General features: G+C 39.3%; 2 protein-coding genes across 9 annotated transcripts; both read right to left on the bottom strand.

The window, feature by feature from the left end:
* Positions 1-15,084: 15,084 nt before the first annotated feature.
* On the bottom strand, positions 15,085-86,103 carry SPTAN1 (spectrin alpha, non-erythrocytic 1). Of its 6 annotated transcripts, none has more exons than XM_072431812.1 (57): positions 85,975-86,103; positions 68,478-68,717; positions 68,166-68,291; positions 65,167-65,307; positions 63,757-63,903; positions 63,521-63,654; positions 62,991-63,135; positions 62,743-62,897; positions 61,571-61,706; positions 60,796-60,897; positions 50,720-50,857; positions 50,534-50,644; positions 50,025-50,102; positions 49,726-49,881; positions 48,838-49,042; positions 48,570-48,751; positions 48,021-48,264; positions 47,802-47,924; positions 46,340-46,557; positions 46,165-46,257; positions 45,748-45,882; positions 45,308-45,456; positions 42,894-42,953; positions 40,453-40,651; positions 39,432-39,536; positions 39,326-39,349; positions 37,999-38,034; positions 37,282-37,329; positions 37,050-37,141; positions 36,465-36,609; positions 36,028-36,209; positions 33,937-34,036; positions 33,651-33,848; positions 33,412-33,558; positions 31,967-32,070; positions 31,558-31,720; positions 29,885-29,899; positions 28,720-28,851; positions 28,158-28,295; positions 27,969-28,073; positions 27,630-27,838; positions 27,103-27,223; positions 26,878-26,999; positions 22,358-22,490; positions 22,126-22,224; positions 21,876-22,035; positions 21,560-21,636; positions 21,263-21,472; positions 20,836-21,132; positions 20,547-20,659; positions 19,872-19,889; positions 17,583-17,637; positions 17,035-17,231; positions 16,762-16,815; positions 16,525-16,671; positions 16,281-16,428; positions 15,085-15,375 (listed from the first exon to the last, which is right to left on the bottom strand). In XM_072431812.1, exons 2-57 carry the CDS (start codon positions 68,712-68,714, stop codon positions 15,250-15,252), a joined length of 7,434 nt encoding a protein of 2,477 aa, XP_072287913.1. In that variant the 5' UTR covers positions 68,715-68,717; positions 85,975-86,103; the 3' UTR covers positions 15,085-15,249. The 6 variants fall into 6 exon arrangements, with proteins under 6 accessions (XP_072287913.1, XP_072287914.1, XP_072287916.1 ...); XM_072431813.1 differs by having other exon boundaries at positions 85,920-86,048; XM_072431815.1 differs by lacking the exon at positions 19,872-19,889.
* A 6,322-nt stretch (positions 86,104-92,425) lies between these two features.
* Positions 92,426-112,747, bottom strand: GLE1 (GLE1 RNA export mediator). 3 transcript variants are annotated; one of them, XM_072431226.1, is made up of 16 exons: positions 112,573-112,745; positions 109,366-109,563; positions 109,161-109,286; positions 108,669-108,817; positions 108,527-108,587; positions 108,005-108,253; positions 107,198-107,423; positions 106,018-106,130; positions 105,484-105,553; positions 104,619-104,758; positions 104,303-104,493; positions 103,852-103,981; positions 95,317-95,421; positions 94,104-94,186; positions 92,809-92,872; positions 92,426-92,692 (listed from the first exon to the last, which is right to left on the bottom strand). In XM_072431226.1, exons 1-16 carry the CDS (start codon positions 112,669-112,671, stop codon positions 92,633-92,635), a joined length of 2,064 nt encoding a protein of 687 aa, XP_072287327.1. In that variant the 5' UTR covers positions 112,672-112,745; the 3' UTR covers positions 92,426-92,632. The 3 variants fall into 3 exon arrangements, with proteins under 3 accessions (XP_072287327.1, XP_072287328.1, XP_072287329.1); XM_072431227.1 differs by lacking the exon at positions 95,317-95,421 and having other exon boundaries at positions 112,573-112,746; XM_072431228.1 differs by lacking the exons at positions 92,426-92,692; positions 92,809-92,872; positions 94,104-94,186 and having other exon boundaries at positions 95,322-98,935; positions 112,573-112,747.
* Positions 112,748-115,019: the final 2,272 nt, after the last annotated feature.

Here is a 115,019-nt window from a genome sequence, read left to right as displayed (position 1 = left end):
CGCAGCTGAAATCTAATGAAGCATTAAAGATTCTAATTGACCTGTAAAGGACTGTAAATAAGCACAGAACAGGAGAGCAGGTGTGCGGTAATTAATTGCTATGATCTCACGATTGAGCTTAACAGATCCTCCTTAATCGCGCAGCTGAAATCTAATCGCCTTAATTGGCAGATTCGCGCCCCCTATTGCTCATTATTATGAAGGCAGGAATCCGGCTGGCAGTGAGGAGGCGAGTGTACGAGTACACTCGAGTCCGGACCGCGGTAAACCGAGCTCGCTGGTCGCGCGTACTTTCGTGCTTCCAGCGAGCGCGGATTTTATTGATGAATCAGGGGCAATGCCACATCTAATGGAATAGTATCAACTAGAACATACTGCATGCAACATGTTTTTTAAACATCTGCCAAGCCATTAGGCTGGGGGACTCCTTGGCTGAATGCAACTCACTTCTGCAGCATTTATTTTTGCAGCAAGTATTTTTGTTATATCTAACTTTTTGATACTGCATTGTTTTTTATATCTGTCTTTATTATTAAATAGTTTAATCTTTACATTGTACTTCCAAATCTCTGTGTTATCTCTCTTTGTACACTTCAAATTTAACCAATCCTGTGTTATCTTCACTGCGTGCTTTGGATCATTGTCATGTTGAAAGGTAAACCTTCAGGCCCAGTCTGAGGTCCCAATCAGGTCCAGGTTTTTAAGGAAGATCTCTCTGTAATTTGGTCAGGGTTGAGGGAAAGCTGAAGCACAGCACAGTCTCCCATTCCCTGCTGCAGAAAAACAAGCCCACTTTGTGCCAATCTGTGCCAATCTCCTTCTATTTGAGAAATATGAAGACCACTGAGCTCTTAGGAACCTTCGGTGCAGCAGAATGTTTTCTTGTAGCCTTCCCCAGATTTGTGCTTGACAACAATCTTGTCTCTGAGCTCTGCAGGCAGTTCCTTTGACCTCATGGCTTTGTTTTTGCTTTCATATTCATTGTCAACTATGAGGTCTTCTAAAGAGAGGTCTGTGCCTTTCCAAATTATGTCCTATCAATTTAATTTACCACAGGTGGACTCCAACAAAGGTGCAGAAACATCTCAGCAATGATCAAGAGAAATGGGAGGCACCTGAGCTAAATTTTGAGTGCAAAAGTTCTAAATACTTACGTGATATTTCAGTTTCTTTTTTTTTTTTGATACATTTACTTAATTGTCTAAAATTCTGTTTTCACTATGTCATTACAAGTGCATTATTATTGCAGATTAACAAGAAAAAAAAAAAACGATTGCAGCATCAGAATGCAACATAACAAAATTGAAAAAAGTAAAAGGGGTCTGAATACTTTCTGAAACCATGCAAGTAGGTTGCTTAGCCTAAGTGAGGGAACAGGAAGTTTGTGGATATAAAACTGTAAAGATAGTGAAGGAGACGAAATAAATAGGTTTACGGCTCAAAGGTATGGTTTAAATAATAATTATGTATTGATACATTCTTGTTTCGTACATAATGACACAATTTACATAGTATCTAAAAAATATCTCTAGTCAAGTTGCATATTCACAGGACTGTGATATTTAGTACTAGACAAAGGTTTATCCAATCATTTAAGTAATATGTTTTTAGTCGAAAAATGACCTGACGCATTTTGCCTGAATCGGCTTCCTCAGGGGTTTGGTAATAGATTGACTATACAGTCTATTAATAAGTACAAAAAATACAAGATAATATGAGTACAGAATATTAGTATTGTTACAAGGCTAATGTATTGTAACAACATGGAATATTTCTTATGATGCTGTATGATGATATTAATCCTAGGAGATTTCATATAGATATATAGAAAAAAATATGTTGACAAACTTGATTAGTAAAAGTAGATGCTATCAAGTATCAAAGTAATATGTCAAAGGTAATAAATAACATAAAACAAATATCCTCTTACATTCACTTAACATGAATTTATAATAATGGTACAAAGTTGCACATATAAATTTAAAGTAGGTAGTGATATACTCTAATTATGCAGAAAAATTTGAATTGTTAAACTTACATTTGGATGGTTAGTAGTGATGATCACGTAAATAGCATTGATATTAGCAGGTGTGAAAGGGAATCGGCAGTACTATACACTAATCCGGGATAAAGCAGAATTCAAATGATATGAATCCAATTGAAGTGATACATATGTAGGTATATTTCGGTTGTTGGGTAAATACATACCGCCTGGTAAAGACAATGAGAATTTGGTTGCTATTATAGATGGCTCACATGATGGGTAGAGATGTTAGGAACTCAAAGTGGCAGTAAGGTGGTATGCAACTAATCTGTCCAGGATATTCAGAGTAGGGCTGTAGATAAACAGCAGTATTCCAAAGAGTCTAGTGATGTGAGTAATAAAGGGTAATTATATAGTGTGGTAAAATATTTTTTTGAGAATCATACAGTATTCTATAATATTAGTTATTAAATCGTATGGTAAAGTGTTCGTTATGGAATAGTATAGAATTGTTTTGCATATTAATGTATGCTTACCCGGATTGGATGCAATTGGGTTTTTTTCTGTGTGGTAGTAGACTGGAGATGGGACAAATAAAATGATGACCACCAGGTATAACCAAAATCAAAATTTTTTTTTCAAACTCTTGCCCAACACTAGTATATTCATCAGTCGGACCTCAAAATTAGTAAATTTATTGGACAAAAACCCATGATAACCTACCATAAATCCTGCTCATTAAAAGATCATCTTGTATCCAGCCATTTTCATCCAAACCCTACTAATGAACAATTACCTCAAACCCACAGCACTTTTAGATGCAGCCACCGAAATCAATGTCAGTGGATAAACAAAGCCCTATCACATTACCTAATGGTAACAACCACAGACCACACTATCACATAAACTGTAGGGAGTTATATATGTCATTTTATGTATATGTGGTGCTTTTTATGTGGGGAAAACAAAACAACCTTTTAAAAAACATATCTATGAGAATATCCACTCTATCACCATAGGGATAATTAGTGAAACAATATGATTACAATCTTATATTTATCTCATCCTAATATATCTGCTAAATATATATATCATAGTATCTGTATTGTGATTGTAATTTTATGTATCTACCTTCAGGTGCATTTATATATTCATTACTGATATGTATTTATTGTAACAATTCCCAGGTATCCCAGGAGAGTTTAACTGAGAAGGAAAAGACTAATATATCATATCATAAGACTTATAATGGACTCCATTTTGTAAAAGAACTATCCATGGGAAAAATAACAAGTAATCTGCTTTATTTGGGGGGGGGGGTGTGAACTTCCTTTAGGACCAATGGAGTTTCTCTTCTTTGTTAATAAGAACAAGGGGTGTATGGTCACCTGGGGAGGTGTGAAGAGATTTCCAGAATATAAGGGCCATATATTCTTTAGGAACATCAATCACTCAAGATTCCTGAATAGGGATGAACGAGCGAATTTATTACATTCGGTCCCGTCGTGAATTGAGCCGTTCTCGCTTATCAAACATGTAGGCGAGAACAGCCTTTGTAAATTCAGCCGGTGAGACCGAATTTTTGGGACCTGCAAGTCCAATCAGGGGAGCGGAGCTATCAGCTTCGCTCCCCTGATTGCTCTTGCAGCCCTTTATTAGTTGTATGTGTTCTTGGATAGAGTTTCTCTATCCAAGAAAACAGGCATCCTATGTTCCTGGATAGAGAAATCCTATCCAGGAACACATACTACAGGGTAGCAACAGCAATAAGGGGAGCGGAACAGCTCCGCTCCCCTGATTGCTGTTGCAGCCCTGTACTATGTGTTGCTGAATAGAGTTTCTCTATCCAGGAACACAGTGTGAGTCTCACAGCTGGCTGCTCATGAATGAATGCAGCATGGAAAAAATCCTCTGATTTTTCCCACGGCCGCGTTCATTCATAAACGCAAGTCGCATGACTCACTCTGAGAGGAGGATTATCGCGGCTACATTTATGAATGGAGTTGTGAGAATCCTCCTCTCAGTGAGAGATCCCCGAGCACTACAGGAAAGACAGGAAATCCTTCCAATAAAACCAGGTACACTCAAATTTCTCGGGGGTATTTATCTTTTCAAAAAAGGATCTGGGTATCCAAATCGGTAAGGTCTGGAAAAGGTAAAGAAACCTAGGCAGTACATTCATTTTGAGCACTTGTATTCTTCCAAACCAGGATACAGGCAGTCCTCTTTATTTCACCAAGTCTGACATCACTCGCTAAAGGAGGGGGGAGAAATTCAAGTTGAAAATTTCAGATAAACTTCTGTCTAGAAAGACTCCCAAATATTGGAGGCTTACCGATGCCCATTTAAACGAGTAGTTCCTCTTCATCAGATCCCTCTGTCTTTGGGGTAGAAAAATGTTTAGCGCCCCTTTTTTATTATAAAAATAATTTTAAATTTTGAGAGGGTACCATAGGTAGCCAGTTCCCTCATACGGTTTGGGAACGTGACAACTGGGTTGGAGAGCAAATAATAAATCATCTCCAAACGCTGCAATTTTGCACATTTTCTCCCCAGGAACAATCTTGTGATATCATTATTTGCCTTTACAGACCGAAGCAGAGGTTCTAAAGTCAGTATCAATATGAGTGGGGAAAGGGGGCAACCCTGGCGAGTACCAATTGTTATTAAAAAATATTCTGAGTGGGCACCATTAACCCTACCTGCTGCTGAGGAACAGGAGTAGATAGATCTAATCCATGCCAACATTTTCGGTCCTAATCCAATATGTAAGAGGGTTTGATCAATAAACCTCCAATCTACTCTGTCAAAAACTTTCTCTGCATCTGTTGATAGCAAGAAAACAGGTGAAGAGTACGTGGAGGCCAGATGGATCCAGTTAAGGGCCTTAATTGTAATGTCCTTAGCTTCTCTCAGCGAAACAAAGCCCACTTGATCAGTGTGGATCAGTTTTCTGATGACCTTTTGCAACCTGATAGCTAGAATTTTAGTAAACAATTTCAGGTCCTGGTTGAGAAGAGAAATAGTTCTGTAACTGGCACACTTAGCCAGGTCCTTACCTTCTTTTGGAATGACTGTGATGTGTGCCCTCAAAAAATCTGGAAACATGGCCGTCCCATCTAAGATAGCCTTAAAAGTATTCACCATTTGGGGTACCAGTATCTCCCCAAACCGCTTGCAGTAAGGTAAAGAGAAACCATCTGGTCCTGGAGTCTTACCCGAAGGAATACATGCAATTGCTCGCAAGACTTTCTCACCACTGATTATGGTTTCCAGAGCTTCAATTTCGCTAGCAGAGAGCTTGGGCATCTTAACTCTGGTCAAGTACTCCTGCACTGCCTTCATTATAGAAGGCGATTGAGAAGCAGGGACCATGGCATTGATATTGTATAGGGACGTACAGAAATTCTGAAACTCATTTGCAATATCCCGAACCTGATGTCTCTTAACTAGTGTTGAGCGAACCCAAAATGTAAAGTTCGGGTCCGTACCGAACTTTTACGATTTTGGGTACTCGGACTCGAACCCGAACTGTGCTGGAAAAGTTCGGGTTCGAGTTCGGTGTTTGGGCATTTAGTAAAGCTTGTTGATAGGCTGCAGGGCAGCCAATCAACAAGCTTTTAAGCTGTGGGTGACAGGGAAATTAATATAGGTAATCCGTCTGTTAGATTGGTGGGTGACATATTCCCTTTCTTGTTGTGAGGTACACCTGCACTGCATACCTGACAGGGAAATAAATATAGGTAATCCGTCTGTTAGTTCGGTGGGTGACATATACCCAATTTTTGTGTGAGGTACACCTGCACTGCATACGTGACAGGGAAATTAATATAGTAAATCCATCTGTTAGATTGGTGGGTGACATATTCCCATTCTTGTTGTGAGGTACACCTGCACTGCATACCTGACAGGGAAATAAATATAGTTAATCCATCTGTTAGTTCGGTGGGTGACATATACCCAATTTTTGTGCGAGGTACACCTCCACTGCATACGTGACAGGGAAATTATTATAGTTAATCCGTCTGTTAGTTCGGTGGGTGACCTCAAAGAATGAGGAGAGCATCAAATAAGGGACCTGGCCCTGGTCGTGGTGCTGCTGGTGTTCGTGGAGCTCCTGTTGCAGAGAGAGGACGTGGTCAATCTGTGCCAGCTACACGCCCAAATGAAACATCTTCCTCAGGTACACGTAGGCAACGAAATGTTCAGCATTATGTTGTAGGCCCGAATACCGGTGTACGAATGGTGAGGCCAGAACAAGTAGAGGCGGTAGTAGATTGGGTGGCTGACAGTGCCTCCAGTTCCTTCACATTGTCTCACACCCAGTCCCCTGCTGAAAATGCAGAGTTGGCACCTGCAGCCCATGGGCATCTGTTTTTCACCTCACCCCCTTGCAAATCAGCCAAGCAGTCTGAGCCCCAAGTCATGCAGCAGTCTCTTATGCTTTTTGATGACTCTGCTGGCAGGGTTTCCGTGGGCCGTCCACATAGCCCTGCCCCAGAAGTGGAAGAGATTGAGTGCACCGATGCCCAACCACTTATGTTTCAGGATGTGGACGTAGGAGGACCACCTTTCTTCAGTGTGCAGACCAGCAAGGAGGGCAGGGGTGAAGAGTGGGTGGAAGATGATGTGGAGGATGATGAGGTCCTAGACCCCCACATGGAATCAAGGTCATGCGAGTGACGTGTACAGTTCGGAGGAAGAGGTGGTGGTCACACAGCGCCAGCCGCACAGTAAAAGAGGAAGCCGGGTGCAAAAGCAGATTGGCCGTCCCCTAGCCAGTACGCCTGCTACTGCCCACCGCACCCAGGGACTGAGCACAACAAAGCCAGCTCCAAGGAGTTCCCTGGCGTAGCAGTTTTTCAAACATCAGGCTGACGACAAGGCACAAGTGGTTTGCACGCTGTGCAATCAGAGCCTGAAATAAGGCATAAATGTTCTAAACCTGAGCACCACCTGCATGACCAGGCTGGTTGAGTACACACCTCAAAAACCATGAAAGATCTCCTGCTCCCTCTTCTGCTGCAGTCTTGCGGACAAAATTCGGTGTGCACTGCGCAACGCCATCTGTGGCAAGGTCCACATAACCACCGATATGTGGACCACTAAGCACGGGCAGAGATGTTATATCTCCCTAACTGCACATTGGGTAAATGCAGTGGCGCCTGGGTCTGAGAGGGATAGCAGTTTGGCGCATGTCCTTCCGCCACCGAGGATTGCAGGACGTTTCTCTTTGCCTCCTGTTGCCTCCTCCTCCTACTCCGCTTCCTCCTCTACCACCTCCTCATCCAGTCAGCGTAACACCTTCACCAACAACTTCAGCACAGCCAGGGGGAAACAACAGCAGGCTGTTTTGAAACTCATCTGATTGGGGGAAAAACCCCACACCACGCAGGAGCTGTGGACAGGCATGGAACAACAGACCAGTGAGTGGTTGGTGCCACTGAGCCTCAAGCCCAGCCTGGTGGTGTGCAATAACGGGCAAAATCACGTAGCAGCTCTGGGCCTAGCTGGTTTGACGCACATCCCTTGCCTGGAGCATGTGCTGAATTTCGCGTTGCAGCGTAACTTCGGCCTTCCCATTCACTGCCTCATATGCGACGTACCCACAAGGTGGAATTCCACCTTGCACATGCTGGAGAGACTGTGCAAGCAGCAGCAGGTAATAGTGGAGTTTCAGCTGCAGCACAAACGGGTGAGCCGCTCTGCAGAACAGCACCACTTCACCACCAATGAGTGGGCCTCCATGCAAGACGTGTGTGCTGTGTTGCGCTGTTTCGAGTACTCCACCAACATGGCCAGTGCCGATGACGCCGTCCTCAGCGTTACTGTCCCACTTTTATGTCTCCTTGAAAAAACACTTCAGGTGATGATGGAAGAGGATGTGGCACAGGAGGTAAAGGAGGAGGAAGAGGGATAATTTCCACGGTTTTTAGACCAGTCATTCACAAGTGTCTCAGAGGGTGGGGGTTCCTGCACCAACAGAGGCCAGGTACACAACTGTCCAGCCAGGGCACAGTTCTGGAGGATGAGGAGGATGATGAGGAGGAGGAACCCTGTTCACAGCAGGGTGGCACCCAAAGCAACTCATGGGCATCACTGGAGCGTAGCTGGGGGATACAGAGGACACAGACGATACACCTCCTACAGAGGACAAGCTTGTTGTTGCCTCTGGGCAGCCTGGCACACATGAGCGACTACAAGCTGCAGAGCCTGCGCAACAACCGCCGAGTCTAACCTTACATTCTAACCAGTGCTGATTACTGGGTCGCCACCCTGCTGGATCCCTGCTACAAGGACAACGTGCCAATCTTAATTCCGTCACTGGAGCGTGATCGGAAGATGCGCGAGTACAAGCGCACGCTGGTAGACGGGCTGCTGATGGCATTCCCACCTGACAGCGGGGGCACAGTAGAAGCACAAGGCGAAGGAAGAGGAGGAGGAAGAAGTCGCCAACGCACCTGGAGCACCGCCAGCACCTCAGAAGGGAGGATTAGCATGGCCGAAATGTGGAAAAGCTTTGTCAGCACGCCACAACAACCAGCACCACCAGCTGATACGGAACGTCTTACCAGGAGGCAGCATTTCAGCAACATGGTGGAACAGTACGTGTGCACATGCCTACACGTACTGACTGATGGGTCTGCCCCATTCAACTTCTGGGTCTCCAAATTGGGCACATGGCGTGAGCTTGCCCTTTACGCCTTGTCTTACAGGACTTGTCTGTACCTTGTGCTGTAGACAAGTATACCGGCCGCACCCAGCCATTGGTATACTCCAGCGCACTTTCTCTTTGCATTCTCTTTTCTATTTCCCAATGTTTTGGGGTCTTCCCAAATTTATAAAAAAAAAAAATTAAAAAAAATAAAAATTAAAAAACAACAAAAACAGTGTTGGCTACCTCCTCCTCCTCCACCACCCCTTCTACCTACACCGCCACATCCACCGCCTCCTCAACCTCCTACTTTGACCTCCGCCTCCTAGTTCAAGATTATTATTTTTTATTTTTTTCTATTCTATGGTATTTTCTATCATTTCCCTATCCACATTTGTTTGCAGGGCAATTACCCCCAAAATGCTTCCTTTTGCAGCCCTCTAGCCCTTACTATGACTATTTTACAGGCATGACATATTTTAGTGACCCAAAGTTCAGGTCCCCATAGACTTCAATGGGGTTCGGGGTCAAGTTCGGGTCAAGTTCAGGTCCTGAACCCAAACTGTGAGCCAAAGTTCGGCCGAACCCAGCGAACCCAAACTTCCAGGTGTTGGCATACAATGTATGACAATCGGATTGCAATATAACATTTGTTTACATTTAACCACCTGGTGAGAAAAACTCGGAGTTAACCATAATTGCAAAAGTTTTTAGCCCGAGCATGCTCGGGCTTAACGGCCAGGTGGTTAAGAGACATATCATACAAAGCAACAAGGCAATAAAGTGTCAAAAACAGACCCATCTGCATATGGACAAAAAACATATGGTAGGCCAGTGGGTGAGAAAATAAAAAAAAACACCCAACAAGTAAAAATGCCAAAAATATTTGCTGAGGTAGCAAACAGTAACAGTTGGTAAGGTCTCACTCATCCTGATGCAGTCAGCGGCGAGCATGCTTATTTGGGGAGCCCCCTCAACATCAAGTTCTTTTCTGGGATGAGAGTTGCCATTAGGCACTAAGATTAGGCCCTTTAGGAAGCAGGAATGGCCAATCCGGAATATCAATCTCTGATATTAAAGATATCCAAAATATCAGGAAGGTCATCCAAAGATCTTAACATAGTTGAGCGACCGTCCTTAAATGCAACCAGTTTAAAGGGGAACCCCCACCTACAGCGGATATTTTGAGCTCGCAGTACTTACAGTAGAGGCCTCAGGGATCTGCACTTTGGGTGTCTTTGAAAAGGATGTCATCCTGGTCCTGGGCACGTCTCATGATCTCGTCTTTGACTTTGTAGGCATGTAGGCAGCAGGTCACATCTTTCGGGCGTCTTGGGTCTGGCGATTTTCGGCCAATGGCTCTGTGTATGTGATCTATTTCCAGAGGCGAGTTCTTAGGCTTATCCAATATAGCATTAAATATAGCCAAAGCAGCTCCATAAAGAACCTTAGTTTCAACCGACTCTGGCAGGCTCCTGATCCGTATATTATTATGTCTACTTCTATTTTCCAGATCATCCTGGTGAACAAAGAGCTGTTCCAATAGAGCGGAGTGGTCCTTTAGAATAGAGGCATAGTTGGATACATGGGACCTAAGGTCATCGGTGGCCTTTTCTGCTTCCTCAATACGCTGTGTCATATCACACTTAGGAGTGGCAATTTCTGAGCAGAAAGTGTCCACCAGACTTTTCTTAAAGTTCTCAAAGTAATCAATAGTTGGTATATTGTGCAGGTTGGGGCCATTATTCCACCCTGGGCCTTGTTGAGCTGGGGAGGGGCTTTGAGAGAGCTGGGGCCAGCCACCTCTCTTCCAAAAGCTTTGAGTAACTCAGGGAACTCTTCCTCTGGGTTATGTTCCACCTCTGCTCTGTGTCCTTATGTGCAGGGGAGAGGGAGTGACCACGTGCCGGGTCGGGCACCATCTTGCCCCCCTTCCTCCAGCGGTGTGGCCGGAAAATACTGGACAATCTTCCGTGCTCGGGACCTGCCGGGTGTAGCAGCAGTGTCCCGCTGGTATTTCCTGCCCATTGATGCAGATTTGCAGAGTTATAAAGTATCCGATGCGGGAGCAGTGTCTCCGTGCTGCCTACCCACGCATCGGCTTAGCCACACCCTCCCAGAACAGCAACTCTATCGGATTCTATTCCAGATCCAAATGCAATCTCTGGATCCCACAAGCTCAAACCAGGAGATTGGGTGGTGATAAAAACCAGGCAAACCTTGGAACCCAGGTTTGATGGTCCCTACCAAATTCAACACTGACATCTGATAAACAGCAGCAGACACGCCTGGATATACATCCTTCACTGTAAGAAAGTGATTTGGAAAATCAAGCATGAAACGTGTATATTATGTATATGTGTTGTTTACTAGTGGTGTGGGGCTGGGATGAGATGGGTCCAGGGTACTCCTTTTTAGACAATTAGGGATATAAACACATGGTCCAGGTAACCAAACAGTGTGATTGGGATGTATCATGGTTATCCTGGTTAAATCCTGGTAACTGGTTTGGGGGAATATAGATTTTTAGGATTAGAGAGGGACTCGAATTATGTATATAAGAACAAGATACCCACCTATTTCTCTGACCTCCAGATGCTGAATGGTTTTGCCCTGGGCAGGGCGTCCACGACAAGCTCTATGCCTAAAGTAGGTGTCTGTATGGTCAGTAGAATGACCAAAAGGGGGGGATGAGAAGGAAAAGACTATTATATCATATCATAAAACTTATAATGGACTCCATTTTGTAGAAGAACTATCCATGGGTAGTTTAACAAGTAATCTGCTTTATGGTGGGGGGTGTAAGGACATCCTGTAGGACTAGTGGAGTTTCTCTTCTTTGTTGAAAAGAACAAAGGGTGTATGGTCACCTGGGAAAGTGTAAAGAGATTACCAGGATATCAGGGCCATAAATTGTTTAGGAACATCAATCACTCAAGATTCCTGAATAGTCACTTATCACTTCAAATCTTTTTTTGCCTATTTGTACAACCTACTTTACTTTGTATAAATAATACCATATTTTCTGAATAAACCAGAACAGCAATTCTATCGGAACTGGTGTCTGTCTGTTCTCTTACGTAATATTACCTAACAGCCGACGTTTTCTTTAATGAATAAGTTTCTTCCTTGACATTAGCAAATAATACCAATGCATACAGCATATTACTGGTAGACTTTTCTTTGCTTTCCCCCTGCAAGTCCCTGTGGCTGCAGTGGGTTGCACTCGTAGCCCCTGTGACGTCACGGGGGGTCCTCTAGTCTAATATTCTGCCGTGTCGCGCACGAGCCACGTGCAGCTTCCACAAACAGGAAGCCAAACCATATAAGCAGGATTGTGGAGTTGAGGAATCCAAAAGACAATTCGATTCCGACTCCTGATAAATTTAAATTATAATAAAAAAATACAGCAAGTTCAAATGTCCTATTTTACAAACAATAGTCATAATTAGGTTTATCTCTGATGTAAGAATAAAGCCCAGTGCATAGTTGTATTTCTACTAGTGTGAAGTTCAGCTGAGCTATTTTACAACCTGACATTTACATTATTGTAATTTGGATTAGGTACATTACAATATGTGTTTTTATTTTATTTCAGACATAATGTTTAACAAGTTCATTTGAGTGTATACAAATGTGATATAGGTGTAGGTGAGTGCTATGGCACGACATGTGTTCAGGTGTCCTGTCTGCACTCTCCATATATGCTCCCATCCAGGGCTGAACTTTAACATCATTTTGCACACCACCCAATACTAGGAAGTTGCCTATTTGTTCCCGATCCTGGAGCCTCCCACTACCCTGTCTTCAGAGGAAAAGGCAGTGGCATCTGCTCAACTTTCTCTGTCTGCTAAAAGAGCTTAGAAGAACTCGGGAGGAACAGCTTTTTGAAATCAGCTGTAAGTGTTCATGTTTATTTTAAAACGGCATGACTGCTTGAGTGTACTATGATGGAAGACTGTTCACAATGGCAAAAAGTCTGAAGGGACATTTTGTCTTCAAAAAAATGGATGCATGCAGACGTCACAGAGTCAATTATTTTGCTAATAATGTTAGATACGGTGGATTCCTGCTTTAACCAGAAGCAATATCATCCATGAATGTTGCTTGAAGCCAAGCCCATGACATCAGAAATCATAGGAACAAATAGGCAATCTTTTCAATTTGAAGCATGTGAAGCAATATGGTCCAAAAAGCCCTCTTTGCCTATTTGATGATTGTCTTCCTATAATTTCTCTTTTCTATGTATATGTACACACATCTAAATGCATACATACATCGTTTGCTTGTGCACTGTGTATATACATACACGCATGAGTGCACATGAAGCAAAAGTGCGGCACATTTTAAAACTGATAAAACACATTTCACGTGCACATAGTGGGTCCGCCCTGGCGCACAACTATGCACATCAAACCAAGTTTTACCAAGACAATTGTCAATGCATCCATCTATTGTTGAAATAGATTATTTAAAAATTTGGCAAATTGATCCTTCATTTCTGAGGCTTATTCTGCAATCTTTGGACATTACCTTGCGTAACTCCTCCTTATGGGCTTCATCCACCTTTCAATTTCTCAGACCTCTTGGTAACTCTTCCACTCTATCGGAAGATTCATAGGTCCTAATAATTTTGGGTATGGTTGTATGATTACAACCCAAAACCATTGCTATCTGGGAGGCATCACTTCCATTCAGATAACTGTCTACCACTCTTTGACTTACTTAATTCTCTGGCCATAAAGGTAGGTGCAATACGAAATATTAAGCTAATAGCTTTGAAGATAAAAAGATGAATAATATGGTTATCTTAAAACTTAGTATAAATCCCAGAAATAAAGATATTTCATTTTAAAATTATATAAAGTAAAAAAACATAAGTGACAAATCAATTTATTTTTATATATTTTTAATAATGTTTCTTGGGAAAAACTTAGGGTAAAAATGTTATTTTTAATTTTATTAAAAACTTATTGATTTATGAATAATTAGGGGGTCTAAATTTTTTTGTGAAGTTTGAATGCAAAAATGTGAAAATAGAATGAGAAACCCTGTAATACAGAGGCGTCAGGTGTACCAGAAACTGAGCAGTCGGAGTCGAAGGATTTATCTACCAACTCCACAGCCCCTGCATATAAAAGTGAGGCCCCATCACAGCTGCAGCCCTCCGGCAGGACTGCACGTGCCTTTAGCGTTTGTCCCATCTCCAGGCTACTACCACACAGAAGAAAACTCTCAAATGCATCCCATCCAGGTAAGCACACATTAATATCCAATATTTTACTATACCATTATTAACACCTTACAATTTGATCACTAATATTATAGAATACTGTATGATTCTCAATAATATATTATACCACACTTTATAATTACCCTTTTTTATTACATCATTAGACTATTTGAAATACTGCTGTTTATCTACAGCCCTACTCTGAATATCCTGCATGGATTAATTGCATACCACTTTACTGCCACTTTGAGTTCCCAACATCTCTAACCACCATGTGAGCCATTTATAATAGCAACCAAATTCTCATTGTCTCTACCAGACGGTATGTATATACCCGACAACTGAAATATACCTACATATGTATCAATTCAATTGGATTCATATTTCATCTAAACGTAAGTTTAACAATTCCAATTTTATCTGCATAGAGTACATCACTACCTACTTTATAATTATATGTGCAACTTTGTACCACTATTATGAATTAATGTTTGGTGAATGTAAGAGGATATATGCTTTACGTTATTTAACTTTGACACATTACTTTGATACTTGATAGCATCTGCTTTTACTAATCAAAAGTTTGTCAACATTTTTTTTCTATGTATCTCTATGTATCTATATGTAATCTCCCAGGTTTAATATCATAACAATTATTTCATGTTTTTAATTTGTTGAGTATATATCAAATCTTGCCCTTGTAACAATACTGATGTTCTGTACTCATTATCTTGTATTTCTTGTACTTATTAATTGACTATACGGTCTGTTACCAAACCTCTGACCTGAGGAAGCTGATTCTGGCGAAACACGTTGGGTAATTTTTTGGCTGAAAATGGTCATATCACTCAAATGGTTAGAAAACCTTTGTCTATTACTAAATATCCCAGTCCTGCAAATATGCAACTCGACTGGGGATAATATTTGGATACTATGTAAATTGTGTATGAAACTAGAATTTTTCAATACATAATATTTAAACAATACCTTTGAGACCTAAACCTATTTCTTTTGTCCCCTTCACTATTTAAACTTTTAGCAACTATAGGGGTGGCTCTCCTAAACAAACTTTGAAACATACATTGAGGTTGAACACACACTAAAATTAAAATTCTATTACCTTTGTATTTAAGAAAAAATACTTAATGTAACCATATACAATTGTTTGGAAAACCATCAATCAATACACACACACACACACAAACAGGAGACTGAATGTTTAGCATTTATTAAAGCACACTGCTTATATTGCTTCTTCAGTTGGCTAGACCAAACTCTAAAACCATGACAACACAGTGCAGGAATGGGGTAGGGGAAGAAAGAGGACATGCACAGCCATAGTCAGCGGGCACAAGCAAGGGCTTTAATGGTGCTAGGTCAGTTCACGAATAGCGAACGTGTGAATTCCACATAGTCGTATGCAGAGGGCAACTCGCGGCCTTTACTGTCCATAAATGGTTTCATGTGAGAGATGCAGTAGTCTGCCTGTTCACGTGTCAAGTTCTGAAAAACAAAACAGATAATCGCCAAATTAAAAACCGCAGAGTCTATACTGCTCATCACAAAAGGGTTATTTAGGATGTGCAAGTGTTGGGGATAGGAACAAGGGTGCATCAGATTACTGAAGACCTGGATTAAACAGTGACTATAGCTGAGGCATCTTATCACTGAGGTTTGTGTTGAACAATGGTATGGAATAGCATATAAAGTAAAAAATACACACGCCATTTATTTCCAGTGCACTCTTTGGCTCAGGGGTACTGTGGGATTGCATTTAGGACCCATTTCTAGAACCCTGTCTTTTTGTTTTTTTTTTATATTTGCTGACTTGTGGTCAGACTGGCATTTCAGACACTGGTTTGTCACAACAACAAATAAAAGCTTTAGGTCTTGACATCTCAGTGTGCTAGTACGTCACTAACTTTTCCTGTTACTATTATGTCTGAAGCAAGTAGTGCTCATTTCACACTGCATATCTGTAGAGATTTGAGCTACCTGAATATTACAGTAGTGCTACTTCTACAGCAGCACTAATTTTAGCATTGGCGGAGCTACCCATTAAAATTAACACTTTATTTGGAAAACTTTAAGACGTCGTCCAAATGTTGACCAGGGGCAAACATCTTTGCTATAGTTTTCATAATTTGACAATCATCATTAGATCAAAAACTTTGGACAATGACCACAAATAACCCTTAACTAAGGCTTAAGGTCATGATTTATTTGATTGTCATGGGATTGGACCAACATCAGACTATTTAAATGTGTTAAAGTACAGTAGGGGTCTCGAGCAGTACAATTTTATCTTGCCCTGTATAACTCCTTAAAATAAAGCCTGCTTTCTCAGGAGAAGACAATGAACATTTTGGAAAAAAAATTTGAGTATACAATGAATGAAATTAAATTACCTGATAGAGTTCTTCCTTTGTGACGTATGGTTTCTGCTCGGTGCTGAGCGCTCGGAATGCACTTTCAATTTCCTCGCTGGACTTCACATTTTCAGTTTCCCTGCTAATCATGAATGCCATGTATTCTTGCAAAGACACATGTCCATCTCTACCAAGGAACAAGACAAAGCTTGTAAAAGGAAACCTTTAAAAAAAAAATCCCGTCAAATTAGGCATTAGAACATAACTGTCCCGCAGAAAATACCTGTTGGGATCTACAATGTCAAGGATATTCTCAAATTCTGGATCAGGTTCTCCTTCCTCTACCATTGGAAGGTCATATCCAAGAGATCTTAAGCAAGACTTGAACTCCTGGTGGTTGAGGCGGCCAGACTTATCTTTATCAAAGTGCCTAAAGAAATAAGAAATTTCATCTTAGGAGATGGAACTCCCCAGAAAAGGCATAAATGTAGCTGAAACAAAGCTATAAACAGATATTTACTTAAACATCATGCTGAATTCCTTGAGGGCTTCTTCTGTGACACCCGTTGTGTTTCTGGTAAAAAAAAGAAATTATAAACCAAAAAGTTACAAATTGTGCTAACAAATGTTTTATGCTTTTGGTTGTGTTGCATGAATCTACAGAATGACAACAATCTGTGCTATCAACCTGCTGTGATAGAGGAAATCAATTTAAATAAGGTGTGACCATAAGAACAATTTATCTAGTGAAAGTTTCAGAAATAACAGCCTTCTCCAGCTTTGTCCAACATACCTGGCTTGAATTTGCTGTTCCAGGTTATGTTGCATTCTCATGCCAAGCTGATCTAATTGGTCCCACTGTTGTGCAAGTCCCACTGTACTGTGTTCTGTGTATTTATTATCCAATATCAGTGCCTCTTCCATAGCGGCTCCCAGGTCCTCTATCTTCTTCAACTGACTTCTCATCGCCCGAATCTCTTGATGCTTCCTCTATGGTGGGGGAAAAAAAAAAATTCAGTTAATAAAGAAATGCAAAAATATGATAGTGATCCAGCAAACCTGGAATGGATTAAAAAAAAATAATAATTTGCTATAAGGTGGCAAATGTCAATTCTGCATTAGATCCATTCCAGGTTTGCTGGATCACCCATGTTCTCTATGCAAGTCTATCTTTTCAAGCATTGGAGAGTTTTAATATATCAGGTCCAGTGTAAACATTCATATTTGTATTTTGTAAGTTATTTAATCACAGCAAATGACACAGACATCCTCTTGAGCCATTTGTGGTAAATTGCTGTCCTTTGCCCAGAATCCTTGATTACTATGGTACACGGTACTCACCTTAGTGGCTTCTAATTGAGACTCCAGTGTTCCAGATTCTTCAACCATGCAGGATCTGCACAAAAAATGTCAGTCATTCAGTAACAGAGGATTTTTTATGCTTGTAATAGAGCATGGCTGCTCAAACTAAATTAGCTAATCATACACCACTGTTTTGTATAAATGTGTGCAATATTGTGATTCATGTTAACTTCAAGACTGGCACAGATTCCACAAGAAAAGCCCCATGCCAAGCTTCCACTACACACCAGAGCCAAGTGTTTCAACAGAAAAGTGCTACGGGATGCCTCTCTAAGAGCAACAACCATGGTGTTAGTGCACAACCAACATACTCAGTATGAAAGGATAGGTAAATCAATTGAAGCACCAAGCATTTCCAATCCACAGCTGCTCAATTACATCACTCCAGCCAACCAAAACAAGTTACTGTCCTATGTCTAAATGATCATACAGTGCAATACAGTACTGGCACAGACACAACAGTCTGTGCCAGTACTGTAGTAAAAGTGCACTAAGTAGGTAAAGCTGGGACTTTTTAAAGGACTTCAGTGGCAAAATCTTCCCTACTCCTGGTTCATAAAATTCAGTGTTGAGAGGACCTAATGCTTAACGAGGTTTTCTGCCTTAGATCTTTTCACAATACAAAGCTCTTTAGAGAGTAATAAAAAGAAAAAAAAAATTATATAAGTCAGTGGGGTTCCTCGGTGCCTCATAGAAGACAGTAAAGCAACCTTTACTTTAGCTCCAGTTTGTAAACCTTAAAAAGGGATCTTACAGAGAATGCATACTGTTTAAAAAAAAATATATATATTTTTTAGCACTGAAATAGCATCTTAAACATCATTGAAACTATAGTGGAAACTAATAAAAAACATGTGCTAATGTAAAAAAATATGCTATGTATAAAAAGAGAATCTACTGGTACTGCAAAATGAACAGTTCGGTGTGGTGACCTCTTTCTTTACATATGACATAGACAAGGATTTATAAAAGAGCAGTTGACTAGATTAGGAAAAGGTATAAAGAAAAGCAGTACAAGGAAACCCTTTAAGTGTTTCCAGACCCAAATTTTTCTTTAACGTTTTCAAAGGGTGATGTAAAGTTAAGACGCCGTCAGGTTTTTATTACAGTCTGTTGGGGAGTTTTTGTCCTTCTCCCTTCCTGTAGTCATCAGGACAAGAATTGAGTAGAAAGTTATACTCCATCCAAAATGGGAAAAAGCCACATATTATGCCTTAATAGGGATGGATCACAGACTTTAAGAGAAAAAATTATTCAGCTTTAAAACTAAAATGAAAAGTCTACGTGGTGATTCTGAATAATGGTAGTGTTTGGCTCTACTTTGCAGCAGTGGGTTAGTATTGGGAAGCGTAACATAGTGCCACAGTAAATCAGTGGAGAAAAGAGAAGAAAAACCTTCCAGATAGATCATCCTCAACTTGATACTGATACACACGTATGACTCAAACGTATAAGATTCATAACTGTAAGAGCATTTCCCTCACTTTGAAAAGATTTTCTTACTTCTGGTTGTGTTTACAGGACACAGGTTGTGTTTAAGGAAACTCTTGACAATGAAGCACAACTGAAAGTAAAGCCCTACTTTGTTGAACAAAAAAGATAATGGCTAAACAGTGGTGGATATAGAAATCTCAGAACTGACTGGTTAATTATTTTGCCATTCCATATGGGTGCTAAAATGTTTGTGAGCTTCTTTTGGAGAGTCCAGGATGGCCTGATTCTTACTTATTCTTTCTCCAAATCTTTCTTATAAGAAGATGTTTTAACATTTAGCGCTCAGAGTAGTAACTATAAGCTCCTGCACAGTACATTTTGGTCCAGGAGAATCTTGTTGAATCATAAAGAGAAGTAGTATTTGGAAGTGTTCTATAATGGACATAGCTTTACCCAGTGATCCAGCAATTCTGCTTTAGCTTTCCTGGAGAATGCAGCCCTTAGTCAATGCCAGTCTCCTTACCAGAGTGTGGTCTCTGCAGTATGTATGGTGTGGCAAATGCCATGAGCATAGGCACTTATGTAGTAGGGCATAAAAAATATTTACAGAAGACTTCAACTTGCTTATAACAAGCAGTGCAACCAGTAATTCAACAGCAAGTAAAATGAGCTGCTGGGGGATTACTGATTGAAACAAGTACTATGCAATTAATATTTCAGAGATCCCTGAAGTATTCCATCATTATTATAGACAATGTAGGCATCTTTGCACAGTTAAAGTTGTACAAAATACGAACAAGCATCTACTGCATCACACAGTCTTAGAATACTAACCCATCCAGAAGATAGGTCCTATGGACAGAGCCAAATTGAAGGTAGCAGCAAGGGGAGGGGAAGAACATACAAAAATGAAAAAATTTAGTTGAAGCATCACAGATTTACAAATCATTACAAACTATAGATTATATATAAAATTTACAGCAGGGGTGCCCACACTTTTTTGGCTAGCAATCTACTTTTAAAATGACCAAGTCAAAATGATCTACCAACAAAAAAAATGCTAAACATATATTCATTTATATAAATACCGAGTATGACACAGAAGTGACTAAAGCTAATGAGACATTGAATGGCAGAACATTGGACAGACATTGCATAGTGACAGGAAAGCTACAGTTTACATGTCATAGGAGAATGACCTGCTGCACAAGAAAAAGAACTGATAATCTGTACAAAAAGGTATCTAGGTAATTGGACCCTGAAGAGACACACCGATATATATCCCCAGCATTCTTTTAGACGTGCAGCAGGGCTGCTGGTTAACAGCAGGGAGGGGTAAGGCAGGGCTCAGTGATCGACTCGTGTTGCCTTTGCGAACGACCAGTAGAAAGTGATCAACGTTTTGGGCACCCCTGATTTACAGGATAAAGCAAAGCTGGAAAACGCATGAAAGAACACAGAATGCAGTTCAAAACACATTAGGGCTTTGCTGAAGAGAAAAGAAGTAACCTGGTCTCCTGGATCCACTGATGGAATGCATTAGCATGCTGGGCAAACTCCTGGCGCAGCTTGTCATTCTCTTCCTGCCTTCTCTGTTCCTTCTGAAGTTCCAGTTCACGTTCCTTTTGGGTAAAATAGAAAACGTAAGTGCTATTCTAGAAGCCAAACATGTCTTACAGCTCTGTTCTTAATGGTGACACAGTATACCAAAATTGTTACCGAGTAAGTTTGCGTTAATGATATTCAAACAACTTAAAGAACTTAGAACCCTCCACCAACCAAGCCTTTCCGCAGTTACCTTTATGATTTTCTGCAGGTTGCGCCAAGTCTCCTCCAGAGCTTCCATTGTGAACCAGGTATATGGATTTGAAGCCACTCGGTAACCCTTGATCTGCCGGTCCAATTCAGCAAGCTGATTAAAGTCAGTCTGTGCGGAGCTTAGGGAGTTTCGGAATGCATCATGTGCTTCGCGCAGAGCTTTGATCTCCTCTAGGGAATTACAACGGACTGGATCAGTCAGGTCCTCTTCTGCATTTTCAAACCAGCTGTTAAAAGCAGATGCTTTCTTAGCAAATGTTAGGAATAAATCTTCAACCTAACAAAACAAAAAAAAAAAAATAAATAAAAAAATAAAATAGAAACTGTTAGTACACAGATTTATTTTAAGACATGATCATATCTCCAGTAGTTCGAGAAATGCCAATATTCTTACTAAAACAGCTTACCTTTCTGTAATGCTCTTGTGCTTCCAGAAGCTTCTTCTTTCGAGCAGCAGAATTATCCAGCAGTTGGTTCCATCGTTTCATTAGAGAGGCATGGCGGCACTCAATAGCCCTGGACTGTACATGCTTAGCTGCCAGTAACTGATTTTTAAGTGCAGTGATGTTGGTAATGCCTTCCTGTTGGAATGCTTGGAGTCCAGCATCAAAGGTTTCCTGAAATTAAAAAAACCCATGCATTGTCACAAAAGTATGATGTAGTGTGACAACCAATGGCGAAGCCTTGGCTCACGGTCCACACACCTGCTTAGTTAGAAGTGTCTGAACTGAGGACAGATCTCTGCCATAGTCATCTGTTTTCAAGCTGTTTTCCTTCTCACCTAAAGACAGAATATGTAAACTAATATTAAAAATGAAAGCAGACTAAGACATATCTAATGATTTGGACTAAGTTCCACTTTAAGGGAACAAATGCCCAATCTGCTGTAAAAATTAGACTTTTTATATATTATATATCTAATATATTATTATATGTTTTGAATATTAAAATTAAGTTAAGAAAAGTGATTACCTTCATCTCCGATCTGCAGCAGAAATTTCAGATTTAAAAAATTCTTACCTATCCAGGATTCCACAACGTCTGCCTTCCAGTTGAATTGGAGGAAAGCAGAATTTTCATCAAGTTTGGCTTTGCGTTGAGCGGCTGCCTTCTCAAGTTCTGCTACTTTGCCTCGAAGACCTTGCATTTTGGCAGTAATATTATCTACATGATGATTATTCTGTAAGGAAGATATTGAAAATGTTATGTAGCCTTTTCGGGTTGATGGTACCTTCCTGGATAACAAAAAAAAAAAAACAAAAAACCCTACCTTTCCAATAAGATCTTCTCCATTAGCACAGACATCGTGGACCCTTTCCTTGTGTACAGTAAAATCAGTCTCAAATGCTTCATGTTTCTTGAGCAATCCCTAAACACAGTAGAATAGAATAAAAACAAGGATGTCTTTAACCATCATCCTTGACTGAGCTTCTATCCTTCATCCTTAACTGAGCTTCTAATACATAACTCACAAACTCCCAAAACTCACAAAATCTTCTCACCTGGATAGCGGCCAAGGTATCACCATAATCCTCACTGGCAACCAGAGTCATCTTCTCATTGATCCAAGCTTCCTCTTCCTCAACATTGGCAACAAACTGCTGGTACTCCAGAGATTCCTCCAGCCTCTGACCCCTGCAAAAACAATCAAAAATATTATGTAGACATTTTAAATATATGGAATTTGGCTAGCTGATAGAGCCACTTCATTTTGAAAGCCAATCCTACTGTGATGAAATAAAAAAAAACAAAAAAAAACAAATCCATCAAGTTGAACCACTAGGGAAATAAACATATCCCAGATATAAAACACTATAGGTAATAGTTGGTCCGGAGGAAGGCAAAAAAAAAACCCTGGTACAATTTGCTTCAACAGGGGAAAAAAAATTCCTTTCTGATTCCATGAGGCAAACAGTTGTTTCTTGGTTTAACAGTCTGTTATCTTTAAATCCTTAATACCCAGGTAAATTCTGTGCTTTTAGAAAAGCATCCAGCTTTTTCTTAAAGCAATCTATAGTAGTTGCTGAAACTACTTCCCGAGGGTGTCGATTCAACATTTTCACAGACCTTACAGTGAAGAATCCCTTCCTTATCCAGAGCTTAAACTTCTTTTCCTCCAAACGCAAAGAGTGCCCTCTTGTTCTTTGTAATGATCTGGAAGTGAATAATTGGGAAGAGAGTTCTCTATATAGACCATTTATATATTTATACAGGGTGATCATATACCCCCTTAAAAATGTTTCCTCTCAAGGGAGAATAGGTTCAGTTCCGTTAATCTCTCCTCAAAGCTGAGCTCCTTCGTTTCTTTTATTAGTTTAGTTGCCCTTCTCAGCACTCTCCAATTTCAATGTTCTTTTTGTGAACTGGTGCCCAAAACTGGACTGGATATTTCAGCTGTGGTCTGACCAATGCTTTGGCTCCATCTCTGCAGTCTATTTCTCTTTTAATACAAGAAAGTACTTTGCTACTTTTTGATATTACAGCTTGGCATTGCATGCTGTTAATAAGTCTATGATCTACCAGAACCCCCAGATCCTTTTGCATTTCTGACTCCCCCAAACGTACTGCCCCTGCACAGTATGAAGCATGCATGTTGTTAACTCCCAAGTGCATAACCTTACATTTATCTATATTAAATGTATTTTGCCACTTGGCTGCCCAATCAAACAGTACATCCAGGTCTGCTTGAAGATTATGGACATCCCGTATGGACTTAATTCCATTACACAGTTCGGTGTCATCTGCAAACACAGAAATGGTACTTTTAATCCCAAACTCTATATCCTTTATAAAGATGTTAAATAAAGGTCCCAACACTGAACCCTGGGGTACACCACTAATAAACTTAGACCATTCAGAATATGAATCATTAATTACAACTCTCTGGATGCGGTCTTTAAGCCAGTTTTCTATCAATTTAAGGATTTACTTTTCTAAACCTAGAGAGTGTAAAATTGACAACTTCGGTCTTTCTTGAAACCACGCAAACTCACTAGGACCTTTACAAATATGGACATTAAAGCCGTTATTACCTGGTAATGACTTTGCTCCCTTTTTTAAGATAGAAACCACATTGGCCTCATGCCAATCCATCAGTACCATGCCAGTGACTAAAGGGTCTCTAAAAATTAGAAATAGCAGCTTTGAAATACCTGTGAGCTCAGCGTGAGGACACGTGGATGTAGTCTATTGGGTCCTGGTGCTATGTCAACCTTAAATTTGCCCAACTTATTTCTCAATCATATCAATTTTGAGCCATTGTGACTAATTAAGGGCAGTGACAATGCTATTATAATTTTGGACTTGAGTTCTGCCATTTTCCCTTGTGTACACCGAGGTAAAGAAAAGTGTTTAGTAAATGCGCCTTTTGTTTATCCCGTTACCAACCCAGAGACATCCATTAAGGGGCCAGGCCTACATGCTCAGATTTAATATTTTGCTATTAAAAAAAAAATGGGGGTTTGCCTTACTTTTCTTTGCATTCCATCTTTTATTTAAGTTTTGCACATTTTATCTCTTTTTTACACCTTTTGTTATATTCTTTATGGTTTTGAAACAAAGGTGATCCCTCATTTTTATATTTTTGAAATGCCCTTTTCTTGTTCTTTATGGCTTTTCAGCTGTGAGCCACAAAAGTTTAAAAGGTTAAAATTAAATCCTATTACCCATTGGAATATATTTTTACTTGTGTGCTTGTGTAGAACAGACTTGAAACATTTCCATTTATGTTCTGCGTTCTTTAAGGGCAAAATTGTCTCCCAGTCCAAGTCACAGAGAGTCGCCCTTAATAATTGGAAAATTTTGCTCTCTTAAAATTCAATGTTTTTATCTTTCCTGTTTACAACTTACATTAAAAGTAATCATAATATGGCAACTGCTACCCAGATTCTCTTTTATATGCACATTGTTATAAGTTCTACATTGTTAAAAAGAACTAGGTCCAGCAGAGTATCATTTCTAGTTGGGGCTTCTATAAACTGTACCATAAAATTATCTTGTATTAAAATTGACAAATTTCCCCCCTTTTGCTGTTCCTGTAATGCCATTACTCCAGTCAGTGTCAGGGTAGTTGAAATCTCCCATGATTAAAACACTTCCACTTTTTGCTGCTTGTTCTATCTGTGCTAGTAGTTGATTCTCTATTTCTTCTTTAGCACTGGGGGGCCTATAGCAGACTCCAATAATTGTGTATTGTGCATCCCCACATTCAACTCCACCCATAATGCCTCAAACCTCATCGTTTGTTCCACCAGCATTTTCTTTTTTCACATTCACTTTCAGATCACTTCTCACATACAGACAGTCACCACCACCCTTTTGTTTGACTCTACAAAAGTCTTTACAAAAGAGAGTATAACCCGCAATATCGACAGCCCAGTAATGTGAACAGAGCCAGGATTCAGCAATGCCAACTAAGTCATAATGCTCTTCACTCAATAAGACTTCTAACTCTCATTTTGTTTGCCAGACTTTTGGCATTGGTGAACAGGCTCTTTAAATCATTGCTGTTTGCCAAATCCTTTTGTTTTTCAGTACAAAAATAGTACTGCACAATCCAATGTTTGTTTTTAACATGGGAAGCTCCATACATTTATCCATAACCCTCCCCCAACTATCCTCCCACTTGTAGCTGACTGGACTAACCTTTCTGCCACCTTATTTAACTGTCCCATCCTCCTCTGTCCTAGTTTAAATATCCCTCAACCATTCCCCTGAATCTTTTCCCTAGCACAGCAGACTCCCTTTCATTTAGGTGCAAACCATCTCTAGCATACGGTTGTACCCCAATGAAAAGTCAGCCCAGTGCTCTATGAACCCAAACCCTTCTCTTTTGCACTAGGGCTTAAGTCATGTAATTAGCTGTCCAAGCTGCCTCGCCTTTTCTGTGTTGCACATGGCACAGGCAATATTCCAGAGAACATAACCTTGGTTTCAACATGGACCAATACAGCTGGGTCATGCCCAGCCCCTCCCAGTAATTTGTCAACTCGGTCCACCTCATGCCGAACCCTGGCACCAGGGAGACAGCAAACCATTTGGTTTAAGGGATCCGGGCGACAAACTATTCTATCAGTCCTTCTAACCATAGAATCCCCTATGATAACCAATTGTCTTTTCCTTCCTGCATTTTCTTCCCCACCCCTACTAGATGGGCTGCACTCCTGGCTGTTAGGGGTAGCCGTAACATCTAGAGTTGCCACCACTGGGTCTGCCACCTGCACATCTTCACATAACTTTGCAAATATGTTAGGGTGCTCAAACACAGGGCTGGGCTTCCTTTTCTGGGTGCCCCTACCACTCCCTTTAACTACAGTAACTCAACTCCCTACATGTTCATCCTGATTAGCCTCTCTACCCTACCCTCCACATCTAAGCCATTAACTACCTGCTCAGTGAGCAGGAGATCCCTCTCAAGGTGATTGACTGATTTCAGTGTTGCAATGCGTTTAACCAGAAGGGCGACGTGCTCACATATGTCACAGCGGTATTCACCTAGGAGCTGTTGCTCTATTTGTGCAAACATATGGCAGACTGTGCACTGAACAAAACCTTCCACCTTGCTACCACTCATTTTCACAGTTACATTGTTTGTTTACAAAGAGTTATAAAAGTTTACTTACAGTTTGTGGTTACTATAAGGATTCAACTCCTTTCGTTTGCAAACTCCTGTGTTTTCTAACTCCACTTATAACCAGCCACTTGTTTCACCACCCAAGAATGAGCCAGCTCAAGGTGAGTCTGCCCAGAGCTAAAATCACCTGTGAAACCTTGACCACTTCCCCTTAGAGGTCAGCAAGGAAAAAAAAGCTATTTAAAACAAAACTGAGTCAAGCAGACACAACCCAACCCCCAAATGCATAATATCAGAAAACGGCTTTCTAACTCCACACAGCATAGTAGTTAACATAGGGGTGATATGTGCTGAAAGGATGAGAGACAATGCCTTTTTAGTTCCCATGCTCCCTGAAGAACATGTAAATCCCATCATCTTTGAAAGGCAGCAGAATATACACATTTATACCTGGCTGAGGCTTGTTTTTTCAACTCCTTCCAGTGTTCCACAAACTGAGCCAGACGCTGCTGAATTTCATCCTTTCCAATAGTGTTGTCATCAGCCAGCTTCCTACCAGTGTCCAGCACACCCTACAGAACACAATACAGCTCAGATACAAGAAAAAAAAAAAAAAAAAAAAAAAAAAAACACCTATATCTCTATATCTCTAAAATGTTGGTCAGCTCCTTATACCTGAATAGCTGGCTCATGGGCAGCCAGTTCTGCTTCCAGTCTCTTGTGTTTCTTTCTCAGATTCTGCACTCCAGTCAGATCTCGGCCGTAATCATCAGAGCCAACCAAGAGCTTCTTCTCCCTATAAGTATTAGCACATTGATTACTAATGTAGGAACTCTTTATATAACCTAACACAACCAAATAGTACTTGAACAAAATACATTTCTATGCTGCTACTTTCTTTGCCCTACTCGGAAAGAAATATTTGATATTTTCACCCAAATGGTATTCTCCAAGCATAGTTGAACATATTCCAAAACTTTGTCAACCCTCAATGTAAACACTATCTAGTTTTAGAATTTTTGCCTTATTGTCTACAGTTTACAGTGTCCAAACTACTTCAAAAGTGCTTGAAGTGGTCACAGGCAAATCTCTTTCCGAGATCAATGTCACTGAGACATTAAACCAGTAGTTTTAACTTCAGGGGATGGGGAAGGATTTACAGAACCCTAAGTAAATTTCCTAGCTATTCTTTATGTACATACTTGATCCAAGATTCCTCATCATCCAAGTCCCTGAAGAACTGATGAAGGCGATGAGACTCGTTAAGCTTACTGCGCCGAGCAGACGCCATTCCTTTAATGCGCTGGAAGCGACCATTGATGGCATCCCGCTTCTCCTTCACTTGAGAAGTATCAAAAGCACTACTGGTCATCAAGCTGTCAGCCTGTCCATTTAAATCCTTTAGACGGTCCTAAGGTGATTTAAAAAAAAAAAAAAAAAAAAAATATGAGTTGCACGTTTGCAAATGTCAAACTCTGATATGCCTCCATTTTATTTTTATTTATTTTTTTAATGTTGCAGCTATACCATTCTTGACTTACCTCGTGGGCAGAGATATCAGCTTCAAGCAGCTGGTGTTTCTTCAGGAGGTTATTGACAGATGCCAAGTCCTTTCCATAATCTTCTGAGGCTAGCAAAGCCTCCACCTGTTGAGGAACACATGTGTAAACTTGTTGAATATATGGCCAAAGCCATTTTTTTTTCTTGACCAAACAAATACTTTTTTTTACCTCTGACAGCCAGAAGTCAAAGTCCTTGATGCCAGTGTTGAAGTTTTGCTGCTTGTTGGCCTCTTTCAATTTTTGGCTCTTCTCCGCAGATTTGTGGACCAGGAATTGCCATTGGTCTGCTAGTGCTGCCAAACGTGCCTAAAATACAGCACGGGACAATCAGTTAACTTCAAACATTATGTCGGAGTAAAAGACAAAACACTTTGGAGACTCTTCATGATTGCCTTGCCAAAATGAAGACTGCTCTTGGTTCACCGTGTGCCCCTCCCTTAACGAGTAATCTGTATTTTATTGGCATTATCCCATCCTATTGTGTGTGAAATTCCCTCACCTACTAGATTGTAAGCTCTTCGGGGCAGGGTCCTCTCCTCCTGTATCACTGTCTGTATTAGTCTGTCATTTGCAATCCCTATTTAAAAAAAAAAAAAAAAAAAAAAAAACACACACACAGAGCAAGGGAGAACAAAATGAAAAACTTTTGCACTAAACATAAAAGTGAAAAACAGTATCACAGACACATGCATACACAAAGCCCACACTACATATGCAATTGTTTACTCACCTTTACTGCATCCTCACTGCCAGCACAAGCGCCACGATCTATGAGAGAATTGCCCATGTCTATGACACCACGGATACGATCTGCATTAGCTTGCAGCTCTGCCTCAAATGCCTGGTGCTTCTGATGTTTACTCTTCAGGACAGTAAGAGAAAAAAGTTAGACACAACAAAGTTTCCATATTACATTAAATGTTATCTACAACAGATGTCTGAACAAGGGACAAGATGATTATACAGTGTTCTTGGAAACCCAAAGTATTTGGAAAAGGGAAGGCAAATGTGTTCCATGACCAGTTATCTGGGAGATGTAATAAAGACACAAACATTAAACACAAGTAATGCCACAGTCCAAGGACATTCAGACAAGACCCCCAAACGTTCTGCATGAGGTTTACAAGGTCATATTTAGTGTGTTTCCTGCTTCCAATTTAGTTTTTCCCCCTTTTCTTGCACTCCATGTTTTGTGTTGTACTACTGTATTTCACAAGGCCCAGAAGTGAAGATTTGAAACTTCTGGCATTACAGCCTGACAATTTATGATGCCCTAAAGGTTTTAATCCATCTGTCAAAGTATGTGAATACCTGATGAACCAAGGTACGACTGGCCTGAAGCCAAAAGGTGATTAAAAACAGTGCCAGAAGTTATCCTGAGAGCCCATGTTTAAACGAATAAATCGTAATGAAAGTGAAGGGGGGGAGAGTGCAGCGGGGTGCCGCTCCATCGTTCTCCCTCTTGCTTTTCCATAGAGCAAAACAGCGCTATATGTACTGTACTTGTTCATGCAATGTTCAGTCTTTTGTCGATGGAAAGGATCGTGAAAGATCCTTTCCAACAACAGTTATTGCACAAGTCTATGCAGCCTAAATGCCTCTCAGATGCTATATAAATGGACAGTGTAGTATTAGGCTTTATCAGATACCTCAATACTCACTACACACATAGTTCAGTTTTTAGACCCTAAAATCTGACTGGACCTGTGACCTGTTCAAAAACGTCATGTAGAGCGTGTCCATCAATCTAGAGCCAGCAAAAAAAAAAGGACGATATCTACTAACTACAAAAAAAATTTAAATTAAATATGAGACAAATGACCAGCATTAAAGAAAATAAAACAGGTGGTTATGAACAAAAGCGAGGGACACAAAGGCACTGCCTGACAACTTACCAGAAGTTTGGAAAGCTATAAAATAGATTGAAAAAAAGATGACATTGAGTGAAAAGATAATACATTGTGTAAAGCTTAAATGGCAACTACATTACTCTATAATAAGATACAATAGAAAATGAATTAGGTTTTAAATGAATGTGTGCTTTGTTGGATAAAACAACATTCACTTAAATGTCTGCTTTGGTTGCTTCTCATCACCAAGTCTTCACCAAGATTCACTGCTGCTTTGTTTTGAAAGGTGAATACAAACAAGAGGGGATATATTTAACCCAACTCCTGTTTAAATGTTAAAAAGTAATTAACCTGTCTCCACAGTGCTTCTTGTTTTGCAGAGGAGTTAGTTAAGGAAGATGGGGTAGCAAGATACAGGTAGTCTGAAAATAGGCCCCAAGGGACTGAGCGTTAAGGGTTCAGTTCACCTAAATATTTCACCTTTTGGTAATCTTTGGAGAGACAACATCTTCCAACAGAGTTACTAGTCTTGTTTTGCTAGCTTTGACTTTATCTGCTGTTTTCACAGATTTATTATCCTGTCATATACACACAGATTTAGAAAACAAAGCGGAATCTGCAAAGTGGTAACACATTTTGGTCCTGAATTACCATGGTCAGGGATTGTTTACCTCCCTAGCGGAAACCCTGGGTGTGACTCTGGGTAAAAAAAAGTTGCTCAAAGTGGTAACCCTCGAAAAAAAAAAAATTATATATAGGCGTAGTCCATCGCTGCAATCCCCGTTTTCTTCCTTCTTTGTCCGGCATCTTTTGCACATGATGAGTCACCAGGGGGAGTTCCTGTTGACGTTGGTGCGTGTGTACGTTGCAGGCGGGGCGGGAAATTCAAAATCCATTTGTATTGCATTCAATACAAAATAACTGTATTGAATGCAATACATTGGATTTTTGTGTGTAAAAGCAGTGCATTGTATTTCATGAACATTTATTTTACAGTATAATATGATGAGTATAATTTTTTTTAATTAAAAAAAAAAAAAATTTAAAAAAATATATATATTTAATTTATTATTTTTGCATGATTTTGGGTTTCAAACTTATTATACTCATACTAATATATTATACTGTAAATAAATTTTCATGAAAAACAATGTACCGCTTTTAGACATAAAACTGGAAAGAAATGAACAGCTAGGGAGGTAAAGCAGTAACAAACCTTCAAGGGATATTGATATTTTTAGATAGTTTAGATATCTGGAATGCAGAACTAGACTACATCGGTTGTCAGGAAACTTGAACCAGTTACATAAAATAATTTAAACACAACCCATGATAAAAATACATAAATATAGATCACCTTTATTGAAAATGGAATTTCTAACTTATTAGTAAATATATCAGCTAAAGTAGTACGCAAATCTGGACTTTTCCTGTGACAAAAAAAAAAAAAAAAAAAAACCTCAGATATAACATATCTTTAGATGCCTACATATATACAACTACTGATTGAAGGAAATGTCTGATTTTGCATTGTAATTGAAATACTTGAATTTAAAGCCTTGCATCTTTTCACTTGTTTACCAAATGAGTTGAATTTAGCAAGGATGTTGGTCAGACATGACATTATACATTACTTGTTTAGTCACATTCAGTTTTGGACTATAGTTATTTGGGTTTGTTTGTTTTAAGTGTTTAGGTTTTTTTTTACTCACACCTACCTGGATGTTTGTGGGATCCTTGTAGGATTCATCACTTGCTGTCTGAAGCTTCTCACTGATCCAGGCTTCAATCTCATCTACATCTCTGCTAAATTGTTGCAGAGTCTGAGATTCACCAAGCTTGGATCGCTTTTCAATCATCTGAGCCTTCAAACGGCGCCACCTACAAGAGAAAAGAAGCTTATTCACCTCGTTTAGGATTTTATAGAGGCCGTGCAGCAGTTCACAGATTTCCATCAGTAGCTGCTAAGCTTGCATTACAAGCCCAGGAAAAGTAATTTGATACCTTCCAGTCATTATAAACATGAAACCCTCATTAAAACCTGACAAAAAAAAAAAAAATTCCCCCAACAGAGACATTTACGAAAATTACTGAGCTCCTCATTTTGCAAGTTTTCTAAGTCCTTACCTGTCCAGTACTTCGTTACAACGAGCAGCAATATTTCCCTTGGCATAGTGGTCAGCAGTTATCAATTGGTCAGCGAAAGACTGCAAGGCTGCGATCTTCTCTTCCTGCAAGTATAGAAAATTATTGCAGATTAAAAACAGAAGAGATAGATTAAAAAAAAACTACAACTGCCAATATCAGTTCACACTGCTTCCTTCATCCATGTTCCCTGCCATATACTGAAGACAAATGTGTCCTATGGTTTCCATTGGTTATCAACACTGGGATTCCTTTTGACAGAAGAGAAGTTTGGTTGGTCAGGGCAGGTTTAGTAAACTGCCTAATTTTGTATATATAGTTTGTCAAGTTGAAAATAAGACATAAATCCATCAAATTCAACCACTAGGGAAATAAACATATCCCAGATGAACCCTAAAAATATAGTTGATTCAGAGCAAAAGGCCAAAAACCCTTATAAAAGCATGGTTCAACTGGCACCAACAAGGAAAAAATTATTTTTAAAGTGTTCACTGACATAAGATCATGTCTGTCAATCGGGGTAGGGTCCCCTCCTCCAGTGTCACTGTCTGTAGTACTCCCCCAGCCGTTCTCTCCGCTCCTCCAATGACCTACTACTGACTTCCTCACTCATAACCTCATCACACGCCACGACTTTTCTAGAGCTGCCCCAACTCTCTGAAATGGTCTTTCTCGTCCTATTTGGCTTTCTCCTTTCTGCTCATTTAAAAGAGCACTCAAAACCCATTTTTTCAAACTTGCCTACCCATCTTCTTCTGTCTTTTGAAACCATCACTACTTCCCACTATTACATATCTCCGATCCTATTGTGTGCAAATTCTCCCACCTACTAGATTGTAAGCTCTTCGGAGCAGGGTCCTCTCCTCCTGTATCACTGTCTGTATTAGTCTGTCATTTGAAACCCCTATTTATTGTTCAGCGCTGCATAATATGTTGGCGCTATATAAATCCTGTTTAATAAGAATAAAAGTAATAATAATCAGGCATTAACTAGGTCTTAAAAGCACTTTTGACTTTGCCCAATATCTCCAGGCACCAGCAACCTCAGCAGGAGATACATTTGTCCAGGTTTAGTTTATCAAGTGATGGAAAAAGTATCTGCAGTGGTTCTACCCAGATGGGCCTAAACATGAGGGCCCAAGCAGGACTTCAAAACAGAATATTGTACAATGTTTGTGGGAACTTTGATAAAATCTTTCATTTGGCATATTGCCACATTACCTTCAAACACCTTCCTTAAATAAATAAGTTTAATGCATTTACCTGCTTTTTATTCTTAAAAGCCAGTGCTGGCAGTAAATTAGAAAGCGGCTGAGCAACAGGAGAACAAAAGGAATGCTAAAAGCACAGAATGTTTGATGGGGAGCCACAGAATTTAGTTATGAATTCAGTACTATTCTCATATGCGCTCGCAGTTTCAACCTCACCTGTACATTAATAGCTTTGTCAAAGTCCTCATGTTTCTTGATGAGAGCCTCTACGCTGTCCAGGGAGTCCCCTTTGTCTTCGCTGTTAAGGAAGGCCTCACGTGCCGCCATCCAATTCTCAGCTTGCTCACAGTCTCTATTAAAGAGCTGCAGAAGAATGAAACAATGCATATTAAAAAGGACAAATAGGTGAAGATACATGCAGGTAGGTTTCTGTATGAAATTGAAAAAAAGATTACCTGGAGTTCCAAGCATTGATCTAGCATCATCCTGCGCTGAACCCAGGCCTTTTCCAAGCTTGCGCGTTCCTGGTCTAGTATGTCCAGCTTCTCCTTTATTTCAGGGCTAGCATAATGGCCACGAGCCAGCAGCTGCTGTCCAAACTGCTCAAAGGCCTGGAAGGTGCCAGCTCTGGCATCAATTTCTGTGCGGTGCTCCTACAGGGGCATAAAAAAAAAAAAATTAATCAAAACCATCAATCAGTAAGATCATTACTTTGGAAAATGCAGACCTCCCACAGCTAACCTGGTGTCTCTCTAAGAGGGCTTCAGCTCCAGTGACATCTTTAGCAAGCTCATCAGATGACACTAAGCCACGAATTCCATTAATCCAGGACATAAGATCCCTAAAGGAAAAAAAAAAATTTAAATTAATTACCGATGTTAATCACTATTGGTATCTGCACTGTGTTAACAAAATCCTCAAAGGAAACTGGTCATAAGGAAAATAGGAAGTAAGCCATTGCTGGGCTTTCAATGTTAACTGTCTGGTGGTCAATGCTGACCCTATTGCTTTAATGCCTCAAATAAGAAGCATACATAAAGAATATTACAGGAATACAAAAATATAAAAGCCAGAAACTGAGACAACTAGCATTTTCAGGAGAAGGTCAATGGTAATATAAAGCCTTTAAAGAGGGCATACTTAGAAGAACTGCAAATACTTATGACAGAGGTAGATTACAGATAGTAAGATAAATTTATTAAAAAAATGTTTGTTTCCCCACAAAATGAGGCTTGGTTAGTGTACAGTGTATGCAATTCAAATAGTGGCGGAGATTACATAGTGGCTAGCTCCATAACAGGTAGAAAAAAAACACAATAAACATGGTAGCACGGTGGCTCAGGGGTTAGCACTCTGGCCTTTGCAGCGCTAGGTCCCAGGTTCGATCCCCAGTCAGGACATTATCTGCATGGAGTTTGCAGCTTCTCCCCGTGTCTGCGTGGGTTTCCTCCCACATCCCAAAAACATGCAGTTAAGTTAATTGGCTTCTCCCTAACAATTGACCTTAGACTACATTAATCACATATGACTATGGTAGGGACATTAGATTGTGAGCTCCTATGAGAGACAGTTAGTGACACGACTATGGACTTTGTACAGCGCTGTGTAATATGATGATGCTATATAAATACTGTATAACAACAAACAACAACAACATTCTCTAGAGCAGGAGTGTGCCAACCCCAAAAAGAAATAGTCTAATCAAAGAAATTAGTCCAGACAGAGGGGTTTTTTGGCAACAAAATATTGCAACAATGATAAATGCTCAGAATACAATACATATACAAACATATCTCGAGATTAAACATCTCTCACAATATTGATTATAGCATTACTTGGGCCAGTGTAAATGGCACTAGACAGTGTTCAACTGACCATAGCATCACAATATTGGTATTTTGGTATTTAGGCCAGCATAGATGGCACTAGACAGTGTATAACTGACTAACAGAACATATAAGGGATTATAGAAAAAAATCCCAATAGTACAGTATCCGCAAAGAAAAGGTGCAAAGAAACGAAGGCATAAGACCTGCTGAAAAACACTTTAAATTGCTCTATTACGCTTTTAAAACGCTCCATTGATTTTATAAAAGCTTTATAAACTTGTAAAAGCTTCCATTGAATTCAACAGGAGGTTTCATTAATGTTTTTGAGGATTTATATATGTGGGAAAATGCCCCTTTTTTACATATATTAATGGGAATGTTTCCCTGCATTTTAATTTTTAAAACATTGAAAGAAATGCTATCTAACGCTCAAAACCATGTCTCAGGGAAACGCCCTGGTGTAGATTAGCCTATTGGAATGCATGGGAATTTTAAACATGGGCTTTTAAAGCCTCAGGTTAAATGCTGGGGAAAACAGCCATGTAGATTCAGTCTAAAGCATTATATAGGGTTGTGTGAAAGTGCTTGTGTTTTGTTAGACAAGTTTTGCACTACCACACAAGTATCTAGGAATGCAAACTCACTTAATGCAGGTTAAAAGAAATTAAATTACTGGTCAAATGCACCCATTATTAGATTCTAAATGATTTCTCAAAAGCATCGGAAACTAGTAATGACACAAGCCCACACCTGTTTCCAAGCTTTTAGTAACTTAGAGTTGGATTACAATTTAATGCACATTTTTCAAGAAGTGCATGCAAGATGTATATGTGAAGAATGTTACATATTATAATGCAAACCATTTTGCCTGTGCTTTATGGTCACCGAACATATCTTTGTGCAGTTATGCCCCACTGGTGTAAACAGGTCTATACTGTTAGATTTCAAAATATATGATCCATCACATGTATGAAAACTGTTATTAGTTATGCATAGGGTTTACCGGAAATCACTCAAGAACCGCTGTAGGTCATGAGAATCTCCCAGCTTCTCTTTGCGTTTGTCAGCTCTTTTGCCTAGGCTGTTCCAAGCTTGGTTGAGCTCTGTGCACTTCTCCTGGATGTCATCAGCAGATTCTGGGTGTGACTGGATTAGCCGCTCTGCGGTCTCTCCCAGAGAATTGACCTAAGAAAAGAAGTAGGTTGTGGTGATTTGACAAATACTTGCAACTGGTCACCAGTCAGATTCTCTTCTGAATGGGTGACCAAAGGTTTAAAGATTTTGTCTGTGGACATGTCACATAATGAGGAAACCATATTTGCTGTCCATACAAGGACCAAATATTGATCATTTAGTTCTAAACAGATTCATCCGTGTTTAGGTCTGGCTGTAGCATTTTGCTCTTTTAGGACTGCCAGAAGTCAAGAAAGTACACTATACCTTGTCACCAAGAGCAGCAAGGTCTCTCTCGAATCCCTCATGTTTTCGCTGCAGAGCCTGAACACTGGCCAAATCATGTCCATAGCTGTCAGTGTTTAGAGCCTGGTTCTTCTCTTCAATCCACTCCTTTGTCTCATCTGCATCTCTACATAGAAAGGAAAAATTGAGCAACTTTGGCAATTTGCCAAATATATGCAGTCAGTTTTGATCACTGTACCAAAACCAATTTAAATTAGGGATCAGTTAAAGGGAGGGGTCAAACAGAAGTGTTAATCAGGGTGTTTGATAGTGGAGTATCCCATACATTCTGAGGTAGCACAGTAGTATTTGTTTCAAAGTGGAGAAAAATGTTGGCAAACTAAATTGGCAAACAAACCAACCGCCAATTTTTTAAACCATGAAAACGAGGTTACATAATCAAATAATCACATTCCTGTCTGTTTGTTAGAATTATGTTGATATTTTTGGGCCAATAGAGCCCGTTCAAAAGTGTAGCTTGACATTTTGTGCACTACAATTTTATCTGGATATCAATCAGCTGCTACTACAAATCCCTGTGTTACATTATCCAGCTAGCCACTGTACCTGTGGAATCTTTGCACTTCATGAGCACTGCCCAGCAGTTGGCTTCTCTCCTCTGCCAGTTGCTGCAGAGACCTCCAGCGGTCATTCAGCTCCTGCAGAAAAAAAAGGGACAGCATAATTAAATACTGGAAGTTTAAAGGAAAATAGAAGTCAATGAATGCTGAGAAGAAGTACATTTCCTCAGAGTAAAAAAAAATTAAATAAATAAAGAAATAGTTCAATGTATTCATACCTTGATTGAATTAAAAGTAGCAACAGTGTGCACTGCTGTCCTCACAGCCTAAAAAATAAAATTTTGTTAAGTATCCTGTATGAAGATTTTAAATTGACAGTCTTTGAAAGTAGTTTATTATGTAAAGTTCCTTCTGAAAACTTTTTATAATTTGATAAACATTTTATACATGTTTGTAAATTAACATGTATTTTTAAATAGGAAAACTTATTTGGCAGCCATGATTACTCATGTTACTTATCACGACTTTAAAAATTAGTACACTCACTTTCATATATGGCTAGGACCTGCTAGGGTGAATTTCCTCCCCGATTTCCTTTACACCTTTTTAGGTTCTAAAATAGTGAGGTTTTCATGCCACAATTACCAACTCTAATCCTGCTCAGCTATAGGTGTTTGCCACCACCACATCTGTGTTTTTCAAATACTTCTGTTCTATTCTCTAGAATACAAAATTTATAAATCAGGCAGGGGGAGTGGACAATGGATATAGCAGGTGTGCAGACCCAGGAGCACATTGCAAAGTTCCCACCAATAATGATCTATTCAACATTTACAAAAAACTTACATATCAGTTTAGGATAGCGTGACCCCCTAACACAACTGTAGACATAAATGATAATTATGTAGAACAGAGCAGGCCTAATTTTTATATCCACTACCTGCCACTTTCAAAAGAAACCTTGGTTTACCACAAAAAAAAAAAAAAAAAAATACCTTCCATGGTGATGCTCCTTTGGCGTCAGCCTCATCCTACACAAATCAAAGAAGACAACAAAATGGTTACAAAAAGCATACCAAAAATATTCTGCGATTTGCCTCTCATTTACACTGATCAAAAATGTGTTAATATGTGTAATGGCATAGCACTATGTACATTCCAATTGGAGATAAAAGTGGAGGGGCAAAACCATTCTGCTTTTGTCTAGTTTTCATTCTCCTAGGAGAGATGCCAGAGGCCTGCTGTGTGTTTATTGAGTCAGAGCTCTGTTAACAGCCAGCTTCAGCTTTACTGAATGGAAAATGAGCTGTGACTCAACAGGGGGATGTCAGAGCTCGCAGAGGGAGTTAACCTCCTTGCAGTTAAGCCCGACCTTCGCTCGGGCAAAAAAAAATTGCAAGGATGGTTAAGCCCGAGATTTTTCACTTACCTGGTCCCCCTGTGCTCATCCAGCGTCGTCCTCCATCGGTCATCGTCCGCCGATCTCTCCAGCGTCGGGTGCCAGCGGGACCAGTAAGAAGCCCGCCAGCATCCTGTGATCCGCCGGGCCGGCGGAACACAAGATGCCGGCCGGCATAGCACCGATCCTGTACATACAGATAACGACACGATCGTTCGCAGATATTGTACACACGATAGATGCAATCGTTTGAACGATACAGGAAGTGACATGCACCACAGGAAGTGAGCGAACGTTCGTTCACCGCGCATGCTCAGACGATGGACGATCAATGAACGACCGTACACACGATAGATGGTCTACGATCGTCGTCCAATCCGATCAGCCGGTCCGGTCGTTCATTTCCAACGACTATCCTCGTTCGTCGGCGCCATTTGTTACTTTTTTTACGAACGATTTTTGCCCAATCGATCGTTCGTTCGTCGTTCATTTCCAACAATAAAAATTGGAAGTGTGTACGCAGCTTAAGACTTTACGTCCCAGATCATCAAAGCATAGTGTGCATTTGGACACTATAAACAGTTTGGTTGGGCTTTAAAAACAGCCTCATCAACATCTACTTGGTTAAAACAGAGGATGTCAAAAGCTTTATTAGCCTGCACATACAAATAAGGCAGGCAAGACAGAGCTGATATATGTTGGCAGACTCAAGAGGGAAAGAGGGCACCATCTATAATATGGAAAACCCATGAGAAAATGTCCAAAACCAGCACATACAGCAAAACGTAAAACTTGCTTAAAATATCTGTACACCTAATAAATTCAGCTGTCTATATATAGATTAGTAATCAAATATTAGTAAATGACCTAGATCTTTAAAATATGTATAGGCACAGTCTGAAGCATAATCCTGTACTACTTACCTTAGACATGCTGCCATACACGTCCTATAATACAGAAAATATACATTTAGCACAAAATCAATGCAAAGAAAAAAAAGGTAAAAACAAAGCAAAATCACCAAGCTACCTGATGTTGTACAGCTTGGACTTCTTCAGTCATGAGACCCTCAGATTCCAGCTCATCGGCAACCTTGTTGATATCCTTCAGACGTGATTCATTAGCCTTCAAATCCTACAACAGAACATAACCAGGTGCAATAAGCAAAAATACCCGAAAATGCAATGTATACCTTTATTTAGGGACACTGGCTGACAAATGCCATGGCTAATCTAGGACTGTTAATGCATTGCTGGCCACTATAAAAGCCTATGATTCTTGCAACTAACTAAAAACCATGCACCCCTGTGCCTTCAACAGGTATTCAGTAGGAAGACTGAATGAAACACTAAGCTTCCTTTAGTGGTTGTTGTACACAAGTAACAAAAAATATGTGCTTACTAGGAAACACAATAAACATTATGTAACACTAATGATTCTTAATGCTCTAGTTTTTTCTGTGGTTCCATTTAAGTGTGAACCAATTACACATTCTGAATTTCTGAAATAAAAATCCTAATAAATTAGGCTTGTGCATTAAAGCCTCCTTGCTACCTTAGACAGATGTTAGAGGAAGAGAAACAGTACTTAAAATGTAACATGTTCACTTTAATTTGTAATATATTTGTAACTTTGGCTGCTTCACATTCTTTATTACTTAAAAAAAAGTAAATGTTACTAAAAACTATTCACTTTAGGGGAGATTTCCCAAAATCCAATGTCTTTAAAGGACACATTTCTTTTTTCAGAGCTCTAGCCGTCACTTAGTGGAAGAGTTTACACACCATGGGCCAATAGATTTCTGCTCTCAAACAAAGCAGCGATATTTCTCCAAATCCAGTGTCGACTGGGATTGAAGTGCTCTCATAAAAAAACAGTAAGACACCATTTAAATATCTTTTTCTAATTTTATCTGGGCTTTAAACACAATATTACAATTGTTTTTAAATGTAAAAAGGTCTTTGTTGTCAGAGCTCTACAGAGTTAGAGTAATTTTTTGGTACTTTCAAGATAATAAAAATTCCTGTGTTAGAGAAAGATTGATATTCACCTTCTGGAAATCATCAAACTTCTTCTGTAACACTTCCACTTGCTCCAGGTCTGCACCAACTTCCTCATTGGTAAGCGCAGTTTCCTTCTCATTGATCCACTGCTGCAGTTCACTGGCCTCACGGAACAACATAAACTTCTTGCAGCTTTTCTCCAGCATATCTTTGCGCTTCTCCCCCATCTCTAAGATGTTATGATACCTGAAAAGCAGAAGGACAACCAACAGTCAAATCTTCGCGAGGGATGTGATGGGATACTGCAACCTACACTGAGCTAGGACTGTAAATTGAGGCTGCAAAGCTCAAACTTTCCAAAACTACCAGGTTTAAAGATAAAGCTGACATAATCCAATGAGTACATACAAACATTTAAGTGGAGGGTAAGGTTCAGTGGATAGCACATGGGTTTTGAGAGTCACCATTTCTCCTTTTTTAATCTTCATTAACTGTTACATACACTAAATTAGCCAAAACGTTTAACAGGTGAAGTGAATAATATGGGTATCTTGTTATAATGGCATCTGTTAAGGGGTGAGGTATATTAAGCAGCATGTATACAGTTCAGCACTGTAGAAAATGCCTATAATGGGCATTTAAGTATCAGAACAGGATCAATGAGTAATATAGGAAGGTGACAGGACAAAATGGAACTACATGTAAGCAGGTGGTTTAATGTTTTAGCTGATCAGAGTGTAATGAATTTGCTACAGCAAATATTAATAGGGCAACAAGTCAAAAATGCATCATTTACAAGGTCCTTTTAGAAATAATTTCAAAATGTTAAAATGGCTGCCTCAAGTTTTGATCAGCAGTTTGATTAGCCTGTCAACATCAGAGATCAATAGTCATTTCCAAAACCAAAATATAAAATGTATTATTTTTAACTTAAACTTAACTAAGCTTTTCCTTGATAAATAAAACCCAACAATATCTCTCAAATGTTATTTCTTTAGCTCTCATATTTTTGAAACACACTGCTTTTTTTTTTAGAAGAAACATTTCCTGACAGGATAGAAGTGGGACATAAAACACTAATGCTTTCATTTCTTTTTCTGGTTCATTTTAGAAACAGCTTGCCACAGATTTTTGCTAATCTTCGGTAATGAAGTGTACATTTGATCACCTAATTGAGTTACTAATCAAGACCAAGTAGAGATAAAACATTTTAATATTACTGGCTACAATTTCAGGCTCAGATACCAGGGGTAAGTAGCAGTTTCAGGAGGGATTCAAAAATGGCAGCCTCATATTTTTAGTATCCTTTTTCTTTAGGAGGTGGCTCAGTGCATGATTAATGCAGAAATAATTCAAGACAAAAGAAATGCAGCATGGTCTATGGGGAATTTCAACACTTTTTTTGTAGTTCTCAATCTCCAGTACAAGTCAGCGCTCAGAGCCTATATTGTCTATGAGCCATGCCCCAGATGGCTTTAATGCTTTAATCTTCAAGGTCTTAAAAATAGACAACTTGTTTATTTTATGTTGAAAGTACTGTTTTCAAGCAGACAGTCCTCTAATATTATTTAAAAGAATTTTTTTTTTAATAATTCTATTATGCATTTATTTCCCCTTGTTACTTGAGACTGACATACCTTATTCCATAGCTAAATCGTTTTAAGCTACCATTCTACGGTCCTAGGAAATGTGTCTCATGGCAGCTGACATGACATTATGTCAGAAGAGGAAACTAGATGAAAGACTTCCAGAAGAATTTTTAAGAAACGAAAAAGCAGATAAACTGTGGTGTTTTCTATTAGACAAAACTTAGTCTACATTTTTCTACAGAAGTTGACCAGCATTTTTTTTTTGTCACGTTTGCTAAGCACAAATTGGTTTCAAAATGCAAGCATGATGCAAAGCAGGTCAAGCAGCCTCTGACCTGCTGCATATACTGCTCAATTACAGCCAATTTGATTTTGCTGACCTACATTTAAAACTACAGGTTCATGAACTGCATGTGCAGATACCATAATATGCATTAAAGCATACTGTATATCCAGCCAAATTTTTTTAGTTTATGGTACCATAAAGCACACTGCTAGGGATTTTCCTTTCACTTCTTTTCTAAAGACACAAGTAGAAATTAGAGACAAATCTCATGGATAAAATTTGTGTTAACTTTGGAGAGATTTCTTCTAAGATGTGTTACTATTGGAAAATTTTCCCCTACCTATTGCTTTGATGACAACTCAAATGTTGGATTTTTCTCCAATTTTCTATCTTAGTGACAAGGGGCATCAGGAGAAATAAAAGGGTCAAGGTCTAAAGCTTTTTCTTTTATCCAAACCTTGAAAAATGTCTGTATATATACTGTATTTACCAGCAAGATGAGTTTACATACATTGGTGGAAGTAATTTAGTTTAAGCCCCCCCCCCCCCAAAAAAAATCATGTTAACAAAATATAACAAAATAAAATAACAAAAATGTTAACAAAATACTTACAATTCTTCAATCTGATTCATACGCAGAGATACACTGCCAGCTTCCTTAATTACCATAGCCCTGTTCAGACAAGGGAGTACAGCAAAGTAGGCATGCAGACATTAGTGTGATTAACATAAGGCAAGGAGGTGCAGCTAAGCCTGCAAGCTGTATTAAGATGGGCAGGAGAAAATGGGGTTCAGCAATTTCAGGGAGTGTCCACTTTTAGATAGGAACCAAGGCTCTTCCCAGGCTAGGCACTGATCAGAAATTCTTTCATTTCACTGAATTTACATTTGAAACAAATGCAGTTAATATCTCTAGTAATAAAATATCAATAACTGCACAAATAAGAAATCAAAATATTCCATGAAACTGTCAACTGTTATTGGCAAGGCAACATCAGTTTAGCCAATTTTGTTCCAATTAGGCGAGAAAGCTATTTACTAAATAAAGGAAAATGGCTTGGCATAAAATATGGTAGCTAAATTAGTTGGAAATATTAGACGCTTAGCTATCATGAGGGTCCTGATGAGGATTTTCTTTGCCCTAAAATAGTAAGTGTAAGGAGATCTGATTGCCCTTGTTCAGTAACATGCTAAATACTATAATAGTCAGTACTTCAGAAAACACTAAAGCAAGTCAGCCATTTATCTATTGTTACAGAAAGTCGGTAAAACTACCTCTCAGTACAGGTTTCTTTAATAAGGTTTTCCCAACTTAAAACAAATTGGAACATGAGTGAAAGGGGAGTGCACAGGCTTGCATGAACCCCAGATAGAACACGGAGCTTACACAAAACCATTTATCTTAGATCCCATAGAATGGTTGATTTGTAAAATACAAAGTGGACACCCATTTAACTGAAAGCATCACAGCAAAGATTCCTTGGGTTTATATGTTATAGAACAGTTCCCTCTCAATTTCCTTCGTTTTCGGTCTTAAGCTGTGATGCTTTAACTTGACTCTTACAGTAGTGCAGACAGAAAAATCAAACAAGATGCAAAATAAATCTGGATCAGTGATATGATTAGTGAATGTGTAATGCAGGCTTGTTACATGGGATTCACACAGCAGAAAACAGAAGTTAGGTCCCAGGGGTCAAGTGATGACATACATATCAACATATAAGCGAGAGAAGGAAGTTTTGTACAATAACCAATACAAGAACGCAAAATGTTTTCATCAAGGACCTGGCTTCTAATAAAATGCACCTTTCTTTAAAATTCAAAACTAAATGTATTCCTTTTCAGCTATAATCCTGCACAAACATAATTAACATAATTGACTTTTAAATGCCTGTTGATTTAAAAAGTTGTTCTGGATTGATAGTTCAGGCCTAACTATAAGTGAAATTTTTCCAGAGTGCGTAAGGGTTAGAAAGTCTGCCAGGTTCTGTTTCACTCCATTGGGAAGATTTTCCCAACTTTCTATTCCTGTGGCAACAGAACAAAACTTTTTTGGTATTTTCCAATGCAGACATAGTTATATAGTAGGTCAGATTGAAAAAAGGCCATCAAGTTCAACCACTAGGGAAGTAAACATATCCAGGATAAAAAACCCTATGGACATAGTTGGTCTGGGGAAGGCAAAAAAAAAAAACCCAGTACAATTTGCTTTAGCGGGGGAAAATCAGATGTTCCCTGTATCAACGGTTTATGTTATCTTTACTTTAAAGCTTTAATACCCAGTTACATTCTGTGCTTCTAGAAAAACATCCAGCATATTCTTAAACAATCTATAGTAGTTGCTGAAACTACTTCCTGAGGGAGCCTATTCCACATTTTCAGAGACCATACTTATTCGGAGCTTAAACTTCTTTTCCTCCAGAGGCAGGATTTACTATTGTGGTCTGCTACCGAGAGCTTGATACCAGGACTACACATGACAGGATGGAAAACACAGCACAGATAAGAACAGCAATAAAGAGGTTTAATTCTAAGCCACTCCACTAATTATCAAGAGGTTTCCAGAGTAAGATTTCCATTTAAATAAGCATTACAAGTGTACTAAGGAAATGACACAGGCTTCTTTAACTACTGTGTACCCATCTCACCAATACAGGGGTCCCCTTAACAAGTGTTTGTATGTACTATGTATTTCCTGTGACAAGCCTATTGCTAATAGCCCTTGTTAGGGTGTTGGGATACACACACCAACTTCCAGCAAGAATGAACTATTCTTAAATGCAGAGAACAGCTCAGTACTACAAAACCTAATATTTTCTGGATTAAACAGCTAGCATGGTAAAATTGAGCAGCAGAGATATCAAAGATCATGGGATTGTCCCAATGATATGTTGTCCCATAAATGTATTTGTGCAGCATTATGGCTCACCAAGGACAGAAAAGAATCAAAGGCCAGCTTAAATTATAACCTATGAAATGTCTTACAACATGCAGCAGACCTAGACAAACAAAAGATTGGTGTCTTACTGTCCATCAATCTGTTCTTGACGCAAAGCAATGCTTCCCTGCTCGTCTAGCAGGTTTTCACGAGAAGCAGATTGTGCAGGATCCAGCTTCTTCACATACGCAGCAGGTACAAAGCCCTGACGGTCATTCACTTCCACTTTCCACCAGTCCTAAAGACATCATGCAATTCATTAATTACACACTTACACTCACAACGGGGCAAGTGTTAACAGTTTGAAAAATGATGAAGATTAGTGCACAAAGCAAGAAAATTTTTAGAAGACAGGCGTTTAAGTTAAAAATTTCTGATACGGCAGAGAAACACCAGCATTGTCCTTTAATTACTGCAGTTGCAAGAATGTGGACCTCATAGATAATCCAGCATGCAGTGAACATGTGTATGTATGGGCATAACTTTATGCCAATTTTTAGGATAGGTAATTTATTTTTTTATTGGTTACCTTATTGGTACTATTAAGGAGTGTTAGGATGTCCCCTTTCTTCATTGTCACTTCCCTTGGGCTCTTCTCCTGATAATCATACAATGCCAAAACTAGCTCCTTTCCAGTCTCATCATCAGTTGGTGCAACTTGTTGCTAAAAAGATAAAAATGAGGAGGAGGTTGGTCAGATGCATTTATGCAGATGCAGTATACTCTCATTATAAATGCTCAGTAATTTGACAGACTGCTGAAAGGGTGCATCTGGATTTACACACGTATGGGTTTAACAGTTTGCATTCTATACTGGATATAATAATCATAGAAGAAACTACCTTATTAATGCAAGTTGGTTATACACTTGTGGAATGGAGTTTGCAGTGTTATTTACACATCTCTACGAGATACCAATTTATTTTACTATGGTCTTTGAACCTACCCGGCAAGCTTGGGCCTGCTCCTTTAGAGCTTGAATGCTACTTCCATAGGCTCGGAGATCAGACATCAGGGCTTCATGTTTTTTCAGAAGGGCCTGAAAGCAGAAAATTCATATAGGTAACAGGACTAATTAACAAGTAAGCAATTTTGTGTTGGAACCTGAAGGCTGGTCCTACCTCGGCAGAGTCCTCATCTTTGCCATAGTCTGTGCTTCCAACAATTGGTTCCTTTTCTCTCATCCAGGACTCAGCTTCGTTAGCATCGGCAAAGTACTGCTGGGCCTGGAGAGAATCTTCTAGATCCTGTCTTCGTTGTGAGGCCTTGTTCCGTAAAGAAGCCCACTTGTCATTCAGCTCCCTCAGTTTCACTTTAACCTCATCAGATGCAAAATGTCCTAATAATTACAGACCCAATTAGTGTTTCACAAAACATAGGATGTTTACTTCCAGGGCAAGAATCAAGGTAAGTAGTGCATAGCATAACGTTCATAGGTCAAAAACCAGCTATGTAGGTAGTTGTGTAGGAGCATGACAATTACATTGTTTTTTGTGTGCTTTATATCACCAATTTTTTTTTATAGTTCTGTAAATATACAGTCATATCAGTTGAAATGTAGAACTTAATACTAAAATTAAATTATAACGTAAACAAAAACTATCTTTAAGTTAAAAAACAAGTACAAAGAGCATAGTTGTGATATTCACATATCTTCAAAATGCAGGATATTTGATCTAAAGATGTGCCCAGAGAGACAAAAGACACTGCTGTCACCTATTGAGACAAGCTGTACACTGACAAAAGTAAGACACCCTTGTATAACTAGTGGTCAGACATACATCATTAATCTCTCAATATCGCTGTACTATAAAATCTTCGAAGTAGAGTGATCCAGTAGCCCAAGTCTTGAAGGACAGCAGCTAGCCAGTACACTACACAGCTCTTTGGACAATGATGGACGCTATAGACATTCACACATTTACTGTGAGACACTAAAGTCTTTTGCCGTTTACAATTTTTATTTTGCGTTTTAAAGATATTTAAATATCATTTCGACTTGGTTTATATATTTTGAAGTTTCAGAATACAGCAAACAGTTTTGTTTACTTTGTAATTTTAGTATTGACCAATTGTCACATTTCTTATTTGACTAGTAAGATATGTATAAATTTATTTTGTAGGCAGTCAATTTGTAGATTTTTTAGTGCTTGAGTACTGTAAAATTTCCAGTAGTTTACTGTAGAGAAATTTGTTATACACTTGCAAAGACAACAGAGGGGACATAACACGGAGACTGAATATGTGATTTCAGTAAATGCAGACCCCCCCCCAATCATACACTGGTAATCACCACTAAACAAACAGGTTAGTTAAAATCTTTTGCTTTTTGTACTTGAGCTAAAAAAACATTTCTAGTCCCCTCAAAAAAAAAGAAAATGTAGTTTAAACAGAAATCAAGACACTTGTCACTACAAGAGTACACAAATGGCTAGATGGCCCCTAGACACAGTGGATTACTGGAGCTTGTTCGGTAAACACAATCCTGGCTTATATTTGGAAAAATGCTGGACTCAGTTATAGTATAAAGTTTTATACAAGTGACTAAAACCATATTCTGAGAACAAAACCCTCCTATTTTACCTTCGGCGATCATATTGTTTCCCTTTTGTGTAACGGCTTTAATACGTGGCTCGTGTCCAGCTATTTCAGCTTGAAGAGCCTGGTGTTTCTTGAGCAGGTTCTGCACACCAATCAGATCCTTGCCTAGAAACAAGATCAGAGGTATTTAGAGGACAGAGTTTCCCAGGTCCCCAAATCGCAACCAAAAATGAACATTTAAAATTAAAAAAGAGTAGCTACCTCTGTTTGTGGAGGCAGCAATAGGTTCCTTCTCCCTGATCCATGTCTCCTCATCTTCAATATCCCTAAATAGCTGCTGCAGACGCAGAGAGTCAGATAGTTTCTGTTTGCGAGCAACCATGGGTTCTTTCAGAGCCTCATAGCGTCCAACCAAAGCCTCCTGCTTCTTTTTGATGTTATCTGCATCAAAATGCCCGGCCTCTTGGAACTGACGAGCCTGGATAGTGATCCCATCAATACGGTCCTGTATAAACATCAGCAAGATATAATGAAAAACCTATTCCTTCTTTCTTTGTGGAGTGAACACAGTAGATTTAAAGGGACCCTAGAACACCAATGAAGACAAAATCAAATTGAAAAAAAAAAAAAAATTGTTCTGAATACAAAAATACCAAAATCCCAACAATCCCTTCCTCACAAAACATTGACGTAAAACTAGGCTTTTATTTCAGGGAATAGACTACTAAGAGAAGCAATACAGGGTGCAGGGCTTAAACACCAGTGTTCTGCTGCATCCCTAGTGAAATTCAAAAAACAAAATTTGAGTACCTGGTGAGCTGCCACATCAGCTTCCAACAAAGCATGCTTCTTCTGAAGGTTTTGAACATTGGTCAGGTCTTTTCCATAGTCATCAGATGCCAAGTGTCCCTCGATCTCATACAACCACAGCTCAATGTCTTCCACATTCCTATTGAATTGTTGTTGCTGGTTGGCTTCGCGTAGCTTGATGCCTGGTTAGTAAAAGCCACAATTTTTAATCTTAAAAGTGACCATCTCTGTGGTCGTTGTGTTGTTCAAATCAAACTTAATGCCTCACCTTTCAGTTCAGTGGCTTCCAGCAGCCTCTTCCACAAGGTGATGACTTCACTCATACGAGCTGCCACTTCATCAGACGCATAATGGTTGACATTAATAAGTTTCTGTCCAGAATTCTCCAGAGCATCAATTCGGCTCTGGTTGGCAGAAAGTTCAGCCTCAAAAGCCTGGTGCTTTTGAACTTTACCCTGGAGATTGGAAGGATCCTGCAAGAGATAGAGCACTCCACTCGTTTAGGTTACACTGGTAAAATCTAAATATACAAACATTCTAGATATGTACTAGACAGCACTAGCAAAACCTGGACATCTGACAATTCTGCCATTGGGGCATGCTGTAAATTTTCATTCAAAGTGTAAACACTATAAATTCCTTGGAACACTGTTAGTTCTTTCAGGGGAAGGCACAAACATCCTAATAAATGTGGTCAAAAACTCTCTGGATCAACATTTTACAAAATGTGTTATTTTAAATTGCATTACTATAGTTTTTACTGTAAAGATACTTGTAAGGTGTAGACATATATGCGTTTTTGCACTAGTGGCATGATTTAAGATGTAAAATATTCTGTGTCCAAGTGCAACATATCTGAAACTTTTATCTTCCCAATACTTCTATCAGATAATTGTTGGCCTAATGTTTAATTAGAAACAAAAAACTTGTGAGATTAAACAGATTTGTGCAAAGAATAATTTGCACTTAATTAGTTTAGAATTGAGGGGTGGCAGAGAAATACCCCGCTTGATGTAAACAAAACTGAAAACACAAATTTGGCTTGTCAGACTAAAAACTTCTTAAAAACTGTTACATGTAATACTTGTAAAACTGGACTAGCCAGAGGAGGGGGGCGACCTTTTGTGTGCACAGGGTATAATCACAAAGGACTCACCTTGTAGGCCTCATCAGTGGCAGTCTTCATCTTTTCATTAATCCAGCTCTTCAGTTCATCAGAGTCCCTGAAGAACTGCTGGAGATGAAAGGAGTCCGCGAGTTGATTGTGGCGGTAAAGGGCTCGCTCATGGAGTGTATTACGACGACTTAGAAGCTAATAAGGAGAGGAGAAAAATAAACAGTAGCATTAAAAAAGAATGATTTTTTATTCGCTATTGTTAACACATGACACATCTTCCAAAAGGAGACTGTAAGAACTACAGTTTCATGAACGAAAATGATAAAGACCAGACTTACTGCGTCTCTGCGTGTGGCAACATCGTCCATTGCATAGTGTTTATTTTGAATAAGCTTTGTAGCAAATTCATCGAGGGCCTACAAAACATAGTAACGTTTAGACATTTTCTGATGCATAGCCAAAAGGACCCAACAATCAACAGGATAAATGACCTGCCATTTAGAGAATACAGACATCTCATAGTATTTTTAGAATAAAAATAAATATATTGGAATTTGCTTTGCTTACTGCCCAGTCACTGATTCGAAAACAAGTATCAGAAGTTCTGGCTATATCACAATCACTTTCTGCAGTATTATAACTGGCACAGGACAAAACATTAAAATAACCAAGCAGACTAGAAGAAGGTCATCAGAAGGTCCATTTCTTATACATAAGAAGAACTCCAGGCAGAATGAAACTTTCCAGTGAAAACCTTGTATTTCAGTTTACTACTACTTTTTTGGAAGAGCAGATATTGGACCACACTGTAGGCCACACTAAGTTGTTGCAAGAACTTGACTGTTACCGTGATTTTTTCTTCTTGAGCACTGAGGGATTTTTCAAAATCTTCATGTTTTTTCAGAAGTGCTTCCACACTATCTAGGGAATCACCCAGATCTTCATTGAGCAAGAAAGCCTAATAAAAAATTTGAAATATTAGAACCTATTTACTGCTAACCTCTTATTGAAAGTAAAGTAAAATAGAAATTACCTCTTGCTTGCTCATCCAGTTGTCCACTTGTTCAGTGTCTCTGTAAAAAAGCTGCAGGTCCATACATTGCTCATACTGCTGTCTGCGCAGCTCCCACAGCTCCAGGAGAGAAGCCCTCTCCTCTGCCAGAATAGCGAGCTAGAAGCAGAAAAAATATTTGTGTATTGTGCATTATAATACCGCTATAAGGGCTTGCGATAAAGGACAATGAAATCTAGAATGTGCCTAACCACTTTTAGCCTTTTTTTCAGTGTTCAAGGTTATGGTCTAACTCATGTAAAAAAAATCTGTTACATCTAAAAGAATATTCACACTTAGTCACATCTGCTGACCCAAAACTGATTTTACAGGGATCAAACTGACAAATCTAATAATTATGCAAGATTACGACTTTAGGTTAGTCCATTTTTTCTTGCCACACAGCCAGGTGTATTTCCAGGTTATGAATGAGATGTCTGAGGCAGACAAATATGACACCTCATGCAAACATGCACTTACTGATAAGTTTCATGAAATGGGACAGTCACTGAACATTGCATCCACATTTAAACATTTTATACACAGTGACGAGTTGGACGTATATCTGGCTGTGTGGCAGACAAGAGTCGACCAACGCAGAACAATATTTTTTCCCATCGATAAACCTCCTACGGCTTAAGCACTACCTACTACCTATCCCTTTCTACCTCAAAACTACAATTTTTTCTGGTTTTTACCAACCACAATACCAAGAACTACTGGTGGTACACTCCCAAAGACAATTCTACATATGCCTTTCCTCTCATGCTGATTAATCGCCATCAATTTTTTAAACACCAAAACAGACACTGACCAAGGTTAATGTAAGTAATACAGGTAGTTCCCAAGTTAAGGACATCTGACATACGAACAACTTCTAGATACGAACAGGGCTTCCCTGCTCGGTCCTGTACAGGACGGAAGCTTGATGGGGTTGGGCCCCAAAGTTATGCATTTGGGGGCTCTCCCTAAGCCAGGAGAGCAGCCCATCTACTAGGAGTGGGGAAGGCAATGCAGAAAGGCGCAGACAATTGGTTGCCATAGAGAATTCCATGACCAGGAGGACTGATAGAAAAGTTTGTCGTCCAGACCCCTTCAACCCAATGGTTTGCAGTTATTTTCCCTGGTGTAATAGGGAAGGGTTTGGGTTTTTGGAGCACGAGGCTGACTTTGTCATTGGGGTACAACCTGTATGCCAGAGATGGTTTGCACCTAAATGGAAGGGGGTCTGTTGTGCTAGGAGAAACATTTAGGGGAATGGTGGAGGGATATTTAAACTTTAAATATTTAAATCTTGGAGGGGGGGTTATGGATAAATGTATGGATCTTCCCATGTTATAAATAAACATTGGACTGTGCAGTACTAGTTGTACTGAAAAACAAAAGGATTTGGCAATCAATGTTGGTAAAAGCAGCAATTGTTTAAAGAGCCTGTTCACCAATGCTAGAAGTCTAGCAAACAAAATAGGGGGGTTGGAAGCCTTAATGAGTGAGGAGAATTATGACTTTGTTAGCATTGCTGGGTATACAGTCTTTCGTAAAGACAAACGAAAAAGTGGTGGTGGTGTATGTCTGCATGTGAGAAATGATCTAAAAGTGAATATGAAAGAAGAAATTGTGGCTGGAACAAGCAATGAGGTTGAGGCATTATGGGTGGAGTTGAATAACACAATGAATTATTGGAGTCTGCTATATGCTCCCCGGTGCTAAGGAAGAAATAGACAATCTACTAGCACAGATAGAAAAAGCAAGAAAAAGTAGAAGTGTTTTAATCATGGGAGATTTCAACTACCCTGACACTGACTGAAGTAATGGCACTACAGGAACGCCGAAATGTAGGAAATTTGTCAATTTAATACAAGATAATAACTAGAAATTATAGTGAGAGACGGAATCTGGGTAGCAGTGACCATAATTTGATTTAATTTAATGTAAGCTGTAAACAGAAAGCAAAAACAGGAAAGATAAAACCAATATTTTAAGAGCCAATTTTCCAATTTTTAAGGGCGGCTCTCTGACTTGAACTGGGAGACAATATTGTCCTCGGCGAACACTGAACAGAAATGGGAATGTTTCAAGTCTGTTCTACAAAAGCACACTGAAAAATATATTCCAATCGATAATAGGTTTAGGAGGCTAAAATTAAAACCCATGGGGCTCACAGCTGATGTTAAAGCCATAAGGAACAAGAAGAGGGCATTCCTAAAATATAAAAATGAAGGATCACCTTCATTTGAAAACTAGAAAGAATATACCAAAAGATGTAAAAAAAGGAGATAAAATGTACAAAACTTCAAAATGAAAGAGATTGCAAAAGTGAAAAAAGGCAAACCCCCAAATTTTTTTTTTAATATATTATTTGGAAAAAGATCAGATCGGAGCATGAAAGCCCATTAATGGATGTCATTGGGTTGGTAACTGGGGATAAAGAAAAGACAGATTTCCTAAATACTTTTTTTTTAGCTCTGTGTACTCAAAGGAAAATGGCAGAGCTCAAGCTCCAAATTCATAAAAGCAATGTCACTTCTTTAAATGAGTCACAATGGCTCAGAATTGATACGATTGAGAAACAGCGGGGAAATATTAAGGTTGACAAAGCACCAGGACCCAATGGATTACATCCACGTGTCCTCAAAGAGCTGAGCTCGGTTATTTCAAAGCCATTATTTCTAATTTTTAGAGACTCTTTAATCACTGGAATGGTACCAGTGGATTGACAGAAGGCCAATGTGGTTCCCATCTTCAAAAAGGGAGCAAAGTCATTACCAGGTAACTACAGACTGGTTAGATTAACAATCATAGTTGGAAAGGTCATAGAAAGTTTGATAAAGAAGACAGAGGCGGTTTCTGCTAGCAAATAGTATATTATAAGAAAGACCAAAGTTTTCAAACAATGTTACACTTTTTATTAAGTAGTAAGTAAAAAGGTTGGGCTTTGCTAAACAGTTTGACACAGTACCCCACAAGCCGTTAATATGCAAGTTAAGGTCAACAGGTTTAGAAAAGTCAATCTGTAAATGGATAGAGAACTGGATTAAAGACAGCATCCAGAGAGTAATGTTCAGTGTTGGGACCTTTACCGTTTAAAATCCTTATAAATGATATAGAATTTGGGATTAAAAGTACCATTTCTGTGTTTGCAGATGACACCAAACTATGTAATGGATGTAAGTCGATACAGGATTTCTATTATCTACAAGCAGACCTGGATGTAGTGTTTGAATGGGCAGCCAAGTGACAAATGATAAATGTAAAGTTATGCACTTGGGGGCTAACCACATGCGTGCTTAATACTGTCTAGGAGGAATACATTTGGGTAAGTCAGGAATAGAAAAGGATCTTGGGGTTCTGGTAGATGATAGGCCTAATACCAGAATGCAATGCCAAGCTGCAAAATCAAAAGTTACTAAACTAATAAAAGAAAAGGAGCAAGGAGGTGCATGGGGACAGCAGACCAAGATGGTGGCGTGTTGATCTGGCTCCGCGCACCTTGGGCATATTGACCTCCCTACCGTGCGGCACACGCGAGCTACTGACTTTATACTTACCTCCATATCTTCAGGATCTGCTGTGGAATCCCCCCGAGACCATGGGCCCGACAAGCATATCCCCAAAAAAGCCCCTTCAGACACCTAAGTCTCAGCGCGGCCTCTACTCCAAGACAGGGACAGAGGCTTCCGTTACAGATGACTCTGTAAGCTAGGGATTCTCTTGACGATATGCCGCCATCTGATAGTAACCAGCATCAGTTTCCATCTGATCTCTCCCTTGCGGATTCAGAACCAGGTGAGCTGTTGCTTAACAAAATCAGAGAAATTATGAGAGATAAAATCTCCCAGGCAAATAAAAAGCTTTCTTCAGCTTTGTTAAAGGAAATGAAAGAACTAGAGGATCGTTTTGACGATGTGACAACAGTTCTGGAGGGGCATGAGAAATAATTGATACCATGTGTTAGCACTGCAGGTCCTGCCTGCGCCGCTGCTCCTAATTGCAGGCACGGGTGCCGGGTCCTATCTTTCAGGTAGAGTAACCCCACTACCTGTGTTCCATGCCCGAGTTTCCTTCCTGCTGGAGACTTGCTCTAGTGTTTGAGCTGGTGTGGGTGTATCTCTCTTAATCTACAAGGGTAACACATACACGCCCTGTTTTCTACAGCCTATGGCTGGATCTCTGCAGGTATTTAAAGGCACCTCCTACTACAGGAAGTTGCCTGAGCAATCTCAAGGTTTTACTCTGTGTAACTCCTAGTGCAAAGGTGTTTACTCCGTTTGCTTTGCTGTGTACCGGACCTTGCTTATGTTTTTGGACTTTGCCTGATTGTTGCCTGACCCTGACCTTGGATCCTTGTTTCTGGACTTTTTGGCCATGCAAGCCCCTCAGTGCTTGCACCAAGTACCCTGACCCTTCTGGTCAGCTGCCACTGACCTGGGGATTGCTCTGGAGTGGCACCTGGCAGCTACCCCGCAGCCCAAGCCTATCCTCACCATCAGAGGCTCTAGTGAAGACCTGGTAGCGGCTTAGTTACGCCCCTCTGGAGCATACCCAGTCAGTGGCACAGTGGGTCCACACCCGCTTGCATAACACCATGCAATTGAAAATACAAACGCTAAAGGATCAGTTAGAAGATGCCGCAAAATGTGCCAGAAGAGATAACCTCAGAACTAGAGGTATTCCTGAAAGCATTAAGGATCTTAACAGGGTTGTTACGGCTTTGCTTGGTACTGTAGTGCCTGATATACCCTCCGAGCATCTTGAGATGGACAGGATTCATAGGGCCTTATCGCGTAAGACTACAGATGGTCCTCCTAGAGATGTCATCATAAAATTTCACCATTATCGTACAAAGGAACGGATCCTACAAGCGGCCCGTACCAAGGACTCAGCTACCAGGATTTCTTCTATCAAATATTTGCAGATTTGTTGCAATCTACCATCCAAAAATGGAGAGCCTTAAAACCATATTTGCAGATCCTTCAAGACAACAATGTGCGTTATCGTTGGGGTTTCCAGTTTAAATTATTCTTCACATATCAAAACCATCCATACTCAGTGGTCACTGCAGCCGATCTGCGAAAATGCCTCATGGACCTATCCTTATACCCTATGAATAGTGCCTTGCAAGCATCCGGAGCTTTGCATGATATATCTGTATCCTCAGTCCATCTGGATACCCCTACGAGAGGAAAGCCAACTCTCAGGAAGTATCCTGCTCCAAGGCTTTCGGATGCCTTCATTCCCAATCTTTTCGCAAAATGGCTGATGGTTGAACTTTGACTGTCATGTTTCTTTTAGTCGGTTCAGCCTTTTAATGCTGCTAGCCTGATATGGTCCATGATCTTTTTTTATTTTTTGGGCTTTTTTTTACCACTTTCCACAAGGTTTTTTTCCTATGTTCTTCTATTTTAATTTTTTGCTTTGATGAATATATACTGATATGTTATGTTTTTTTTTTTCTACTAATTTTTTTAGTTGGTAATACTTGCAAATATTTAATTCCCCACGATGGGATTGCGAGGGCCTTATTGTTTGCCCAAGGCAATACTTGTCCCCCTTATTTTTGCTGACCTTAGTTGTATTCCCCCCCCCCCTTTTTTTTTAGGGAGCAAGGGTCAGCCATGATGCACTCTGGTGCTTCCCCTCACATGGTTTTCTTGACTTTTTTTCTATGCTGCTCAGGATTTTTTTTTGTGTTTTTGAAAAAGCTTGGGTGTTTTTTTTTTGTTTTGTTGTTCTTTACATGCTTTGTGTCTTATGTTCCCCCCTACCACGTCCTGTTAATAACTCTGTGCTGTGGCAATGCAGTCTACCTGTTAAGAGTTCTAGATGTCACAAAAAATTTTACCTTTAAATATCCAAGGAATGAATTCCCCTAATAGGAGTCCAACATATTTAATTACTTAAGGTCTAATAGGATGCATATCGCATGTTTACAGGAGACTCATCTCCTGACCACTTCATCTGAATTGAGATATTTACATGCATCCCATTCTCAATTTTACCAAGCTAATGCCCCGGTTAAAAAATGTTGTGTCCTAATAGCAATACACAAAGGGACACCTTTTATCTGCCATAAGCAAATTGCTAATCCACAAGACAGCCATTTAATATTGGTGGGTTCTTTTCTTGATAATAAAAAGTGACAATATATACATATTATGCCACCAATACTAAACAATTGCCTTTCTTTTTACATTTGTCTAGCACTGTATGTGCTCATTTGCAAGGTACCATTTTTTATGTGGCAACTTAACATAGTTCTGAACCCAAAATTGGACAGAAAAAGAACCATCAGGTTTAGATCTAAGCAAGAGATATTCCCCTTTGGTTCCTTAATGTGTAATTTGGGGGTAACAGATGTTTGGAGAGAGTGCCACCCTGTGGCAAAAGACTTAACATTTTTCTCTCATCCACATGGTTCTCATTCACGTATAGACATGGAAGAGGGAATGGATGTGATCTCATTTTTAAAAGGCACCCCACGGAGCGCATTAGGAGATTATACTTTAAGGCTAAGACAAACTTAAATTTGTGCCTTGCAGATATTGCAGAACGTAGTATTGGGCGGACACAACAAAAATTGTATGCCAATAAAAAAACAAATACGATGTTGGCTAATAAACTAGAAAATATGCCTAAACACAAACCTGCAATTTCGTTGTATACTAGGAGCCATATACATACTTATAATCCCATTAATACACTGGAGGAATTTAAGACACCAAATTCCAAAAATTGTATAGTGCTCCTCAAGGTTTTCTCTTACAAAAGCACATACTTTTTTATCTACATCTTACTTAAGTACATCTTCCAATGCTGACCACTGATCAGGTGAATTGTTTAGGCACAGATATCACCGTTTTGGAAGTACTGACCACGATTAAGTCCCTTAAGATTGGTAAAAAGGGAGGCCCAGATGGATTTACGGCACTTTTTTTTAATTAAAAAAATAAAATAAAAATAATGGCAGATACTACTGCTCAACATCTGGCCACTCATATTAATCATTTTAAGTCTTCCGCTCTTCCCCGTTCTAGTTTGCTACGAGCACAAGTGGTATTGATTCCTAAGCCGGACAAAGCCCATCTTGATTGGTCGAACTATAAGCCTATATTGCTACTATATAGTTCTTAAAATTCTGGCTAAAGTACTTGCATTTAGATTGAATGGGTTTATTCCATAAGGATCAAGTAAACTTTATACTTGGGCATCAGGCCTCTGATAACATGCACCGCAATATATTACCTAATTATCTGGTCAGAAGGTCTAGTCAAAAGCTTACAATCCTCTCGACTCGATATCCTGGCAGTATTTACACTTGGCTCTACAAAAGTGGAATCTGGGAGCAGAATTTATCTCCTGGAAAAAAGCGATATATTCTAATCCCACGGCTTTTGTGAAATATTGTGGTTATGCATCCAGATTCTTTGAGATAGCTTGAAGTACTTGGCAGGGGTGCCTTTTATCCCCACATATTTTTGTATTGGCTTTGGAACCCCTTGCAGCATTTATTAGACAAAGTAATGAAATTCAGGACAGTTTCACAAGATACTCACAAATTTTCGCTTTTTGCAATAAGATATTTTGTTATATGTCACTTCTCCTCATGTTACGTTACCAAAGATTCTTACCGATTTTGAAACGATATCGGGGCCTAGTCAATCCTATGACACAATCAACGCAGGTGACTTCGATCTGTAGCGGATTTGGAAACCTTCAGGCTAATTATCCGTATAGCTGGGTTTGAGAATTGCTGTATTTAGGTATTCAAATTGTTGCAGACCATGGGGCTTTGTATCAAGCTTATTATGTACCTTTAATTAGGTCTCACTTGGTTTGGACGCATACATGCCATTAGGATGACCTTTTTGCCTAGAATTATGTATTTCATGTGAGTTCTACCGATATCTTTTGGGATTCTTAAAACCATTCAGGGAAAGGTATTGAGATTTTTTCAGAAATCTGGACTTTTTCGTATTACTAAACAAGTACTTTTTCGTCCCAAATTAGCTGGAGGCCTTGGAGTACCTCATTTATCCTATTTTAAAGCATCCTCTTAGCTTCTCTTATTTCTATTCATAATAAATACTGCCCCTTGTGGGCTCTAATCAATCGACCCTCATCAGTCCCAGTTCTGTGGCGGGTCTATTCTGGAGTCCTCCATCAATTAGACCAGTCTACGAGCCCATTCCCATTGCATATGTTACAGATTTGGGACTCTGTTAAGAATAAGGCGAAACTTATTAGCGGTCATCGCCCTTTAATGGATTTTTTTGACAATTCCCTTTTTCAACCAGGTCTCACTAAAAAATCTGATTTAGTGTGGTGGATCCAGCACAATCTCACTACTGTAGGATCTATGCTTTCCAACTAAGGGGGACATTGTTTTACCTATTTAAAGGAAAAATATGCTATACCTAATCAAGAACTTTTTGTTTTATGCAAATCTGGCTTTTTCTCCATAGTCTCATTGGTAGCCCTTGGCTCTGTGTGTGCATTTGAACGCATATGTAGAGATAACCGTTACAGCGGGAGCCTTTTTCTTTTATATGCTCCAATTGTCACTACATGGTTTAATAAATCTTTAACCCTATCTGTCTGCACGTGAAAAGGAACTATCACTAGTTTTCTCTGAAGATGATACTCTAAATTTATGGCTAGCTATATCCAAATGTTTTACAAATGTGATTTTTTTGGAAAATTCTTATAAGGTTCTAATGAGATGTTACCTTACTCCTGCGCACACATTTTCCTCACGGTCACCAAATTGTTTTAGGGGCTATAATGTGAAAAGTACTATGGGTCATATATAATGGCTTTGCCCAAGTTTCTAGACTGGATTATATGGAGTATACCATATGATTTACATTGTATTGGAAATTTACCTAAAGATCCTAGTCATGCATTGTTTCATGTTCCTTTGCCTAATGTTCATAAAAAATGTTCTACCCCCTTATTTCTCATATTTTTATGGCTACCAAGCAGACTATTGCATGTGCATAGAAGACTTGTCTTAATTTTTTTAGAAAATAAAAATCGAATGCACTGAACTATGGTTAATGAAAAAATTACATTTTTAATGATTCTCTTGATAAACTTTCTGGCAACCCTGGTTGGACTATTATTTGACTTCTCCTAGAACTCTTGCTCTACTTTTTTTATATATTTATTACACAGTGTTTATAAAGCGCCATCATGTTACGCAGCACTGTACAAAGTCCATAGTCATGTCACTATATTTAAAATGTTATTTATCCTTATCTTGTAATACAACCCAACCATGTGTGTATTTCAATTTTTCATTTACTACATTGTTTTATTTGTATATTTGTACTGATGATACATGTATGTTTATATGTAATGCTGTGAAGTAACAGCTAAATGTTTTTTTTGTGTGTAATATGTTAGATTTTTATTTTTTGTATTTCTGAATTATTGTACTCTCCCTAATGTTTTTTGTTTATATATTTTCCTCAATAAATCTTTTGTAAACGAAAAGGAATGGAGGAGCTCAGCTATGAGGAGAGGATAACGGAACTGAACCTTTTCTCCCTTTAGAGGAAACGTTTAAGTGGGGGATATGTTAACCCTGTATAAATATTTAAATGGTCTATATAGAGAACTCTCTTCTCAATTATTCACTTTGAAATCATTACAAAGAACAAGAGGGCACTCTTTACATCTGGAGGAAATGAAGTTTAAGTTTTGGATATGGAAGGGATTCTTTACTGTAAGGTCTGTGAAAATGTGGAATACCTCAGGAAGTAGTTTCAGCAAGTTCTATAGATTGCTTTAAGAATAAGCTGGATGCTTTTCTAGAAGCACAGAATATAACTGGGTAATAAGGTCTTAAAGTAAAGATAGCAGAGACTGTTTGTTGATCCAGGTAACATCTGGTTGCCTCATGAAATCAGGAAAGAATCCCCCCCCCTCTCCCCCGTTGAAGCCAATTGTATGGTCTTTTTTTTCAACCTGACCTACTATATAACCATTTTATTGTTTTAATAAGAGTCTCTGAGTAAAATGATAAAACGCTCTTCTAATTTCTCTAGTTTACACACCTTCTCTCTGACTTCATCTGAGGCATAATGTCCAGCACTGAGCAAGTCCTGCCCTGCTGAGTCTGTGGCTTTGAAACTGTCCTCATGAGCATCAATTTCACCCTGTAGGAAAAAAAAAAAAAAAAAAGCATTAAAAAACACATCTGCTTTCATCAAATTACTTCTGGAGTAACCTATAACAACAAAACATTATTATTATTAGTTTGGTATAAAAACTTTACAATAATATGACTGGTAAAATGATGGTTGGCAGTTATACAAATGTCAAAAATATCTTTATGGACCAGTCTCATTCTGCAGGAAACACCATTATTTGGCAGATGACATTTGCATATAGACTGTCCTAGGTAATGCCCATATGTGATGCAGAGTCTCTATGATGGAAAGAAGTGAAATCCAAAAAAAAGGGGGTTTGCCAGGGACAGGCAGGCTGGAAAGGAAAAGGCTAGATGTTCTCTATTAAGTAAATGACGCACCCTTTATATGACTTTTCATATCTTCCATCCAATGTGTGAGATCAGTGTGTGCAGTGAAAATAGGGTAACCAGTTTTAGGAGACCAGCCTAGTAATGCAAGATCGAAGGAAAGCTTTAATTGGAGCATTAATTACGGTTTAAGTTTTTATGCAACTGTTGATTTTTCATGTCAAAAACATATGTTGCTCCAGCTTTCAGGGTTAAATGGAGCAGACCTTTGCTACAATTGACCAAAAAAATAAAAAAGTCAAATCCCTGTTGACAAACTTATGAGCACAGCACACAAGCAGGTACTTTACCTTATGTTCCTGGTGCCTATCAAGAAGAGCCTCAGCTCCAGCCACGTCATTAGCCAACTCATCAGCATTGATGAGAGCCTTCATTTCAGTTACCCAGCTTGTCAAGTCTCTAAAGTCTGCAAGGAATCTCTGCAGCCTGGAAAAGAAACATGAACTATGCTAACAATTCAAATGGCATGTATTTTCCTAAACACACTACAAAAAGTTAAAATGTATAAACAAATGGAACCCTAAACAACTTTCTTAAAGTGACAGGGATAACATTTTGTTTAGGCTTTTCATTTATCTTTTTAAATGTATTATATAAGTGGTGCTCAACCTTTTTTCATCTGAAGGTCACTGTTGACATTGAGATAAAACTTGTGGGCCACAAACCAAACAAACCATAAAGATTTATGTTTAAAACTAGATTAGTTTCAATTTAAAATGATATTGAATTGAAAGGTTTCTAATTACCCCAACGTACAGCACCAAACAAAATAAATGACAAATCAAGAATTTCTGCACTCACCCTTTGATGCACATTTTGATAATGAAAGGTACTTAACTAAAATAGTATTGAGTGTCTCCCCCTAGGCATGAGGAAGGGGTAACCACATCGCAACCTAACCACCAACCTGAACGCAGTCTTAAGGTTTTGTGAACGAGCAAGTATATATTTGGGGTGAATTGACAGTACCCTAATGCTCATTTCCTGGGGTTCCCTAACATGCAAACTCAATTTGGGGACCATGGCCTTGAAATAGCCCCCTTAATGTGAAAATATCTGATGGCTGTTAGTATTTTATGCTTGTGACCCCATATCAGCGTAGGAGATATGCAGGTTTATATATGGGAACAATGACAGCTCCACAAACACCGATACAGCTCCTATGCTGCTGCTGGGATTATGTCACAGTACAACGTGGGCAGGGAGCAGCCACAGCTAAATACCAGGTCTATATTACACACCCACTCTCAGGGTGCCAACACTGAGCAAGCTCCGTCTCCTGATAGCACGATCACAGAGAAACACAGGAGATACATGCCCATCCCCCACAAGACAAGGCGCAGAGAGGGAACAAGCAGAGGGCCAGATCTGGCAGCTTCATGGGCCAGATGTGGCCCACGGGCAATAGGTTGGGCACCTTTGCATTATATGTTTAAGGGTTTCTTGAAAAAGTGTGACTTACTTGTAGGAGTCATAGAGGCGGGTGTGACGTTCTGCTGCCAAGGTGCGAATCTGTTCCCAGTTTGTGAGCAGTTCCTCCCCTTTTACCTGTATCTGTGGCGCATTCTGAGGGTGTGACTGCTGAAGGCGCTCCGACTCTGCACACAGGGCTTTTACCTATATAAAGAAAGTCGACTGATGAGCTGCCAAATTCCTACTTCATATCCTGACACAAGGAAGGTAGTGTAGGTATTCACACACAACTCGTACCTTCTCCTCAAGTGCTGCCAAGTCTCGCTCCAGACCTTCATGCTTACGAAGAAGAGCTTGAACGCTGGCCAAGTCTCTTCCAAAATCATCTGATGCCATTAGCTGCTCCTTCTCCCTGATCCAGCCAATAGTCTCATCCACATCTCTTTTGCCAAGAATTGAGAAGGCAACATTAGAAAAGGCTACAAAAGCCCTAAATGATGGTTCCATACCCACCCAGCAATATATGACATGCAAACTCAAATGTCTCTTATGGATTGCTCAGCACTGTGCCGAAAGATGTGCCTCCCAAAGATTCATATTCCTTGCACTAAAGTTAACGCTGTAAGTGTCAGGTGCAGACATTGACTTTATATGAGAACTGAACCTAATATCAAAGTAATGCTTAGGGACATATAAAATTCAAGTTAGGGGATGATAATATAAGACATGGAGTACCGAGTACACGATACTAAAGCAAACACCCTGCAAAAATGTGTAAAGTGTTATATTGGCTCTACAAAATACAATTGGAGATTCTTGTATTGTACCTGTTAAAACGCTGGACCTCTGCAGCTCCAAAGAGTTTGCCTTGTCTCTGCTGAGCCAGGCCCTTCAGTCTCTGCCAGCTGGTATTGACTTCATCTTGTTTGGTCTTTATTACTTCCAGTTCAGGATGCTCCTCCTGTAAAAACAAACAAAAAAAAAGCATTTGGAGGAAAGAGAACATATTAGTCAACCTAGTACTGACAGCTCAAGACACTATATCTAGTTTTAAGTTACTTACTTGGTTCAATTTTCCAGCAAGCTGGTTGACTTCATTCACTCTTTCCTCATGGGCTGCCAAGTCTGTCTGAAACTCTTCAAACTTTTTCTGCAAGACTTCCACATGTTCCAGATCTTGCCCCAGCTCCTCTGATGTCACAATGGCTTCCTAAAACAAAAAAAATTATAAATATATATATATATATAAACACCTGGGTTGGCACAGTGGCTCAAAGGCTAGCATTTTGCCTTGCAGCCCCAGGTTCAAATCTTGGCCAGGACACCATCTTCACGAAATTTGCATGTTCTCCCCTTGTTCACATGGGTTGTCTCTGAACACACCAGGTTCCTCCCCCCCCCCCCCCCCCCCCCCCCCCCCCCCCCACAACCCCTAAAATGGGAGGTTAGGTTAACTGGCTCCTCGAGTTGTGCTTGGTATGGTTGGAAAAATAAGCAGCAAAAGAGCCAAATTGCTTGGCATGATAATAAAAATGTATGCAACAAATAAATAAAAAGTGTATTAAACGTGTTATTAAATGTGATTCCAGTCTGGAAATCTGAAGACCTTACTGACTTATGTTTGCAGTTATCTGTTACACATTAGCACTTAATTTATGTGGAGTTAGGTAATGTAACTATTATGTATCTTAGTCATATTATAATATGAATTAATTAAAGTCTCTACCTCCCCTGAGGAAGCCATTCAGCAAAATGCATGGAATAATGGTAATGGAGACCACCTCACCCAAGCTGATAACCTAAAGCCGATATGTCTACCTGTTGACTTTAACTCTTGTCTAGTTCTACTGACGGTGATTAAGCTGTTACTATGTACTCTTAAATTATAGGTAACAGTGTATCACTATGTTCCTTAAAAAAGTCCTACTTTGTCTATTTTTCCTATTTGAACAAATCTTTGGTTTGTTACATGGTTTGCAGGTAGCAGTAATTGCTGTTAATGCTCCTATGGTGCAATAGCAGAGCAATGAATGGTGGAAGAAAAGAGAATGGGTACAAACATAAGACCTAGTCTTGTGTTTTGGAACCATACAACAAAATGGTGGTTAGTGTATCAGAAGATAGAAGTAAAATACAAAGCCCTTCTTACACTTCATATGCACACAGAACAGCAGCAGCTGGTAGAGAAGGCAAAGTGTATGAACACAGGGCCCCTTTTTACTATTCAGTCATTCAGCAAGGCAAAAGCTGGTTGGGCACTACAGAACTGATACAAATACAAGGCCCTTCTCACACAGGGTATCACTCTTAGATGCAAGTTACTGCTTACAATTCACTTATAAAATGCTTTTTTATAGTTTGCATTTCACCTGTATATTCAGTCAATTAACTGGAGATGTCTTTTCTTTAAACAATATATAATTGCATGAATGTATATGGAGAAAAAAAAAAATAAAACAGTGGAGGAGCCTACCTTGTCATTGATCCAGTCAAGAACATCCTCACATTCTCGAAGGTACTGGACCAGTTTTTGGGCTTGTTGCAGCTTGATTCCTTTCTCCTGCATTCTCAACAGCAACAGCTCCCATAAACGATGCAGCTCCACCAAACGAGTCTAAGACCAGAAAGCAAAGTTTCAGTTTCTCATATTGGGTATAACAATGTTCTGGCAAAATATGCTGAAAGTCTGACGTAAGTCCTAGTAAAAGCTATTGGATATTTAAAACACTGAAGAAAGAATAAAGTAGTTTTCCTCAATTACATTTCAACAGTTTACCAATCTCCTAGCAATAAAAGATGATTGGCTGATCTGAGAGCTATGTAGCAAGGCCAAGAGTTAAAAAAATTAAAAATACAATATAAATGGCAATACCTGGATAAAGTAATACTGACAAGAAAATCAAGTCAGAATACAATTAGGGGTTCCACTATTACAAATTTGTTTTTGAAGATGCATGCTCAGACAGCTAAATGGTTCTGAATTCAATGGCTTTAATATATTAGCATCACACTAGTAGCAGAGGACAGGTTTAAAGCCCTGGAGCCTTAAACTTATAAACGGGTTAGCAATGGCAGAGGCTATATGAAAACAACTGATGATTACCCTTTATTATCATAGAAAGAGCAACAATCCCTCCCATTTCACATAAAAAAAAGAAAAGAAGGCTCAAAAGCTGCAGCTATGATCAGTAATATGTGCTACAATCACACATGGTGGGGGGGGGGGGGGGGGGAGAAAATAACATGCCAGAGAAAGTTTTTTGTCTATAAATATTTGGAGACAACTCTAGACAAACCTAAACAAAACCCTTTATTCGCTTACCCATGAAAAATCCTTTTTTTGCAAGGGGATGCGCTACCACACAGTAATGCTCGCCCTTGCTCTCTACATTTCTGCACTCTCTCCACTCATCAGCACAGCCTGGATAGGTGTTAGTGTTAGTTCTGGCGGATGATATGGCTGCTGGTCTTAAACCAATTAGAGTGAAGGAGTAATACCATGGACAATATTGTCAGAGATCTAATATAGTTGTCCTATGATTCTTATCAGAACTCGCAAGAATATTGTAAGGCAAGGGAAGTAGGAGAGTTTTACTTTGTGCCAGCCCATTTCCCCGAAAATACAGTACATGTTTTCTTATGAAGAGAGGGGAAGACAATTTTGTTTCTCTTTACTGCGCCTGGAGTTGAGCTTTAAACAATAGAAACAAATAAATGTAGCACAGAAAGGAAAAAATATGCACAAGGCTAGAAAGAACATGCACCAGAAGAAAAAAGGTCATCACTGCACACCCCAACACCTCCACCTACGCGAATGTGAGCCCCAACTTGAACACAGGTCACTATAGGTCTCTGTGCTGTCCGGTATGGCGTGAAGGACTGAATCACAAGACACATGAATTAATTACCTGTTAACAGCAGCTCCATAACAATTTAAGCAAATGTAGGTAGCAATGTTCTGTAAAAATGGATATTAGATTTCCTCCGTTTACCAAAGCACAAGTATTTACAAAGATTTGTATAGGCAGGCTCCTCATTTCCTGCACGCCAGTATTAAGACAGAGAATGGAAAGGGCCAAACTGGGCCAATCAGTGCTTGCTGCATGCACATGAGCTTACAGAAACAGGATGACAGAAGGAGAGCAAAAAAAGAGGAGCGATTTATTAGAGTGTTTCTCCTACTTCACTGCTCAGCCAGTAAACAGGAAAGTGACATCACTTTAATCTTAGTCTCTGACAACAAGTCTTCTTAATGCATACAGAATGGTAACTATGAAAAACAGTTCTGTTATCTCTTGGGAGAAGAGTGATGTGAACGGAAGTGCTATGACTTCATACTCGTATTTAAAGCGTACCTATACTGAGAATTTTTAACTTTACATAAAAGGGTACAGAACCCCTTTATGTAGGGTAAAAAGGTGCAACATCCTTTTTAAAAACAAAACAAGAAGGTGCAGCACCGCCCCCTAATGCTCGGCTGCCTAGGAAGTCGAGAATGAATGGTAGCACAAAGCCTCCCAGGATACCCAAGTCAAGCATCCTGGGAGGCTCTTGGGTACTCCTCCTACACATGCCCTGAGCATCTCGGGCATGCACAGAAGGAGCCTTTTTAAGGTGAAAAATTTGAGGATCTCACACATGCGCAGAGATCGGCAAATGTTTTTTTCATCCTACGTTGCCCAATCTCGCGCCTGGGTCGGGTGACGTAGGATGAAGAACTAAAAAAAGACGAAGATGGCAGCGGCCAGAGCGCCGGTCCTGAATGTCTGGCATCTGGTCCCGTGACGTCCTGACACCCCCCCAGGGATCAGACTGCCCTGTGGGATTGAAGGTAAGTGTGTGTTTTTTTTTTTGCGCATTTTTGAGTATAGTTCCTCTTTAACAAAGAGCTGGACAGGAAATTTGAGATGTAAAAATATTGAAATCTCCTCAAAGGCTCCTCATACTACTGATCAACTAATGACAAAGAATATGGACTGAAACAACGTGTTAACATAATTGTTCAATGGCAAGAGGAGATTTGTAAAACAAGGTTTACTATATGTCATATGCATATTACTTCCAAAGGAATAGAACTTTTACACATGAAGATAAATAACTGGGGTGATTAATCAAAGCCAACTAAAACGCATTTCATTTAGTAAGGGAAAGTGATCGCCTCACATTTGATCTATCATTTAAATTCCTGCAGGTATTCTTTAACAATAGGATAACCGACAGAACTATGCTGTATTGTTACATTTAAGAATGAAGATGACCGAATTGAGGAATGAAGGTTAATTATTGCACATTTGTGCTCATTAATTTGCAGTTACAATAAATGGTTTATACAGAATTTGTAGCTAGGCATCCTCCATTGATTTATTCCCCACATGCCCTTCTATTACCTGGGAATGCATGCTTCTAGAGTTGTACAAATGTTTGTAGAGTTGGTAAAAGGTTGGCAAACAATGACATTTTTAAGATGCTTACCCGGATGCTCTCGGAGGCAAAATGAGATTCTGAGATCATCTGATTTCCAGTCTCATCCAGTTTAACAATAGCTCCAGAATTGGCCTGGACTTCAGCCTCAAATGCCTGGTGTTTCTGAAGTTTTCCCTGTAAAAAAAACCTTTTCATCAGTGCCTTGGTAAGAATTATTTACCAACATTCCATGTCTAGGTACTTCTTTATTTCCCTGTTTGTAGATAAAGCTAGACTTTTCTTACATTCAAGGTATTTCTGCACATATACTGAGAACTGGATGAGCATCCATATTACAATAGCTCCGTGTCAGTCACCTACCTGAAGGTTGGTTGGATCCTTATAGTTTTCATCAGAAGCAATCTGGAGTTTCTCCTGGATCCATTTTTCAAGCTCGTCAGCATCACGCTGAAAGAACTGGAAGCGATAGGAGTCCTCTAGTTTTTGGCGCCTGATGGTGGAGAGCTCCTTGAACCGCCTGTAACGGTCCAAAACCTGCTGTCTTCTCTCCTGGATGTCCTCCGCAGTCTCCAGCACTTTGAATCCCCCTGAATCCATTTTCTGTTTAGGACAACAGGAAAAAAAATAATGCAAGATAAATAACAGTTGACTTCATGTTAAAAAGTGAGAAAGAGCTGGAAAGGCCACCGTTTTTATTTCTGTTTATATCTATGCTGAAAAACTCAACTAATGAGGTTTCCAATGACCACAGGACAACTAAAATATTAAAGAGCAGTGAGTAAAAAAGCAAACTGATAACTAAGCTCTGGTGCACAAAAATTAGTACAGTGAAATAATGAGGAAGAAAGTTATATAGAGTCAAGAGATGTATCAAAAACTTTAACACTAAGTCAGTTTAGATGCACTAAACTATTAAAAGTGTGTTACTTGTACCAAATCTGCATACTTTTCAAACCAAAAGTTCAGCGATCTACCTAAGAACAAACAGTGTTTTGTAGTATTCCTGGAACAATGAAATTGTTGAACATCCAAACAGATCACAAAACAGCTTTCTGGTATAAACCCTGCATGCATGCAATGAAAACTAACGTTGAAAAGAGAAAACTTTATGAATGTAAATATTGGATTTACTAGATAATGAACCTGCCATTCTTTGCTATGAACAATACTCAAATTTAAATCTGAGCAAGATTTTTAGAACTTCAGAAAATTTCATTGTGAGTTATTGATCACAGGATCATCTTTTACATATCATATATGATTTTATATGATGCATGCATAAAAGCAGAGATGAAAGATTGATCACATCTACACATGATCAAAACTTTTCCTTTCAGGTCCTATTACTGGATCTTCTAAAAATAAATAAAATCAGACAATGGTTATTCAGTTTAAACTAAGCAAAGATCATTTAAATATCCATTTGAGCTACACCATTTTCAGTTAATGACCCAGCCCCACCTTGTGGAATTCCTTTCTGCGTATGTCAGACGTACCAACCTATTTTTGCTTTGCGTCCAGCAAAATCTTCAAGACAACTGCAAGCTTAAAGCTGAGAGTACAATCATTAAGACAGATGGTTCCACTCACATGCCATTGCTAGCTGGCCACACCTAGACTCCCCCCCCCCTTTCTTTACCTCAGCACAACGCCCTCAGAACGCCCTGCTGCTCTCATTTCCAGGCTGGATAGATTAACACAGCCAGCAACATTCCACTGCCCTGATCACAGGAAGATAAGGCATAGCAATCGCAAAGTTATGATGTAATGTACAGGTAGGTTTTCCATACATTTCCCCTTTCAGTCTTATTTATGTCCCTTTGGATATTCTAGCTTGAACTTTTTTGGAGCACCAAGAAAAAGCACTTGGCCCACCTCTCTACAGTAAACAATATGCACTTTGAGATCTGTCCTAGGATTATTGACATAAACTGTCCTTCATCACCAACCATAAGAGTCACTTTACATGAAGCTCTCCTAACTAAAGCTACGTACACACTTCCAATTATTATTGTTGGAAAACGAACGACGAACGTTCCTGCACGATATATATGAACGATCGTATAGCACTGATCCTGCACATAGAGGTAACGACACGATCGTTCGTAGATATTGTACACACAATAGATACGATCGTTTAAGCGAGAGGAACTATGTGCACGACAGGAAAGTGAACGGACGTTCGTTCATCACGCATGCTCTGAACATGGACGATCAACGAACGACCGTACACACGAACGATGTTCAACGATCGTCGCCCAATCCGATCCGCCGGTCTGGTCGTTCCAAACAATTTTCCTCGTTCGTCGGTGTCGTTGGTTACTTTTTTTACGAACGATTTTTTGCCCAATCGGTCGTTCGATTGGAACGATAAAAATTGGAAGTGTGTACGCACCTTTAGAAATGGAATGAAGGTAAATATCTTTTTGAAGATAAAGGATACATCCCTACTGTGGCTTGAAGAAGTGGATTAGTGCAGTAAACAGTGAATTTTTCTTGGTATGTAAACAAAGCACATCCTTGCCTTACCTTCTCCCCCATGGAGGCAGAGAAAGGAAGAACTATATAAACTCAGTCATGACTCTGATCTACATAGGGCTTGGGTCTATCCCCAACTTAATGTGAAAAAATGGATTCCTGAGCAAAAAGGAAGGGTCCGGTAATATGGGAGGAAAGGTATCAAGTGATATGCTCATCATACCTGGAAGTATTTTTTTTTCACTTCCAAGAAAAAAAAAAAAAAAAAAATTATATACACAGGCTACCCCAAAGCAGTCCATTAAAGCAGGACTTACACAGCACTTTTTGGAGGAGTACAGAATGCACACATTACCTCCAATATTCATTCTTTAAATGGAAGTTCAAAAAGAATAGGTTCATAGTAAATGTTGGGGTTTACAGACAGCCAGTCTGGCATATAGAATGAATTAAAAATGACTTTTGCTTACAGGTTACATCCCCTTGATCTGTTTCAATAGTTTTAGTGTAGGGCAAATTAGGCAGCTGCCCAGGGGCTCAGCTGACAGAATTACAAGGATGCAGGAGCAGTAATTATCTAATAATTTAAAGTCTCATCATGTCTCAAAAAGCCTCTGTTAATGGCAATTGAAAAGATTGCCTTGAGTGGACCTTAGAATTGAATACATTACAGGGAATCCATTTGACAATTGGTAATGCACAAAATCAGGGGGTCCTTCAATGGTCAAACTTTTGCAAATATGCAAAAATAATGTGCACAGCTAGCTTTTTCTTCAGGAGTAACTGTTTAAGGTTAATGTCTGCAGAAGGGGTTAATACATAGATCCTATGTGAGAGGGTTTATAAACAAGTACAGTTCTCAGGTCTCACCAAGTGAAATACACACACTTAACAGGGCCCCCATTCCTGAGCATTGTCTCACTGAATCAGGAATGCAGCAGATGGATGTACTGTAGTCCTTCACAGCATAAACACAAACCCTGGATTTGTTTTTTTTATCCTTCTCATATAGCCACATAGTTATGGATTGTGGAAAAGACGACGACATACCACAGCAAGACATGCATATGAATTAATGTCCCTAAATAATATATACATTACAAAAGAAAAGAAAACTTGTGGCAACAATGGACCATGACTATGCAATCTGTGTTGGTATGGCTTCCCATAATTTCAACCAGGACTGTGTCAGGAACAGACACTTGCCATAATCATCAGGGTGCTCATTTAAAAAAAAGCAGCATATTGAAAAGTAGTTTGAAAAGAATGTCTTAAACCACACCAATAAATAGTTAATTTTGCAATGTGTATTAGAAACATGAATTCGAGGATTCTTGGACATGGAATGCTATGGTCACCCAAGTTTGCTGATGGCCACTAATTTGTTTTTTTATACTGTATGAGTATGTTAATACTGTATGTGTTCTTGACATTTTTGACTTTTGGCAATGTATAAATACAGATGTTTTTGGATTAAACAGCAATACAGTGCAGGAAAGAAGGGCTTTGCTTTTGCAAGGAAGATTCATGAACTGGAAATGCTTGTGCAGTTCTAGAATGCCTGCTGATAATCCTGGTCTCCATGCTAGAATTAACTAGATAAAAGATTATCTGTAACAGTCAGCAGACTAGATCATTGTTCTAGAAGTGATGTGTGGCAGCACTAATAGACTGATCTTTCCTGCGTCAGATTGTCTGACTTCACCGTGTCTGTTGCCAAAAAACAAGGATCAGCAGTGGCTTTTCATACAAGCAAAGTATCCTCTGGTGTAGGGGGCCCAACAATTAGGTTAGCCTAATGATACCAAACTTGTTATGATCATGAGAGTCCTAATTTCAAGTGCTCCCTAAAGGGTGAAGCAAATAACTGTATATAGCAGACCTCCACTGCCTACGGTTTTAAATGTTTTGAAGATATCCACTGTGTGGCCCTGCCTAGAACTGTAAAAAAAAGAAAAAAACTTTGACCCTTGGCATACATTCTAAAGCCTCATTCCTATTTGTCTGTATTCATTACAGTCCTAGCAATATGTACGAATCGGAGAAGACTGTTAAATTTGCAATAGATGCAAGGCCTGTCTAAGCATTTTCTATCTAAAGGCAGTGAAACACTGAGCAGGACCACAAAGTGACCATCTCAAGAGAAAGGCTAAACACATTAAACGTCTATGGTTTTAAACTGCTTGTTAATTACAATACAATGTAGGGAAACATTCATGCATTAGAAAAAATGTATATTGTTCTAACTGTGCTTACTGAAACAGTGTTCTCCCCAGCCCCTTTTACCCGGGCACACCACCCGGCACTTTACAGTAACCACCCAGCTGTTTTTGGGTAGTAACTGATGAGTTGGGTCACAATACAGGGGCTGCCACCTGCCTAAAATTTACTCCCACCCAGCTTAAAAAAAAATTTCTGGGTTGAGCACTGCTGAAATGTACTGATAGCTGTTGTGGTATAAATACATTAAATTAACTTCATACCCCCCATGTTTCAAAGTGCTACTTGAGCAAACTTAGCTACATGCAAAAACAATTTTAATGTGTAGTGTATATACCCTAAAAGGCAAACATCGATAAAGACTCTGAAACGAACACTTTGTGCAGTGTTATTTGCATGGGTATTTATGTCTTAGCAGCGTCTATCTGCAGTCTCCAGGCTTGAATTCCAAACAGCATGGGGGAACAAAGTACTAGAGAAATGGAACGTGTCATGGACCCCTCCCTTCTGTAGGCAGCTGATAAGAGAAACCCTTTACTTCTGAACTCTCTAGATCTATCATCTAGACTTCTAGAAGTATTGAATATTAGTAAAAACAGCCGAAATTCACCAGAAAACACTCCTTTAAATCGTCTAATATGTGCTTTTACTACTGCAATTCAGTGAGTGAAGCACCCTGCATAAGTGTGTGACTTCATAAAGTATGGCATGAGGGTCAAATTTTTTTTCTCCTATACAGTACTGTGTGTGTATAGACACACTAGCCCCTGGTAAACACACTGTAGAAAAAGTTAAGCTCCATCATTGGAATTAAAAAAAAGGTCATTTTATAAATCAGGAGGATAAATTTGTGATTAAGGAGTATTCCTAATCCTCCTTCTTGTGGTTAGTAGTTGGCTCCGCCCCCTGTATGTACATTAATTGTAAAACAAGGAAAGAAAAATACTTTTTTCAGCAAAAGGAGGTTCTATTGTAAGCTAGTTTTTAAGAAGATAACAATCTTATAGTTTTTGGTCTTTCTCATTATACTTTCATGGGATGTTGGGACCCGTTAACTAGACATAGTAGTCCCTATTTAAAAAGTAATGTCTCATATAGGGACATTAGGCGTTCCTTTTTTGCCATTGGTCCAAGGTGCTCAGTCATAATGGATGAAAAGATAAATCATAAGTGTGGTACATTCTTTAATAAGAAGCAGCAAAGGGTTAGGAGGATAAAACAAATTCTGTATTGTTGGTGTCAGTTGGAGTAAAATAAGCCCCCCATTGGTGGTGTCTGCCCCCCCAATAGCCTAACATTCAGTGCAGTGATGAAACACTTGGCACCCTGCATTCATGTGTCCATTATCCAAAATTGACAATCCTTAGTACACGGACACTTGGCACCCAAAATTCATGGACAGTCTGATAGGATCCAGGACACTTGGAAACCATGCACCTCCTGTGTGCATCTAAACTTGGTGCTCCCAATGCAAACATAAAAAAACACAAGTAAAGGAATTGAATAAACCAATAAATTTATTATTTTTGGACTTTTTAGTCTGGATTCAAACTAACAAAGGGAATGCAACACTGGACTTATCAAAATATAAATTAGGATTTATAAATTGGTAAAATAACATGTGAACAACACATTATCAGATATGAAAGATACCAGTTAGCCTGTTTTTGCATTGTATCTTTGATGGAGTCATTACCCAATTTATATATATATATATATATATANATATATATATATATATATATATATATATATATATATATATATATATATATATATATATATATATATATATTACACACAGAGAAAGTTATGTATCTCTAAAACATGATTGTGGATTATTACTGATATTATTGATTGATATGCTGTTTCACTACTAGATGCAGATTTGCTACTATACACACACTGATATGCTGTAGAAATGGTAATTTGCTGACTATACTTAAGATATAAGTCTTTATATGTTGTTCTACTTTGTTTACATTACATAGAAATCATACAGCTTTCCCCAACAACTAACCCCCGAAGAAGCCAACACTTGGCGAAACTCTATGATAGTAAATTAATGTCTAAAATGAATATCCCAACCTTGTGAATGTTAACAATAGTTGGGATACAATTTGATAAATTTGTATTGATAATTATGTATGGATCAAGAATGTACAAATACATAATTACTTTTTTGCATTGAACCCTAAAGCATCAAACCTCTTTCTTCAAACCTCCTCTACGTACCAATTTTGATTTATATAACTTAGGTTTGATAAAAAAAACTCAAAAAAAAAATATCAGTATTACCAACCCTCTAATGAATCTACTCTGCTCTCCAATTAGGAATTTGGTGTCTCATAAGGAGTATTTTCATCTTACAGTTGAATAAACCTCAGTATACACCTTCCCAGGAATGGAAGACACAATCTGCTACTGTAGTACCTGACAGTCTGGCTTGACACATGACTACCTTACAATGCAGCCAGTTCAGCAAGATTATTGACCAATCCATGTGTACAGACTGGTTGCATTTGCCAAGCTTACAGCTGCTGTCATTCAACAATATTCATGGCGTATTAAACATTTGCACCATGTGAGCAATTTCTCTGCTATGCAGAGACAAGGTAACGCCTGATAAACGACATTGCGTTTAGTATTTATAGAATTGCAATGCAATCCTTTAGCACTTTCTACTGGATGGGCTACATAGAGCTCTTTAAAATGGGAGAAGCACATTAGACCAGAATATTCCATTGTGCTGGCATTTTTACAGATTAGGTAACTAGCATTTTTAGATCTGAGGAAAAAAAAAAAAATGCAGATTAGTGGCAGAGACTACACTCATGCCGTTTTAAATATTCCCCATGATCACAACAATATTGCTTAGCTCAATCAAGGCATCTTGACAGGGTCTGAAATTGTTTTACACAGCAACGAACATTCATGACTGTCCAATTTTTTTTCAGCCTGTGCTGAATTAAAACTTTTACCACAATCTTTGATTTAAACTGTCACATCACTTGTGTGGGTCTTAACAAGAGTGCTGGTTTCATTTTAGTGAACTGGCAGGGATTTGTGCCATTAGCTAAAATATGTCAGATTCCACGTAACAAGATCTCAAAGTGGAAAAACATTTTGGTTAGTAAATAATGAAATAACAACATGAAATGCACATTTGTCAATGCTATAATCCAAAATGACTCACTGTGGTTTTGCCAATATTTTATTAACTGGGAAACTGCAGAACCAAGGAACTGTCACTGCCAACTTATTTATGTAAAGATGCAAACTTTGTTATCACCGCGTGATAAACTATTGACCTATATTATTGAGTTAGACATTTTCTGTCTTTTGATATACAGTGTGAACAAGTTTTTAGCACCAACTTGAAAACTTTTCTGCCCCCCTTATCCCAACTCTAAAATACAGACAAATATTAACATGGCATTAATGCCCGCCCCCTCCAAACATCAACACCAGCCAACAGTAGGGATTTTAGGCTGGGTCTACACAGACGTTTTTAAAAACGCATGTAAATGTTCCTACTGCATTTATATGCACTTTTATTAGCGCTTTAAAGCTTGCCTTTAAAACGCTGGAAAACATCTATGCCATGTTTTCCCAAGTTTTTAACAAGTTTACGTTTCAAGTACTTATTAACACTGGCAGTGTTCTCCCCAGAAATATTTTCCAGCCGGGTGGTAGGAAGCTGTAGCTGGGTGGTAAAAAAAGGGGGTGTGGCAAAACACGGCAAATTTAGTGCTCCCAGTTGTTTATGCCATGGGTAATCAGTAACCTCTTATTGTTTCAGTGTTCTACCTTTTCCTAATTATTTGTTACAACTTTGTAATGCCTGCCCCGTTAGTATATCCAATTTTTCTATTATTTGTATTTTGCCACAACTGTACTATGCCGTGTATTGTGACCCAACTTACTAGTGTTCTAAGTTCTAAGAGTGTAATCCTTTGTAGTAGTGTAATAGTATAATGAATGTGGCGTAACAAGTTAGGCTTAGCTCATATTAGCAGCAAAAAACATTTACCCCTTCTGAGTGACTTCTGGCAACTGCTAGGCACCTAGGATTGTTAACAGGCGGTAAGTGCTGGGCACCTAGGATTGGTAACAGGCGGTAAGTGCTGGGCTTTTTTCAGAGCTAGAAGTTTTTTTAAGCAGTAGTGGTTCCTGGCATGAGGAATGGACAAATGTAACCTTACTGCCAGTGTGAATTCAGCCTAACTTCAGATGTGCTCCTGTGTCTATATTTAGTTAAAGTGAAAAAATAATTTTTCTTCACTTGAATCTTTTACAAAATTAGCCCAGCAGGCCAATGCTGGCTCAGCTTCCACCTTCTCTCTGATCCTCACTTGTACGTCCAATGCTGCCTTGCACTGCGCATGCATGAGATTGTACACTTTTTTTTCACATTATAAGAAATCCGACACAAAAATCCCAGGAGGCTGCGGATTTCCCCTTCGGTCTTCACCGAAATGGAAGTGAAGACTGAAGGGAGAGGTCCTCTCCACAAAAGTGTAAAAACAAAAAATTTTTCCATTACATAACAGAGAAAGTCACTCTTTAATATAATGTTAAAAATGTGGCGCTGCTTTAGTAGCATCATGCATGTGATATCAGATAGGGACAAGACAGACAGTGACCCCCTCTCATCACCGCCCATATTCTATATAAAAACACTGTCTGTGACGTTTATCCGCAGTGTGTAATGTCATCGGCAGCGCAGTGCGATAGCAATGTGAGTGTAAAAGCTGTTTGTCATATTCTGCAGCCTAACAACTCGCTGTGTTCAAACCTTCAGATCTCCTAAACAGTTGGTTGTATTAACTTGAAATTTTTAAGGTACACGTGGAGGCATAGGAAACTGAAACTGTGGGGGACACTTGTGGCTAAACCTTTTAAAAATGTAATTACTATGGCATTATGAGAACATAAATCTCTACCTAGCAAAATTTGCTGCCTGCTCTGTTACACATATCTGTCTGCATTTTACCTCAAACCCCAATTTCTCCAGAATTAAGAGGTGCAGGGAAACCAAAAATATAGGTGGAAGTGGGAGACACATGTGGCGATCACCTTTCGTCACCATAGCATCATTATAACATAAAAAAAGACTGTCTATCAAAATGCACTTCCTTGTTACACACGCTTGTAACCTTCCTGTACCTCAACCTCAATAAAATTTAGTGGGCAGAGTTCATTTTCTAATGATAGCAGTGATGAAGTTTTAGGGAATGTTAGTCATAGATGTTCCCCACTTGTACCTATATTTTTGGTTTCTTACACTTCCCCATTCCCCAATTGAAGTTCAGAATGTTAGTTAGGTAGACAGGAATGTGTAACAGGGCACGGAAGCCCATTTTGATGGGCAGAGTGTTTTATGTTCTAATGATGCTGTAGTAATGAGATTGTAAGGGGAGAATGTGCCCGCCACTTGCAGCTATATTTTCAGTTTTGTACCCCCACCCTCAGAGAAATTGGTGTACAAAGAAGAGAAGCAGACAGTAGTCTCATATATAGATTTGTGACAGGTGGGTATATATTTAGGGGCCCCACTTCAATGCTCCTTGCTATGTTAGTGCCTCCGGGGTCCCCAATTTGCACTTTCAATTTAGGACTCCTAGTTGCACTTTCCTCTAAAACAGCGAATCCCAAAGTTCAATTTTCATAACGTTTTACGTTTGTGAGCCCCATATCTTGAAATTCTTTAAAGCTGGGGGGCTGAAATTGTAATAACTAGTATCTATGAGGGTCCCATGTGCACCCTGAAAATTACAGGTCATTGTGAAAGAGTTTAGGAGATGTGAGCATGCAGAATTCACATGCAGAGATAGAGGTGGATACATTTTACAGGCAGAAATCCGAGCTTGTGCTATGAGATGGGGCTGCCTGTGTCTCCTTCACATGAAGGCTGAACTGTGTGTGCTCACCTGTCATCGGCAGAAGCATTCCTCTGAACGGATGACACAGAGCAGCCTCACTGAGATCCGTGCATCCAAGGGAGAGCTGGGCGGGGTATTCAAATCAGCTGGGCGGAGCAACTGGCCAAAAACCTCTGGGGAGAACTATGACTTGAACACCCCATTGAAATCAATGGCACCGTTTTACCCTCTTTTTGGGCATTTTCCAGTGTTCACCCCACGCTTAATTTCTTAAGCATTGCAACGTTATGGATAACGCTCATAAACATGCCTCAAGGAAAGGTCCTGGTGTAGAATAGCCCATTGGAATGCTTGGGAATGTCAAACATGGGCTTTTAAAGCTGGGGAAAATGTTAGTGCAGACTAAGCCTTAGTTTTGATTTTTAAAACTTGTGACGTGTGCAGCAAGTAAAGTCAGAACTTCTGATTTGTATTCTTGATCAGAGAATCAGAAATGGAATAAGGAATGGAAGACAGGCCAGCATGTGCACAAGAACAGTTTAGAAATGATAGTTCTCAGCAAAATGTGTTAAAGCGTGCATCTCAGGCATGCGCAGAAGGAGCCTTTTTGATTGTGACATAAGATGACAAAATTTGCTGATATCACAATGGCAAATTTTTTTTCATCCTACATCACCGGATCTTGCGCCTGATTCAGGTGACAGGATGAAGAACCCTGAAGAAAAGATAACGATTGCTGTGCCCGAAGCGCCGGCTTTAGGACGGATGCCCAGACGACGCAGGACCCGATTCCGGACACCCACAGAGTGATGACTCTGATCACAGAGTGGGACTGTGTTTAAGGATTAAAGGTGTTTTTTTTTTTTTTTTTTTTTTTTTTTTTTTTTTGCCGGGTATTCTAATTCTTTCCAAACTTCCATGCAAAAAGTGTTACATTTTTTGCATGGAAATTTATTTTGGATTATAGGCTCCAATTCACTGAATTACTCAATAATTACTTATAATTCACCGAATTACCACATAACTCACCGAAATATGTCCAAAATTTTATAAATTTAATAATTTAATAACGAGAAGACGTGTCCGGAGGGAGAAGGTGAGTATTTTTTTTTTTGCGATGGACGCTGGACAGAACGGAGGGAGAAGAAGCCGGCCGGCTTCTTCTTCCCGGAGAGGACACCCGACGCTGAACACGACGGATGGACGATCGCAGCGAGACAAGGCAAGTGATCCATAAACCCGAACTTTTCTCACTGTATTTTCATACAGTGAGAAAAGTTCAGGCTTATCGAAAATAGTAACTTTTTTTTAGCCAGCACCAAGATCGGGCTTATCGGTCAGGTGGTTAAATAGTCAATTTTCTGCTGCTGGCTCAGTTGGGCATTGACAAAATGCCAGCTTGCTATCAGCAGAGATTCTGGTTTGCAAGTCATGCTCTTTGATTTCAGTAATATTGCCCCCTCATCCTGCTGTAATGCAGATACTTCATAAACTCCTTTGCTACCTGGGTGGGTGCAGTGGCAATAATCCTAAAGGGAGCCAAATGTTACATCAAACATGAGGAGGGTAGAAACATTTGTGCGTTGTTGAGCTCTGCATTAGAGAAATAAAATCATACATCTGTAACACAAAGGGTACCTATTTGCATATGATTTTCTAATCATTTGGAAATATTTTTCTAGGGTTACGGTAATAAATTGACATCTAGTCAGGTAGAACTTGTTTTGCATTCACAGCTCATGAATCAAAAAATCCCTGAAAATGGACAACTTCCAGGTTGATCTACAATTTTCTACAGGCTATAAATTGTGCATAGTCTGTCCTTGCGTTTCAACATAGACAGCAAGGATCCCACTCTTTAGCTGACCACAGGGCCAGGCTTTTCGGCAGAGGATGAGGATGCTTTAAAAACAAAATAACTGAAGCACCTTTCATAAAGATGCACCTAGAATGAATTTCATCAAATTAAATTAAAGATTGAAGGGGTCATTAAATATTCATTAATAGTGCACTTATTTTTCTAAGTTTTCAATTTTGTTTGAATCTCTTATGCATTATTTTCCAGGAAATCTAAACCTAATACCAATAATGTAATATACTGAAGGTTAAATGAAGGGTATTTGTGACTTGTATGAGTTTGTAGTCGAAACCAGGAGATCAATGGATCCTTAAAGGGTGTACAATAAACATGGAAGCACAGGGTATGTAGTCCTAAACCAGCTTCCTTCATCGCCATTTTAGAATGGCTTATCAAGGTGAGCAGCACAAGGTTAAGAAAACAGCACATAAAATTTGTACTTTTAACAAACTCAAATAAGAGTGCTTGATGTGTGAGTGTTTAGTTACACTAATTTAAATGAGGATTAGTGAGCTGTAACAGAAATTATGGACAGAAGAGCATCATAAGAAAGGCAGAGTTGAACTACTAAAAAGAAGTGAGCAAACATAAAAATGAATCATTTTCAATAGACTTAAACTTTTAAAGGTCCATCATATAGCCATGGAAAAAAAAAAAATGGGAAATATATTTAGAAAATAAGGAAAATATTTTCAGAGAACTGTGCAATCCTAAAAATAAATAAAAAGAACAAAACTCTATTCCATGTTAAATACAACGTTTTACATGTGCCCTTAACTGCTACAAAACAACAGCTAAATAAAGACAGGAAAACATGAAGTGAACAAAACAAATACTGACAGAATTGACTGTGGCGGTTAAATAAAATTATATTAAAAAAATATGCTAATAAAAAAAAAAAATATATATATATATATATATATATATATATAGATAGAAGAAAACCTTGCTTCTGAATTGCAATGTTCAATGATTTTTGTGTTCTCAATGGTTATATAAGCAGTGCGGTATTTGGCAGTAACATGTTGTGGTCTCTGCAGCAGTGAAGATCTAAACCCCACCCAGTGTACTGCAGAAAAGTCCTGTAGCAAGGTCTCTTCCTAATGCATCAGGTGCGGTGTCAGAACCAGCACAGCAACATTTAACTGCACCAAACTATCTCTTTACCATTAATGATTTGGAAGATGCAATTTCCTATAGAGAAGACAAGTGATGCTGACTGCAAATAACCACTTTCCAAACAGAACACTATACTGATAAGTACATCAAGTTGGTCTTCTAGAAACCCTTTAAGGCTGAATAGTTGTGCTCACCCCAACATTTAAAGGAAAGGTGAAAGCCTTTTTTAGGATTTAATATTTCTGAAACCGTATATAGAGTTTCATTTATAAGTTACCTTTATTCATACATTTAATCACCACATGCTCAATCTGAATCTGACAGGTCCACTTCCAAGTATTGCACCATCCAAAAGATGTAATTACTTGCTAGTTGCCATTTTGCAAACCTTACAACATGAAGATTTACCACTCCACCCTACTAAGGCACCAGTGTTGTCCTTTTGCATTTGGGTTTCTTATTCTAAATGAAAAGAACCTTGAACACAAAATTTTGGGAACAACATAGTAAAGTAGAGCCTCACAAATATTCAAAACTAGCAAGTGGTTCTATCTGACATAAATCATGCAAGAATATTTTTTGAATGGTGCAATTTGTAGTTTCAGTACACAGAATAAATCATCTTAGAAAAACTACAGTAGGAGACTCATATGGAAACACACAAGCACATGCCTGCAACACTGCAAATGAGACGCCACCGATATAGTCCCAAAGGGATACAAAATTTTATAATCCCAATTTCGAAACGTAATTTTTATATTTAACCATGGGAACACGTATGGGTATTTAGCATGCATCCCAAGTGTTAAAGAAAACTATTAAACATTAGGCCAATAGATAGACTGATAAGTTTTCAACATATTTTAAGTCACATTCCAGATTTTAAAAAGTGACCAAATATGGGCAGATGTTTCACCATGATTGACAAAGGAATGTATACTTTGGTCAATGGTTGATCTCATTTTTGGTCTGTTAAAGCACCTCTACATGACTGGTTGTTTGTTACAATACTGTATATAAAAGTTTTCTTCTTTACTTTTAATGGTAACCATCAATTCATATATATGACACTAGACAACTGTAAGAATTCTATACAGCTTGGAACCACAAGTCCAGCTGCCTTCACTTTAGATATCAGAGTATGTCTGGAATCCATAGAATGAGTTCCAATTACCCATGACCAGAATTTAACCCCTGCACTCAGCGAGGAATAATAACCTCATCCCATCAAGGAATGCATGGAGAAGGACTGAAGGTTTGTAGAAAAAGTTACCAATACGTGGCTTTAGAATGGATCACCCAAATTGCTGAATGACTTTATAAACATGTATTGACAACACTTGCACAAAATCCTAAATAAATGGCAATTCAGAAAAAACTAAAAATAAAGTATTCTGCTTAAAACCAATCTGCTTTAATCATCTAACAAAATATAGACATTACCGGTATTAGGCCAAAGGCAAAAAAACATGTTCAGAAACCTACTTTAGTAGGCATATTGAACCTTATTCCACCAATGTATTAAAAAAAAAAAAAAAAAAAAAAAGAAGAAAACTACTGCAATCAAATGGATAACATTTAAAACAGTTGGTTGTAGTAGTGTTAGGACTTTTTTTTAGTAACACTAGGGCACTATCAGTGGTTGCCAGCCTTTTTAGTCCTGCGAACCAACAAAATCACCAGCTCCCGACTATGCATGCACAGAGAGCCGGGTGTCACTCAAAATGGGGGGGGACCTCCCCTAGAGTGATGTCATTATAACATAACCCCACCGGTTGGCAACGGATGCACTAAATGATGGTTTTACCAACCCAACAGGGTACACTTGGTCTGGGAAGTGACAGTATCCTGTTGGGCAATATGTGACCTCTGTAGACAATCACAGATTTACAGATTTTAGGCCAGAAGCCATTGTCTACTTAATGGCTAAAATAAGGTCGTATTACTTCTACAGATTTATGAACTATCCCACATAATGCATCATGACAGAGGTCACAGACGTCTACATGTTTAGACATAATTTCCAGGTTAGTTAGGGGGTGGCCAACTTGTCACTTTGACAAGATGAAAACTTGAAAGAATGTGAAAAAGTGTGCATTTATAGTTTTCTGCAGAAAAGTCAATGAATGGCTTTAAGCGTTGTGCAGGACCTTTATAATTATTAAAAATAAAGCATACTAAAGTAAAATAGGGGTTAAAAGGATGAAATCCGGTTAGTGGCTAAAATAAGGAAAATTTTCCTGGAATATTGCAGCAGTCTTATAAAAGTGCAGACTGTAGTACAGTATGTGACTGTGCAACACTGAAAATGGATGCAGATTATAATCCAAGTGTTCCTTCAACTTGGGTGTGGTCAAGGTCAGAATCCATTTTCCAGCATAAACTATGCATTCAATGAAACAGGATATGCTGCATATAGTTTACAGTTCTGGCAAATCATGTTAAAATGTCAATAGAACATTAAATAATGGAGAGATAAAGAGATAAATTAGGAATTATTGATAAAAGCCAGGTATAAATCTATAAAAGCCAATATGCAATACAAATATTTTTTTTTTTCATTGTCCCATCTGAAGAATATATTGAATATAGTTTTATGCTGCTTGTCAGTTTTTATTCATCTTCCAATATGCAGATTTGCATCAGGCAAATGCATATTTTGTCTATAAAGAAGGAAAGTGATGAACCATAAAACTGCCAATGTCCTGCCAACAAGCAGGTTTGCAATAGGCAAACATTTATTTGGTCAGCAGAAAAGAGGAACAAATGAGAGCTGACTTCTCTCAGGGGGCTGTTGCTACTACCCCAGGGCAGATAGATAACTGTGTCCAATCTAATCATATGCAGACAGAACAGGCATTTTTGTTTGTAGGCACCACATCTCTGCACTTTGCCCTGCCCTACAACACAAATTATTTTAGCCACATATATTTTTTCCCTCCTGGGTACTAGGAAGCACAATTATCAAAATATAAAATTTGGGCAGTACTATATGTATGTGTGTATATATAATTAGATAGTAAGCTCTTTTGGCCAGAGTCCTCTCCTTCTCCTGTGTCATTGTTTGTCATTTACAACCCCGATTTAATGCACGTCTGAGTAATATGTTATATCAAAATAGTTTAGTATAGTAAAGATAAAATACAGCAATCAATTATATTGGTTTTCACATTCACTAAAGACCTAAAAGATTTTACAATGCTTCTTTATATAACAAGGCTGATTCTGTTCTGCACCAGATTTTGCTTTTGCAGCTTTTTCTTTTTTAATAAAAAAAAAAAAACACATGATAAAAATATACTATCAGCTGTAAGGGTAATTGTCTATCACAATCCACCCATTAGAATACAGACTGGGTGGGGGGAGGGTGCAAGAGGCATATTCTTGTCACAGAAACTGGCCTAGCTAATATTTTCCTGAATGACATTCCTGCAGCTAACGCCCTATAACATCCAAAGCATAATACAGCATCTGGCTTCAACAATGCAACCATCCATGTTAAATATCCAGGAGGGCATTAAATGTGTTAAGATCCTGCTGCCAGGAGCCTTGGTAACAAGATTAAAAATGCATGCTCTGTGGGTAAGAGATATAGGATAAAAATAGAATTGTTTACTCAGGAAGGAAAGAGAGCGGTACAAACAATGCACTAGACCAACCTAATTATCTACAATCTGGCATGAAAAGCATAGTATGCTGACTTTCATCTAATTGTTACAAAAAAAAAAAAAAAGGACCCTGTAAGACACATAAAGCTGGTTGTGTTCAATATTCACCATTAGAGAAAAAAAAAATAGGTCGACATAATAAAATAACACAGTAAAAATGGTTGCCCAAGCAATCAAAATTAATAATTTTCACCACCCCATTCACACAGGAATAAGGGATTACTAGAAAAATGCAGGGTTATTTGGCAGCAATATCATCACTTGTAGTAGACAGCAAATACCCCACCAGCAGTCCTGTTCAGTACGAGCGATGGATGATTCCAGGGACAATGCTAACACAGTTGCCTCCCATTCATTTATAACTGGTATACAAGGCCACTGCTTGGCTATTTATTGGCTGGATTAACAGCTATACATATACTATAGCCGTATGCTGTACAGCTGCTTCTAAAACTACATTATATCATTGCAATAAATGCATTGCACAGCAACTAGAAGGGACACGTCGGGCTGCCATGACATGGTTTCACAAGCGTATGAAAGGGAATTCTCTTTAAGAGGGGAAGAGGCACACCTGGGAGTTCGATGTAGTAGGGAGGGGGTGTGAAGGCAGAAGGGTGCGGTCTCACCGGTTCTCTGAAGGATTTGTTATCTAGCTTCCTCGCTTCTGCTCCTCAGATCCTCGTCTGAAAGCGTCCTGCTCGGCTCGCCCTACTTGTACTCGCTGAGCTGACGTCACCCTCTGCAGATTCTCCGGAAAAACACGAAGGGCAGAGCGCGGCAGGCACGCCCACTCCCGACTGCGGGCTTCACGAAGCAGAGCATAGGTTTTCCGGAAATTTCCGAGAACTCGCAGGATGAAACTGCTAGATTTTTTTTTGAAGGGAGGGGTATTGAGTTTAGTATGCAGGCCGCAGAGTAATAAATACTTAGAACTGCAGCAAGAAAAACCTTAATTGGAACCTCAAACTGAACCTTCAGATGAAGTCATTCAGGGTGCAACAAAACAAAAAGTCGTAAAGTTTATTATCTTTAGACCCAAGTTGGAAGCCTTGTGCTGTATTAGCATGCTGTAAAGAATGATCCTTGTTCTATGGATGTCTGAAACACCAATGTCAAGCTTTCCAATGAGTGGATGTCAAAAGGTTTGCAAAGCTAAAAGTCTGACCTCTGCAGAGAGATCACTGCTTTCCCCAAAGCAGCATGCTGGCAGGACATAGGCACTTCTATTTCAGCTGTGGCTGCTTTCTAAAGTGTACAAACCAGGATTAGTACCCATTTATTTGAGGCACCTAGAATACATTTTGTGGATTTAAACAGAAGGTTCAGTTGGGTACAAATGTTGATATTCCTGGTAAACTACCCTGCTTCTACCTAAGAAAAACAACAGAAAAGCAACATGCAAAAGTGATGATTGTGACTATTTTTGCTCTCTTTTGCAGAGCGGAGTTACATCTGCCAGTTGTATTTGATACTTCCAGATATGTGGGGGGGGGGGGGGGATTCAATGATCTCTACTGCTGCAGTTCCTTTCATTGGCTCATACACCACTACAGAAGGACCAGTATCTATGGACTTTGGGTTTCTGTCAATGACATTAGTTTTTTTTTTTCACAGGAATCTTTTTTGAGAAAAATATAGAGCCTACCATACCATTTTCTTAAGGTTGGTAACTAGTTGCTTTGCTGTCATGCTGATATTCCTTTAATACAGTAATTTCTAAATAGCTCTGATGCAGCAGACACAGTGATATTGTTATGGATAAAGTACTGAAGTTATTAGTCCAGTCTGCAATGCCAGCATGTACATTTTTCTGCATAATGGTGTCTTTTTGGGACCCATTTATTTTCAAAATTTTAATGCATTACATGAAAGGACGTATTTTTAGTAAATAAAGGCAGCCCATGATAAGGCTTCATTTTGAAAGGATTGTCGGTACCCTAAAAAAATGTTGTTCATTGTGGTGCACTAAAGTGCAAGTTTTGCACTCTTGTACTTGGTTGTGCACTGGGTGCCATTTAAAATAAACAGCACTGCAATGCAAACTGTCCATTACAGTAACACGTAGTAAAGCACACATTTACCAAGTGTCACCATAGACACCTCTGATTTGGCCATTGCTATGAATTATGTTAATAAACAGACTACCATATGGGCTGTATACCTCAAAGTGTATGCTAAAATGCTATAAAGTTGTATATTTTGACACTTCCAATCACAGTCTTAGCTAGCCAGACATATTGATAAGGCAGTGACAAGGAACCAGTTGAGGAAGACCAGCTTTCTATAGAATTTGGTGTTTTCAGAAGGCTTGAAAAAAACTATATCATCAGTCTGTTTTAGGCATTCAATATGAAGTTTCATTTTTTATTAAAAAAAAAAAAAATTGTGACCACCAATAGGATCATCCCTCCCCGTCTTTGGCTCTCTTTCAGACACTGCATATCCAGCAGAATCATCAGCAATACCAATTATTCATTTTTTGAAATTCACTAACGGAGCAAAAGACTTCTGCCCAAGCATATATATTATAAACAGAGATTCAGTATCTTTTTTTTCTTAAACCCATCCTAAAAAAATGTTTTCTTCCCCACTTATGTGCCATCTCATTCTTTTGGTTACCATTGCAGACTCTGTAATGTTATTATAAGTCTGAGAACTTTCTTTCCTCAGTGACAGCACTTAGCTGGACACCCCATGGTGTGCATCTGTGCACAGAGATGGGGCCAGCTTAAACACAATTTCTATTACCCACTGGGACGCCAGGTGGAACTGCTCTTCATGGCAGACAGACTTACCACCTGCCCTTGGTGTCCACTTCCTACTGGCAGCACTCACACAATCAGCTCTGTGCAAAGCTTTTTTATAAATTGCATGTATAGAAATATTTAATTAGTTTGTCACGTGCCCAAATCTTAAGGGCCAAATTATAAGTGCAATGGGAATTATTCCAGGGAATTGACACAGGATTTGGAACAGATTTGGACATATTTTACTCTGCCACTCCCATCTCCTGCCTTTGGACTGATTTATCCACCTGGACTCCAACATATCCTCTGCTGCTGCCATTCTAAACTGGTATTTCATCAAACCATCTCTTTGAATGAATCATCATATCCCACTCCTGGAACTCAGCAAGTTTACAAGCCTCACTTGAACTCATATTACTGGACTGCTTCTCTTGGACTTCAGTTTGCCACATTGTTTAATGTACGCCCATGGTTTGCAATTATCTGTAAAAATGTATTATTCACCCTGCTCTCTCTTTGCTGGCACTACTCCCTGTCCTCCCCAGTCTGATAACTCATTGTCTCCCTGCTCCTTCACACTCATTATTTCTCTGTCTGTGCTCCTGCACTGTGATGTTGGTCTCATTCTCTCACCTAACTGTACATACCACAGCCTCTCTCATTTTCACCTATTTTGAAATCCACTCTGTCCAACTCATTAGCCCTTTACCCCTCATTGTTGAGGTTGTTTACCCCCCTGGCTAAGTAATCCAATTTTTGGATAATTATGCATCCTGGCTCCCACACATTCTTTCCCATGACCTGCCCACCCTCATCCTTGGTGAATTTAATGTTGCAGTGGATGAGCCCAACCTTCCCTCCTCAGTTAAACTGCTCTACATTACCTCCTCATTTGGACTCATACAGAACATCAATGGCCCCACAACCATAGCCGGACACACTTTAGACCTGGTATTTTCAAAATTCTGCAACCTCACCCTCCTTGACAGGTCACCATTTCCCCTTTCTGATAACAACTTTATCACCTTCACCCTTTCAAACTCCTGCCCCCTTTTACCACACCCCAGACCTGGTCTATGGCAGAGATATCCATAACCTTGACCACAACCTTTTCTTAAACTGCCTTGCGTCCCTAACCCCCACTTTCTCCAAAATCACCTCCCCAGATGAAGCTGCCACCCTGTTAAACTCTCTTTCCTTGGCTTTGGATAAAGTTGCCCCTGCCACCTTCCGATAGCCCCGCCTGCCAACCCCCGACCCTGGCACAACAATCACACCAAAAGACTTTTCGTGCAGCTGAGCGCAGAAAATCACTCACACCAAACACCTACAAAAGACTGTTCATGCAGCTGAGCATAAGTGGAGAAAATCTGGCCTCACTGGTGACTTCATGGACTACAAAGCCAAGCTACAAAGCTTTAACACTGAGCTCACTGTCACCAAGCAAAATTATTTCTCCGCAGTCATTTCCTCTCAAGCTTACAACCCACGCAACCCCCTTCCTAACAATTAAGTGTGTACGCACCTTTAGACATTGCCACCTACTTTAGAGATAAAATAGACAATATCAGACATGATGTCTCTGCTCACTGAGCCACTCTAACCATACCCACCCTTTCCTCCTGTAAATCATCACTTGCCTCCCTCAGCCCTGTTACTGTGAACGAAGTCTCTTCTCTTATCTCCATCTACTACCTGTCCACTGGACCCAATTCCCTCTGATCTACTCCGTGCCCATTCCTCCACCCTGGCCCCTGCCCTGACCGAACTATTCTACCTCCTGCTTTCTACTGGTAAATACCCCTCAGCTTTCAAACATGCCATAATTCTCCCTATCCTAAAGAAACTCTCACTTGACCCCTCCCTACCCTCTAACTACCATCCAATCTCCCTTCCCCCATATATCTCCAAACTTCTTGAACGCCTTGTCTACAAAAGACTCACCCATTACCTGAGCACCAACTCTCTCCTTGACCCTCTCCAGTCTGGCTTTTGAGCTGCCCATTCCACTGAAACAGCCCTTACTACGGTGGCCAATGACCTCATCAGAGCTAAGTCTCAAGGCAACTTTTCCCTGCTCTTTCTCCTTGAACTTTCCTCTGCATTTGACACTGTTGATCACCCCCTTCGAATACAAATCATGCGCTCCATTGGTATCAGTGACACTGCTCTCTCTTGGTTTGCTTCCTATCTGTCTGACCACTCCTTTTAAGTTTCTTTTAATGGTAATTCCTCCTCGCCCACTCCTCCCTGTTGGTGTTCCCCAAGGGTCAGTCCTTGGACCGGTTCTCTGTACACCTCCTCAGTAGTCTCAGATCCTCCTTTTGCTTACAGTACCAACTGTATGCTGATGACACTCAAATCTATCTGTCCACTCCTGAGTTGTCTTCCTCAGTCCTGGATAAGGTCTCATGCTGCCTGTCAGCCATCTCATCATGGATGTCTGACTGATTTTTGAAACTCAACCTGGATAAAACCAAACTCATCATCATTCCCCCCTCAAATTCCAAATCTCCCCCTGACATATTTCTAACGGTTAACAACACGCTCTTCGGAGCAGGGTCCTCTCCTCCTGTATCACTGTCTGTATTAGTCTGTCATTTGCAACCCCTATTTAATGTACAACGCTGCATAATATGTTGGGGCTATATAAATCCTGTTTATTAATGATAATAGTTTAGGCCCATTTCTCATCATTGATTTGACCAAGACACCTCATCACAAAAATAACAATTTGTATTACAAAAAAGGAAAAAAAAAAACTTATCAACATTAAACTTATGACAAAAGTGAATAACTTAAGCCTTAATTCAAATCTTCCCATGATGGCAGCAGTGGGTATTGGAGCTCTTGGTATTAAACACCAGGTGACTTATCTGGGCATCAAAATCTCACGTAGTGTTCCTGTCATGTATGCCATTAACTCCCCATTGATAACCAAAATCAAAGCGGAACTGACCAATTGGAAAAACCTACCTTTATCAATATTGAGCCACTGTCAAGTTTTGTCAAACTCCTTTACCCAATACAGACCCTCCCCTTCCTTTTGAAACATTCAGATGTACAAAAAATTCACTCTGCTTTTGTATCTTTCCTGTGGCAGGGGAAGACACCACGAATAGCCAGGGCCAAATTGTCTTGTCGCAAGGAAAACCTAGGTATTAATTTTCCTGAAGTGCGCATGTACCTCTCCTGTACACTGAGACATGTTAAAGATTGGTGGCATGGGACATCTCATTATTTCGCCAGTAAACTTAAGTCCTTAATGGTTCCTCCTTGGTTAGGGTTACTGAACTCATTCTACTCTGCTATTCCCCTCAATATTCGAGATAACCTACTGTTTAGGGACACACTTTTGGCTTGGAGGGAACTCCAAAAATTACATAGTTGTGGCATTGGGACCACATTAGCAGTGCCCATTTGTTCCAACCCAGGATTCCCACAAGGTTGTACACACCAATCATACAAATTCTGGGCACAGAGAGTTAAATCCCTGGCTCAATTGTTAGACAAGGACATCCATATAATGCCCTTTAACATATTCCGAGACAGCATTTCCCTTACTATCTACAAGTGAAATCAGCTTTTTTTCAAAGTCAGAGTGGTGGTTTTGGTTTAAGACTCCCACCTGGTGTCTAGGATACTGGGAGATCCCTCAGTAATGCACTAAATTTCCCATATTTACCGAATGCTAATGGGACAAATAGCAAGGAAGGAAACTACACATTCCTTTGTCAAACCACGGGCAATCTATCTAGGATGTAACTATCCTGATAACTTTGATATGCTAAAGGCAAGTTGGAGTCATGTGCGCAAATATATCGTGAGTAAACAATAGCAAAACAACATTTTATGTGCCCCAGTACTCATTCCCCAGGGTGGCAGAGATCTAGGAGTCTCCTTAATAAAGGGGGCTTCCAGATTCCAAAATCCTGCTAAAAACGCTTATAAACCCCCCCCCCCCCGTTGTTTTTAATTAAAGCTTTCATAAAAAGCTTAAAAACGCTTGTAAAAGCCTCTATTTAATTCAATGGGAGCATTTTCAAGCATTTCCCCTGCGTTTTATTTTTTTAAAATGTGCCTCAAGGAAACATCCTGGTGTAGATTTGGAATGCATAGGAATTTCAAACATGGCCTTTAAAAGCTTCAGGTTAAACGCTGGGGAAAATGTAGTGTAGATTCAGCCTAAGTTCTAACATTTGTGCTGAAGTGCATTCTGCAGTGTGTTACATTCTGTTACAATGTGTATTATACATATACATACACATATATACACACACACTAAAACCAATAAATGTAGTTGGTTGACCACAAAAATTTGCCACACAAGTTACCATTTAAAAATTGTTACACTTTATTTAAAAAAGATTTATTTAGCAAAAAAAGCAGCAAAGTCATTCTAGGACAAAAGCGTGTTAGGGCTTTTAGGTATATATCTGTCAGACCAAAAGGTAGTGAATAGCAAACATTTATTTTTAGGTTTTACATATACTGCTTTTATTACTAAGTGTTTGAATACATCATGGTTTTAGTTCTTTCAGGATGTTAAGCATTGATATCCATTTGGCAGGGGTATTGTCCTCTGTTGTAAGATTTTCTGTAATAGATGAAACAACCATGTAAGAAAGGTAGCACTCAGAACTTAACATCACTAGATCATGCAATTTATTTCAAAAATGGCTTTAGGATACACAACTAGACAATGTTACTTACTTCTAAGAATAATTTTAGTCGAACCACTGACCCCATTTGCCCCTCTGTAGTTACCAGCTGGATCCTATGGGGAAAAAACAAAACAAAAAGAAGTATTGTAATACCTATTAAAGACATAGGTTTTCTCAAGCAGGTGCTTAGACTGCCACCTACACTAAAAATAATTCAAATGAAAACGATAAAATGATCAGAAAGCTTTTATTTTATATTAAGCAGTACAAGCAGCCATGACCATCTGCACAGACAGACCTGTGTCCCTAAATGGCCTCCAAAAAAAAAGGATTTTACAGCAAATACAAAAATCTATCTGGGATAAATCAAACAGTAGTAACACATGGTAGTAACAGGCCCGGAATCGTAAAGGGACTGATTGCAGCTCAAACAGGTTTTCAATCCTTGCCCAAAAAGTGAAACACTTAGTAGTCTTGCAAGGGGATCCTCCAGCTTCAAAGTTGTGTGCACCCAATCAAAGAGGAGACAAGGTCTGTTTGCTTGTTAATAATGGCTGTAGAACACAAATTCTTTGGAGAAGGCTTATCGCCAGAGATGGCAGGAAATTAGGGAGGGTCAGAAACTGACTCACTAGCAGCAACTATCAATGAAAGCAACTCTGGCTTGGATACAGACAGAGAAAATAAGATATGGTGCTTATTAAGAGTAATGACATGAACCCTTCCAAAACATAGAATACCTTTAGAACTAAGGAGATAAAGACTCCAGACTGGGGAAACTCCTTTACCCCATTAGAAATCTATACCATTTGGATTTCAACAGCTTCATCAAATCCAACAACGGGTAACAGGACTTACAAAATGTGATGGTAGCTATTGTCCCAATAGAAGATTGTACAATGGGTCTACCTCGAATACAAAACTCCTCTTTTTGCTTACTTAGATTTGTTCTGGCTGCAACAGCAGTGCACAATCAACAAACTCAAGGCTAGGTCTTTTTTATGGAATGGCTTATTTAGGAATGGCTCACTGAGTAATGCTTAATTGTTTCCCAGGAAGGCAGGCAGGAGCAACAGAAAGAGAAGCTGCCATGTTGCTTGCTGACAGGAAAAAGGGTGTACACATAACTACCGTCTAGCTTGTGGATATAAAGGTCAATCCTCAAGCTTAACCCATTTTATGCTGCCAATAGCTGGACAATGTACAAATATCTCTAGAGTCCATTAAAATGTAGCAAACCCTTGATTTGGTGCACCACCCAACCCCACATATAAAAGTCACCCTAAACCCTAAAAAATAAAAATTTGCCAATCACAGTAAAAAATGAGTGGACAGCATACATACCTAGGGAATAGTTCTTCATGAAGTAACAAAATTAATTTCCAGAATTGCCCTTGGTAATGTTTCATCAAGGCATTTCCACACACCTACAAATAAATAGCAAAACATTAAAATAAATGTAAAGTAAATTAATTTCATAGTCAACCCCTAGAAAATCTGCTGCTGTAATCTAATTGGTTGACAAGCAGCCTGATTTGCCAAAAAGCACATGTGAACCTGTTTAGGGAAGTGGGTAAAGAGAGGACAGCATAAAGTTTTAATATTAAACTTTTATATGGTAAGGAAGTACTTCAATATATAAAAGTGGACAGTAACTGTAGGTACCAAAGGAAATATTTGTATCCTGAGTTTTTTCTTACAAATTCTAACAGCTGAATTTCAGACCAGAAAACAGACCAGTTAAAGTGAACTCCAGACAAATAGTGGATCTCAGAATAGCAAAACAGTTACACTTACTAACCAAAGGCTTTAAAAATTCTCTACTGGCATACTAGTAACTAATTTTCTAGCAGCAGTATAGATTTTAAATATTACTGCATTTGATTTTCAATGCATTTATGTGTTTATTAAACAAAAGGACATTTGTCATTTTAAATGCGAATGTATGTGTTTGCAATTGTCCCAATATCAGCCTCCTGCCTAACAGCTCTTACATGGCTTAATTTGGCATCGAGACTGCATCAGTTGTAAAGCATTAGAAAGTTCTAGGTAGCAGTTTTCAGGGTAGGAAAGCTGGATGTTGGGGACAAAAAAAAATTATGTTTGAAAAATAAAAATGGTAAAAGTTAAAAAAACAAAACACATAGCTCCAGGCTGGCTATTCTAATATATGCTGGAAAAATGTGTTTTTTTCCAGCATATGTTATGTTATGTTATGTAGGTCAGCAACTGTTATGTGTTTTGGCTATTTAGGCACATTAGATTATCATTAGATTTAAACAAATCCTCGATCTACTGATCTACAGTATATGCCTTAAAAGGAATACTAAAGCATTCACTACTAAAAATGAACCCCAAAACACTTTCTTCACTGCTTTATTTAGGCTTTGAATCTCAACATGCATGTATGGAAATTTAAATCAAACAAACTAAATTTAACAAACAGGGGCCCTAATTGTTCTGTTATTTTGCATATTCAAAGTAATTAAAACGGGGTTAAGTTTCAGAGAAAGAAAGCCAGCAAATGCTCAAATACTAGGGAAAAAACACTACTTACCTCCAAGAAGTCATACAGAAGAGTAGCTGTGATATCTGCTACTGGTTCCATGTTCAGCATTTGTGCCAGCCAGCGCCAACCATAACTCAACCCATGCGGGTGATACTACAAACCACAAGACAGTTAGCCACTTTAATGAAGTGTCATAATAAGAGCTCAAATCTGTTTCACATAAGAAAGGTAAAAAAAAGTACATTGTGGAACCACTGTGAAAACCTTGCCAAATCCAGCTGCAAGGTTTCCGGAAAACTGAAAAGTAAATGTAAACTGTAAGATTATGTTCTGTAGTTTAAAAAAGTTTGGTAATAAAGTAATAAATTATCAAAACATCACCAGAATGGGGGTGGGGGCAAGGCGCTTGCAAGCAGCCGAACAAAATGGCCGCCATCTGATTGTGCTCTGCTTCTTCCGGGTGTGTAGCCAATAACGCAACCAGTTCCAGCGGGCCTATTACACTTCTTGCAACATAGTATGGCGCCTCCAAACCCACAGCCTCAAATGGGGGAAGAGTTCGGGCTTGGCTGGCTCCCAGCAGAAGACTCCTGCGGCATCCTTGCACGTGCGATCACAAACCAAGATGTCAGACGCGTGAGAATCTGAAGACACACAGGCTTCCAACCCCAAATTTGAAGAAAACTCTAGTGATGCATACTCCCTATCGCTCCTATACACACAACCAAACTCTGCTTGTAGGGATGCGGTCTTGCTAGAAAAATGTAAACAATTATTGCAGCAGGAACTCACCCAAGCAAGTTATCCCACAGCCTCACTAAAGAGATTTGTGAATTTACATAGTAGGTTAGGTTGAAAAACGACATAAGTCCATAAAGTTCAACCACTAGTGAAATAAACATATCCTAGATATAAAACCCTATAAGACATAATTGGTCCAGAGGAAGGCAAAAAAAAACCTCTGGTACAATTTGCTTCAACAGGGGAAAAAAATTCCTTTCTGATTCTATGAGGCAATCGGATGTTCCCTGGATCAACAGTAACTGGTATTTTTCTTTAAAGCCTTGATACCCAGATATATTCTGTGCTTCTAAAAAAGCATCCAGCTTTTTCTTAAAGCAATCTATAGTAGTTGCTGAAACTACCTCCTGAGGGTGCTGATTCCACATTTTCACAAGCCTTACAGTGAAGAATCCCTTCCTTATCGGGAGCTTAAACTTCTTTTCCTCCAGACGCAAAGAGTGCCCTCTTGTTCTTTGTGATCTCAAAGTGAATAACGGGGAAAATAGTTTTCTTTATGGATCCTTTATATATTTATACAGGGTGATCATATCCCCCCTTTAATGTCTCTTCCCAAGGGAGAATAGATTCAGTTCATCTAATCTCTCCTCATAGCTGAGCTCCTCCATTCCCTTTATTAGTTTAGTTGCCCTTCTCTGCACTCTCTCCAATTCAACAATATCTTTTTGTTAACTGGTTCCCAAAACTGAACTGCATATTCCAGATGTGGTCTTACCAATGCTTTGTACAGGGGCAGGATTATGTCTTCATCTATGCAGTCTATTGCTCTTTTAATACAGGACTTTGATAGCTTAGATATTGCAGCTTGGCATTGCATGCTGTTATTAAGTCTATGATCTACCAGAACCCCCAGATTCTTTTCCATTTCTGACTCCCCCAAACAATATCTCCCTAGACAGTATGAAGCGTGCATGTTGTTATTCCCCAAGTGCTTCCTTTACATTTATCTATAAAAAATGTAATTTGCCACTTGGCTGGCCAATCAAACAGTACTTACAGGTCTGCTTGTAGACTATAGACATCCTCTATGGACTTATCAGGATGTCTTACAACTTGGCTTTAGAATCAACAACCTGGAACAAAAAATGGATGATGCCATAACGGTCATTGACTCCCACAAACAGGATCTGAACACTCTTCAGACTGACTTATAAACAGCCATGCTTGGTCTGGAGGATCTGGAAAACTCCCAACAAAGGGAAAACTTCCATTTTCAGTGGAGTCTGTTGTAGACTTAAATTTGTAATGGCACTCCTGCAGGAGAAACTACCTCATCTACCATCAGAGAGGTTTGAATTGGATAGAGTAGATTGTGCCCTGGGCCCAAAAAAGCCAGATGGAATACCCAAGGACATCATAGTGAGACCTACCTTTTATAAAAGGAGGAAATTATAAATGCGACCTGGGTTTAAAGAGACCTTACGTTTCAAACACCCCTGTACCCCATATATGCAGATATGGCTCCCCAGACCGAAAGAAGCAAAAGACCGTAAAGCCATTCCTGACGATCCTGCAACATCTGAACATTCAACCATCTAAACCACCTGCACTCGTGTCTCCATGCCAGCACAGAAACTTTACCATCTAAAACTCTGCAAGCCTGATATCTTGCCCTCCACTAAGACGCCACCACGGGCTCATTGTTCACCACTGGTATCTCTGCTGTAAGATAGGGTCACTAATCATGGACACCTTCCAGCCAAGAGAACCTCTACCATCTCTTGTAGCCCTCCTAGGCCAGAGGACTGACCATTGATCTACAAGTCCAGAATCATTATTTGGGCCTGTGAGCATATAATACTTTTACTATCTACTGTTTTCTATGTTTTTTATAGATCCAGATAGGGATTACTTTTTCATTACTCAGAAATGTAATGTTTAACCTATAATTTAGATATTTCAAATGTATTGCAAACTCCTAAGAGCCACAAAAGAGCCTTATCTCTGGTTTGTGATACTATTTGCCTTTTCTAAGAAGACCTGAACAACCCCATGCAGTTGGGTGTCCTAACAGACACATGTAGTTATAGTGTATTGGTCCAGGAGGCATTTTTTTAATCCCCACAGATTTCTTTACTGCATTAAACAGGTTGAATAGACCGACAAAATGTAAAACCGTGCACACTTGGCGTCCCCAACTGATTTTGTCCATGTGCGAGACCAATTTCTGAATAGGCAGATGAATGTTCACCACTTTTGTTAAATTTTTTATTTGTTATGGTTTAATAACTTTTGTTTTGTATTCCTGGTTTTACTTTATTTGTTTTTTTCCGGTTGATCCCTGTGATGAGAAGACAATCTAATCTGGGGCACATGTATAGGAACGATGAGCAAACTAGAACGCCACACATAATATCCATCATGACCCATAGTAATTTAAAGGTTTTGTTACAGAATGTGCAGGGCTTCAATTCCCTAAACAATAGAAAGAAAGTATTCAATTATTATTATTATTCTGCTTTACTTGTGCAATTTCTTGGTCTCCAGGAGACAAAATTCTCTATCTCCTCTTGCCCAAAATATTTGCCCACAAAACATTACCCCCAAGTATTTCATTTGAGTTTCCAAAGAGGTGGAGTAATGGCAGCATTTTACAAATCATTACCTTTCAGCTGTGAAGTGGAAATGGCGGACTTTACAGGCTGATAGTTACTTTTTCAAGGGAAGATCTACGACAGATATTACCTTAGTGAATTATTATGTACACAACACACGTCAAGTGCAATTCTTTAACCTTACTGGTCATGGGAGACTCCAACATGATCACTGATCCAAACCTGAATCACTCAACTCCAGTCACTCCTAGGCCCACCAGACCAGATTTTTCTCAATCCCCAGCTTTTTCAGAGCGTTGTCAAGATACCATCTGTATGATGTAAGGAGAGAACTCAATCACACTACAAAAGACTATTCCTACTACTCCTCTCACGGTAGTTTCACGCATATCAACCATATTCTGGTGCGACAACAGTTTCTCACCTAAGTGGTCAGGTCGAGAATTCAATATACCCCCTGGTCTGACCATTCCCCACTGATGATACAATGCACATCTGTGATTCCTAACTCCTACTGAGCATCACTGTTATCCTAATGAAGCATTACTTTCTTCTCCCGCAGTGCAAAAGGAGGTAGAACAAACATTGCTCCAATATTTCGACATTATTAGTCACTCTGTGACCTTGTCCATTACTCTGTGGGATGCCCATGAGGCAACCTTACGGGGAAAACTAATCCCAATTAGCATCATGCCACAAAAAAAAGTTAGTACTAACTGAACTCAAACAAAATTTAGAAAAACGAGTCTCACCTGAGAGTACCAGAAACAAAGTTAGCCTACTACATCTAATACAACAAAGGCGTAGCCCTAGTATGCTACTAGCTTTAGATATACAAAAAGCTTTTGACTATCTCTCTTAGGCTGGATCCACACAGACAATTTTAAAAATGCATGTACACGTTCCTGTCACGTTTATATACAATTATTAGTTTTAAAGCTTGCCTTCAAACCGCTGGAAAACTTCCGCTGCAAATTGCCGCGTTTACGTTTCAAGCACTTATAAACGCAGGAAAACGCCCCCAATGAAATCAAGGGACACATTTACCCGCGTTTTAATTTGTAGAATGTTGCAAGGTGCGTTAAAGATAACGCTCAAAAATGTACCTCAAGGAAACTTCCTGATGTAGATTAGCCTACTGGAATGCAATGGTACTTTTAAACATTGACCATTAAAGACTCAGGTTAAATGCTGGGGAAAACGTCCGTGTAGACCCAGCCTTATATTCTTCCCAAGTGGGGTTTTAATCACATTTCATGGCCTGGCTAAAAGCACTTTACTCTAGCCCCTTGGCAAGTGTAAGGTATTTTTGGTACTACTCTTCCGAGCTTCCCATTCTCAGGGTACAAGGCAAAGATGATCTCTGTCACCAGTTATTTATTCTGGCCTTGGAGAGAGAATTTTTTAGCAAAGAAATTTGCTAAAATCTCTGGTTTGATAGGTAACAAACAAAAATCTATAGCTCTTGACCTGAATTTGCCGGAGCGCCTACACTCGTCGCTCCAAAGAGCATTCCACTCTATCTGGGCACCCTATCATTTAGAATACCTTGGGGTTAAAATCACCTGCTCATTCGAATACGGTCAGCCCTCCAACTACCCTCCTGTAAAGCAGTTACAGACTAGATGGAGTTCTTATCCCATCTCATGGCTGGAAAGAATAAATTCAGAAAAAATGACCATACTACCGAATTTAATATACTATTTTCAGTAGTTACCAGTCCATGTTCCAACCCACATGATACGAGCATTCCAGAAATTAGTGTTTTCCTTTATCTGGATCAATGAAAAGTCTAGAGTGTCACAAAAAACTATGAATGCTCATAAACGCCAAGGAGGTCTTGATGTACCGAACATACTGAAATATTATCAGGCAACTCAAATAGCACCTTTAACTTCACTCTATGCAGACAATGCAGCCCCAATGTGGGTTCAAATATAGTCTGACCTGATCTACCCCGGTGGATATATGCTCTCTTCCTTGGCTTCTACATAAGCAATGCCCTAAAAACTATTAGTGTACACCAGGGGTCGGCAAATGTTTATGACCACTAGGCCATTTCAGGGGTGGGTGGGAGCAGAGTAGGCCGGACTCTTGAGTCGTGCCCTAATGGCTCCGCCCACCACCAGGGAACACCCCCTGAAGTGAAATCCCTCTCCTCCATATGCATGCGGAGGAGAGGGATTTTCCTTCAGGGAGCGGCGAGAGTATCATCAATACCGGCCGCGATAAATAGGGGATTTTGAACTACACATCAAACGGAACGAACTACCGGCTAGGCCGTATCTGGCCTAAAGGCTGGAGTTTGCCGACCCCTGGTGTACATCTTAGACAGGTACTCAGAGTATGGGATGGAATACGATATTTGGATGGTCTCATGCCCCCACATCTCCCTCTTCTAGCTATCCAATGTATCCCTCTATTCCCACCCAGAATGGAGACGCCGAAGGCCTTTGAGTGCTGGTTGGCACATAACTAAAAGACGGTGTATTCCTTGCTGGGCAGAAAGGGGATCATTGACTGGGTGCCTAGAAGAGAGTTTTTCTGGTACTAGAAACTCAGACATTGGATCAACTCCCTGACCCACTGATTAGACCATACGACTACACTAAAAGTGTTTCAGAAATATGCCTAAGAACTCCCCGTGTCCAAAACAAATCACGGTGCTATACTCAAAATTTACAGGGGTGACCAGACATCAGTACAAGACCCAATGGAAAAGGGATTTGAAAAACACAAGATGAGGAATGGTTCAACAATTGGACGAGAATGTCCAAGTGTTCTCCAAATATACTCACCATGGAATCAGCCTTCAAAGTGATGTGGACTTTTATGGTTTTATACAAGAAAGAATCATAAATTATACTATATACAAGGCTTTTGCCTAATAGCAACAAAAGACTTTTTCATCTACACCTTTTGCTTTCCCCAGGGGGATCTCTGGGTTCAGGCTTGTGACCAAATGACCATTGTTCTATGAGATGTTCAATTGTAGTTTGGCATTTGAGAAGGAAAATAACTATCATAGACTACAAATGTTTGAGTTTGTTTTCTTTGTCTAAAATGTTAAAGAAGAAGAAAGGGAATAGTCACCTGGAGAGGTGTGAAGAGGTTCCCAGGATATCAGGGCCATAAATTGTTCAACTCAGGATTCCTAAAGAGTCATTTATACCGTGTTTCCCCGAAAATAAGACACTGTCCTTTATTATTTTTTTTTCAAGAAATGCCCTAGGGCTTATTTTCAGGTAGGGCTTATATTTTGAGAAGAACAACAAACCGCAAAAAAATTAACATTTATTTCAAAGGGCTTACTTTCGGGGGAGGGCTTATATTTCGAGCTTGCTGGAAAACAGCCAAAAATCCTGCTAGGGCTTACTTTCGGGGGGTGTCTTATTTTCGTGGAAACACGGTACCTTCAACCTTTAATTACTTCTCTGTACCACCTAGTTTACTTTGTATAAATACAACCATCTTTTCTAAATTTATCAAATAACCACCTTTGATTGTTCTCACACATGTCTGTGAATGCTCCTTCTATAGCAAGAAACCTCTGTTTCTTCAAAAGGGAAATACGTTCATCTTTACCAAAGGTAATGATGCAGTGGTATATGGTAGCAGCCATCTACGGCATGTATCACATACAGCTTCTGGTTTATGTTTCAGAGGGTGTCAGGAGATGGGTACAGAATTGCATGTATAGTGGACTTGCTTGTCAATTAAAAGATTTTGGGGAAGAATATTTAGACTGGGAACATTATTCCAAAAATCCAGTGACCTTTGGGTAGCCCTGCTAAAATTTAAACCTTCTAATTTCACTAACACAATTTTAACTGTGTGGTCATATCTTTCTTGCAGCCAAGCAAACAATAGCAAAAAGTTAGAAGAAGCAAGCACTTTCGTACTATGACATGCTGTGATGCATAGATAATAAATATCTCAATGAGCAACTGTCCAGCGATTTGAATGACACTCAAAAAATTTTTTCTAAAATATGGGAACCATAGCGGGCATATTCTTTGCCCAAGGTACCCTCAGTGTGATTTAATTTGAAATCTATATTTAGTTTTTGCAGGAAAAACCCAGGAATGCCCCCCTAAGTACTCCCTCCTTTCCCCATGTTTCTTCCGTTTGTATTTATTTGGTAAATTATGCCAGTATGACCAAGTTGTACATTTGTACTGCATACACGCCAGTTGATCTGTACAAGTTAACATACTTGTTAAAGCTAAAGCTCTGATTCGGAAATGTAATGTAAATAACTGTTCTATGAAGGTGGATACAAAAAGCACTAATGTCATTGTACCATTTGGCTAACTGAATGTACATGTGTTTTTCTAAATTTACGTTTTTTCTGTATTTTTTTGTTATATTATAAAACCCAATAAAAATGTATTGCAATAAAAAAAAAAAAAGACATCACTATTACAAGTATTTATCTAAACCAGCTTGTACATTTAAATGTATGTATGAACCCTCATTGGGAGATGATGCTATTCCATTGGCAGATGTTGACGAAGAACTAAATTTAACCCCCCTAGCGTTCCAATGCAAAGCATTACATTTTTTTTGCATGGAAATTTATTTTACATTGTAGGCTATAATTCTTAGGCATAATTCACCAAAACATATCCAATATTTAACACATTTATTATTAAACTTCAAATAAAAAAAACACAAAAATCTGTTAAAAAATAGGGGGAGGTAATCCCCCTATGGCAGCTTTTCTATGTGTGAGCTTGAATGTTTGGGTAGCAAAGTCTGAACAGCTCAGTATCCTAAAGCTTTAGTTACCCTGAAGTGGGTTATTCCTAAAGGGGTGGTGGGCACTGTCTCTATCAAACATGAACTTATCTAAATTTTGCAATAGAGGAAGGGTTGTTACCTACCCAGCTGTGAAAAGTAGACAGGAACAGAAATACCCTGGCAGATAAAACAGTAATATATACTTAACCTAGCTGTGTCTTTAGCTTCTATTAAAACACTGGTATAATACACTGTATAAAGAGATTATTAAACAAATGAACCATTACCTTTTATTAGGGGTATACAGGCAGACTGCATTAAAAGAAAATAATATATTTGTTTTGTTTTAGCATACTGGAGAAACAGGCCAAAAAAAAACAAAAACAAGAAAAAAACCTCCTCCTTCTGGCATATTACAGTCAAGATGTTTTGCATCTAATAAACTTTATCTGTACCACCAGATAGAATTTCTATTTATACATACCGGTAGTACTATCCCAAAAGGATAGCGTACTTGTAAAACGGCAGCATAAAGACGAATCATTCCTGACATGCGTTTTAAGAAGTTGTCCTGTCGTTCAACTCCAGAGCCATCTATGATATAACCCAATTTCCTATGGGGACAAAAAAAATGATGATGAGAGTTGAATTTTCAGGTCTATGTACTCCAGTTTAGTCTCACATTCTCACATTAGCTGGGTGAACAAAGCTGCAATCAACAGCTCAAAATTTATAAAAGTCTTTTTGAGGCTGTACAGCATCAAAGGAGTGTGGAGTAAGAAAGCTTGCAGAAAAATTTTGATTGTTCCCAAAGCCTGACCTATGCAAGGTTTCAGGTGGCCTAACGTAATTGATCTTCAAATGGTTTCCTATTCCTAGCAGATAAAAGGTGTTTTGTGCACGAACAGCTTGTGCGATTTTATCTTGATGCTTACCTTTGGTATTCTATAAGAGGTTCACCCTTTTTATAAAAAGGGTAATAGGGCAGAGCATAAGGACACTTTTTATACAGATGAGCCAGGAAGAGCTCACCCACCCTCGGATGCCTCTCCCATATTCCAGAAAGCACCACTGCTATAGGAAAAGCAGATTCATGATGGGAAGCTACTTCTTCTTCTGCTTGGTTCTATAGACAATAAACATAAAACAAATGTCTGACACAAAGCTAAAATAGGCACTCAAAAAAAAATGCTCAAAAATTCATTAAAAATTATATTCTAGGATGCATGCTCTGTCTAACAGAAAACTTACCACAAATCTCTCAGCCAACTTGTAATTTACAAATTCCAAAGCCAGGGCATGCCGAGATACAGATACTGTGTAATCTCGCATCCGAACCTCCTCTCCTGACAGCAGGGTATTCAATTTCTTAAAAACTTCCTTCACACTAACTGTGGAATAGAAAGACAAGGCAGTTAGGGCACAGATAAGAAATTTCCCTTGATGAATTACAAATTAGAAAGTACCATACCCTGCTTAACACTTTTTAGCGGCCTCATCTTTTTAAAATATTGGATGCCACAGATGCTGTGTATCCCACCAAGAAGAGTAGTTCCATCCTGCAACCCTTATGTCACTACAGGATACAACAGTGACAGGGGGTACAGAATACAGCCTAAGTGTCGAATGCTGCAGAGACTTAATGAGGCTTTAATGTTGGAACAGAGCACAGGTGGGAGAAAAATCATATATCTTTTCTATCATAGAACTTAATTCTGTTTCTTTAAAATTTCTTTAAAGTAACTGAAAAGTGTCACTTTGAGCTGAAACCACACAAACTAGTGTACATGTTTTCAGAGGATAAATTTAAGACCACCATTACCAAGAACAGTGTATTCTGATAACATTTAAAAAAAAAAAAAAGTTCAGTATATGAATTCCTTAAAAAATTATTTATTTAATTAATTATTAATAAAAGCTGCCAAAAGGAAAAAAAAAAACACACACGTTTTAAACCTTAGCAATAAAAGTTTACTATTACAAGAACCCATGGTGACACTTTCTTTTAGATGAGACTGTATGCTAGCCATTTGCTTTTTTTGCTTGCTGTTACATTGTCATTTATATTAAATCACTATTAAATTTATGCTGTTCTTCAATCTTCACTTTAACTCACCTAGCTCAGAAGAAATCTGAGATACTGGAGTAAAGACAGCTTTCTGCAGCTCCGCTCTGGTCTTTTTTTCCTGCAAGAAAATACAAGATCAGATGCACAGAGAGACATGTCATGTATAAACATCTTTAGCAAATACAACTAGGTGTGACAACACAGGAAAGATATTCTGAAATCTTGGACAGCCAAAAAGAAAACTATTATTAACAGCACTGCCATGGCTGATCGGTAAGGAGGGTTTGCTTTGAAAAAGCCAATCAGTACACTTCCAGAGATGACTACAGGAAAGTTCCAACCTATTTTAATAATGTTTTAATAGTTTAATAATGTCTAAAGGAGCCAGATTTGACTTGAGTGGGGCTGGAAAGATAATCAACTACAAGATAGGTCTAGCAAGGCAAATGCAGAGGACATATTGCAGATTGGAAAATAAAAGAAAACATTTTACTTGATCCCTTTTAGGTACACTAATGATTATTTTTCTTCTAGCCTATACAAATCAGGTTTAATAAAAAATTGAGAATAGGAAAAAAATACCTGTTTATCTTTGCTGGCTGTCAGTGCACTAATGGCATTGAGGCACTGATCACATCTGCTTAGAAGATCCTTGCACTGCTTCATTATACTCTTACCAGCTGTTATTTGAAGCCCTAAAAAAAAAGGTAGTACTTACACACGTTAAAAAATTGTTTAAAGTAGAAATCAAAGCATATTTCAAGGGAATTCGCACACACAGAGTTATGAGAAAAAGAAAGTACACCACCTGTCAATTCTAAAGTTTTGCATATCAAGGCCCTAAAGTTAGGTAACTACAACCTCAAATGAACAACAAATGACATAATGGACCATGTCATCATTTAACATAGCAAGTCAAAATGCAAAAACAGTATTTGGGAAAATGAAGTACACCCTTAACACTGCCTTAGGAATTAAAAAAGTAAGTAGGCCTCAATTAGAATGTTAAATGTTAAAGTTCATGAGAGTACAACTGGAGTGGAGATGTTTGGCCATATTTCACAGTGCCACATTTAGCGTAAATCAAACACAGCATAACAGCACAAACACCCAATACCAACTGTCAAGTGGTGAAGGGCTGATGATTTGGGCTTGTTTTGCAACCACAGGATCTGGGCACCTTGCAATCATTGGCAAGTCTTTAGAGTGGGACAAAATGTATTCACAACAATGAGAGACTGATAGTCATACAGAAAACAATTACAACAAGCTATTGCTGCTAATAGTGGTTCTAAAAGCTACCGAATCATATGGTGTACTTTGGTTTTTTGCACATTGGATCTCAATTTTGGCTTAACTTTTTTTGTAACTTGTTTGGCTTGGTTTGGTAAATAAATAATGGCACAGTGAAATCTTTTTAATAGGCAAAGCCTCAATACAACCTCAAAGCATTATAGTGACAAAACGTAGCTTTCCCTACAAGAATGTAGGGATGAGGAAAACTGTAGTACTGGTTAAGTAAAAATTACATGCTTATCAATATTGGGCAAGGCTTTGACCACAGATTTATTTCTCTTGTTACAAGATCCCAATGTAGGTATGCAGACATTTCTGGAGTTTTTGAAATGTACCTGGGTGATGAGAACAGTCTAAATGTAAAAATAACATTTGGGCCATTAAACATAATGATGTCATACATCTACCTAACCTTATAAAGGCAACTATTTTATCAGTTAAAGGGAAGGGGTATACAATCAATCACCTTCTTTCCTTTCCTGTGTTTTTTGCCGAGTTGGACCAGAGGTTTGGGTCTTTGCTTGTTGCTGCTGTTGTTCAGAAACATTCTGCTTTTGTTTGGCAACTTCTTCCTCAACTTTGCATTTCTCTTGTGCTACAGACACCTCCTTCTCCATGTCATGAAGCAGGACCTTCAACTCTTGCACAGAGCGCTCACCAAAAATGACATCATCCTGAGAAGGGAACTGGCCCTGTGGTGCAGAAAGATACATTATATAAATCCATGTTTTATAAAGTAAAGTACCCCATAAATGGAACACCACTTTGAAAAGAAAAGAGGACATTACCACTACAGGACATAGATCACAATTATTAGAGGTAGCAATAATAAATCCTCCTTGAGCAATACATATCCCCATTAAAATGGTTGCTTACTTTAACATGTGTTCTTGTGATGATTGGTATTTCTATCTGTCTAGAACTACACCATGTCTATCAGCCAGTGCTAGGTGCTGAGATGCAAAACATTTCAGGGCCTGGCACCTCATACCATACTGCATAGGCTGTAGATGGGACCTAACTGGCTGCTACAGAAGGCCCCACAGTGATGTAATATAGAGAAAATATGACAACACTAGGGACTATGGGTTTCTAAAGCGGATCTGGTAGGGATTTTACAACAAGCAGATACAAAGTTCTCCCTTCAACCTTCCTAGTTCAAAACTTTCATCTAAGAATTTTTTGACCAAGTAAGATAGCTAATAAAAAATGTACACAAGTGAATGAGGTATGTTTTTTCTTGTATATTAAAAACATCACATTCGTGCATTACCTCGCTGCTGGAGCGAACAACATTGGACAAGTTTCCACAAATCTGGTTCCCTCGCTTGCTATAGGAGGACAATTCCACACGTAAGGTTTCTTGAAGCTCCTGGTCTATTTCAATTTTCTGGATAAGCTGTAGAGCTTTCTGCTGCAGTGCACACAACTGACGCATCCTCTCTCGACCTTCTTCTTGACGAGTTCGCTCTATCTCTTGCTGCCGTTGTTGTTCAGCTTCACGCAACTTCAATGTTAAAAGCTGGATGCATGCAAAAGGAAGATGTTAAAACAAAACTGACTTGCTTAGTTGGTTAATCCCTAAAACATTTGATGGACCTACACCTCACTAGAACATGGAAACCTAAATTTAATGCTAGACAAAGACCTAGGTCATTTTATGACAATGTGAACTTGATTTGGATAACAAAATGAATTGAAAATATCAAATCAACCTAACTTCAACAGTTGCAATTGGCGCCATGACAAACATAACAAAAGACTCTGGTGCTAGATTACGCAACAATAATCTCACCTTGGCCCTGTGCCGATGTTCCTCCTTTAATTTTTCTTGTTGTTCTAAGGCCTCTTTTGAGCTAAAAGACGAAACCAATGACATTAAAGAAACAGGACAATATTAGGCATTACAAGAACTGGACTATTGACTCTTTTCTCACTCTTTCTCCAGTTGTTCCTCCAGTTCTTGTTTCACTCTTCTCTGCTTTAATTCCAACATCTCTTCAAAACGTTTAAACTGTTCTGCAGCCTTTTCTGCCAGAGACCTGGTGTACCTATTGGCATAATCCAGACGTGCATTTAGTTCTTCCTGAAAAAAACAAATACGTTTCTTTAGCCAAGACCAAAGTAAAGAGTTTCAACCCCTGTGAAATAAGAGAAAATCTTCTAAAAAAAAAAAAAAAAAATCTATTTTTTACTATAGAGAAGGATAGCACACAAAAGCAGAATCAGTTTTGCTTTTTTATTTATATCCATTCCCAGAGATCGCTATTGCACCCCATAAGTAAGCCATGTACTTGAATGAACCTTTAAAGCAAAAAGCTCCATCGCCCTAGATAAATTATGTGATCAATCATACAAGTAAAGAAAATTACGAACCATGTCATTTTGCAATAAAATGTTAACCTCATACATAAAACACAGAAAAATACCTTTGACTTTGTCTTCTGTGCCACCTCAAATAGGTGAATCTTGCTTTCCACAGCCAACATTTTAGCAGATGGCAACCTTAGAAATGTTTCTACCTCCGTACAGGATTCCATGTTATTTAGCTTCACCTGGAAGATTGCCCAATGATAATAAATAATCACATGTCTACCCAACATAAAATGGAATAAAAGCGCTGACTTAGCTCACCTGATCTTTTTTAGTCTCTGGTGGGGAGTTTGGTATTAGGAATGGAGACCCTGGTATAGACATTAAGGAAAGACCGACAGAATCTGGTATGTGCTCCTTATATTCAGAGTTGATGATTGGGCTTTTCTTTGGGACGATGTTCTCTAGCACCCATCCTGCATATGGTGACAGCATGCAAATGGACTGACTGAGCACATCCTAAGAAAGATGACCAAAAGGATAGAAACATTCAGCCAACATTTCCCTGAGAATGTGGGTGTTCCTTAACGGTCTATAGCTGCTTTACCCAACCTTTTTAACTTGAGGGAACCCTTAACACAACTTTCGGAATCTTTAGGGAGCCCCTGCTACAATTAAAATATGCACAGCTAGAGTAAACTAGTGTGGTGGTCAGTGGGAAAAATTACTCCTAAATTGTTGGCCGGTGAGAAGAATGTCACCCCAGTGTTCTCCCCAGAAAATTTTTTCAGCCGGGTGGTAGGAAGCTATAGCCGGGTGGTAAAAAAGGGGGTGTGGCAAAACACGGCAAATTTAGTGCTTCCAGTTGTTTATGCCATGGGTAATCAGTAACCTCCTATTTTTTCAGTGTTCTACCTTCTCCCAATTATTTGTTACAACTTTGTAATGGGTGCCCCGTTAGTATATCCAATTTTTCTATTCTATGTATTTTGCCACAACTGTCCTATGCCCTGTATTGTGACCCAACTTACTAGTGTTCTAAGTTTTAGGAGTGTAATCCGTTGTAGTAGTGTAATAGTATAATGAATGTGGTGTAACAAGTTAGGCTTAGTTCATATTAGCAGCAAAAAACATTTACCCCTTCTGAGTGACTTCTGGCAACTGCTAGGCACCTAGGATTGGTAACAGGCCATAAGTACTGGGCACCTTGGATTGGTAACAGGCGGTAAGTTCTAGTCACCTAGGATTGGTAACAGGCGGTAAGTGCTGGGCATTTAGGATTGGTAACAGGCGGTAAGTGCTGGGCATTTAGGATTGGTAACAGGCGGTAAGTGCTGTCTCCTTCACATGAAGGCTGCACAGGAGGTCACAGAGCAGCTTCACTGAGATCCGAGGATGAGAGCTGCCGAGAGCTGGGCGGGGCATTCAAATCAGCCGGGCGGAGCAACCGGCTAAAAAGCTCTGGGGAGAACTATGCACCCTTATAGATAGCCAAAGAGATCATTGGTGTCACTTAAACTGACTGGAGAGGTGCAAATTGCTAATTTGTCAAGGAACTCCTAACAACCCCTGATGATTCCCTAGGGATCCACAGAACTCTGGTTGAGAAACACTGCTTTATAATGAAGGCTGCTGGACAATGTGGCAGCTCGAAATCACTGAGACTTAGGATAAGGTAAGGACTAGGAGTCAAAAAATTGATATTCACAGTGTTCTTCCTGGAATTTTTTTAGGCTGGTTGGGAAGAAGTTGTTAGGTGGGTTATCAAAAATTGGGTAGGGTAAATACATGACAAATTTAGTCTCCCCAGTTGTTGTCATAGTAATCCAGCTTTCCTTGTAATTCAGCAGGCTTTCTACTGCTCCCTATATTTTGTTCCAACTATCTTATGCCCACTCCTATAGTATATCGCATTTTTTCCATTGGCTTTGTATTATACCCTAACTATCCAATGTCATGTAAGCTGGGTGGTTACTGAAAAAAAAAGTGGCAGGTGGTGCACCCAACCACAAGGGGCTAGGGAGAGCACTGTATTCTATTTATATTATTATTACACAATATGTAGATAGTGCTCACATATTAAGCAGCGCTATACAAAGTCCAAAGTCATGTCACTAGCTGTCCCTCAAGGAGCTCACAACCTAATGTCCCTACCATAGTTACATGTCTTTACACAGTCTAAGGTCAATTAACTTAAAGTGGAAGTAAATTAAAAACAAAAACAAAAAAAAAAATCACACCTTCAATCCTGCAGATCAGTCTATTCGTCAGGAGGTTTTTCCCATCAGGTCCCGCTATCTGTCTTCAGTTTTGCACAGAGGGAGAGTCAGGCGCCGACATCTTCTCCCTTCTTCTTCCTACATCACCCGATCTCGCACTGGGCAGACACAAGATCAGGTGATGTAGATTGGGAAAAAACTTGCCGATCTCACCGCATGTGTGGTAACGGCAAATTTTTCCCACTTGATGAAAAGGCTCCTTCTGTGCAGCCATTCATTCTTGATTGCCTAGGCAATCAGGAATTAAGTGGGTGATTCTGTATCCTTTTTTTTATACAAGGAAAAAAAAAGGGTGTTGCACTTAAAAAAAACCACTAACAAACAAAATGTTTACTTTATTTAAATAAAAGTAGGTCTACACTTTAATGTAAAGTAAAAATTCTGAGTTTCAGTACGCTTTAACTGCATGTTTTTTGAATTTGGAGGAAACTGGATTACCCAGAGGAAACCCATGAAAACATGGGGAGAACCTGAAACTCCATACAGATAGGGACCTGGCTGTGATTTGAACCTGGGACCTAGCGCTGCAAAGGCCAGAGTGCAATCTCTGAGCTACTTGCATGTGTGTGCGTACTCAGCCCTGCTGTATACACTGGCAAGGGTAGGTTTAAACAATGGAAAAATTGGATATAGTAAGAGAGAGGGCTTCACTGGTTCTTCCCAGCCTCTTTTAGTCAGGCCGCACCTCACGCCACTTTTGAGTTGGCTTATTTGGGTCATGATGAGGGGTTGCCACCTGGCTACAGCATCTTCCATCTCACCCTCACCGGGGGTCTAACTATCAAAGACGGATACAATTTTCACATGTTATTCAATTACATCAAATTTGTGTGAATCTTGGTAAATGACAGAAACAAGCATGCAGCCAGGAAACATCTGTTTGTCATGCATATGTCCATTCTGCAAATCATACGTTATCTTCATATCTGGAAGTACAGGGTACATACCAGGAAGTACTGAAAATAGGACATTCATGACATTTCATTCTGTGGATATAAAATTATAAAACATGACAATATCATGCTAAATTTTATCTGTGAGTAAGTGGGTTTCTATAAGACAAGAAGGAATTTCACTCATCTGTAGATTATAACCTCGGCGCCACCCTGGGTCAAAAAGGTTGCAAAGCACTGTGCTGAAGCTTACGCAGACACTTGCAGTTCTACACCTGTAGCTTGCCAAGTTTTGATATCTTCGGAAGAATAGCTTATAAACATGACCGGTCCGCTTTTCCAAAAAGACTGCTTACCTCTTCCTCTGAGGACCATTGCTGGTTGTACGGAAGATTTCCCTTGGGCGAGTTCCTTAGGGCATCCAGAGTAGCCCAGTCCCTGTGGGAAGACATCATGGCGCCAAAAACGGATTGAACACCCTTGCTGCACAGTAGCAGCTAGTTCGCATTCTGAAAAAGGACCTGGAAGTGACGGCACCCAGAGAACCGGAAGTAGGCGGAGTTTTATGGATCAAACTCGAAGCCCGGGAAACTGCACTTGAGAGACAGGAAAAATGGTCTATCTCCTTGCACAGGAAAACAGGTATGTTTCTGTGTTATTTAGAGATTATAGGATGTCAGGCTAATTTTGGTGTATCATATCCTTATTGTAGGGCGCATTGGTAGTTATGTAGAGGGATACAAGGGAGACAGGTGATGCGATGCACTCCTATTCTTGTGAGGTGATATGGGGCAACAGGAGGGGTGAGACGGGTGATAGGGTGCACTCTTTTTTTTGTGAGGTAATATGGGGATACAGGAGGGGATGAGAGAGGTGATAGGGTGCACTGGTAATATTGCAGGGTGGTATGGGGGTTCAGGAAGGGACAGATGTTGGGGTACACTAAAAATATTTATGGCACTGCTATTTTTATTTGGTAATATGGAGATTTAAAAACGGGGGAGGCATTTGATGGGATATACTGGTATTATTTAAGGATGATCAGTGGAGGGGGGCAGGAAGTTGGAGAAAGATGCTGGGGTGTACTACTATCACACTTTTATTATTGCAGTTTAATAAGGGTGGATTGGAAAGAGGAGAGGCACAAGATGTAGAGTAGGTGATGGGGTGCATAGGATATTTTGCAGGATAATATGGGGTTCAAGAAAGGGGGAGAAAGCTGGAAGGTTGGGACAGGTGATCGGGTGCACTTGGTATAGCAGGGTGATATGGGGGTTTAGAAAGAAGAGCAGGTGATGGAGTGCACCACTATTGTTAGGTGACATTGCCATGATGAGGCTGCAAAGTTTATGAAAGACTGACATCATCAGTCAGAGAGGGGAAAAAAAAAAGCACTATATTTGTTACCTGATACTTCTCTCTCTCCATCGCCACCACTGTCTGTCAGATGCAAGTGGAAGGGGGTGTGGCAGCTCGGCTTCTGACAAAATTTTATTTTTTGGGTCACTAGGCGCCAAAGAAAGGGGTTGAAAACATAGATTAGGGAGACAAAGGGCTCCACAGATGAGGGGAATAATACGGATCAGAAAGACAACATGCTCCACAGTTTGGGGTGGCAGTGTGGATCAGGGGACAATGCACTCCACAGTTGGGGGTAGCAGCGCAGATCAGGGGGCAATGCACTCCACAGTTAGGAGTGGCAATGCGGGTCAGGGACAACGTTCTTCACAGATGGGGGTGGCAGCATGAATCAGGGCACATTGTATTCCACACAATGTGGGGAGGATGACAATGTAGATCAGGAGGACAACACACTCCACAGATGGGATGACTGCAGAATATGATGACAACACAGATTAGAGTGACAAGGGGCTCCATAGATGAAGATGATGGTGTAGATACTGTGCAGGGTGTTGAGGATGAACATATTTCCCTCTTGAAGGAACAGAGACTTCTTGCTTTATATGTAGTTTTTACAGACACGTGTGGGAACAATCAAAGGTGGTTATTGTTCTGATTTATTCAGAAAAGGTGGTGGTATTTATACAAAGTGAAGAATTACAGAAAGGTAATTAAAAGGAAACTGATCTTTTTGGAATCCAGAGTCATTGGTGGCCCTGAACAATGCATGGCCCTGATATCCAGGCTATCTACTCTCATGCCCCAATTTATTAGCCATTGTTTCTAATTTATACATTGGCCATTGTCATTGTTGGTATTGTTTCCTATGTATACTTTGCATAGTTCTCCCCAGAGGTTTTTGGCCGGTTGCTCCGCCCGGCTGATTTGAATACCCCGCCCAGCTCTCCTCGGCAGCTCTCATCCTCGGATGCACGGATCTCTGTGAGGCTGCTCTGTGCTCTTTGTCTGTGCTGCCGATGAGAGGTGAGCACACAGTTCAGCCTTCATGTGAAGGGGACACAGGCAGCCCCTCCCCCATCTCATAGCACGAGCTCGGATTTCTGCCTGTGAAATGTATCCACCTCTAGCTGTGTGATCTCTGCATCCTCACAGCTCTGTGTGTACAAACCTCTATATCTCCTAATATGTATGTCACAATGACCTGTAACTTTCAGGGTGCAAAGAGGGCCCTCGTAGATACTAGTTATTACAATTTCAGCCCCCAGATTTAAAGAATTTCAAGATATGGGGGTCACAAATGTAAAATGTTAGGAAAATTTAACTTTGGGTTTGCTGTTTCAGAGGAAAGTGCAACTAGGAGTCCTAAATTGAAAGTGCAAATTGGGGACCCCGGAGCCACTAACATAGCAAGGAGCATTGGGGTGGGCCCTTAAATATATAC

Source organism: Pyxicephalus adspersus, chromosome Z (assembly GCF_032062135.1).
Source record: "Pyxicephalus adspersus chromosome Z, UCB_Pads_2.0, whole genome shotgun sequence".
NCBI classification, from domain to species: domain Eukaryota; kingdom Metazoa; phylum Chordata; class Amphibia; order Anura; family Pyxicephalidae; genus Pyxicephalus; species Pyxicephalus adspersus.
The sequence above is the reverse complement of the archived record's forward strand: the minus strand, read 5'-3'. Positions and strand labels throughout refer to the sequence as shown.

Coding starts and splice junctions, on each gene's coding strand:
- SPTAN1 (XM_072431812.1), bottom strand. CDS start 68,714: ATGGATTCAGGGGGATTCAAAGTGCTGGAGACTGCGGAGGACATCCAG. Junction 50,858..60,795: donor CAGATGAAGTCAGAGAGAAG/GTGTGTAAACTA, acceptor TTCTGCTTCTAG/CTCGCTATTCTGGCAGAGGA. Junction 33,559..33,650: donor ATCAATGCTTGGAACTCCAG/GTAATCTTTTTT, acceptor ATTCTTCTGCAG/CTCTTTAATAGAGACTGTGA.
- GLE1 (XM_072431226.1), bottom strand. CDS start 112,671: ATGATGTCTTCCCACAGGGACTGGGCTACTCTGGATGCCCTAAGGAAC. Junction 107,424..108,004: donor TTGTTCGCTCCAGCAGCGAG/GTAATGCACGAA, acceptor TCTGCACCACAG/GGCCAGTTCCCTTCTCAGGA. Junction 106,131..107,197: donor AACACAGGAAAGGAAAGAAG/GTGATTGATTGT, acceptor CTTTTTTTTTAG/GGCTTCAAATAACAGCTGGT.